The 144179-nt window shown below is 32.7% G+C and overlaps 13 protein-coding genes and 1 pseudogene across 20 annotated transcripts; 6 read left to right on the top strand and 8 right to left on the bottom strand.

Moving 5' to 3' along the window:
- Positions 1-20970: 20970 nt before the first annotated feature.
- Positions 20971-28766, top strand: LOC130935003 (5'-3' exoribonuclease 3). 2 transcript variants are annotated; one of them, XM_057864533.1, is made up of 23 exons: positions 20971-21344; positions 21572-21674; positions 21756-21832; positions 22302-22493; positions 22584-22703; positions 22832-22894; positions 23088-23231; positions 23327-23491; positions 23593-23670; positions 23770-23856; positions 24269-24556; positions 24772-24867; positions 25011-25106; positions 25190-25260; positions 25604-25732; positions 25814-25890; positions 25993-26033; positions 26119-26193; positions 26317-26474; positions 27081-27197; positions 27300-27375; positions 27520-27605; positions 27721-28766. In XM_057864533.1, the coding sequence occupies exons 1-23, from the start codon at positions 21141-21143 to the stop codon at positions 28403-28405; spliced, it is 3228 nt and encodes a 1075-aa protein (XP_057720516.1). In that variant the 5' UTR covers positions 20971-21140; the 3' UTR covers positions 28406-28766. The 2 variants fall into 2 exon arrangements, with proteins under 2 accessions (XP_057720516.1, XP_057720517.1); XM_057864534.1 differs by having other exon boundaries at positions 27093-27197.
- A 5107-nt stretch (positions 28767-33873) lies between these two features.
- LOC130932653 (cytokinin riboside 5'-monophosphate phosphoribohydrolase LOG1-like) lies at positions 33874-37967 on the top strand. Its single transcript, XM_057862030.1, has 6 exons — positions 33874-34334; positions 34644-34741; positions 35097-35127; positions 35204-35303; positions 37062-37132; positions 37569-37967. The coding sequence occupies exons 1-6, from the start codon at positions 34206-34208 to the stop codon at positions 37785-37787; spliced, it is 648 nt and encodes a 215-aa protein (XP_057718013.1). The 5' UTR covers positions 33874-34205; the 3' UTR covers positions 37788-37967.
- Positions 37968-40203: 2236 nt separating this feature from the next.
- Positions 40204-41530, bottom strand: LOC130936326 (protein disulfide-isomerase LQY1, chloroplastic). Of its 2 annotated transcripts, XM_057866379.1 has the most exons (5): positions 41277-41530; positions 41108-41191; positions 40982-41033; positions 40525-40681; positions 40204-40346 (listed from the first exon to the last, which is right to left on the bottom strand). In XM_057866379.1, exons 1-5 carry the CDS (start codon positions 41433-41435, stop codon positions 40325-40327), a joined length of 474 nt encoding a protein of 157 aa, XP_057722362.1. In that variant the 5' UTR covers positions 41436-41530; the 3' UTR covers positions 40204-40324. The 2 variants fall into 2 exon arrangements, with proteins under 2 accessions (XP_057722362.1, XP_057722364.1); XM_057866381.1 differs by lacking the exons at positions 40204-40346; positions 40525-40681 and adding an exon at positions 40707-40869 and having other exon boundaries at positions 40982-41191.
- Positions 41531-46604: 5074 nt separating this feature from the next.
- LOC130933866 (uncharacterized) lies at positions 46605-48194 on the bottom strand. The gene is made up of 3 exons (XM_057863474.1): positions 47109-48194; positions 46850-46858; positions 46605-46802 (listed from the first exon to the last, which is right to left on the bottom strand). Exons 1-3 carry the CDS (start codon positions 48192-48194, stop codon positions 46605-46607), a joined length of 1293 nt encoding a protein of 430 aa, XP_057719457.1.
- Positions 48195-56277: 8083 nt separating this feature from the next.
- LOC130935681 (putative HVA22-like protein g) lies at positions 56278-59188 on the top strand. 2 transcript variants are annotated; one of them, XM_057865542.1, is made up of 7 exons: positions 56278-56496; positions 57159-57199; positions 57305-57403; positions 57500-57556; positions 57678-57741; positions 57824-58036; positions 58586-59188. In XM_057865542.1, the coding sequence occupies exons 2-7, from the start codon at positions 57168-57170 to the stop codon at positions 59066-59068; spliced, it is 948 nt and encodes a 315-aa protein (XP_057721525.1). In that variant the 5' UTR covers positions 56278-56496; positions 57159-57167; the 3' UTR covers positions 59069-59188. The 2 variants fall into 2 exon arrangements, with proteins under 2 accessions (XP_057721525.1, XP_057721526.1); XM_057865543.1 differs by having other exon boundaries at positions 58589-59188.
- Positions 59189-63073: 3885 nt separating this feature from the next.
- On the bottom strand, positions 63074-67182 carry LOC130935817 (uncharacterized). The gene is made up of 13 exons (XM_057865721.1): positions 66950-67182; positions 66758-66873; positions 66499-66628; positions 66071-66152; positions 65922-65992; positions 65631-65672; positions 65134-65258; positions 64942-65035; positions 64314-64422; positions 64056-64234; positions 63875-63980; positions 63487-63573; positions 63074-63291 (listed from the first exon to the last, which is right to left on the bottom strand). Exons 1-13 carry the CDS (start codon positions 67096-67098, stop codon positions 63199-63201), a joined length of 1383 nt encoding a protein of 460 aa, XP_057721704.1. The 5' UTR covers positions 67099-67182; the 3' UTR covers positions 63074-63198.
- A 9064-nt stretch (positions 67183-76246) lies between these two features.
- Positions 76247-79535, top strand: LOC130935940 (uncharacterized). Its single transcript, XM_057865874.1, has 4 exons — positions 76247-76894; positions 77152-77252; positions 78478-78805; positions 79061-79535. Exons 1-4 carry the CDS (start codon positions 76386-76388, stop codon positions 79362-79364), a joined length of 1242 nt encoding a protein of 413 aa, XP_057721857.1. The 5' UTR covers positions 76247-76385; the 3' UTR covers positions 79365-79535.
- Positions 79536-113959: 34424 nt separating this feature from the next.
- On the bottom strand, positions 113960-115788 carry LOC130933867 (WEB family protein At1g75720). Its single transcript, XM_057863475.1, has 2 exons — positions 115675-115788; positions 113960-114503 (listed from the first exon to the last, which is right to left on the bottom strand). Exons 1-2 carry the CDS (start codon positions 115786-115788, stop codon positions 114000-114002), a joined length of 618 nt encoding a protein of 205 aa, XP_057719458.1. The 3' UTR covers positions 113960-113999.
- A 471-nt stretch (positions 115789-116259) lies between these two features.
- On the top strand, positions 116260-120013 carry LOC130932969 (hexokinase-2, chloroplastic). Of its 2 annotated transcripts, none has more exons than XM_057862444.1 (10): positions 116260-116309; positions 116468-116766; positions 116953-117103; positions 117347-117529; positions 117903-117977; positions 118075-118230; positions 118477-118572; positions 118673-118803; positions 119150-119231; positions 119449-120013. In XM_057862444.1, the coding sequence occupies exons 2-10, from the start codon at positions 116495-116497 to the stop codon at positions 119785-119787; spliced, it is 1485 nt and encodes a 494-aa protein (XP_057718427.1). In that variant the 5' UTR covers positions 116260-116309; positions 116468-116494; the 3' UTR covers positions 119788-120013. The 2 variants fall into 2 exon arrangements, with proteins under 2 accessions (XP_057718427.1, XP_057718428.1); XM_057862445.1 differs by lacking the exon at positions 116260-116309 and adding an exon at positions 116340-116349.
- Positions 120014-120387: 374 nt separating this feature from the next.
- Positions 120388-122610, top strand: LOC130935698 (AP-2 complex subunit sigma). Its single transcript, XM_057865568.1, has 5 exons — positions 120388-120645; positions 120771-120920; positions 121179-121352; positions 122140-122199; positions 122377-122610. The coding sequence occupies exons 1-5, from the start codon at positions 120643-120645 to the stop codon at positions 122416-122418; spliced, it is 429 nt and encodes a 142-aa protein (XP_057721551.1). The 5' UTR covers positions 120388-120642; the 3' UTR covers positions 122419-122610.
- A 79-nt stretch (positions 122611-122689) lies between these two features.
- LOC130935697 (uncharacterized) lies at positions 122690-127467 on the bottom strand. Of its 4 annotated transcripts, none has more exons than XM_057865567.1 (12): positions 126988-127467; positions 126482-126708; positions 126328-126376; positions 125819-125928; positions 125430-125565; positions 125025-125262; positions 124861-124927; positions 124733-124790; positions 124521-124648; positions 123966-124337; positions 123554-123775; positions 122690-123255 (listed from the first exon to the last, which is right to left on the bottom strand). In XM_057865567.1, exons 1-12 carry the CDS (start codon positions 127094-127096, stop codon positions 122902-122904), a joined length of 2070 nt encoding a protein of 689 aa, XP_057721550.1. In that variant the 5' UTR covers positions 127097-127467; the 3' UTR covers positions 122690-122901. The 4 variants fall into 4 exon arrangements, with proteins under 4 accessions (XP_057721550.1, XP_057721549.1, XP_057721548.1 ...); XM_057865566.1 differs by having other exon boundaries at positions 122691-123255; positions 125810-125928; positions 126988-127465; XM_057865565.1 differs by having other exon boundaries at positions 122692-123255; positions 125346-125565; positions 126988-127463.
- A 3361-nt stretch (positions 127468-130828) lies between these two features.
- LOC130936525 (gibberellin-regulated protein 11-like) lies at positions 130829-131253 on the bottom strand (annotated as a pseudogene).
- A 6575-nt stretch (positions 131254-137828) lies between these two features.
- Positions 137829-138673, bottom strand: LOC130935646 (gibberellin-regulated protein 1-like). Its single transcript, XM_057865488.1, has 3 exons — positions 138428-138673; positions 138305-138341; positions 137829-138222 (listed from the first exon to the last, which is right to left on the bottom strand). The coding sequence occupies exons 1-3, from the start codon at positions 138503-138505 to the stop codon at positions 138041-138043; spliced, it is 297 nt and encodes a 98-aa protein (XP_057721471.1). The 5' UTR covers positions 138506-138673; the 3' UTR covers positions 137829-138040.
- A 3563-nt stretch (positions 138674-142236) lies between these two features.
- LOC130932413 (uncharacterized) lies at positions 142237-143328 on the bottom strand. Its single transcript, XM_057861737.1, has 4 exons — positions 143106-143328; positions 142655-142995; positions 142372-142577; positions 142237-142285 (listed from the first exon to the last, which is right to left on the bottom strand). Exons 1-4 carry the CDS (start codon positions 143326-143328, stop codon positions 142237-142239), a joined length of 819 nt encoding a protein of 272 aa, XP_057717720.1.
- Positions 143329-144179: the final 851 nt, after the last annotated feature.

The raw sequence follows: 144179 nt of genomic DNA on the forward strand, positions 1-144179 counted from the left end.
TAATTCCACAACAAATTTGCAGAATGTATCAACAATTTTAGATCCAAATTTTCAATTCCATATCCAAATAAAATTGCATCAGAGATATCTTCTTCCAAGAACAAGTTCAACCGATTTGAACACACAAGCAACCCGAATTTCAATTCTGCAATTATAATTCCTGATTCAGGGACCAGTTTACCTGTATGCGGAACGCAACCTTTGGATGTCGTAGTTGTCCGTGGTGAAAAACAAATTCGGTCGAGAACGAAGCAGCGGCAGATTTGACAACAGGTAACGACACCGAAGACGACACCTCCGTGAAGGGGGAGCAGATGCTCGCAACACCTTGGATTGACGGAGTGGCAGCAGCGACCAGCACCAGAGATATTCAAAGGTGTGGTGAAGGATTCCGCCAATATATATTTGTATAATTTTAGATCATCTCAACTCTAAAAGATGATATATTCTATTTTTTAACAAATTAAAATTAAATAAATTATATGTAATATCATTTGATCTCAAAACATAACAAAATAGTTAACTCTTAATTTAGAAAGTAATGTAAGAGTTAGATATGTTTTCAAATACTTGAAACCTTAAGTAGAGCCATATGTATAGTATTAAAAGATAAATAAGCCTAATTCATATTGAGATTTAGTTGTTTGAACAAAAATAAAAAATAAAATAAAAAGTAAAATGAATACTAAACATTTTATTTTCTTTTTTTTTTGGTCTATATCAAGATTTTAAAAATTGAATCGATAAAATTAAAAGTTTAAAAATTCAACCAAAATATAATTGGAATTGAATTGGATATATAATAAAATAATATATTTATGTATAAAATATATAATTTTTAAAATAAAAATAATTTTTTTATTTTATTATTTTAAATCTGTTAACTACTAAGGGTGTGTTTGGTAACTACGTTTGAAGGAAAAAAGTACGTTAGAGCTTCTTGAAAGCTTCACTCTTTTGTTTGGCTAATTTTCTTCTCTACAAACGCAGAAGTGCTTTTGTTCCTAAACCCACGTTTACAAGAAGCAATAATTTCTAGCTTCTCCGTTGCACTAACGTGCTTTTAGCTAATACCTTCAATATTTATTTTTCTTTTACCAACTTTATCCTTTATACATATTATTGCATTATTTATAGAATTCTTATTATTCCTCTCTATATGAATTCTTTTTTATTATTTTTTATTAATTTTTTATTTGACATTATATATTTTTATAGTTATAATTTTTGTGTATTATATTTATTATTATCTTTTTATAATAGAATTTATTGATCCCATTAGATAATAATAATAATAGTTAAAAATTATAATGTACTAAAAAAGAGTATTAAGAGTATTAAAAATATACTATATAAAAAATATATAAGAAAAAAAATATAAAAAAATTAAACATGTATAAAAAAATAATATTATAATTTAATGTTATATCCTTTTAAGTAATTATCTATCTATAAAAGTGATTTTAACTAATATTATCCAAACAAAATTTATTTTATCAAAATCAATTTCGGTAAAGAATTGCCAAACATAAATCATATTGACACAAACTTACTTCTATCCAAAATCAATTCTATAAAATCACTTTTGTTCAAACTCCAGTTTGACCAACTACAATCCAAACACACACTAAAAAATCACATTGATTCAACCAACTTATAAATGTGTTGATCGATTTATTACAAAAGGATTTTACCTTCAATAAGAACCAATTTTCAATTAACTAGGTCGAACCGGATAATTCGCTTTGGTTCTCAAAACATTATTTCACAAGCTGTACTTTCCCTTTTAATTCTTTCGTCCTTGTTTTTCTCTCACATGTGAGTTTCCCTAACAAAACTTAAAAATAATTTTCTTTCTTTTATTATTTTCATGCTTCGACTGTAGAGTTTGAACATTATTTCATAAATTATTCTAAAATTATATGCATTTTTTTTCCAAATGAAAAAAAGGTTCAATTTTATCAGGATTTTAATACGCGGTATATCTTGAAGAAATTAAATACTATATGAATTTTTTCTATTTATTTTTCCCCCTTCCCCGGATGAAGTAGCAAGTGATGATATATATATATATATATTTTAGCGTTTCTAAGAATGTACGGTTGTTATTACAAGAAGAAGTAGCTTTGCTTTAAGTAGTGTGCCATAGCATTATTCTTCTTAGCTGAGTCCCCTTTTTGCAATAAAGATGAAAGTGAAGAATGATACCACTCTCTGTACGACTCTACCCTTTCCATAACTTATTTTAAAGCACCCAATCCTTTCCTCTTTTCTTTCGACTAGTTTATGCCCAATAATAATAATAATGAATTGAAAAAGTAAGAAGAGACAATGTATGTTTTATACGATGTGTACAATAGAAATAATTTAAAATTAAAATTAAATTATAGGCAACTAATTAATTTTAAAACAAAGTATCGTTTTTATTTCCAATATTTAGGGTAAATATTATTTGTGTTCCTAACGTTTAAATCGTTCTATTTTTATCTCTAACGTTTGTAAAAACGATCAATGTCATCTTACCGTCAATTACACATTATGAACGCTTTAGTTTGAGTTTTAAAAATCTCTTCTTGAAGTTAGAATACAAATGTTTGGGATAGAATTGATGATCCACTCCGAAAAATAGCTCATCAAAAGTTGAAACGAATTCCTACAACATTTACATAATTCACTTTTTTATGGACATAATTGAATCTAAACACAAATAGTGGGTATAATATTAAAATCGAATACATCTAAGTAAGACCTAATTGAGAATGAATACATCCAAGTGAGAATAGTTGAAAAATATAATCTGATTTGTTAGTATAATTGATAGTAGGACAACATTAAATCACTTTTATAAACGTTGGAGATACAAATAGGACGATTTAAACGTTAGGGACACAAATAGGACTTACCCCAAATATTGGAGATAAAATCAATACTTTACTCTTAATTTTAAATAGTTTTCAATTTAAAATTTAAATCAAATATTAGGATTACCGTCGATTTTGGAAACAAATAAACTACCTCTCTCTCTCACCTCTCTCTCTCAATACGGTTTGTCAACGTTCTATGTCTTTCTCATAGAGTCTTGTCGGTATACTAACGCCACGGTCACCAGCCGCCATCAAAAATCGCGCCGACACTATTCCGACTGACGTCGTTGCCGCACAGGCCACCGCCAAAGGAAAACGCGCATATTGTGTGGGTTGAACTAACAGCAACACAGCAACCCGGACGTTCAACGCCTCCGTCGCAGCCAGGGTGTGCCTTCTTCCCGACACCGTCCTCACCTCCTCCGATGCGCCTTCGCTTTCTCCTATTCTTTCAAGTCTCTTCTCACTGATGATACCACCATGCTCTTCTTCTTCTTCGGATCCAAGTATGGTTAGCTTCTTTCATGATTTGAGCCCTATGCTTCACAACAATGCCGCTTTGTCATGACTAGTCCTTCAAAATTATGTTTCACCACAATAATAATTTCTTCTGTTTATTCTTCTTCTTCTATTTTAATGGTCAATTTATGATGGTCATTTTAGTAGGTATGCGGATGGTTATTTTATTTTTATGTAGATGATTATTTTGATTGGATTGAGTTTAGTTATATATAATTAAAATATGTTAGATGTTCAATTCATTAGGTATGCGGATGATTATTTTTATCCTTAAGTGGATGGTTATTTTTATTAAGGGTGAGTGGCGTGTGGCAAGTCAAGTAGTCACGGTGAAATGGAATGATTATTGATGAAGGTGGGGTGGCCGCTGGTTAAAAAAGAAGAGAATATTAGAGGATCTCATATGATTTTTTTTTTTTGAAATAACTAACTGAATTTTTTAAAAATTTAAAATTTGAAATTGAAGAATTTGAAATTTGATGTGAAATAACTGAATAAGAGTTTTTAAATTTATTATTTCGTAGATAATTTTTATTTTTAACTCATATTGAGACTTGACTCCATTGGCTCTCTAGCGAGACTCTTAAGAGAGCTAGATAACCAACTAAAGGTGATCCACCTTATATCAAAATTTTAATAGCTATTTTAATGTACACATAAGATAATCGATCTTATGTACAACATACTTCTTACTGTAACCCTAAAATTGCCTCTTAGTAAAATAGAAAGACCCGTTAGAAACAGAAAAATCTGTTTTTTGTCGTTGACTAGTTGAGGTTTTAAATCTTGCTATTTTGCAGTTTTTGATGTGTAGTTTTAATAAAAATTAATGAAGAGATATATTATTAGACAATTAAAAGTTGTTCAGCTGCAATTTTAAGTTGAATTAATTAAAAATATAGATTTAATGTATAATGATGCAATTTAATCTTATCTACATTTTTAACGAGATGAATTTAAAGATAATTGTTCTAAGAATTATCTGAAGTGTTGATTTAGGGTTAAATGTGAGGTTTAGACTCTTTATGAAATAACGTCTGACTTGTTGTCATACTAAGGTGTTGCCGTCCGCATTTTTCGTGAGGAGATGCGGAATGATATCTGTAAGAGGCTCTGATACTTAAGTTAGCAATGACTTTACACAGATTTTTAGTAGATTAGAACATAAATTATATTTGAAGAGTGTCAGTATATTTATAATAGAGTTGATAATTACCTTTGTTAGAATATTGTCATCTTTATTGATGGATAACCTTTTCTTTTATTTTAAGAGTCTGTTAAAATTCATCTTTTAAAAAAGATAAAAATAGTAAGAGAAATTCGCAAAAACAATTACTTGTTTAGAGCTGTTTTTTTTTTTTTTTTGCAGTGTTCGACCTCTTCAAAAATATCATGTATAAGTTAGAGGTCTCCTCTTTAAATTGATTTTTTTATTTTTATTGAGTCTGATCTTTATCGGTTTGGACCAGGTATACGAAAATTATTCTACATTTTTACCTCTACTAACTTTTAAATTAAATAAACAAAGAATATACTCTAGAGGAGTTTATTTTACCGGAAATTTTATATTGGATATTAGCATGATATATAGGCCTTAGTACTTAGCCGTACATGCATCGTTTTGGTTCCTCCATTTAAGTTGATTTTTGTTGCATGTAATACGTATAGGTTCGAACTTTCAATATCAAAGTTACAAAATGTTTGCCATGTCTCCTACACCTCACTCATTTCACACATTTTTCCATTTTCTTGTTCCACCCTTGAAATTCACTACTCAACACGTGCCTACTTTATCTTCTTCATGCAAACCAATCTTCCTTAAGATTTAGGGCCAATTAATTATCATTTCTTCATCCTTTCCTAGTTTTATTCAACATAACAATATAAATTGGATAATAATTACCATAAAATTATTTCTCTACAAAATTTAACTTAATAAAAAAATACATAAATAATTATAGTTATAACACATTATTTTACATAAGAATTTTTTTTAGATTTATATTAAAACTTTTTATTATAGAAATTTTGATATTATATAATAATTTTTTTAAATAATTAAGTTGATAGGAAAATGTACCTGTAATTTAATGAATATATTACAGAATCGAGTTTTGGGATGAAAAATTGAATTATTGAGATAAGGCGTAAAGGTACATAATATTATTATTGTGGTGTTTGTGAGTTGTGTATGACAGATGGGAAATGCATAATTAACTCATCACATGCATTCATTCATTCCCTTCTGGTATTGGATACCAATTTTTGTTTAGGTTCCTGTGTCCTTCCTCAATCACAATCACCTCCAAAACAAGGGAGAATGCAGCAGATAATCATAATAATCATTCATGTCCTCTCTCTATTTCATCTCTTTTACCTTCCAAAAGTTTCTTTTGTAGACCCCACTACATAGGTGTCCAAAAAAAAAAAAAAAAACTCTTCTATATAAGATGGATTATTAATTAAGTTTATTTTTATTCAATATACATTATTGTTATACATGTATATATATAACTATATCTCTCTTTATAATGTTACCAAAATTTTAATTAAGTTTTTATATTTTTTAATTAAATTTTTACATTGTAATTAGATTTTTTTTTAATGTAAAAAATATTAAAATTAATTAAGTATTTTTTTACAAATTAAAAATATATATAATTAAAAATCTAATTAAATATTTGACCACATATTTTTTTAAAAAAATATTTCGTTAATTTAATATTTTAGACAAAAAAAAGACTTAATTATAAAATTTAAACCGTGTAAAAACTCAATTAATAAAATTATAAAGACCACCAAAATAATTAAATCTTAAAAATACTATTTACTAAAAATAGTTTAAGTAAAACTAGTATATATAATACACTAATTATTTTTGGCATGTTTGCTAACTTGTTTATAAGATCTTGAGCAACTTTTATAATACACATGGAGATATACTTGTATTTTGAGGTCACTAATTTATCATGAGTATACTAAAGTATAAAAATATTATATGTATACACGCTATAACTTTTTTTTTATATCAAAATTCGAATAAATTAAATAATTATATTATTTCTTGCATTTTATAACAGGACTATTACAAAGCTGAGAGAAAAATAGAAAAAAATATCCTTAAAAGCCTTTAGTTAATTAGTTTTCTATCTTTTCCGTTTCTTTTTAGTTTAGCTTTGTTTTTCATCAACAATATAACATACCCTTTCATAATATTTTATTTATGGGAGCTACTTAACAAATAAAGACGTTTAAAATATTTTTTTAAAATATTTTTTATTAATTAAAAATTAACATATATAATTGATTAAATTATAAAGTTATGATATTATGTCATGATATTATTTATTTCAAAAATTTAAATAATAAAAAAATGTAAATAATTATATATCTAACACTGTAACACAAATTTTGTATAATTTTTTATATATGTTTACTTATTAAAATTATTAAACAACTTATTCTAATATACAATATAGATAAAGAGAGTCACTCAGATAAAGACGTTGAAAATGTGTTTTTATAAAGATATTTTTTAATAATTAAAATTTAACATATATAATTGATTTAAATCATGTTATTTTTGTCAAAATTAGGCAAGACAATTGATTTAACCGAAAAAATGGTGAATCAAATCTTGAAATGATGGTCTAAATTAATATTATTTTTTATAAAAAATTATTACAATACCCTTATTACAGAGAATAATTAAAATACTCTTATTATATATATATATATATATATATATATATATATATATATATATTTTAAATCCTAACCCTACGATAGAAAAATAAAAGACTAAAATTTAGGATTCTCAAAATTAATATATATAATAGAAGTATTTTAGTCATTTTATATAATAGGATATTGTGGTAATTTCTTATAAAAAATAATATTAATTTATACCAGTTCAAGATTTGATTAACCATTTTTCGGTCAAATCAATTTGTCTAACCTAATTTTGATAAAAATAACACGATTTAATCGATTATATGTGTTAAATTTTAATTATTAAAAAACATCTTTATAAAAAGACGTTTTCAACGTCTTTATCTAAGTGGCTCTCTTTATCTATATTGTATATTAGAATAAGTTATTTAATAATTTTAATAAGTAAACATATATTAAAAATTATACAAAATTTGTGTTATAGTGTTAGATATATAATTATTTATATTTTTTTATTATTTAAATTTTTAAAATAAATAATATCATGACATAATATCATAATTTTATAATTTAAAAATATAGAATTCGATGATCTTTGTTGATCATAAATGAAATAGTTTAATATAAGCTAAAAAAACAAAAATTTATAAAAATATTTATAAAAATCTAAAAAAAACCCTTATCTAAAAGAACATATTAAAAATATAAATATTTATCTCTTTTAATTATACCCTTAAATTTTTTAAAAAGAATTGTATTATGAGTTATGACAACTTGATTCATTTAATTTTAGCACATATTTGTACCTCATCCATTGCAGCAGTGTAAATGTGTAAATTGATATTTATTTCATTTTTTTGTTTTTCATGTGCACTTTATACACAATCAAATTATTAAAATGTACTGTATGATCTACTAGAGAATGAGATAGACTCAAATATTTTATTATTTAATTAATGGAATTAAGAGATTGAGACTTGTTTGTTATCTATATATTATCCAGCTGTTCCAAGGCTGGTGAGATGTTAACCATCTATATATCCAGCTTTTGCAAACTATCATAATTCACAAAGTCTTCATTGGGTTGACTACTAATTTGTTATTTTGTATGTGAGCTAACTATATACAAATTAAAGTTTTCATATATATTCAGATAACTCACTCTTATCCTTTTTCTTCTTCTCTTTTATAACTTTAATTACCTTCATAATTTCTCCAAATGTTCTTCAATGTTTTTAATTCATCTCGCTCCTTTTAAAAAGTATAAATTAAATAAAACAAATAAAACAACTCTCTACTATCTCTATTTTCGAAATTTCAAAATTAAAAACAAAAAAGAGTTAATTAAATTGATTTATGCTATAGATAATTTCGTAGAATTTTTCTTTATAAAAATGTTTGAAAATTAATTTACTATTTTCTCTACTCTTCATAATAAAGGATTATATGGTCATATCATCTTCATATTATACATTTCTTAATAATAATTGTCTGGAATTTAACCAAAGTAGATATTTATTATACATGTTGGTTTGCTCCATGTGTATAGGGCTAGAAAAAGATAAGATGATGACAGAACATTCATTTATTTCTGTTAAGCCAAAAGAAGGGTTCAAAAACAACAATGTACTAATTTGATGTTACAGTCAAAACCCTACCTTGCTGAACAATATCGAAGATATATAAACCGTAATTTGAATCCACCATGTATCAAATCATGTTTATACTTGGAAAAGGTTCAAGCATGTAATGGAGACTGAAAAAAAAAAGTTAATAATTTTTTATTTTTAAAATATCTTCGTGTATATATATTAGAGAAATAATTTATATAATTTTTTTTGAAAAGAAAAAGAAATTAGTACAAGACAAATAAATAAAATGATGGTGCTATTAATCCACACTAGTGAACATAATTTGGTTTGGTTTGTAGTACACATACATTTTCTCTTTTCCCCTTTTGTACATGAAATTAAGGACAGATGGAATCAAGATATTTCATGGTGCTTTCAAAAAGGAATACAAAGTCCCATCATCTATGATTGATTACCAATTAGTCATATATATATACATGAGGTATGCATCCCCGGCCCCTTCGTAATTAATTATATATTAGCAGATTAACTTTTAACTCATTCAATTGTGTTTTATTTGAGTAGCTTGTACATCAAGAAAAGAAAGAAGATTAGTAATAAGAGAAGAGAAGTTTTGCTGATTGAATATGCATTATGTGATATTTGATCAATAATAATCTGATTTTAATGGAGATCATGTTTGGCTTAAACATATATCATTTTGAACGACTACCCCAACTAACGGAAAAATAATAGAATATCTCATTTACATTATTAATTAACTTTTAGCTTTTGAGTAACTCAATAGTCAACACTATTGTTATTTTTATTCTTTACACTTATACAAATATAAAGAAGAGTCATCCAATTTAGATTGGTCGAAAATGAAAATGTTTGGTAATCAAAGAAAACCAACAAAAAATAGCCATAACTTATCTTAGCTTATGTAGCATTTATTAATTGTTGCGACAATTAATGAATGCTAAATAAGATAAGTTCTGACTGTTTTTTTTGTCTCTCTATCATTATCCGGTCGAAAAATCAGTTAAACCCGTAGAGCGTTCAATTGCATGTGTATAAATTCTGAAGACTCATTTTCTTTTGTATATTATACAAATGACCACGCTTTACTTGAATGCAGTTATATAATGCAAGTAGGTGGTCCTGGTGATCGTCGTCGATATATTAAATTTGAAGCAGTTTATATATGGCTTTTATTAGAATAGAAGGTGTATGTGTAGGTTAGCATCTTGTGAAGAATTTAATAGAACAAATTAATAACTTTATAGTCTACACACACACACATATATATATATATATAATTTAACTATAGTCCATGCCCATATCATTACCATGTTCTGAGGCCAAAATAAAGCCGCAGCAAGATTATTTTCATTGATAATTAATGTGGCCACGTACGTCTCCTACTACTACTATTCTCCTCAGTTGCCTTTGAACTTGATGTAATTTGATTTTCATGATCGCATGTATAATATAGTAACCACATATTCTTCATTCAACGTACGTGTAACACGTACATATATATATTACTATGACTATGAACTTTCACTTGAGCTTCCTAGTCTTTTAAATAATTTGCAAGTACCTTTCTCTATGGGTAATCGCCACACAACCCACTCCTCTATCGGATCCACTACATTAAAGTTCTAAACGATAGAGGCAAGAACAAAAGTTTTTTTTTTAATAGTAGTTTGAATATATCTGAAAAAACAGTAATTTGAATATTAGGGAACAAGAAAAATAGTCGGAATTTATCCTGTTTAACAATAATTAATTATTCCAGTAATTATTAATGAATATTAAATAAGATAAATTTTAGCTAATTTTATTAATTTTTTTTGTTATCGAATATTTTCATTTAAATATCTCTATCATAGTACTAACAAATAAATTATACACATAAATACACTTATACTTTCTATTAATAAAGTGGATTTCGTTAAAGGAAAATTTTTGGAGAAGTAATTTTTAGTACTTTTTTGTTATTGTTTGATCATTATAAATATTAAATTATTTTTAATAAATAAATTTTATTAATTTATGTGTATAAATTAAAAAAATATATAAATACAAATTGTATTGATTTATGTTATAATGTATGTAAAATTTTAATAAATATAAATACAAATTACATATTTTTTTAATTTATGTACAAAACATCTATAAATATGAGTACAAATTATTATTAATTAAATACTAATAAAAAATGATAATTTTTATTGATTATATAATATTACCATAAAATTCGATGGGTTCAATTTTTACTTTCTAGTTCAACCCTAAACTTTCTTGCTATATATTTATTTATGTTAAAAAAATCATTTATGCCATTTTATATAGGGATAAAAAATAGACTAAATCAGATCAGATTTCATTATTAAATGCTAGATTTGTATTATACTTATTCAGTTTGAACTTGACCTGTGATTTGTTAAAAATTCATTTAGATATCTGAGTCTATTCTATCCAAACGTTAGACCAAAACCTAAAATCTAAACTTATGAACAAGTAAAAAATAATAAAATATTTAATTGATTTGTTAATTCATAATTCACTTATAATTTTAGTAAAAAATATATATCCATTATATTTCAAATAAACTTAAACCGGTTTAACAAGTTTTGTAGATTTTTTAGCGAGCCTAAATCTAACGTTCTAAAATAAAAGATTTTATTATGAGTTTAGAAATAGAGTCTTTTTTTTGTATCATCAAGCTAAGTCAAACCAAGTCTAAAATCTTGACAAGCCGTTTGACTTTAATTATTTCACTCCTAATTCTATTTTTTATTTATTATAAATAATTAATTACGCATAATAATATTCATTTTATCATAAAAATCAAGCTCGCAAATGTTAGGATGAATAATGATTTTGTTATATATATTAATAAAAAAGGAATTCTCTAAAGGAAAAAAATTTGTAAAATAATAAAGTAAAAAATCAATCAGCATTCAAATTTTAAATTCTATATATTATGTGTAAATTTATAATCTTAATTTAAAAATAATTAAATTCTCACCAAATACATCCTTCATATATAAAAGATTTCGTGAATTTCTCATAGTAGTTTGGAAGGTCTCTCTTGCATGTATTTAATGTCATTGTTGAACCCAATAACTCATTGAATATATATATGGTGGAGTCAAAATCACACTGGTAGAGAGTGCATCTTAGACTAACTAGGGTCCCCCACTACTTTATTTTCACCTTGTTTTTCTGGTCCTAAACGAAAGCGTTACAGATTTTCAGATAGATGTGAACTTGTGGAGCCTGGTTCAACACAAAAATATTTCCTATTTATTTATTTTTTGGTAAAAAGAACTGTTACTTTTTCATACCAAGTTGAGGATGATTAATATAAGAAATAGTAGAAGATATGAATTAGATTATTTAATTTGATTCTTTGGTTCTCTGTGTTATTCTGATTATGTATTTCTCTCTCTCTCTCTCTCTTTGAACTTATGCTTGCCGTGTGTTCTTGGCCTTGTGTGCTACTGTTTCTAGTTGCTCTATTTATTTTAACTTTTTAAGTATCAAATAAATAAATAAATAAATGATACAAATTATTATTATTGCATCTTATCGGTGCTACGAAATTTCCTACTATTAATAATCTTATCCGAGTTCTCCTTTAAAATTTTTGTTTTTAGTTCAAAATCATAAATATCTCTCCATTAAAGAAAATTCGTTTAAACATTATTGAAAATCCTAAAAAAAACTTTTTTAACATTCATTTTTTTTTAAATTAAGAATTCAAACCTGTGACCACTTTCATATTCCTATATATATATCTAACATGTTTTTCTAGCACAAGAATATATTTTTTTTCTGACTCGATGCGTGAATTTTGTAGAGACCCTTTTTTTTATTATCTTAAACTGTTTTTTTATTAATAAGAATTAAACTCTAAATCTTTTAATTTTAAAAATTTTAATATTATATTATAAAATCACTGAACTCAAAAAATTAAGTTAATAAATAGAAATACACAAATATTATAGTATAGCTATTGCTTAGTATCGGTGACAAAAAGGTAAACACAAAATTATCTGTGTGTAGGTAGATATATATATTTCAATATATATATTATTGAAAAAAAAAATCAATGAAAAAATTTATAAAATAATAAAATAAAAATTTGTATGAATCTCATGATTTTAATTTGAAAATAATTAAAATTAAATCTCACTTTCTCTGATTTTACAATTTTCTTAAACAGTTTAATACATTCTTTTTGTCTTTTCCTAATGTGGATCATGATAGCAGTCTGACAGATATATATGCGGTAATACAAGTAGTAACATTGTTATTAACCGTAGTAGCAAATTTTAAGGGATATATTTTGATGAAAATGAAGGAAGATAATTTCTTTCTTTAGTTTGCCCTAGGCACCTAGCTTCTTTTGTTGTTGAAGACACATGCAACGTTATTTACTTTTGTACAGAGATGCCATAAGGACGTACAAGTGTTACTACCAACTACTTTTATTTTACCTAAATTCACCAAACATCATTCAAAGCCACAGTTATTGTTACAATATAACGCACATGTAAAACTCAACATACAAGTACTTTCGGAATTCAGATTGATGTGGATTTAACATATCAAATAATGTTATTGGCCTTAGCTTTACACGTATAAAATTATACTCTTAATTAGGTAATATAATAACCATTATTAATATCTATATGTTGTCACTACCAAAAAAATATGTTAATGGTTTCGGTGGCTAAAAGAAGAGGGTTGAATCTTAGCCCTCTTTTTCGCTTGATAACACTTGCTGACTTGTCAGACTAATTTTGGAAACTTTTACTTTTTTTATCTTTTCACTGCACACGAGACTTTTTGTTTTGTCTCGTCCCTAACCACGAAACTTTTCTTTTTGTCTCGTCACTTGGCACGAGATAATTCTGGTTTTTGCTCCTGTGTAGTTGAAAACAGAAATGGAATAGAAAAGAAAAGAAGATTGCACCCAGATATATCCTGGTTCGGCTGCTAAGTGCAGTGCAGCCTACATCCAGTCTCCATCACAAACATGATGGAATTTCACTATAATCAATCTGATTACAACTTGTAAAGTGCTAACCCAATTTACAAGGGGATTCCCACAAAATCATGATACACAACATAGATGAACAAATGACCTCTAAGACATCTATGACTTTTTCTTTTAATTTTGCACTCTCTGCCTTTTTCCGCTCTATGGCTTTTTCATACAAACCTCACTTGTTTGCCTTTTTCCATGAGACTCAAGACATGACAAAATTAAACAGAAAAATACAAAACTGAATACATTGAAGGAGAAGAGAAAACTGTTAGCTCAGGTAGCTCTGAGAACTCTGTGCCTTGCACTCTCAAATTTTTCTCCTTGCCTCAAACAGTGGTTGTCCACCCTTATTATAGAAAAGGGGAGCCTCCACTTATTGAAGCCAAAACCGAACCAACTTCTTCCTCCTTCAACAAACAGAACCGGTTCGACCACATAGAGAGAGAAGAGATAACTATGCATAACAGAACATGCAATTACCTCTAGTCTTTTCTTGATCATCACTCTTCATCAATCCGGGCTCTCCATCCTTGGCTTCCTCTCTAAGATGGATTTCTGGCCCTTGATACTTCATGATGATGATGACTTCATCTGCTTCAATCTCTGCCTCAACCATCACTTCGCCACTCTAGCTACTCTCTGTGGTGGTTGAGCAGAATCAAAGACAAGCCATGCTTCAAGAGTCTCACTTGCTGGCCGAATCTTCATCTTCCTTTTCTGAGAATGAAGAGCTCGAGATTACCTCACCAAATCTAACCACATTTGGTGACAATCTCAGCCACTACATACTTTTCTTTTTCCTGCCATCATTAACTTGATGGTCTTGATGCATGCAACTTCTTCTTTTTCTTTGTTGATGAGCATAGCGTCCATAGCTTCCTGGACAAGGACCGAAGAAGAAAAAAGAAAGAGATGAGAGAGAATAAACAACTTAGAAGAAAAGCAATTCAATGTGATAAACCACTTTGTTGGTAAAAGTTGCTTTTACTTCCCTAGCATAGAGTGGAGTGTAGTCATTATGGCCATCAATCAATTCAGCTGAACTTTTCTCTCTCATATTTTCCATGCATCAATTAACAATATAATAGATTTTGAAATCCATCATATGGTTAAAAGCTTGGATCCGTTGGAAGCATTTTGCTTTCATTTTATCTTGATTTCGGACCAAGTTTGGAAGCATTCATCAATAATAAGATTTGGGCTTTGTAGCATTAAAATTAAAACTGGCCCAACTAGTTAACATTTGCTTTCCTGATGAATCTTGTTTCGGATCAAGCAGGAAACTTTCATCAAAATTAACCATGGGTTTGGTTGTAACAACATTGAACTTGGCCCATCAATATATATAAAAATTCAGCCACTTAATATAACTTGTAGCAAGGCTGATTATTGGGCTTAAACCACAAACTTATTTTTCGGCCCAACATACAATCTGCACAACAAAATTATTAATTAAGCAAATATGAATTAAGATCAAATTAATAATTTTGTAATTAAACATTTTAATAATGTTTGTTCATCATCAAAATTAAATAAGAGTTTTCCAAACTCATCATATGTTATCAACAGATTTATCAAAAAAAAATGTTAGACACATTTTACTTTTTTATTGGCGAAAATTTTGTTGGTAGTTCTCTTAGGCAGCATTTGATTTATATATTTTTTGAGATAGAGAAATAGAGACATAGATATTAAAAATATGGACACAAATTATTAATAATGTATATGTGTTGTGTTTAGTAAAATATTAAATAAGACACGATAAATTTTATCTGTATTATCTTTATAATAAATTTTTTTAAAACAAAAAAGTCAGTCACTATTGCTGCCACTAGCTACCATCCACTATATCTCTACCACTATAAATTTATCATTATACACAATTCACTACAAATCGGTCAGCAAAAATTTTATAAGAATCAATAAGAATATTTATTTTTGAAAAGAAAATAGAAAAACAAAGGGGGAGGAGAAGGCAACAGAAGAGCAGGTATGTGAAAAGGGAAGAACCGAGGTAGAAGAAGAGGCGGCAATGACAGACTCGAAGAGGAAGAGGGAGAGGCGACAATCGCAGATCTGGACGAAGGAGGAGATGTAGCGGTGGCGACGGTGGCAAAAAAAAATAATGATTGAGGAAGAGGTTAGTGGCAAAAAAAAGATTAAGGAAGGAGGATGGTGAGCATCTTAATTGATGGAGAAGGAGATAGAAAAAAGGAATTAGGATTAGGGATAAAATTGTTTTTTTTTAATTAATAAGAGATAAAAGTATAAAAAATTGTATCCAATTGATTGTGTCTTTGTGTCTCAATATTTTAGAGGAGCACTAAATACATATATTTTGTATGCATTTAGATTTCGTTTGGTTACTGCATGTCTTCAGAACATATAGACACAAATACAACTATACCAAAAGACGTTGATACAAATAGATATAAATTTTTTAAACACAACAATTTAATTCAAATGTCCATTTTATCCTTATTAGTTCTCTACCATCATCTTCCACCAACATTTGTGCTGCTGCCACCATAGCTTTCTACCACTACCACTGCCACCTGCAATTTTTTAACTTCATCGCAAAATACTATCTTCAACTTTCATTTATTCATCAACTCAGCAATTCAATTTTCTTATTAAAAAAACTGAAACAAGTTGAAATAAATAAGAAAAAGAACGAAAATGAGAAGACAGATCTCAATAATGGTCGACCACTATTTTAGGCTTTCTTGGTTTTTTTCGTCTTTCTTAATGAAATTGATTCAAGTAATAGTGGAGACGAATAGATCTGAGCAACACTTTATGAATATAGACGAATAAATCTGACCGAAGATGATCATCTATGGTGGTGATAGGCGCGACTGTGTGAAGAGAGAAAGAGAGAAGAGAAGGAAGAAGAAAGAAGGGGCGTCAATGGTGGCAGCCCGTGGCAGCGGTATGGAGGGGCACAACAATGGAAGGATAAGCAGAGTGATGGGCGTGGCGATGCGAAGAGAGAAAGAGAGAAGGAGATGAGAAAGAGAGGAGATGCAATGGCTATGGCGGTGGTGTAGAGGAGGGACACAACTATGGAAGAGGGAGGATAGAGGAAGGGACGTGGAGGTTGGAAGGATTTTGGGGTTAGAAACACAGAGTAAAGAAGATAATAACTAATAAAAAAGAAAAAGGAGAATTAGGGTTAAATTAATTAGGGACATAGTTGAAATCTCAAAAAAAAAAGATAAAAATGTAAAATTTTGTGTCTTATAAATTGTATCTCAATGTTTTAACTTAACAGAAAGACACTAAAAACATGTATTTTGTGTATACTTTATGTACCACTGTATCCATCACAAATTTATGTCTTAACAAACAAACAATGGACATGTGCCACCGTGTCCATATCTTTAGTGTTCAAGAACACCAGTAAAATGCACGCTTATGTACTAATGTGTTAATAAAAAATTTGTATCTCAACAAACAAACAATAAATATGTACTAACATATTTATATGGGAAAGTATGAGGAGCCAATGAAATATTTATACAATGTGTACAATGAAGATTTATGAAATATTAGAGATATAATCATTAATGTTACATTTTTTCATCAGTTGAAGTTTTTGGGATGAGTGGTATCATGACACGGTATTAGAGCACTAGATTCAAAAGGTCAAGAGTTCGATTTTTGGTGAACTCCAAAATTAATTTAATTTTTCGAGAAGATATTTATTATCCCTAGTACTCGGATGATTATTTTAGATAGTATGGGAGATGTTCATTTTGTAACTCAATAACTCATTATATACATTATACAAATAGTCTATTGTCTTTCTAGCGAGATCCTATTTATATGTGTCTTTGTCTTTAAAACCAAACTTTGCGTTAGTAATTTTGACTAAATTTACCTTTTTATATAATTAGGTAAAGCAACAAATTTAATTAGTATTTAAATATGTAACTTTTCATCTCTCATATAGAAGGAAATTGGTCCCATCCTAAAAAATTGGAAATAATTAACATGCATGTAAATTAAAGGACTATATACGGAAGTACCTCTAAATCTGTAATTAATAACATGCATTTGTAACTTTATGCTAATTAGAGATTAGATGGTACATACATATATAAGCAGAGTCATAAAATTGTGACATTAACCTCTTAAATATTTGAGTACAGTAGTGCAAATTATAAACTTTACTACTTGTGAAAGGTTAATGGCATATAGAGTAGGTACAAAAATTTATTATGTGGGTAGAGATCTAAGAAATAGAATTGGTCCCATTCACAGCTCAACTAGGAATCATTAGCACAAAAGGACTCTACGGATGTACCTCTTTGATGTATACACTCGCACATGTACCACATGCCCACATGCACTGCTAAAGTCAAATAAACTTTATGGTAAGAGGGTCCAATCAATTTTATTATTGCCTCTTCCCACCCTCTAGCTTCAAGTAGTAAAGTAAAAGTGTAAAACCTCATAAATATTTTTTTTTAATAAAAAAGTGAGTTTCTTATTTTGACAAAGGATTTTGTAAAAGATATGTTAAATTCTCATGATATATTCTTAAATGGGAATCTAAGATGAGATATAATCTCCTAACTCCTATTCTTGTACCTTAATTTGTGATGTCTACCCCCAAAGTCTTTATGTATAGTTGGAGACACAAAGGAGAAGTAAAAAAAACTCAAAATAGATGTAGAAATAGCATTTTACATGCATTATACTTTTTTTTGGCTAAGCCTCAAACTAGGCTTGACAATTTTAGGAGTCAACTTCCTTTCACTCAAACCGGGATTTATTTTTTATTTTGTTACACTTTTTGATAGATATGGCCCAATTTAGACCAAGTTTCATTATCTTTTGGGCCAATTGCTATATGAATGCATTGTCTATTGTGTGGATAAAAGCATGGTTTATTGACTAAAAGAAAATGCATAACCCAAGAAAAGCCCAAATAAATATACTAAGGAAGAATGACCAAAAGAAAAAAAGCATAGCTAAGACATTTTTGATAGCCGAAGCAAGCTACCAGGAACAAGATTAATGAAAAGGTAAAATTCAATTGTTATGATTAGATTTAGAGTTCAATTTTAGCCGATAAATGGAAAAAAAAGTTGTAGGCTTTAGTTGGAGTTTAATTTCTAAATTGCATCAAAATAAATTGATTTTGAAGAAAATGTTTTTATTTACCGGATTCTTAATATTTAAATTAAAATGTCACTAATAAATAAATTCTATATTAACATTGGAACTCCTAAATCTATTAATTTTTAATATATCATTATCTATCTTATCTAAATTTACAATTAGTTTAAAATGGAGTTGCTAGTAATTACTAATTATTGTCAAAGTTGTCGTGATAATCTTTTTTTTCAAATTCCAAGTTGTTGTGATCATTAAGTAGTAGTACAAGTGTACTACATGAAATTCACCAAATAAGAAGATATTAAATTAATTAACAAATAAATCTAATTTATTGATTGATGGGAAAAATATTTTGTCGGTATTTATTTTTAAGTGTTTGTTTGGGTGTTATTATTTTGATAAAAAAAAATTTGTTAAAATTTTTTTTATTTTTTAGTGTATTTGATAAATTTTTAATAATAAAAATAAAAACACTTAAAAATAAAAAATATTTTTTTAAAAAAGTTATAATTTATTTTTTAAAAGATTTTTTTAAATATCTTTTTTAAAAAGCTAAAATTTATATTTTTTTAAAAGATTTTTTTAAAATATTTTTTATATAATAAATAAATAAAAAAATACTTTTATATTGTTATAGAGTAAACTACCATTTGTACCCACGAAAGTTGAATACGCTGACATATGTACCTATAGAAAAAAGAAATTACCATTTGTACCCATAAAAAATTGTTTTTACAGGCAAAATTATCCAAACCCTAAAAAATTATCTAAAATCCCTAAATTACCCTTATCTTCACCACTACACCACCTCCTTCACCCAATCACCTTTCTAACCCTAACCCTCTTCACCCAACCACCACCCATCTTTCCCTTTCTAATCTCAAATTCCACCACCACCCTCTTCACCCACCCACCACCCCTCTTTCCCTTTCTAACACACTCTCACCATTACTTTTCAGTCAGTCCCCATTGCTGCTCCAATGGCTCATTGCCACACCCTCCTCTCTTTCATCCTCACAGTCACAGCAACACTTGTTGTCTTTTCTCCGGAGAAGAAAAGCACCTTCACGGTGCAAGTCCACCATGAAGCCAACATCAACATATCCCAGCCATTATCCTCTTCAAAATCACAAAAATAAAAAACTTAGATCAAATTGAAGAATAGAACATATATAGATTCAAAATAAAATCTTAATTTCTTAGAACATTCACAAAAAATTGTCAATTTCTCATATTCAAGATCACTATCTCGTTACAGAATAGAGTTTCTCTCTCTCCTTTCTCTCTCTCTCTATCTGAATCTCATCATAGCCATGGCTGGCACTGGCATCCACCCCTATCACCAGCAATGGCCCCCTGCGGCTGCCGCTCCTCCCCCCGTCATCTCCTGCCGCCGCACCTGCTCCCCTTACTCCTCCCCACCCCGCCGAAGAGGTAGCTCTCCTTTTCACCTTCTTACAACTTTCTTGCTTGAAAAATGGGAAAGTGATTTGTGTATTGGGTTAGGTTCGAACGATATTCAACCCAGGGCTTCTGGAGGACGTGAAGGAGAGGAAGCTACTAAATCTGATGCGGTGGCTTTCCGGATTTGAAGCGTCTCAGCTGAATTTCAAGGTCGAAAAGCTGGCGCGGTGGCGAGGAGAAGCTGGCGTGGTGCTCCTGGGCTGGCGGAGGTTCGCAACGTTGCTAGCGGAGAAGGGTGAAACGATGATGAGAAGGGTGAGAAGTGGTTTGTGGTTGATGCTGGGATTGGGTGGCTGAAAACATTGAGAGAGAGGAGGGAGGAAAGAGATGATAGTGTGGAGAGAAGGATAATTTAGGGATTTTAGATAATTTTTTAGGATTTGGATAATTTTGCCTGTAAAAATAATTTTTTATGAGTACAAATGGTAATTTCTTTTTTCTATGGGTACATATGTCAGCGTATTCAACTTTCGTGAGTACAAATAGTAGTTTACTCATTGTTATATCTAAACATAATTAAACCAAAAGAGCAATACCTAACCGACTATCATTCTATCAAACCAAAAGACGAAACCACCCTACGTACATGCACTTTATCCACAAGGGCAAATCCGTCCTTTTAAAGTATCGTATCCTACTAGGTTAACGCTTAACGCCATTTACCTCCTTCGCCGATAAAAAAAAAAAAAAAGGCGCAGCACACTGCGAAGAAGAATCTCCTGATTTTGCTTCTTCGCATATTCTTTTCGCCTCTCGTCTTTTCTTTTTTCTCTTTAAATTCGATAAACTGAGTGTAGTTTGAGAATTTCTTTGGTTTTTATTTTTCGAAATTTTCTGTGGTGAAATTGTAAGAGAATGGGAGTTCCGGCGTTTTACCGGTGGCTGGCGGAGAAGTATCCGATGGTGGTTGTCGATGCCGTCGAGGAGGAACCGGTGGTGATCGACGGAATCGCGATTCCAGTGGATACGAGCAAGAAGAACCCTAACAACCTTGAATACGATAATCTGTACCTCGATATGAACGGCATCATTCACCCTTGTTTTCACCCCGAGGATAGGGTATGTGACAGTAACCCTAATTTGGTTCATGCTGTGTTCTTTCTTTTTTCTATTTTTACTGAATTTTGTTGAAGTTGGATAATTAACGTTTTAGGAGTTTGCACATTATTTAGTACTATATATATGCAATAGTTTACGTAGTGGAAAATGTTGAGGTAGGTCAACTAGTTTATTTGGATTTGAGGTGTGGATTTTTTTTTAATTTATTGGTTTATTGTAATGTGCAGCCATCTCCGACTTCATTTGATGAGGTGTTCCAGTGCATGTTTGACTACATTGATAGGCTGTTTGTGATTGTCCGGCCTAGGAAGCTGCTCTACATGGCTATTGGTGTGTTGATGATTACGTTGTTTCTCTATTTCTCTGTTTATGTTTGTTAGTGAAGATTGTTTATCGAGTTTCAACTTGTAGATGGTGTGGCACCGAGGGCTAAAATGAATCAGCAACGGTCTAGGCGGTTCAGAGCAGCAAAAGATGCAGCTGACGCAGTATGTGATGCTAAATTTTTTGTCCCATTAGTTTGGTACTGTGTGCTGTTTTGACAGTTTCGAATTATTATCAACTTTAGTGTTCCATAGAAGTTAATTTCTAGCACTTGCATGGCTGTTTTAACAGTTGCATTTGAATGCTTGAATCCTCCCAGATATCTTGTTACTTATGAATATTGAAACTCACAGCACTCTAATTTTGAGTGTTATTCTAACATATCTACTCTTGAAAATTTGTGTTTTGGTTTTGTGGTTATCTTCTAGTAACAACTAAGATATGCTTTTTCCCCAAGTGTGAGATGATTCTACATTATAGTCCCTTGAAAGGCTGTTTGCTTGCATCCCTTCTTTGCTGGATAACGTGGTTGGCTTTTTGTTAGTGATATCAACAAAAGGAAAATTTGGAATAGATATTCAGATATGATTCTGCTTTGTTTTTTCTTCATCTTTTCCTGTTTCTGGTTGATAGGCTGCTGAAGAAACTAGGTTAAGAGAGGAATTTGAGAGGGAGGGCAGAAAGCTTCCTCCCAAAGAAGAGTCCCAGACTTTCGATTCAAATGTCATTACACCTGGAACTGAATTTATGGCTGTTTTATCAATTGCGCTCCAGTATTATGTTCATCTTAGGTTAAACAATGACCCTGGTTGGCAGAATATAAAGGTATCAAGAACATTGTATCTAAATTGTTCGGCTGCTGCATAGTGTGTTGTGGTGAACATGGTATCAACTATACGTCTTTGTTGTCTGCAGGTTATTCTTTCAGATGCAAATGTTCCTGGTGAGGGGGAGCATAAGATTATGTCCTATATACGGTTACAGAGGAATCTTGAAGGTTATGATCCAAATACAAGACATTGCCTGTATGGTTTGGTATATATCTTACTTCCAATATTCGGTATTTTTTAATATTCAATTTCTTTTTAGCTTCCACTCTATATCCTTTTTTGCGTTTGAAAATGACTTGATTAACTTGTTCTTATCATTTTGTTGTCTAATAGGATGCTGATTTGATTATGTTGGCTTTAGCTACCCATGAAGTGCACTTTTCAATTCTAAGAGAGGTTTGTAACTACCACATTTATTTCTTATGAATATCAGAATTGGAACATATCAGCATGTAAAATAGTTCCATAATGTTATCAATGAAGAATTGTTATTATCATCCTTTATACATTTCTTTTCCTTGCATAATTGCACTCTTCCCGTCAAACTTCACAAGTGGTTGAGGGTTTTGTAAATAATGTTTCATTGCAGGTTGTATTTACTCCCGGTCAAGACAAATGTTTCCTCTGTGGTCAGATGGGTCACATGGCTGCTGACTGTGAAGGAAAGGCAAAAAGAAAGGCCGGAGAATTTGATGAAAAAGGAGATCCTATTGTGGTTAAAAAGCCTTACCAGGTTAGGGTTTGTGATCAATTTTATGTCAATAGAATTTTTAACTGCATGTGACAATGTAACTTCTACTCATTGCCGTGCTGTATATTTATTTGTAGTTTCTAAACATTTGGACATTGAGGGAATATCTGGAGTATGAGATGAGAATTCCGAATCCTTCATTTGAGATTGATTTTGAGCGAATTGTTGATGACTTTATCTTCATGTGCTTTTTTGTTGGCAATGATTTCCTTCCCCATATGCCTACACTAGAAATTAGAGAGGTATGGCACTATTGGTCTGGTCTTGCTCTCTAATGTAATGATCGCCATTTTTTTAAGTATTAGTTATCCCATTTTTTCTAATTGCTTCATTTTTTCTTTAGGGTGCAATTAACTTGCTTCTAGCAGTATACAAGAAGGAGTTCAATGCACTAGGTGGTTATTTAACCAAAGGAAGTAAGGTATTTGATGGTAATTTTGTTGGTATACAACATACAAGTATATTCCAAATCTATGTGGTGTTGCTGTTTGTGTATAATCTATTTTCCCCCTTTACTCAGCCAAATTTGGATAGAGTGGAGCACTTTATTCAGGCTGTTGGAGCTTATGAAGATAGAATTTTCCAGAAAAGAGCTCGATTGCATCAGGTCTGTCCAGCATTTAATGTTACATTACTGCCCATATTAGCTTGCAGTTGTCTTTGATGAATGGTCAAATTCTGCCCAAAAAAATGTTATTTATGTATTATGCGTAAATCTGGTCTTAAGTAAATGAAGAGCTGACGCTTTGTTATGCAAGAATTGCCAATGTGGAATTGTCTAGATGTATATGAAATTATAAATCAGATTTTTTATTTTCCATATGTTCTTGGATTTTTTACACAAATAAAGGGACTCATCAGCAAATCGAAGCTCATAACCCTATATATATATATATATATATATATATATATATAGTTTATGTATTGTTAGAAATAGATATCTTACAAGTGGCTCTGAATTTTTTTTTTTTTCCGGTTCTGAATCCATTGTATAATTTTATTATTTGTTATGTCATCAGCGACAAGCAGAAAGAATTAAGCGGGATAAGGCTCATTCAAGGAGGGGAGATGATGCCCAGCCTCAATTTCAACCAGAGTCTCTAGTTGCAGTTTCACGATTTCATGGTTCTCGTCTTGCTTCAGCTCCAACGCCTTCACCATTTCAACAATCTGGGCACCATGATCCCAGCTCATCTGGGAAAGACCATAGGAGTGCATCTGAGGCGCTCCCAAAAGTTGCTAAGCTATCTTCTGGGGCAACTGTTGCTGCTGCTATTGTTGAAGCTGAGAATAGTCTTGAAATAGATGTATGTTTTCCTGCTTCAGGAGAGGCATTCTTTAGAACTAATATATGGGCTAACCTATGACTGGGTATGAGCCTGGCAAGTAGTTAAAAATGCACTGTCATACTGTCATTATCATTTAAAGGGTTTTATGATGAGCTTATTATTATTATTATTATTATTATTATTATTATTATCTGCATGTTGTTTAACAGTAGTGTTTTCTTAATACTTTTCAGTTTCAAGATAACAAAGACGAATTGAAAGCAAAACTAAAGGAGGTACTTCGTGAGAAATCTGATGTATTCAATTCACAAAATTCCGGAGAGGATAAGGTAATTTAGAATTGATATATTTGTGATTTTTATTGGTGTTGCTATCTATTAATTCTTGCAGTTCAATTTGTATTCAATTTGTGACGTGAAATATGAGTGATTTTTACGTGCACAGATTTCATGTATATTTCTTTGTTTGACAGATCAAATTGGGAGAACCAGGCTGGAAAGAGAGATATTATGATGAGAAGTTCTCGGCTAAAACTCCCGAGGAACTTGAAATGATACGGAAAGATGTTGTAAGTTGACAAGTTTGATTGTTGTGGTTGCCAACTTTGATTCGTGTAGATGTGTAGGTTTTCATATTGCTGTTTATTTTTAGGTTTTGAAATACACTGAAGGCTTGTGTTGGGTGATGCACTATTATTACGAAGGTGTTTGTTCTTGGCAATGGTAAGTTCCTTTTGTGGTTTTCTCAAGTGTTATGTTTATCTGTTGTCTCTGGACTCTGGTTGTCTTTCTTCTGCCTCACATGTGACTTGTAGTTATAAAATTTTGGAAATTAAATGTTAATTTTGACATTTGTTTTATATAAAAGATAGTCCATCATTAGACTGTGAAAAGGGATGGAAGGAAGCCACAGCCACGGAGATAATAAGAATTTCTTTTCTTTTTATGTATTTATGCTTCTTTAGATTTTATTTTAATTATGTTTCCTTTATCTAGTTTATATCCTCTAATATTCCTTGTTTTCTTATCAATCTAAATTATGTTTATCTCTTTCCATATTAAACAGGTTTTATCCTTATCATTATGCCCCGTTTGCATCTGATCTCAAGGACCTTGGGAGTCTTGATATTAACTTTACACTGGGTACCCCATTCAAACCTTTTGACCAACTTCTTGGGGTTTTCCCTGCTGCGAGGTCTGTCCTCTACCCCTTTTTTCCCCGTAAGATAATTAAAACTATACTTCAAGTGAGGTGGTAACTTTGGCTTGTTTGCAGCTCACATGCCCTTCCTCAACCATATAGGAAACTTATGACAGAAGCTGACTCACCAATCATTGATTTTTATCCAGTTGGTATGGCTTTAATTTTGATTGGTTGAATTTTTAAGAAGATTTTTGGAATTTTTATGCATGATGTGTAATTTTCTTACCTCAAATTTTCTTGCTATGTGTCAGACTTTGAAGTGGACATGAATGGCAAACGCTATTCTTGGCAGGTTTGTTCCTCATTTACCGTTTTTCTAGAAAATCTATTTTCCACACAATGGCAACAATTTATAATATCATCTTTCCTTTTTGTAGGGTATTGCAAAGTTGCCTTTTATTGATGAAGCACGTCTTCTTGCAGAAGTTAAAAAAGTTGAAAAATTGTTAACAGTATGGCTCTGCTCTTCTGCGTTCATTTTTTTACGTATTTTTATTGTTTTAGTGAACCCTTGGTTTTCTGTTTTATGCTGATTTTCATTTCGTCTTCTTTGTACCCCATTATAAAAAAAAAAGCCAGAGGAGATGAGGCGAAATGCTATCATGTTTGACTTGCTTTTCGTAAATTCCTGTCATCCACTTTCTGCATGCATAAGTACACTTGACAACAAATGCAGAAACATGTCCGACAGTGAGCGTGTTGATGTCAAAGAACAAATCAATCCCAAAGAAAGGTCAGTGGATCTTGCTTTTGGCAATTTTGTAGACAAATAATGTGCTTTTTATTTTCTACAAGATTTCATATTTTATTAAATAGTTTTTTTAAAAAATTAAAAATTATATTGCCTTACTATTATAAATCTTGTTTTCAATCATGATTTGGTGATCAAACAGGATGCTGGGAAATAGATATATGAAATTAAAAAGCTCACTTGCTTATAAAATGTTCTTATGTTAGAATAATTTCTTAAGTGCTAGGCTGGAATTAGTATTCATTGCCTGGCATTTTTCATGTATGGCAACATGACAAGGGGAACATAATCCTTGCATCTGTGTGGATATATGTTTGTTTTGATTTGGGCGTGTTATAATGATAGTTTGTAACTGATACTGAGGAGTAAGAAGCAACTGTTTGACAAAGCACCCATGGTATTTCTATGTTCATTTATATGTTTCAATTTCCATGAGCGCAGGCAGAATTATGTCTTGATGGAATGGATTAACATTATAGTTTTCATATTCATAATGCATTCTGCAACCCACTCCCCCCCAAACCCAAAAATTGCATTCATAATGAGAATTTTTAAGTTCTGCCTGGACTATTTTCTGATGTTATTTAGGTATACGTGCAGTGGTGGAATGAATGGTTTTATATCCTTATGTGGTGGAGAGCCTTGCCCTCCTATCTTTAGGTCTCCTGTTGAAGGCATGGAAGATATTATGGACAATCATGTCATGTAAGAATTATTTTTTCCGAAATTGTGACCAACATTGTTTTTTGCCTTGGATCTGAAGATTTATGCGCTGATTTTTCACATTTTTTGAATTGCTTTTTTCAGATGTGCCATATACAGACTCCCACAGGCGCATAAACACATTACTCGACCACCACCAGGAGTTAAATTTCCAAAGAAGGTAGTTTAATATTCTGCTGCTGCTTTATTTATACTCCATAAATGTGCACCATACTGTACAAAGTCTGTTAAATTTAGCCTGCTTCTACATGTTTTCTTTCCATAGCTTATTGACACAGGTGGTAATAAAATTGTTATTGTGCAGACTGTGACTCTTGGGGATATGAAACCTGAACCAGTATTATGGCATGAAGATTCTGGTGGGAGACGGGGTGGTGGGGATAATGGGAGGTATATCTTACGATAATTAAGTTTGGTTAAAGTTGTGATTTATTGTTCATTTGTTTGTGTATAAGATCTTGTCATCTAGGTTGCTAAATTGACCGGGACTCGTGTTCTGTTTCAGGAGAAACCCTCCAGGATCTATTTCTGGTCGAGAGCTTGGAGATGCAGCACACAGATTAGTAGCGAATTCCTTACAAGCAAAAGGTGCCAACAATGGATATCGCTATCCGATTAATGGACCACCTCCATCTTACGCACCACCAATGGCTCACCAAAGATTGCCTCCCTACAATTATGAATCACACCCAGGATACGGTGCCATGCCACCTTCTGTGATGCCTCCACTCCAGGGCCAGCAGCCTTATCGACCTTATGCTACTGTCCCTACCCAACAGTATGGTTATAATCAGCCATATCAGCTGCCTCCCCCGGCAATGTACAATCATCATCATCAACCACCTGGTTCTTATGAAAGAAATAACCACCAACACCCCCCACGATCAAACCATTATGGAAGAAATCATGGTAGTGGGGGAAGTGGGAGGGATGGATACCAACCATCAGGTAATAATCACAATGCCAGGTATCCAAATGCGTCGCAAGGGGCATTTGGTAGTCATCATCAAGATGTTCGACATCATGGCCAAGGTTACCAACCATCTAGACATCACCAGAATTGGGCTCCAAGGAATGACGAAAATGGCCCCAGGGATTATGGGCACCAACATTCGGCCAATCAATTTTCTTCTTTGGACAGAAGGGGAAACAGGAAGCCAATGCCACCACCTGGTTATAGTCGCAGATAAATTCATTTCCTCTAGGGTAAGAATAATCGCAATCCTCTAAAATGGTTGATATCTGATATTGTTGTACCGTATGTTTTTCTTTAGTTTAGGTGAAAGTTTGAGAGTTGTACCATTAGTTTCTATTCATTGTTTTAATCTGAGCTCATGCTCCGTCAATTTTTCATCAAATAGATTATAGTGGTCAATTATAACCCTTGAACTCAGGTTTGATTGCATTTTCAAATTTATAGGTTATTTTATTGTGTAATTCTATTTTACACACTATTATCTGTTTATTTTGAAGCAACTATTCTTGTATTTCCTTTCCTGATAAATACATTGACCCACCAAAAACTAGAAAGAAAGTAGGTAGTGTTTTTTACTTTTTGGTGTATATTATTATGTACATATTTTATAATGGATAGACATGTGACATGTCTTCCCAAGAACTATTGTATTTTTTATATATGATGGCATACAAGAAGTGGTGAAAAGAGGAGATATGTGAAAGACCGAAAGTGGATGGCCATAAATTCCCTGCAAATTCTGCATGCTGCTTATTGGCCCAGACCTACACTTCCCATATCGGGATCAAGAAGGAAACTTGATTTTCATTTTTCAGGCAATCATGATGATGATAATAATAATAATAATAATAATATCTCAATTCCATTTTTGCTAAATATATAATAACTTGCTAATGAGCATACATAATATTCTTTTACTTTTTTTTTTTCTGTAAATAACAAATGTCAAAGATTTTTTTCTACATATACGTAATTAAAGTTCATTCATTCTGATTTTCTAATTTATTATTGTTATTACTATTAAAAAAGAATGTAAATTTTTTTAAGTTATATATCAAGTATTCAAATTATTCGCTCAATGATCACCAATAAATCACTCTCGCTAACGGAATATAGTCCCAGTAAAATTAATTTTTCCACACAACTATCATTGTTAGAAACGTATTGGGTAGTGCTAGGGAGCCAATGGCTTAAGTGTACAATGTGTACAATGGGCTAAATTTTTGGTCCATGAATAAAATGAACATCACCATACTAGCTAGAATAACCATCCGATACCAAGGATAACCATCCGGATACCAAGGATAATAAACATCTCAATAAAAAATTAAACTGATTTTGGGGTTCACCAAGGATCGAACTCTTGACCTTTCGAATCTAGAACTCTAATACCATATCTGAAACCACTCATCCCAAAAGCATAACCTGACAGGACAATATAACACTAATGGTCATATCTCTAATACTTCTTAAACCTCCATTGTACACATTGTACGCTTAGGCCATTGGCTCCCTAGACTTTTTCAAAGGTATTTCCACCGGGGAAAAGAGGGATGTATTTGCCTATTTGGTAATAAATGCCATGTGACTCTTTCTTCAGCCAAAACCATTGTGGTTGAAAAGTTGATAGGACATAACCAAGAAAGTTTAAGCCAAAGATCATTAAAAAATAATGACAAATTATAAATTGCCTTTTTGTCTCAATAACCTCGAAATTCTGTCTTACCCAATAGACTTCAAACGAGTAATCACTCTCAATGTCTTCTTCACATAAATGGGTTAATTAATTAGCTTCCTTCTCCTAAATTGTAGGCTTTGTTTGGCATGAATGAAGAGTTATGCTTACTTTCTTGTTTAACATGGTCCAATAAAAATAAAAAGTATTTTTTCTTTATTTGATTGCATAAGAACTATATATATGATTTAATTATTAAATTTATATTGTCATCTAATTAAATACACGATGGTGATCACGTAAAACTAACACTTAATTTTGTTAATGTAGTAATATATAGGTGAACCTTATCTTTTTTCATACTGAAGGAACGATATATAATTAGAGAGGCATCTTATATATTACTACCATTTCCCTCTATAAATTATTAACGAACAAGAAAACAAGGCCTAATTATTTTTCTAATGATCCTCTTCTGAAAACCACGTTAACCTTAAAGAAGAATTTAAATAAAACTTAGTCAAACACAACATAAAATATACCCATTTCAAGTAGAATGAACCATATACATTAACTAAAATATGACAATTTCATGTTCAAAGTTCAAACCGACTCATCAATATAATTGTATAGTCAAATGGCTTCCATAAGTTAGATTTATAAGCAATCAGTATATTATACGAGGCTTAAGAAATTAAGAACACGTTTATGCTCGGTTTTGCGCGGTTTATATACATGATTAGGATATATATCGTATATTATGGATATGATGACTAATTATTTATAAGTATTATTATTATGTACCATAGAAAGAAAAGATAATTTGAATTGCAAATATTATTATATTACCAATTCACAAATCACAAATTCTAGTGGTAGAATAGGTTTTTTTTTTTTTTAAATCATAAATAAGAAAGAAAAAAAAAGATGACATAGAAGCTCAAGTAAGAGCCCATAACGAAGCACAAGTTAAGAACCACCCAAATTAGATAAGATTATGTGGAAAGTTCTGGATTGGATAAGTTTGAGTTGATGCGTGGAAGATTCAATATTATTTTATAATAATAATATGAATAAGCACTCAAGAATATTATCTTAAACACTAATTAGTCATTTGATTGAAAAGTAAACTAAACAAGGAATAATCAAAGTGATCGTGCCATGGATGGATGGAGCACTAAGAGTTTGAAACTAAGATTCAAACCCGGCATTTTGAGGATTAGGAAGCATTAAGGAACAAATTATATTAATTAGAGAACCTAGAAAAAGAAGATCTACTCTTATTAGCCTCTTGATGAAGAAATTGGGATGCCATGTATGTATTATTATAAATATCTTAGAACAAAGTTTGGTTCAACCCGTGCCATTATTTTCCATGTGGCATTATGAGCTTAGAAAGTGGGATTTATCACGGGTGAGAGTGCTTTGTAATATTCAATAATAAGGTTGGTTATTAGGACCATACCATATAGTATAATGTTGGGGTCCATATTTTGCTTTCTATCATAACATTATTAATCATCTCTTATATTTCAGGCCTGGAATATGTGGAAAGAATAAAAATTATTTGATTTGAGTTTGTGGTTTTTGATATGCAACATTTAAATATTTTAATTATTAATTGATCCCTAGTTAGAGTTGTGTTGTGGAATTTCTTGAGATGAATAATTAAGTTGTAGGACATAAATAACTTTGAAACCCTCTTATTATTGTGTGACATTTATGTTACCCTACTAGCTACTCTACCTATTGTTAATGAAAGAAAAAGACCTATATGGCACTCATCAGCCACCCACGTATTTTTTAAATTGCCATGCTACATGATTAGGTAAGCTATTTATTTATTTATTTATTTATTTTATAAAAAAACGGTAGAAAAAGGAATGAGAGACGCACATTAATTATTCTGATATCTCACTCCTAACTAATTCAAACTATTATTTTTTGTAAAATTTACTAACAAAAAAGTGCCCTTGTTGTTATAAATAAATAAATAAAGGCAGGTACATGATATAAGGAATAGTATTTTCAAAAAAGGCTTAGCTTGACAAATATATAGAAGGCTATGCATGGAACTTAGGTAAATGTCTTAATTTGTTCTTTCTTATCGATCTCTTTGACTCTTTTTACACTTTGACTTTAATTTTAGAAGCAAATTCTAGTTTGCTACGCAGCTGGAATAAATCATATACGAGAAAAAGTGAATGGGTGACAGCAATCTTAAATCAACTACTTAGTGAAGAAAATCAGAGAAATCAAAGTCATTAGCAATTGAGAAATTATGGAATTTTATTCATTTAGCTAAACGGATAAAACTGTTTTTTTTTAATTAAATATATATAAATCAATAAAAGGATAGAATATTCGTATTACATTCTCTTTATATTCTTTATATATATATATGAAGAGTTTTGCATGAAATAATGAAATATATTATTTGATGATACTGGTACATGTCATTATTTATAATTAAAAATTTCGAAAGATACATGTTTGGTTTAATTATTGTTGAAATTTCGAATTCCCTCACTTTGTCTTTCCCTTATTGGTAAAACTAAGCGCAATAATGGAGAAGAAAATTAAATATTGCAAGTTTTTTCTTTTAAAAAAAACACACACACACACACACAATTTTAGTATGCTTGTGTGTTGTGTCCTCAGAATTCTTCCGCAAAAGAAGATATGAGATTCCATAAATTTCTCCAAATTAAAGTAGTTTATACTTTGTCGCATGTTCATTGCAACCAATTAAATGTATTTGTACTTGTTGTTATAATAAAATCAAAGATCCTATGTCCCCTTTATTTTTGTTTACAAGTTGTCTCCCCAACAGTAACATTGTATTTTCAAGCTAAAACTAAATTTTAGAAACATTAATTTAATCCTTTCTATATACAAATTTTATGAAACGACTCATCAATATATACACCAATCTCTTAAAATATAAAATAACCTCATATCTCATCAAGGCAAAATTATTTGAAATTTTCAATAATGTATATATATTATTTATGAGTAGTGTTTAGTCACTCATGTACTTATTTGACCAAATCAAGTATTGTATTACTTTTTTTAAGATGAGCGGTGAATGATTTTAAAATCATGATCCATATGGCGATTCATCATCACACACTATTGTGACTTGTGACTTTAACAACAATAATATAAATAAATTTCTCTTTTGGAAAAATTTGGGAATGGGGACAAATTTAATATTTTAAAAGTGAAATAATCTCCTTACATACTCTACTTTCATGTATTTTGATTTGACTTGATTTTATATGGAGAATCACTTTAAAAGGTTTTATAAAGAACAACATACAAAATAATATTTCAAAAAATTGAAGTATCTAATAAGAGCACAACCACCTTAATTTACATGCAATCGACAAAATTGCTTACTAGCCCCTAGTAACACTCCAAAAGTTAACATTAAAAAAGGGTCAAATTATTTCTATACATTAAACAAGGGACAAAGAAAGAATATACTAAAAGAAATAAAGTAAGAACTAAAATGGAATCCAATAATATTAACAAACTTTAATTTACCAATATTTTATAACATAATAAGTGATGTATTTATTTTCATAATAAGATATAAATGATAGAGTAAATTAGTATAATACATAATGGAATAATGTAAGAAGAATAGCAGAATTTATTATTTTTTGTTAATAATTAATTAATAATATTTAAAAATATAAACTAAAAATATGTTATTAAACTAAAAGAATTATACTAATAACTAAAAGTACTAAAAAAAAATAATATATTCTCTTGTACTTACGTTTTTCTCTGAATAATGGAAATGTGAACAAGATTCTTGGGGCTAAGCTAGGAGGAAATAAAATGTCATGAGAGGAGAGACGATAAATTGAGTTATGATGTAATGTGTGATGCATACATTGGAGACATTGATATGAGATATTATATATATATATATATATATATATATATATATATATATATATATATGTGTGTGTGTGTGTGTGTGTGTGTGTGTTTTGAGGATGGAACTGATTCTCATGTTATATATATTTAAGGGAACCAACCAACATTTCCCTTAACTCACTCTTTTTTGGGGCATTTCAATTGATTTGCTTTCAAAAAAGATTGTTAATTGCATCCTCCTAATTCTTTAATTTAACTATATTTGCTTACTTATGAGTTAGCACTTAGCACAACATACACGTTTTGTTAATATTCTATTGAATCTATTCTCTTTTCTGCCCCTCTCTCAACCCTTCTTTCATTTATACCAATTCAATTCACTCTTCACCCGGCTATATAGGGAATATACATACATACATAAAAATTATTCATTAATTTTTGAATTATTATGGAGATTATAGAAGAAGCACCAATGAAATCATCAACAAGGTTCAAGCGTATCTGTGTGTTCTGTGGCACAAGCCCTGGCAAGAACCCAAGCTACCAAATTGCTGCTATCCAACTTGGAAAACAATTGGTAATTTTTTTTAATTCTTTTTGTAAAGTGGTTAATCTCAATTTCAATGATATGTTATATACTTATATAAAGTGATTCAACTCTACTTCTTTCTCAATCTTGTGTCTCACAATTATGAGAAATTATAAAGGGAGTTCATGAAGAACTTTACATAATATTTCAATCCATGCATATATATGGTAGTTTTAATTTGTTCTTGAATTGTTATATTCTTAGAGCTTGACTTATTTACTAATTAATATATTAAGCCAAACAAAGGCTAAAACAAAGCAAAGTATAAAAAAGAATGAGAATAAAATTTGAATGCAGGTGGAGAGGAATATAGACTTGGTATATGGAGGAGGAAGCATAGGGTTAATGGGTCTCATCTCACAAGTTGTCTTTGATGGTGGACGCCACGTGTTAGGGTAACTACATCGCATTCATTAATTTCTTCTTTTTCTACTAATCTTTTGTTAGTGAAAACTAGTTATATATAAGAATTTAGTGTTTTAGTTTATTATAAATTATATACTGAATATCTTATAGTTCAATCTTTAAAGAGATTAGCAATATATATTTTTATAAATAATTTTTTTTATAATATTACCTAGTAACATGAAAGTTGAGAATAATTTATTATTATTATTATTATTAAAGATCGTTGTGTTTTTTCTCCATGGTGAATCACACAACCTTACTTACATATTTATGTCAATGAAATATTAATATATACTAAATAATAATATTACCTAATCAAGGATTATTCCTTATTGTTTGTAGGGTTATCCCTAAGACTCTAATGCCGAGAGAGGTATTTAGGTTTATTTCTTATTGTTTTAAAATATTTATTATTGAAAAGAACTATGGTAGTGAATCATGTGTTTCAGATCACAGGAGAGACTGTGGGAGAAGTGAGGGCAGTTTCGGGAATGCACCAACGTAAGGCTGAAATGGCTCGACAAGCTGATGCATTTATTGCTTTGCCAGGTTTCATTTTTCTTACTTTTGAAAAGAAAAAACAAATTAAAAAACTTTGTCATTCTCTATTGTTCCATCTGTTATGAGTTATGGACAAAACTTACTTATATAATGGGTTACTCCAAATTTTGACATTTTATGTAATAAGCTATATATAAAATATTAATTAGATTATTTTTATATTAATTAAATATGGATAATAATTAATTATAATAAGAATATGTAAAAAGTATATAAGATTAGTAAAAAATATTTTTTTAATTTTTTATTTTTATTCATTTAAAAATTTTAATAAAGAGCAAAAATGTATTCAGAGAAAAATAGCAAAAGAGTGTCTCTATGTAGAAGATGGTATAATGCCAGGAATGATCCCATACGAATTGGAAGGAGATACAAGGGGTTGAAAGGTTAGGGTTCGGAGACCAAGAGGGAGAGACTGCGAGAGAAAGAGTGTATTTTGCAATATTATTTTTTTATGAATTTTGTTAGGAAATTAATGGAATATTTGTACAATATGTACAATGAGTTATTTATTAGAAAAAGTGAACATTTAAGAAAAAATACTACTAATTTCTCAAATACAATACATCTATACTATTTAGAATAACTATTCTGAGTACCAGAATAAAAAACATCTGATATCCTACTAAATCGAACATCCTTAAATTCCATTGTATAAATTATACAGATAATTTATTGGCTCCTTATACTTTCTTTTTTTAATTAGTTTAATATTAATGATAATTAATTATAGTAAGAGTACATAAAAAATACGTAAATTAACCAAAAAATAATTTTTTCAATTGTCGATTTTCATTCATTGGAAAATTTCGGCAGAGAATAAGAGTGTATCTAGAGAAACACCAACTGAAACGTTGAAAACGGGGTTGACGAATAAGGTGTTTTGAAAAGAAGAGGACACCTAGAGAAAAAGAAAGAGTCACGTAAAGAATAGTATAATGTCAGAAATAATTTTCAAATAAACTGAAAAGAGACGCAAGCGAAAGGTTAGGGTTCAGTGAGATGGAGATTACGAAAGAGAGAAAATGAGAGACTGGGAGAAAAAGAGTGTGTCACGCAATATTATTTTTCACACTAAATTTTTTATACCATCAAGTTTTAAATATAGCTTCATAATTAGTTTAAAAATAAAATCTTATTTACTTATATCTTCTGATTTTTATTGTATGTTAGTATATATTGATGAAATCGTGGTCTAGATCTGATTTTAATAAAAAAAATAAAATTAAAATAGAAGAAGAAGACTAAAAAAAGAATAAATTTATCATATGAACAAATATAAAATCTAAAATTAAAAACTAACAATTGAGTACTGCAGAGTACATATTATTATTTATTTATTTTCTATATATGTATAAATTTTTTTATCATTTTAACTAAAATTATAAAAATAAAATACTATCAAAAAATTATTCAACTAAAATTAGTTACAACTTATTTTTATAACTCATTGAATATCAGCTTAATATCATCTCAACATGTATTCATTTATTTCCTATATAGATACCATATTTGTGAGAGGTCAACTTCTTTCCATCAATGTTTTACTTAGGGAGTCAGGGATAATAAAACTTTATATGTGTAACTATAATTTCAATAAAGAGTATATTTCTTTGAGGTACCCGAAAAAGGAAAGATTCTTGTAGTGGCTGTAAAATTCTATTAAAAAGTCTATTCATATATATTATTAGGAAGCAATAGTAATCCACTAATTAATTTGTTGATGATTTATATTTATATATATAGGTGGTTATGGAACCTTGGAAGAACTGTTGGAGGTCATCACCTGGGCTCAATTAGGAATTCATGATAAACCTGTAAGATATATATATATATATATATATATATATATATATATATATATATATATATGGAACCTTTTTTCTTGTTGTTAAGATATTATTAATTTTTTTTTAGCAAATTGAATATTCCAAAATGAAAGTAGACAAAAAGTGACCGAATTAATTAATATATAGTGTGTTTACTCTATTCATTCCATCTAAGACCCACAAATAATGCTAGGAATACTAAAATGTCACTCTATCTTTTTTCGGATTTATTTGAATTGGCATACTCATTGTATTTATATGAACAATTTTTTATGAGAAAAAATTTTCTTTTAAAAAAAGAAAAAGACTAGAATGTAGCATATATATTACGTGGTATTAGAAAAGTTGAATGAAAAAGACCTAATGAGGGTCCTAATCAATGAAAAGTGAAAAGAAACATAAATAAAAATGGTTGTAATTGCAGGTAGGGTTGTTGAACGTGGATGGATACTATAACTCATTGTTGTCATTCATGGACAAAGCTGTTGAGGAAGGTTTCATAACACCTGCTGCCCGTCACATTATTGTGGCTGCCCAAACTGCCCAAGAACTTATGTGTAAGCTTGAAGAATACGTTCCAAAGCACTGTGGCGTGGCCCCAAAGCAAAGCTGGGAGATGGACCAACAGTTACTAAATACTTAACATTCCAAATTGAATCTTCAATGCTTTAATTTCTCTTTCTCAGTCGATATACAAATGAAGCCTTTTTCGCTCACAATGTGTATCTTGTTAATGATGAACTACATTTGTGTCTTGTAGGTCTATTATATTGTGTGTCATCAAATATGCGCCATTACTATTTCTTTCTCAATAATTCTTACCAAAAACAATTCACGTAAATCAATTCAATTCACTCAAAAAATAAACGAAATAAGTAGTAAAAACATGACTTATTTAAAAGTAGGTCAATTTAGTCACCAGGCCAAAAAAAAAAAAAGTAGGTCAATTTAACTTGTTTGGATCATTTGTGAGTTAAGCAAGTTTGAGATGAGCGTAGAGTATTTTTTTTAATATATAACTAGTTAATTAATTATATGACACACACTACATACATTATTCACATTAATACACACACTTAAAATAGAAAATAAAGATACTAATTTATTTAACAACCCGAGGCTTTAATTCTATCAGATATAGCTTGTAACTGTATTAATTAATCTGTGATTTGTAATCTGTTAGCAAGCTAGTTAGTAATTAGTAAGTCAATTATAGCAGTTAGTTAACATAGCACTCAAGTAGTTAGTTTCGGTTATAATAGTTATAGTCATCACTTGTATATAAAGCATGTTTGAGCAGATCAATATCATAACTCTCTCATATAACATCACTTTATTTGAGCTCACACCTCTTTTTATTCTTTCTCTTACTATCCTTCAAGCTTTCATCACTTCTTTCTCTATTATTTTCTTCTTTTTTTTTTGGTGATAATTTGGTTGCTTCGCCATTTACGTTATTGGTAGAACCAACAATTTCGATCAACAAATCTTAAAAAAAAAATTAAATCTTTAAATTCTTTGAGATTCATGGATTAACCGGTCGTTTTTTAATCTTGTTTGCTTTGACGGCTCTATTACATAATATTGCGGCGGTATCAAAAAATTGTTTATGAAAAATTATAAATAAATGATTCACAATTTGAAGTTGAGGGTGAAAAATGCTTTAATTTGATCATGGATTCTTTATATTCTGGCGGTTTCTAATAGATAAAAGATAGAAAAACCACCAAAAGCATGAATAATAATGTCTAAGATTTTGAGGTGATTATTTCGCACGGTCGCTCAAAATTAATTTAACCCTAGTAGTTAGAAAAAAGAAGAAACATGAAACTATTTAAGCAGGAAAAGGAAAACCCTTGTCTGGTGGCTTTTGATTCAACTTCAAATTGTTCAAGTATTTTTTTTTTTTACCTATGGACAAGTATCACCATCACCATGCATCCATTAATCTTATTATTATTGTTATTTTTTTCTGTGAATGAGCCTTTTCTGATCCTGGTCAAAAGATTAAAAAGATGGGCCAAACTAAAGATATTAAGAACTGATAATGCTTTTTAAGATTTGATTAACAAGGCCTTAATGACGTACGTAATTGGGAATCATGATGTCCCACTTAAATGTTTGTTTGCATTTAAGATTTGATTACATTTAGAAGCTTTTTAATTCATGCATTATTATCTTCACAATTGCTAAAGAACTTTGCTTCCATCTTATTAGTTTCATATACATCAATTTCCTTTTATAAAAGTTTCAAATCAATTTCTCATGTTAATTTTGTAGTTGTTAGTGTATTGCGTAATTGGAAGAACACTCTTGGCACAGCATACCAAAATTCCATATATCTAAATATAAAGTATTAACTAACTAAATTAAGTAGTATTTACAAATTGATATTATTATAGGATAAGTTCCACCAAACGGCTACGAATTGAAGGCATTATTATAGGATCACACGAGTCAAGCGATCTTTTCAGATGATTCAATATTATTATTTAAATAAGCTCCAATATATTATATAATAATAGTCGAAGATGCACGAACTTGATTGCGCATTTTGTATATTTATTTAATTTCCACAGGCCCACTAACAATATTTATTCTTCTTAATCATAGGATCGCATCATCATGCAGAGCATAGCTGATAATCATTGCAAATGATAATGGAACCAATCTTGTGAATAGTTTAATTATGTGGCCAAATATATAATGGGGTAATGAAGTACTGAATGATTTGATTTGATATATATTGTAGTTGTTCTGAGAGTTTTGGAAGTCACTGGAGTTTATTTAAAAATTTATATTATAAAGAATTAAAGTTGAAGAAAGCAAGGAATGGGTGACATGTTTGCTTTCTCAATTTCATATCATGACTTTGGAATTTGGATTCAATCATCCATTAACATTATATTCCTACTTGCACCCTTTCTTTCACTCCATGTTAATCCCTACTACTCAGCGACATTAATCAAAAGGAAGAACAGAGTCTAATTTTTAAACCTATCTAGGACAATGAATAAGTCCAAAAGTGCCAAAATTATAGAGAGATAGAAGAAGAGGTATTGAAAGGCAAATGAAGTGAATTGTTTAACATGATTTTGATAGTTGTATTAGTTGTGTATACAGATGAAACAAATTAAATGCGAACATTAACCTCACGAGTAAAATCCAAATTAATATGGTTCAGTCATCATCTTTGAATTCCCTGTTTGAAATGAAACATGAAAATGGCGATCAACCATACAAGAGAATTGAGGGATTCCTAAGTATGTTAATCTAGGAAGTCCTCAAATTTTTTTTTCTCTTAATTAGCCTTTTATATAGTTTGTGGCTCCTAATATGCATATCAAAATGAACTTGTTGATCAGAAAAGATAAGCATACCTGCGGTCAAGGTAACGAGGTTGGATTCCAGATCCTTGACAAGTGGTGCATGTGAGTGAACCAGCACCGTCGCAATTTATGCACCGCGAGACCTCCTTCTGATCGCCACCAAGTTCAACTGTCACATTTCCTGTTCCCAAACAAAATCTACATTTCTCTGCCAGAGGAGTAACAATTTCAAATGTCACAAACAAATTCGCCAATAAAATCTTAAGAAACAATGATATGCCCTGAAGATTGCTAAGAATTTAGAAATAATAATTAACTTCATTTATAACCAAATTAAACAAAGTGTACTCTAACCAGAAGGTGGATTGCAGCACCCTATATTACACACCTACATTGCTGCATTAGCCAAAGTAGTTATCTCTAATGAATTAGCCTAATAATAAATACTGCATGAGATTTAACGATACAACAGTTGGTTGGGTAAAAGAGAATGTAGATATATACTTACGAGCACCAGAGCCATTGCATGGGAAGCAGGGTTGCGTGTTTTCTCTCTTAGCCTGCAACAAATGATAATGATAAGAATAATAATTGTAATTTGATAAAGTAAATGAGAGAGGAGAAAGGTGTTGACAGCATTATCAATTTGAGACTCATAGAAGACCGGAATGCCAATCCCCACTGCAACACTCACAACACCAACCGTTATAGCCACTACCTGAATTTCCATTAATTATATTCATTATGAACCGATAACAATAGTAATAATAAAGGAAGGTTAATGACAAGTATGAATTATGAACCGTGTTTTGATCAAGTTCAGCTCTAATGGCTTTTGCTTGAATTCTTGTTGAAGTTGGTGAGGGAGAGAAGGAGTTGAGAGGGTAAGAGAGGAAAGAAGAATGCAGATGCAAGCGGCAGCCAGGGACAGAAAGAGAAGAAGGAGAAGGAGCTATTGCCATTTCTTCTTCTTCTTCTTCTTCTTCAATCAAATTCTTCAAGGTACCATCATCATCATCCAAACAACTTCAATTGACAACCACATATGCTATACACGTGCCTCCATTGCCACTCAACACTTGCAACTTATCCTAAACTATACCGCCCTTTTTTTTTGGTGATAGTAGGGGCCAAAGGCCCAACCACTTTTCCCTTTTGTTGATAGTTAGGGCCAAAGGCCCAACCACTCTTTTTACTCTTCCAAGGAATATAGCATTCAACCAGGCTTATCAAATGATCGGCCTAAAGCCCATACTGTTTTTTCTACAGGCCCAATATCCATGTCAAGTTGGGCTCCTCCTTCTTTATTACGTTTCAAGAAGCTCAATACTTTGACAAGAAGATCCAAACTATTAAGAATCTCAATGACCCAAGAACAGTATCAGTTCCAATTTTTCAATATGTAAGGAATATTTAGGAAGAGTTTAATTAATATGTATTAGCATATAAATATATTACATATTTTTATTATTATTTTCGTGAATATCAAGATGTACGTACTTACGTAGTATACTACATATTACATATAGTTCATTTTTATCATAAATTCATGTACCTTTAATCTCATCATTGCTAGAGAGGAGAAAAGTTTTTGAATTATTATAACTAATAATGAGTATACATAAAGAAACAAATTAAGGTGGGATGCGATGAAAATGCAAGGGAACAAAAATAATTAGGTGAAATTATTTTCCTTTTCATAAATGGATAAAAGTAAGGATGGGAGGTGGGGATTGGCATATACATGAGAGTGACAACCCAACAAACATATAATTAAATTAAGGAGGCACATGTGGGAAAGACCCAAAACATTGACCATGGATGCTTCAACATTGGTAATTTGGCATCATGGTACATGATAATTGATATGATAATATGTCTTGGACATTCCCATGTCCCATGGCATGTGTAATGGAATATGGATCATAGATAATACTTTGAGAAACGTAGAATCCAAGGCTATTCATCTTTTCTTTTTTGCCCTTTATTTTTCTCTTTTTCAACATGAAACATCAACTTCTCCAACCACATCCACATAGCTCCCTTTTTGCTGCTTTTCTTTATCTTTATTATATGCATTATACTATCATATGTAACCATATATTCTAATGTTAGCCTTCAAGTCATATCATCTTGGGTCCCTTTGGCTTTCAGAAATCTATCTTGAGCTTTTTATTAAGACACAACCCATTTCTTCTTTTCTTTTAGTATATTGTTCATTAAAACAACTCTTGTATATATTAATACCTATATTAAATTTAAACTTTATAATATACAAGAGCATTTACTACCAATATCTAACTCCTAATAAGATCACTCACCTTTTGCTTTGGAAGTAAAAAAGTGTACCATGTTTGTTCCCCTCAGGTAGCTATCTTGTGTTTGACATAAGAAGCTCCCAAGAAAGCGTGACATCCACTCCAATTGCTTCCCTTTGCAACCCTTTCTCTTCTCAAGGGGCAATAATGGCAATTCATGCCCATTAAAGAACATATATATAGATGGATGACGATGTAATATATAACTAGATGCATGTCAACGCATTTGCAATTTATGTTAATGGGATCAAAATTGTGGCTTAAAGAAAATGGTTGATAATGATCGAGTGTACTTCATTATTTAGTGTCCCATTTGTGTAAATAGTGTAACACACTAACACTTGACATGCCCCAACTCAATAGAGTTTTGACTAATAACATTCATACGGTTCCTTTTCAAACAAAAAATTTCACAATATTTATTATTCGCTCACCGATTTGGACATCATTTTTCAAATATTTTTGTGCCCCACATTTGTATTTTAACATATATTATGTGATACGCATAATGGCTTTCGTTATTTTCATGATTCAAGATCCATCATGCAAGGTGGAGGCTCCTATATCCTTGTAAATATTACATGAGAATCATCTCAAATAAAACATTAAAAAAAAAAATAATTTGTGTGAAAAAGAAGAAAACAACGCACGTGGTTTTCAGGGGAGAAAAGAAAAAAAAAAGATAAAACTGGACGCACACATTTGATTATTACTTATTAGTTTATGTTAGCTGACCCCAGAGAATATAATAAAGATAAGATTATTAATTAGCTAATTAATTAAGATAGGATAGCCCAATTTGCGTTCCTATCTTCCCTAGTCCCTGTTAAGATTTGAAGTGGTTGTGGTTACTTAGTCATTTCTCATTGACTAATGCAACCACATACATACTTATGATTTAAAATCACTATGTACTATTATATGTTAACAGAAATACTAAATATGTTTATTTCAAAAGAGAACATTCCATTTCAAATTCATTTCCATCATTATCACGAAAGTTCTTTTTATTTTTGTTTTTTGTTGAGGTATCACTTCTGTCAGATCCCTGCGTATTACTTGGTTAAAACAACCATTATTCCTGATATCAAGGCAAAAAGAAACGCAGTTGATTGTTCTGCATATTTAAGGAAAATTTGTCCTTTTTTATTTGAGTTAAACATCAAAGTGGTCCCTGAGATTCACAAAATGCACCGATTTAGTCCCTGACTTTCCAATTGCACTAATTTAGTCCTCCAGATTGAAAAAAATGCATCAAGGTGGTTCCCCGCATATTTTCCGGTCAGATTCCTTACCGCCGGGAGTGACGTGGCGAATGAATGCCACGCTGGAGTGTCCAACGGTTGGATGATGTGGCAAATGAAACTTGATGCACCAATTTTGTCTCTGATTCCTTTTTTAAACCCTAACTCAGAAATGGCGCAGCACATCGTCGTCTTCTTCTCTTCTTCGTCTTCTTCTTCTTCCTCTTCTTATTCTTCTTCTTCTTCTTCTTCTTCCCTGTTCATTCTCGTACCCATTGCTTTGCTGGTTGGAGGATGGTTGGACGTGCAGATGAAGGAGAGGGAAGTTCTATGCGATCAAGCACAAAGAGGCCAAGTCAGAGTAGAAGCACGCGAGTACCAGAGCGGTGTGGGTGTGGAAAACGTCCTGTGCTCCGATGGTCTGGAACGGAAACCCACCCAAATAAGCCCTTCTTTGGATGCCCGAATTACAACGTGAGTGTTTCATGAAGATTTGTTGCTGACTAATTTGATGGTAACAGTTAAATTTCATGTTCACAGAGTAGTGGAAGAAAATGGTGTGGCTTCTTTCGATGGGCAGACATTGAAGAAGATGATAAAGGAAATTTGGAAGACACTGTTGCATACAACAATGAAGAAGTGAGCGTCAGTCTTGCTTTGAGGATTGGCAATTTGGAGGCTGAGTTAAGGACCCAGAAATATATGATACAAATGTTAGGATTGCTGTTTTTTTCTATGTTAGTTGTTGTTTTAGTTGTGATGTTAAAAATGTAAGAACTTGTTTTACCTGTGATGAGAAAAGTGTAAGAACTGTGTTTGAAAGCATCTGTTAATGAATGTATGGGAAATGTTTAACTTATTGGTGTGTTATTTGTAGATAGATTTTACAAAAATAGAAACCAAACTGAATGAACAGAAGATGTAAATTGATAATAGTAGTTGTAGATTATAAACAAGACATTGTCAATGTAACATAGTTGCAGTTGTCCACATAAGGATAAACAGACTGAAACAGCTACCTTCAAGCATAAATTCTGTTAAATTATCTACTACCAGAAAATCAAAATAAACCATACAGTCTACATAAGAGCCATTCCCTCAGAGAAATAACAAAAAATCCAAAATTTCAACAAACACACCAAATCCCATATATATTGTTAAAGCAGCTACTACAACATCCCAATCAAGGGTTTTTCTTCCTTGGTGCCTTGAACTGTGGTGTTGGAACCATCTTCATGAACCTTGCCAACCTTGAAGATGTGGCTGCACTTGCTCCTTGCATGGGATCGACAGAAGTAGTTACTGGTTGTGGTGTGGTCTTCCGTTTAGTTGGTAACTTAGGTGGCCTTGTTGCTGGTGGTGGTGGTGCCTGCTTGAAGTGTAATAAGTTAAATGAGTTACTGTGAAAAGGGAAGTTAAATATAGGATTATAAACAACAAATCATTTGGGACCTTATATACCTCATCTTGTGTTCCACCATAGCTTGGTTGGGATAATTCAACCTCTTCAGCTTGCGGTCCAGACACTGGGGGTGGAATGTCAGCTGCCGATGTAGCCGGATTGGTACTGTTGCTTGCTTCAGGTGCAGGTGTACTCCCAGTAGCAGTAGCTTTGGCCTTTGAAGCTGCCACAGCTGCTGCTGCAGCCGCAAGAGCAGCAGCAAGCTCATCAGCTCTCTTCTGTTTGCATCCCCTCTTGGTGTGGCCCTTTACACCACAATATGTGCATGTGAATGGCTTGAGCTGTCTCTTTAGGGTAACAATCTGCTTAGCTTTCTTGTTTACACTAGGACCCTCGTCAGCGTCCTTTCTTCTTTTGGTTGTGAGCTTTCCTGGTTTTCGTTTGATGTTAGGAGCCTGGGGCTTACTATATGCTGATTTTTCCCACATGGATTGACCCGGAAGAGGATTGATATAATGTTCGTAGGTCTTCGTGTATGAATCCATTGTGACCAAGGGGTGGCAGAAATCCTCTGGTCTCTTGTTCACCCGTGCAAGAGCAGCACAGGCATGGACACAGGGAATGCCTACAGCAGACGAAACAGAACGCAAGGCAAGTCCAGATCATGTTAGTTAACAGTTCAGGTAAAAATTACACTAAAATGAATCTAACGATAATGCAAATGAAGATAAATAGAAAGAAACAGAATTAAATGTAAATGTGACAAAAATTACCTGTTAACATCCAAAATTGGCAGGTGCATAGTCTTTTGCCTAGATCGACAACCATGTTTGTTGGTTGTCCATGGACCTCAAACTTCTCATAGGCTTCATCCCCAGTCCATATAGGTACCCAGTTCTTTGACTCTTTCCTTACCTTTTCTAACCGGCTCTGAATAACTGGAGGAAGTTTTCCGATGTGATTGTTCAATTTTATCTTGTTCTTTGCAATGGACCTCATAACGAACATCCTTACCTCTTCAAGCAGTGTGATGATTGGCTTGCTCCTAGCCTCTTTGATCCTTGCATTGAATACCTCACATGCGTTATTGCATATATTATCCAGCTTTGGCCTGTGGCTAAATTGAGACTTCGTCCATGAATGCCTAGGCCACTTGTTAAGGTATGTCTATGCTTCTTCACTGACTCTTTTGATCTTGTCCATGTTGCCAATAAAATCTTGAAAGGTGGTTGACCTTGCAGCATCCCAAAGGAGTCTCCGCAGCTCAAGATCCTTCCACTGTTTGTTAAAGTTACGCCACAGGTGCCATACACAGAAACGATGGTGGACCTGTGGCATGACCTCTTCCACAGCCGAAATCAACCCCTGCAATTGATGGAAATATATAGCAGACACCAAACAATAACCAATACCCAATCAGCCTAAATAATCAATAACCAATCAACTTAAATAATCAATAACCAATCACCCTAAATAATCAATAACCAATCAGCCTAACTAAGCAAACCACCTAACAAATCAAACTACTTAATTAACTAAATACCCTGAATATTCACACATACTACAAGTGATGTCAGCAACTTGCAATTATCCATACCAAATAAAACATAGAATCAAATAGTTTATACAATGAACTAATATACATTTTGCATCCAATATAAACTGGCTAACCTTCTGCATATCAGAAATGAAACACCACCCGTTAGCCTTATAGTCTCCTAAGTCTTCGTGGAGTAACTCCAAAAACCATTTCCAGTTCTCCTTATTTTCAATGTTGACTATAGCCCAAGCAACCACATAAATGTGGTGATTTGCATCTTGTGCGACAGCTGATAATATCTGTCCACCAATCTGCGTCTTCAGAAATGCACCATCAAGGCCGATTAAAGGTCGACAACCAGCTTTAAACCCGTTCTTGCAACCACTCAGGCAGATATACATTTTATCAAACATTACTTTGCCGTCAGGGAGTGGAGTAACCCCAATCTTTACAGTGGATCCCGGATTGGTCTTTAGCAGTGTTTCAGCATAATCCCTTAACAAGGCATACTGTGCCTTTTCATCCCCGTAGACAATATTTCTTGCATCAGCCAAGGCTCGGGCTAATGAATTCCTATGCAGTATGAGATCACACTTAGACCTGAAGTATGTTGCAGCCTCACATTGCTTGAAGTTGGGGTACTTTCTAACCTTCTTGACCAACTTACTTGCCAGCCAAGCTCTGTTTGCAGCCCTATTAGAATTCTCTCTCGGACATGTATGATCGTCGTAAAAGGTCTTGATTTGCCAGCAAGAGTCCTCATGATCCCTTGAGGCATAAACAACCCAGCAGCACTCTTCCACCTGGCACACTGCCCTACACCTCACATTGTCATTCTTTACAAACTTAATCCTTCTACCCTCCTGAATGGTAAACTCTCGCACAGCATCCCTGAAGTCTTGTTTAGTATTAAACTTCATTCCCACTTGCAGTTGCAACTCACCAAATCTCTGTCCCTCCTGGAAGATTGGAAATTCATCCGATTCTCCATCAGATTCCAATTCATCTTCAGAATTAGGAGGAGTCTTCATCTCCTCCGAGTGCCAAGAGTTGGCACCATCAGACTCTGCACCCGGGTCAAGAGCATCATACATAAATCCCCCTCCTGGACTTCCTAAAAAACCAAGGTCCACCTCTACATCAGATAAGTCTGCCACAATTGCATCATCATCTTGCATAATAGTGTCTTTATACATCTTTTCCTTTCCTTTGGCCATGGCTGAGGCCTTCTGAACTTTCTTGACCTCTTTCCTAATTGGTTATTTAACCAATTCATCATCACTACTAGAGCTGGCCTCCTGCACAGGGACATAAGAGTCATCCTCTGAACTCCCTTCATCACTGTTGGATCTGTTTCCAGTTAAATCCACATGAAAAGTTTGCTTTCCTTTGTTAGCACTCCACTGTCCCCTTGCCTGAGATCTTGTGATTCTTTTAGGTGGGTTAAATTTGGGCTTGGTTTTGGAAGTAATCTTGGGCTTGGGCTTTGGTTGAGTTTTCTTGGGCTTCTGGTTCTGCTTGGGTTTTGGATTCTGCTTGACAGTTGGGGTTGTATTAGGTTTTGTAGTGGGTTTTGGGTTGGATATATGATGGAGTTTGGGGTTCTCATGATCAGCCATGGACTTGGTGTCATCATGCATAGGTTTTGTGATGGGAGTGTTAGCAGGAACTGGGATTGCAGTTGGACTGTTTGGAATGGGGATTGGGGTAGGAGGAACTGGGTCAGGATCAGCTTTGTCTTGTGGCATTTCATTTAAGGTATCCTCAGGGGTGTTCTTCTTATTTAACTCACCACCAGGCTCCTCTTGTTGAATATAATCCAGACACAGCACATCTTCTTTCCCCTCCAACAGTTCAGGTGTTAAAACTCCATGTTCGAAATAAACATCGACTACGCCATCATTCCTCTGTGCATGGAAACACATCCCCCTTAATTCATCATCAGTGGTCAGAGCTCTCAATCCAACCTCCAAACTCCTCTCCGAAACCAGCCACCAACACTCAACTACCTTGTCATATCCCAACTCCTTGAAATAGTTCCTGATGAAGAAGACATCAAGTGTATCCTCATCTAAATCACCTAAGCAAGCTCTATTGTCAGGTGAGTAAAACAACTTTCCATCAGCATTCTTCTTAAACGTTCCACCATGATGGAACATTATATCCAGCAACTTCTCCATCTGTATCGGAAAAAAAATATACAACATTTTTACTAAAATATAGAACCCACAATCAACAACAGATCATATTCCAAAATCCCTACCTAACAACTACTTCAGTCACTATGCCATTATAGAAATGCCCATATTTTCGGTTTGAAAACAAAGCATTTCGATTACCCCTACCCGCACCACCCAATGCAAAAACCCTATCCACTAACATAGCATCCATGGTTTCCCATCAATCTACACCAAATTCCCAAGTAAAATCCATAATGAACGATACCTTACCACTACGTAGAACAGAAAAATACTATGTAATATTCTGCATGCCTACCTCTGTCACAGGAGATTCCACGCAGAATCTTTGCTCCTTCCTTCACCGATCTTCAGCCAACGATGAAGAGGTTCCACTGAACTCCAGATTGTTTCACTTCGAAAAGTCACGCCAGGAGTCTAGCATGCCAGGGTTTGATGCTTTCAGTTCGCAGGAGATGAAGAAGACGAAGTTATCTTTGAATATTGGGGGAGGGGGTTTGAAAGTTTTGTAGATGCTGAGTTGAAACGATGTCATCTATTAATGGGTTTAGCGCCAAAACCCAATACGACGTCGTTTTCGTTCATCCAGCGTGGCACTCATTCGCCACGTCACTCCCGGCGGTAAGGAATCTGACCGGAAAATATGCGGGGGACCACCTTGATGCATTTTTTTCAATCTGGAGGACTAAATTAGTGCAATTGGGAAGTCAGGGACTAAATCGGTGCATTTTGTGAATCTCAGGGACCACTTTGGTGTTTAACTCTTTTTGTTTGTTTAATTTTTCGGTTTACCATGTGGAATGAATGATCGTTGATTATTTACCGATAAAATCTCTTAAATTTAATAACAATATAATATTGATTATTGAATGAGCTACTAAGCGGGAGGGGAAAAAAAATCAAACATTTGTCTTAAATTAAATAACAATATTTTATTCTATTTAATATATAAATATTTTTTTTTTATTGTAAAACTATACATGAGTTAATAAAAGTCTCTCAGATTGGGCCTGCACCAATTTCATTCCTGAGTTTCCAATTGCACTATTTTAGTCCTCGAGATTGAACTCCAGGCATCATAAAAGTCCCCAAGCTTATTTCCAGCCTGAGTCAGCAAATCAGAGTGCTGATCTGGCAAGCAACTGCCACGGTGGATGTGAAAATGGCTATATAACGTGGACATTTGGTGAATTTGCTCCAATATAGTCCCTATTCCCATTTATAAACCCTAAACCCAATGTGAACCCTATCTTCTTCATCTTCTTCTTCCACTTCTGTCTTCTTCTTCTTCTTGTGACAAATGATGGGTGGTGCTAGTCATGCAGTAAGGAGTTCGAGCCGCTCTTCTTCAACCAGGAACTGGACAAGAACATCAAGTGCAGAGTCTTTTTTCCAAATCAACAACATGGTTTGTAGGATGACCATGCACCTCGAATTTCTCATAACTATTATCACTAGCCCAAATTGGATGCCAGTTTTTAGACTCCTTCCTAACCTTCTCAAGCCTACATTTGATAACTAGTGGTAGTATTCCCACGTGATTTTCTAACTTCACCTTATTCTTAGTCATTGTGCGCATTACAAATATTCTGACTTCCTTGAGCAGTGTGATGATTGGCTTTCCTCGTGCTTCCTTTATCTTTGAGTTAAATACTTCACATGCATTCTTGTAAATAGAGTCCAACTTCAGTTTGTGACTGAACTTTAACCTTGTCCATGAATTTCCTGGTCATTTTTCTAGATATGCCCAGGCATCCTCGTTAAGCCTCTTAATCTTATCCATTAACTCCTTGAACTCCTGATACGTAGTGCCCCGTGCACAATCCCACAACAATCCTCTTAGCTCCAAGTCTTTCCATTGTTTGTTGAAATTACGCCACAAATGTCACACACAGAAACAGTGATCCACATTAGACATCACCTCCCTCATGGCTGGAATTAGACCCTGCAACAGAAATTGAGATAGCATAGTCATGTTGAGTGAGAACACATAATGATTCACCATAACAGTCCCTAACTTTTACCCCGTGCACCATAATTGACCCTGACTTTTAAAAAATGCACCATAACAGTCCCTAACTTTCACACTGATTTACCATAATAGACCTTAACATTTACATCGTGCAAACAATATGGTCCCATTCCAATTTTGCAGAATTAGTTCATATTCAACCCAAATAAAATTTACCAAACTGATTTCAAGAACAACTCATAAGCGGTTGCTGAACAACTCATAAACGGTTGCTTATGCTATTATGCAGACTTCCTGATTTCAAGAATCAATAATCAATATATCATCATCATTAACCAATGTTAGTCACACACATACAAAATCAAATAAATAATCATTATTTCAATAATCATTAAGCTTTTTGGTGAATAAACCACCAACATTCCTTCATCTTGTCATACCCAAGCTCTTTATGGTAATTCCTAATATAGAAAACATCTAATGTATCTACATCAATATCAGCCAAACAATTTTTCTTATCAAGAGAATAAACCATCCTTCTTTCTTCATTTTTTTTTCAAAGCTACCCCCATGATGGAACATAATGTCAATTAGATTTTTCATCTGCATCATAAATAAAAATTGTATACATTAACTCAATGACCATAGTCATAACCCAAAAATCAACAGATTGCATTTCATGGATGGTAAAAAAAAAAACTTTTTCCTGTTTCATTAGGCAAAAACAGAACATGTTTAAAACTCATATCCTAACAGAACAATATATGAAACCCTAAACCTTTATCTATGATGAAAATACCCCACCACAAACAAACAGAAAGCCAACTTAACCCTTGAAAAATAAGCTATGATTGTCAAAAAAAATAAGGGCATTGTATACTCACCTCAATAACAACAACAATGGTGCTTCCTTAATAACGGCACTGTGAACTCCACGGCGACACTAGCAGCCCCGCAAAACTGTTGAACTCGCAAACCCTAAACCACCACACTAAGCCTTCGCCATTGTTAGAGGAAGAGGGAGTCTAAGTGTTTTGATGTTGGAGCAAGGAAGGAGAAGATTGTGAGTGATCAAAACCCATATGGCTCTAACATTTTGTTTTCTTCATTCATGTAAAACGGTGACGTTTTACTCTGCTTAGGCGCCAAAACCCTAAACGACACCGCATGGAACATCTACTGTAGTAGCCACTTGCCAGATCAGCACTCTGATTTGCTGACTCAGGCCGGAAATAGGCTTCAGGACTTTTATGGTGCCCGGAGTTCAATCTCGAAGACCAAAATGGTGCAATTGAAAACTCAGGAGTGAAATTGGTGCATGGGCCCAATCTGAAGGACCATTTTGAGAATTTAGTCTTTCTTTATTGCAAAACTATACATGAGTTAATAAAAATTTTAAATACCTTTACGATTTCTTTTTTTCTTAAACTAGGTATCCTTTAAAATTTATACAATATTCAGCCTTTTATTATAATAATTTAAAAAAATAAAACAAACACATCTAAAAATTCTAAATAGATTTAGTATCTTTTTAAAATTAAACACACATTCAAAATACAAACTAAATAAAATTTAAATTTAAAATTTAAATTTAAATTTTAAATTTTATTTCAAATTTAATATATTTAATTATTAATATATTACAATTTAAATACACATCCAAAAATCAAATTAGTTAGAATTCAAAACTTGGTAATTTTACTTGCAAAATTCTAAAAAAATTTAGTTGAGTTCATTCGTGAAGATATGTTATCTTTTTTTTTCACTTAATAAAAGGTTCTATTTTTTTAAATTTATATATAATATTGGAAGTGTCTGTGTTTTTTGAGAGTTGTAATGTTAATCTAATTTGGATGTGTCAATACTTAATTTTGGATGTGTTTATGTTGTTCATTATATTCTTATGTACATATATAAATTTTTTTACATGAGTTTTAGATGTGTTGATAAAATATTTAGAGTGCATTTAAGTTTAATTTTGAATGTGTTATAAAAATATTTTGAATAAAATATCGTACTATCAGATGTGTTATAATTGAAAAAATAACAACAGAATTTTTATGACCATACCATCTACATCTTCCCTCTTAAACTCCAAATTTTTTTTGCTTCTTTGGTCAAACTACTTACGTACAAAGTACTTTATTTATAACAACTCTATTAATAAAATTAAATAAGATCAACCTTGATCCAATTAAATAAGAATAGAGTTTTTATGTTTATTTTTAAATATAATTAAAAATGTTAAACATGATATTTCTTAACAAATTACATAAACACATGTGTGGAAAGTAGTGATACCTTTCACCAATGCAGAACGAGAGAGTGCTTCAGCTGGAAGGTGGTGATACGTCTTCACCAATGAAGACGAGAGAGAATTCAGCAGGAAGGTACCATTTTGGTTTTGGATTCACTAATGCAGTGTGAATGTCCCATAGAATAAGGAATAAAAAAATTTATTTGTTATGTGAAGTTACGTAAAAAAAAGCAAAATCATAGTAACTAACTATGATATAAAGTGGGTGGGTTTTAAAATTTAAATTAAATTCATTTATAGATATGTATCTACAAAATAGGGATATATTTTAATAAAAAAATTGAAGGTTGTGGTAGGCTTAGAGAATGGGGGTTGAATCTATACCTTCCTTTTAAGTTGCTATTATAGTATTATGACCTTTTAAATCAAACTTTCAATTTTGATTCTGTTTGTACACAGCAGCGAAAATTTATGAGACAATTTATTTTTGTATCATGAATATCAGAAAACAGAACACAACAGAGAAGGAAAAAGCTAACACCAGCATATATCTTGGTTCGGTTGCCTTGTGCTATGCAACCTAAGTCCAGTCTCCTCCACAACAATGGAGAAATTTTCACTATAGTTAAAAGTATTACATACACCAATTTCACACTCAAGTTCTAACCTAACTTGACATTGGCTATGCTAACACCTAACTATTCACTCTTAGTGCTAACCCAACTAAGAAAGGGATACCTTACAGGTACAAGATACAAAACACTTAACAAACCTAAAGAAATCAGAAAAATAACTCTAGACTTTTCTCTCAAGTGTATCACTCAGCCTTTTTCAACTCATGGCTTTTACTTGAGCTTTCTCACAATGTCTTTTCTCACAAGAAATTACAGGAAGATAAATATAGAAAAGTACATTACAATCTGTAAAACATGAAGGAGATTGACTTCATCAACAACCTCTTTGCTATGTGATAAACGAGCTTTGCAAGCCTCAGATACAGTTCTTCAGTGTTGGTCGAATGCTTCTTTGAAAGAGAGCATTATCCAAGTAGAGGAACTTCAAAGAACACAACTTACCAAACTCTAGTTTTCTCTCCTTGATTCTGAATGAGCAAAAAGCTTCTTTTTATCTCCTTGCATGTTCCTTGGTTGCTCACCCTAGGTCAACTTCTTGAGCCTTGAGCTTCACCAGCCCACAAACTCACTTTTTCTCATTAAACATCAGAGTAGAAACTTTGCTTCTGACTTCTTCATCTTCACCGAAAGCCATAAAACAGCAACCACAAAGTCATTCAATGGTCAACTTAATCTGAGCCCTTGAAAATCAACTTGGTCCCCAAGACATGTTTGAGACCGTGGATTTACAATAGAGAAGAACAGAAATTCTCTTTTCCATATAGCTCAAAACGGAGTGGCAGAGAGTTGAAGATGAAGAGAAGAAAGTGCGTTGCATGTAAAAGGAAATGAGTTACCTTTAACCTAAGCTTGATTTGGTTTGAAATGGTTGATTAGACTTCTGAGTTTCAAGTTTGGACTTTCTCTTTCTTGCTTCTTTGATGATCACCTTAGGGAAGAAGCTTTTTCTTTCTCTTTCTCACTTTTCTGAGTTTGTGATTTGACATAGTCAGAAAAAAGAAGAACGTTGAGTTTGTGAAAGCAAGTGAGAGGGAATTGAAATCAATTCGGGTTTGGATTTGGTTCTACTCAAGTTCAGCCCGTTGGTGCCTTGCCTTTGCTTCTTTGAAGAATTGAGCTTGAGATGAATGATTTGAACTTGTTTTATTTTCACTTACCATTCAGCTCACCAGTAAATATCTTTTGTTTAATGTTAGGCTGCTGTAACTCTTATTTTTGGCCTACATCACTTATCCAAAATAATTAAAACTGATTGAATAATTAATCCACTAATTAAATATTTATCATCATCAATTTATATTAATTAATTTCTTAACTCAACAAAAATAATTAAATATTATTTAAATCTGATTAAAAGCTGATTAAAGACTGATTAGTGTTGTACAACTAACATTTTTCTTTTCTTAAGTGATATACCTATACGAGTTTCAAATCAAAATTTAAGTTGATCACTATATGAAATAGAGCGAAGTAATACAAAAGTACAAAACCTTTATCCAATCAAACTAATATATTATTCTTCTTTTAGTATATTTTTAAATAAATCTACACACAGTAATTTATTAAAAAAATGATAGTAATAGGAGAGGGGAAAAAATAGAAGTAGTATATATTAATCATATAATAATGTATAATTTCTAATCTAAAACTAAAAGATTTGAATTTAATAAACTATTTTTTAATTTATTTTTAAATTTTAAATTTTAAAAATTTAAATTCTATCTTATAAATATAATAATTTATTGATTAATAATAAATTATTAAATAAAATTTAAATTTACAATGAATTAATTATTGAATTAAAAAATATTGTGAATACAATTTTTTTTATCTTTGATCTTGAGTCAACACTTTAAAAACTATAAAAGTATTTTAGTGATAGAAATCATAAAAATATTATTCATATATTAAAATTATTTATTAAAATTAATTATTAATATATTTGTGTATAAATATATGTATAATTTAATTTATTTTAAATATAAATTTATATTTTAATATATATTTTCTACTTATCACTTATTTTGATGCAGAAGTAGCATAGTCGTGGAACTATTGGAAAGCGATGAAGGGTGATTGATCAAGAAAAGTGAAGGAACAGCGTAGGTGATGTAACACGGAAACATTACCCGTTAGAACGAGAGTGAGAGAGTCTAATGCTACAGTGTTCAGCACTTTAGTTTATGTTATAGCTGATTAGCTGATAATAATACAAGTTAGCAGTAATTTGCATAAACCAACAATTTAAGCAAACGGCTACTCCAATCTCATCTATTCCACTCTAATCTCTTCTCTCTCTTTCACTCTCTCACACACACACTCTCTCTCGCCGACAACCGTAACCGTTGACGGCGCCGTTTCTCCGCCCATCCGTATCAGCTTTGCTTCTTCCTCCGCCGTAACGGTTAACGGATTTACACTTTGCTTCTCTCTCCTCCGCGACGCAAACATCTTCAGGTCTCTCTTCATTTCTCTCCTTATTTCAAAGAAGAAATGCTAGCTTTCTATTTGATTTTGCGATTTGTGATGAGTTGAATCCAGTGGTTTCAGTATCTTACTGCATTTGAATGTTACTGACATGTGTAACTGTGTTGTTCAGTTTGGTCTTACTTTTGCTTCGCCCTAATTCACAATGCCGATAGTTACTGCCATGTGCATTACTTGATGTTGTTCATCTAGATATTAGAATCATCTTCTTTTTTTTTTTTTTTTTGTATATCAGTATATTATGTAGTTCTAAATTTTTTCAAGTTCAGAGAGAAAACTGAAAATGACTCGTGGAATTTTGAAGAACAATAAGATGCGGATTCTTTTCTTTTGTGTTTTCCCTTTACGAGAATGGAATTTGAACCTTTTTTGTTATGATTTATATTTTTATCCAAGTTGACGGTGAAAACTCATTTTTTTCAATTGAGTTTTGATTTCAATGTGTAGTGTACATTTGCCTAAGAAGCCTGGTTTTCTTCTCATTTTCTAATATTAAAGTGATCTGAGACTAAAATTCTTGAATATGCAATCGAATCGTAGATAATATGAAGTAGGGACCATATTTATCCTGCTGTTTTGGTTGCTCGGTTTCTGTTTAGCTTAATCGATTCTCTTTTCTTCTTCGATGTCAGGGAAGCGAAATGATTGGATCCTTTCTTACCAGGGGGCTTGTGTAAGTTTTACAGCATTTCAAATTCCCGATCTATCTTATCAATGGTTTGCATTGTAATATTTGAAAGAAATATAACAAATTTTCTGTGCTTTGATGCATTGGCAGGATGGTTTTTGGCTATGCTTATCCAGCATACGAATGCTATAAAGAGGTTGAAAAGAATAAGCCAGAAATCGAGCAGCTTCGCTTTTGGTGCCAGTATTGGTACATATTATTTTGATTGATAAGCTATGAACATGAATTGATAATTTCTGGTGATAAACAACTATACCAACTTTTGTTTTTCCCTCTATATCACAGGATTTTGGTGGCTGTTTTGACAGTTTTTGAGAGAATCGGTGATACTTTCATATCATGGTAGTGGATTCTATCTTATCAATGTGCTCAATGCTATCTACTTTTCTATTTCTTTCTTCTCTCCTAGAAGAATATTGATTTTGATGTCTTGTTTATTATTTGATTTTTTTTCTTCGTGAAGGGTCCCAATGTATAGTGAAGCTAAGCTGGCATTCTTCATATTTCTGTGGTATCCTAAAACCAGGGTATTAAATTGATTATTGAAATATGGAATTCATTATTTTCTTCTCTTCAACATGATAGTAAAATTCCTGATATTTGTGATAGGGAACAACATATGTGTATGACTCCTTCTTTAGACCGTATGTTGCAAAGCATGAGACAGAGATTGATCGCAACTTGCTGGAAATGAGGACAAGAGCAGGAGATATGGCTGTTTTGTATTGGCAAAGAGCTGCTAGTTATGGCCAGACTAGAATATTTGACATTTTGCAGTTTGTTGCTGCACAATCAACGCCAGCTCCTCGTCCTGCTGCTCAGGTAGTTGATTTTGATGATGTATTGTTGTTTGCTGTTATGTTTGAATGTGGCCTAATTTTGCTAGAATTTCAGTGAAATAAAATATAAAAATAACATGACATTTCCATGATGAAGTTTTTATGTTTGGAATTGTATTGTGCTTCTCATTCTTCTCTATTATGTAATTTAATGTCAAGATATATTTTTCCAATTAGGTATAGGCAAATGACATGCCTGTCATATCAATGAAACTCAAAACAACATATTAATGAGTCCCATGTTAAACAGTTAAACGATTAATCTAGGAAGGACATATGTTTTCCCAAGTTATTAAGCTAGTACCATCTTCCTAAACAAATAAACCAATATCTTGATAACTCTCATTTAAATCTACAGAAAGAGGAGAAAAAATATGGATGACAAATATTTCTCTTTTCATGATACCTTAATAAATATTTCTCTTGATGGGTATCATTCTATTCTTTGTGGCATTAGATGATATCTTTGAGGGCTTTATCTTAATTCTTCTTTATGCATATTCTAACATAATAAACAAATTGTCTGTTAAAGCAGCAGCAGAGGCCAGGAGTGAGGGTTCGTCAACCTGCAACTCCTAATCGCCAACCAAATTCTCCGGCAGAACTACAAGTTGAGGAACCTCCATCTCCTGCCTCTAGCACAACTTCAAGTCAGCTCCAGAAGGAGGTAACAGAAGAGGTGGGTTCAGCCCAGGTGCCAAAAGCAGTTGCTCCTGGCGCAGTTTTAAGTAGCCAGAAGTCTCTTGCGGCAGGTTCAAGTATTCCATCCAAGTCTCCTGTGGCAGGTTCAGGTATTCCTCCCAAGTCTGCTTTAACCCAGAGGTCTATTTCTCTTCCTGAAACCACCAACAAAGTTGCACCAGCTGAGGCAGAGCCAAAGCAGAGTGAAGCAGCAGAGTCTTCATCTTCTGGTGCAAATGAAAATGGGAACCCTCCTCCAAAGGAGACCCTAATGGAAGAAAGCATTCGTGTTACACGGGGCAGACTAAGAAAAACCCGATCAACAACTCGTTAGTGTGCTAATAATGTCAACTTTAGCTTCATATAGTGGTAGGTGAACGATGGCAGCCATTTAATTGTTGTAGAACTTTATGTAAATCTATTCCAAGTTTTCATTCCATTTGTTGCTTCATTATGTGTTTGTTTGAAGTTCTGTCTGCTCTAGCATGTTTGGTTTAATTTTTAGAACCTTAAAACGGCAGAAGCTAGAAGATATCCTCCCTCCATTCCCCATATCCTGTAAGTGTCACTTCTTGAAACGTCACTAGATAGAGATATATCTAAATCAAATTGTATTTAGATACATTGGTTCAAAGAAGTACCAAAGGGTGAGAGTGTATAATTTGGCAGATCAATAGTCATAAACTTTACAAAACCTAAACCAAATGCCACATGAAATGGGATTTTTGTATTAGCTTTGTGTAGTTTGTTTCTTCATGTTAGTGACATAGTGTAATGGTGTCAACTAGCTTTAACGAGCAAGACAGAAATTCATTAAGAAAGTTTCCCTTTTTGCATGCATTAGGTGACCAGGATTGTTATGCACGAGATCAACTAAGATAGTAGGTATGGCATTTTGGACTTGGATGCTACTACGTGGCTAAACTGACGGTTGTCATCAACATAGAAACAGTGTCTACAAATAACAAAAATTCGAGAACATGTAAATCAAATAAATTTTGAAAATGGGGTAACCGCACTCGTATAGTAAAAGAAAATCTCTCAGATTCTGTGATGGATTTTTCTTCCCACCATAAATAATTATAATATGATATAATACTTTCCAATACTTTAATAAGCTTGAAGTCGCAGGAACCAGGAAGTTAAAGTGTGGGGTGTGGGGTGTGGGGTTCAGCATAGTAGCAACGTGGGGTTCTACCCTTTTCAAACGGGAAGATATCTAGTGTTTGGAAGTTGACATTTGAAAAATAAATAAATAAATAACCAACTCGGGTTAGTTTAGTCTTAAGCAAGTGTTTGAGGTTCAAATCTCACCTTGTGCATACAAGTATACAATAATTCATTGGTTAATAACAAACTCTTAAATAAAATTCTGATTCGTGACAAATTAATCATTCGTCGGGATTGAAGGATACCATAGGCAACCAAAAATAAATAAATAAAAATAAAAAATGAAATAATGGAAATTGTTAAGTTTGACTATGGGTTTTGAAGAAATTGTACCGTTACTTCAAAGACATAGTTGGTTTTGGAAATATTAACTAGTAGTGCATTAACAGACAAGGTACCATGATATTTAATTAATTTTAAAAAATTTCTTAAGAGTGTATTTGGATTGTAAAAGAGATGGAAATTATAGCTCAAGTTCAAATAAGATTATTTGATTTGAATCATAATCAAATATTATGCTTGAAATAAATTATAAGCTAAATTTGAATGGATTTGCCAATGAATTATGTTCACAAAATATACCCAAATAAAATTTGATTTGATTTGATAGGGTTTTAATTGCAGTTTTAACTAAATCTTTTAAAAACATTATGAAAAGAAAGAACATTGATTTTTTTTTATTGACAAGATACGAGTGATAATACAAAGTTAAGAAAAAAAAAGTGATAATACATATAAAATATAAAATGGGCGCGCTACACATCTATGTAACGATGTAACTAAGTTGACTCAAATCCAAATAGAGTCACGCGCATTAATGACGAGTGAAAACATGTGTTTTATCTTCTTCTTTTCTCCTGCGCTTCTTCTTCTTCTTCTTTCAAATATATGCATACGTCATCTTCTCTTCTCGCGTTTTCGTTCTTCTTCTTCTTCTGTGTTCGCGTTCTTCTTCTCCTTCAATCTAATAAAATTCGTCGTTTTCCTCTATTTGCGTTTTTCTTCTCTGCTCGCATTTTTCATTATTGATCTGTATTGAATTCAACGTAATAAGCTCCGTCATTCTTCTACTTCTTCTTCGTTTTCTTCTTTGACCTACACTTCTGAATGGAAACAATGAATAATTCAACTTCAAATCAGTTGAATGAAGTTATTACGTTGAGACAGCTAGGAAATGATTGCTGCATGCTATCACAATAATCTTAAAAATTGAACAAAGGAAAAGGAGGCCACCGAACCAAACAACATTCATCTCGTGAATCAAAATCACAAAGGCACCGAACCGAACAATGTTCATGTGGTGAATAAATGGTGATCAACTTTCAATCAACAAGAATAGTATTTCTCCTCCTCTTTCTCCTCCTCATCCTTCTTTCAAATTCGCGTACGTAGGTTCTTCTTCTGCTTCTTCCTTTTCGCGCACACAGATTCTTCTTCTTCTCCTTCTTCTTTCATTATAATCATCACCAACAACACCAACATTTTGCTTGGTTAAGTGGAGTTGCTCATTTTGATTCACTTGATTGTTAATGTATTTAGTTGAGTCCTTGTGTATGTAGAAATATTTTTCTTACTGATTGAATGTTTATCACTTTTATTCAGCACATGATTAGTGTTCGGTTCAGTGGTGTTAGTCATTTTGGTTCACCTGATTGTTATGTATTCAGTTGACTTCTTTTACATGGAAAAATGATATTCTTTGTGATTGAATGTTTATGATGTTTTATTAAGCATATGATGTTGCTTGGTTCAGTGGAGTTGCTCATTTTGATTTACTTGATTGTTAGTGTGTTCAATTGAGTCCTTGTGCATGTAGAAATATTTTTCTTGATGATTAAATGTTTATGACGTTTTATTCAACACATGAATGATGTTTGGTTCAGTGGAGTTGGCCATTTCGATTCATTTCTGGTCTGCACAATTCAAAATTCTTCCTCCTCACCTTCTCTTCTTCTTCTTCTTCTTCTTCTTCTTCTCCTCTTTCATTATCGTCATCACCAACAACACCAACATTTTACTAATGGATTATTTTTTCAATCGTATTGAATGGAATGCAATTGTTAAATTGAATTGAATTGAATTGAATGGACGCTGGTGTTCTGAATCTGAATTGAATTGATAATATCTAAATTGTAGACAGAGGTGTTTCGAATTTGATTTCATATAATGGATTATGTTTCGTTCACTGAGTACAATCAGGTGAACCGAAATGGTCAACACCACTGAACCAAACACCAATCATGTGGTGAATAAACGTGATAAGCATTCAATCAGTAAGAAAAACATTTCTGCATGCACAAGGACTCAATTGAACACATTAATAAGTGAATCAAAATGAACAACTCCACTTAACTGAGCAAAATGTTGGTGATGATTACGCAAAGAAGAAGCAGAAGAAGAACTTACGTGTGCGAATTTGAAAGAAGGAGGATGAGGAGGAAGAGGAGGAGAAATACTATTCTTGTTGATTGAAAGTTGATCACCATTTATTCACCACATGAACATTGTTCGGTTCGGTGGCCTTGGTGATTTTGATTCACCAGATGAATGTTGTTCGGTTCTGTGGCCTCCTTTTACTTTGTTCAGTTTTTAAGATTATTGTGATAGCATGCAGCAATCATTCCCTAACTGTCTTAATATAATAACCTCATTCAACTGATTTGAAGTTAATTCATTTATTGTTTCAATTCAGAAGTCCAGATTAAAAAAAATACGAAGAAGAGGAACGAGAAAACTGATTAAGTTGAAATCAATCCAGATCCATATCGAAAAACACAACTAGAGAAGAAAAAGAAGAACAAGAAAGAAAATGCGAACAGATAAAAACGGCAAAACTTATAACACAAGCATAAAAAAGTTTAGGTTGCAACAAAAGGTTTACGTTGAGCAAAGGTCATAAAAAGTTTACGTTATATGTAGCACGTGAATCACAAACGATTTGAAAATTGAAAGAGACGCGTATAGCCAACAAAATTTGGACAACATCCATGTATTTTTTACATGGATATAGAGCTTTTCTCAATATAAAATACATATCTCTATTTTATAACACTCGCCTGTGCAATTTTAGTAGCAGTAACTTCGTGTTTGTTTCTTTATTTATGTATATACAAGACAACGAATAATATCAAATTGACTATTATTGAAAATTTTATATGAAAAATAACAAGTATAAAATACAAAACCATTAAGTACATATATCATATTACAGTTCTCAATAAAAATAAAGTAATGCAAAAAAAAAAAAAAAATCATGCACCAGTTAGAAGCTAGTAAACATGTGAGGAGATAGAATTAGTTGCTACTGCTGCAAATCCTAGTCCCTGTGAGAATGTAGCCACCAAATGCACTCATTTGCATTGATGGATGAGTTCTCGATGGAAGAACCTGCAAACATATGATTATATTGTTAACAATCAAAAAATAAAAACTTATGAAATATGTTAAGCCAGAAATTTGTACATAAAAATAGAAAAGAGATCAAAACAACATGGTAACTTAAGGGCTTAACGATCGTTGTGTAATTTACTAATTTATAATACGGTAATAATGATGATGATGAATTGCATAAATAAATCTAACCTGGTATTCACGTAACCAAGGCTCTGATAACTGTAACCCAATGGCCATTTTTGCAAGCTGTAGATTGTGCATGCAAGTTGCGAGAGGCTGCAATTTAATAAGTGGGCAAATAAGAGAATAAATCCACCCTCAAAACAATTTAACTTCTACATAATAGAAGAGAACATGATTTTGTATTTGCAATTTGTAAATCAATGACCAAAACAATGGACTCTGCTAGTAGCGAAAGTATTTGAAATGTTCCTAAAGTTAACCAACGTAGTGGGAACAAATGATATTTAATCCCCAAAATAAAGTGAAACTAAAAGCGTTTGAGATAAAAAAAAAAAAAAGGAACATCTTTAAAATACGCTGCAATTTATTAAGACTGAGGTGTAAAATAAGTTACCTGAAGATATTGGTGATAAATAGCAAATGGAGCAGAATTCGATAAAAGGGGCAAGACATCTCGAACCAGTGGCCAAATATCCATCTCTGGAGCAGCAATAAGTAGGCTGTAGAATAATGAAGAAAAATGATCAGCCTCCACCTTACCTAAATAGTTAGTGAAATGTTAAAACTTTAAATACCTTGAAAACCCATTTTCCTTCCATGAATCAATGGTTTCTTGTGGTGCTTTTTCTCCGGCTTTTGTAACTTTGCAAGCTCTTATAACAGGAATGTTCTCATTCTCAGCACCAAGATCAGAAATTTCATTTCTTGATGAATGGCTGATTTCATCTGTGTTGGCTGTCGAACCCATCAGATCCTGCACAAGGCGCATACCCTGATGAAGTTTGTAAACTACAAGATTGAACAAATCAGGAGACCAAGGAAATGCTACTTACATTTGACTGGGTTTCAACATTGCAGACATCATTCACATCAGCAACTTGAAGAATTTGCTCAGGTGACTCTTTTGACGATAGCAGGTCCGAAATGGGACAACGGACGACTCTGCCACAAGAAAAAAAATAATGATGCCAGGAAAAATAAATATATAATTAAAAAAATTGAAGTCATTTTGCTTTGGTTCTCAATAAAATTAACTACGTAATAATAAAGGAGGAGCGAGGAGTTAAGACTAAAGACACGTCAATTTCATAGAGAACAAGCATGCAACATTATGTACATTTTTAATAATTTAACAGTTATATCACAAGAAACTTTCATGAACTCTTCCCTTTATCTTTCCTAGGATTCATAAGTCTTTTACTTCCTGAGAGAAACAAAATAGTGTCCGTGTATATGTGTTTGAAGGAAAATTTTAGTTGCAATGATAATGTTAAAAGTTTCCATGATATTCAACAACCACAAAAAAGACATTAAGCTAACAAATTAAAGTAAGAAACTACCAAAAATTGTTTTCTTTTCAAGGCATATCTATGAATTGCCCTATCAAGGTGAAAATATTCTGATGATTATAACTAATAATTTTTTGATAACTTGCAAACAAATTGCATCACATCACCTCACCTCTTGCAAATTTCATCACTGAAGTTAAATATCCTAACAATATCCATGGAATAAGGTGATTGCCCAAGATATGAGTTGCATACAAAACCGGTACCTATGAAATAGACAATAATAGCAAACGGTTGTTTCTCGTATAACATCATAAAATATGCAGTATCTAAGGTGGCAACAACGTTAAAATTTATACCACACCTCCTAAACGTTCTGCCACAGCACCAGTAAGAAGGCCACTGATCATATCAACTACAAGAATGTCAGAATTTGCAGAAACATTCGCCATGGAAAGTAGGAGAGATAATGTATCCACCCGCAAGAATCTGAATCATTAACCGTTAGAATTTTAGAAATAATACCAAGGATATGAACTTCATTTCATGTAGAAAAAAGTGAATAATGACAACTAAGTTTTGTAAATAGTCAGCATACACACAGCACACACACACACTCGTGCGTATGTATGACATAAATATAGCTCGAGATACACAAGTCCATAGTGTAAGGAAGAGTTAATTCAAAATCAAACAAAAATTGATATCTTCTTTTTCCTCTTTTCTTTGGACCAAACACACACATTAAAGACTTTGCATTCAGAAGTTCCAGAACCAAATTATGCATGCTCAACGTCTCAACTCTAATAGAAAGTACATGAAAATAATATGCAATTCTGAGCAAATGATAAAAAAACTCACCCAATTTTTGATGGATACTTCTTAAAATAGGCCTCGCATATACTGAAAAATCAAATAGAAGCAACCATAAGGCTAAGTAGAGACTTAAAAAATCATTGAAACTGATAAAAATATATAAACGTATAGATAAAAAAGATATCTAAGATGAAACATAAATCATAAACAACTTAATGAAAAAGCTAACAAATAGTCCCAGAATAAAAATGAATATAAGCCAGTATGTATATGTTAACTAAAAATAATAATTATGATAGAAGTTTGAAATCAATAGTGAAAAACAATTTAGATCACCTTCTAGCGACAGGACGCCTCATAAGTACTTTTGGCGCATATTTCTTCTGCTTCTTGCGTCTATATTTCTCCTGCATAGAACAAATGCATTGGTTTCAGTTTCATTCTCAAAGCAGACTGCATAATCTCTTTATGCTTCTTCAATGTACCTGTGAAAATGCCGTTTTCTTCTCATATGTTGCACTATTGGCAATGAGAGCTTCAATAATCTCATTACCTCCTGCACCCTGCCTGCATAAAAAGGCAAGGATTTTTCAGAACCCAAATCTCTTAAGCTTGGTAGAGAAACAATAACCTGACAACTTTTTCACAAAACCCAGGCAGTGCACTTTTGGTAATGGTATAAGTTAGCTATTGATTAATAAACATTCTTGTAAGTGAAAATAAGCTTATCCAAACACATTAAGAGGATGTCAGGCACATTACATAAGAAGAAAAATAGTAGATTACTAGTAATCCATATTAGCGCCCAAGAAAAGAACATTAATTCATGGATGGTAGAATTCCCAATAACTAAGAATGGTGCTACACAGTGTCTAAGAAAATACAGATGAATAAGGATTGCATAAAATGTTACCTTCGCATGGCTTCAATATCTTCACCAGTGAGGGTTTGTGCAGTGTTATTGTCAACCAATTCGCGATTATCCCTGGATTCAACATTCGGTTGACCATCATCTTTTATTTCCTCATTGTTAGTAGCATCAGCTGTAAGTTTATTTCATCCATGTGATTAATAGAACTACTTCTAGAGGTTATTATAAATTAGGAATAGTTTCTGAATTGAAACTAGAAACTAGAACTTATATTGAATGATGCATAAGCATAGATAGATACCTTGAGGGGAAGGTATAAAAGGAGAGAGGGAAGTGCCATCGAGCTGAAAGAGAGAACCGAAGGGAGTGCCGATTAACGGTTGGAGAGAGCAGTTCTTATTCCCAATCTTCAATTTCCTGCGTAACGAAAACATTATTGTTATTATTATTATTAAGTTAGTTAATTAATTAAAGAAGAAGAAGAAGAACATACGCAGCGGGGGAGAGGCGAGCGAAGACGAGACGGTCACCGTCGTTGATGTCAAGCAAGACGCTGCATCCTTCCCACGTCACTCTTCCGTTATTACTTTTATTGCCATTGGGCTCAGAGCAACAACATTCTGCTGCTGCTGAACAAGACATTCTTCTTCTTATTCTGAATCGGGACGAACAAGCAGAGGCAGTTCGGCACCTTCACGCACGTACACTCTATGCATCCCCACTCCTCTGCCGCTATCGTTCCTAAACCCTCTTAACATTATTGGGCCCAATACTCTTATGGACCTTTACTGTTATTGGGCCCAATACTCTTATGCCATTTTGATCCCTTTGCCGTCCATATCTTACTCCAAAAGACCAAAACCATTGAAACATTGAATAAAGAATAGAATTAAGTTTAATTTCCTATAGGTGACCGGACTAGTACTTGGCAGTAAGATATCTTGCTTTTGTTGCAGTTGTTGAATAAATTCTTAATTAAATAATCTTGATAACATAGCAAATAATATTCTAGTTTATTGCTTACTATTCTTTATGTTAATGCTGGTAATTGGATGGTTGGCCAAATCTGACTTTATAACTACTTTCCATATGATTTGTCCCCTTTTACTGATTATTAAAATGGATTTCTCATCCTTTTCTGTATTGTAAGATGAATCTCACAGAAACTCATGGAATATGACATATGTAATAAGACGAACATCATGCTGTTTCCACCTAAAATTTTATAATCAATGTACTTATGTCTGTATATAAGAATGAAAAGATTTGCCCCTAAAGTAAATAATCATCTTCAATTGGTTGAATTATATATGCATGTAAAAAGCAGAATTGCAACCGTATAAAATAAAAAAAATAAAAAATGTCCTACGATTTCACATAAGCTAAAAACTCATATGCAATTAATTTTAGGTGAAGTTGATAACTGAGGAGAGCCGTTAAATGATTTAAATAATTTTACTAAATTTTTATCTAACGATTTAAATTATTTAACTAAATTTTCATCTAACGGCTTTCAACTATTAACTTCACGTAAAGTTAACTGCACTTAAATTTTCACCACTACATAATCAGTTAATCACGTATTCACTAATTTCGTAGTGCAATACCTATTTCCTATTTAAACTATTTTTAGTAATATTTATTATCTTCTATCTCTAATAATCGAACCCAACCCAATTATACCTCATTAACATCAATATTTATTTCTATTTACATTATTATTTTCTACACTCCTTAATTAATGTCTTCGCTCTCTTGATAATTTCTCTTAGAAATTGATACGAAGAAGCTAGGCTACTTATGATTCATCTAGGTTTTTTATACACTTGGACCCAAGTGTACTAATGCTACTGTCCATAACATTTCACCCTCATAAACACCATAGCAAAATTATTTATCATGCATGTGTATGTTGTTTACATTTAATTCATAGTTAAAATTCATATATAATAATGTAGACGATAAAAAATAAATAAAACCATTTCCCATATATTATATATACGAAGGATAAAATATGCTCTAAAAATGTGTAACAGAAGTACAAGTTTATGCATTTAAGCGGGAATTTGTATTTGGAAAGAACTAAGAAGGCAAAGAGAAAAAAGGGAAACGAAGATGGGAAATATATTATTAGTAGGATTATTGGAAGGCACAAATTGGCATAATCGTTGGGTGCTCATACTTGTTTCTCCATGTTTTACATGGTGTCTTCTTCTTGGCTCATATGCTTTTTTAGCTTTTTGCTTTTAGAATCTCGCCTACTACATAATATCATATAGGATGCGATCCATTTATTTGACCGTACTAAATAAATAATTAAAGTGCTCAACCAAATCACATAATGGTTCCTCCTTCCTATACATACATACACCCATCCTCTTCCTCTTTCTCCTATCTATTTAACCCTATTCAAGTAGGTTTTATTCTAACAGTATCGTCTACTTTTGCCAACATTAATATCTAAAAACAAAATTACGGATTTATAATATGAGTGGATATTACTTAAAAGTTAAAACACATATTATGAGAAGTAGATATCAAAGATATAGTTAATTATTTGCATTTTATTATTTAACAATTTAAATTTTTGGAATAAATAATTTTATGACTGGAATATATATTATGCTTTTTTTGTATATTAAATTTTATAAAGTCTAATGATTTTATATTTTATAAAGCATGATACTAAAATGGAAAAGTATATGGAATCAAGAGGTGATCAGCAAAAAATTAAACAACTTAATTATTTATAATGATTTTAATTAATTTTATTTATTTATATATTAAAATATTTGTTATTAATTAGTTTTAATGCCAAATTCAAGTGTGAAGAGATACGTTGAGATATTCTTGGCTAGAATCACGGTGAAATCTCTACGGAACCCACTCCCTCTCCATCTCCACGGCTGCAGTAAATCATTTAAAAAATATATAAAAGAACATCTATTCAATATGAAAAAGAAACATTCTAATACTTAGTAGAAGAAACATCATAATACCTAGCATAAGTACCATCTACGTAGAGGTTTTAGTTTTATCTAAAGGCATTTGGCTGATTCTTGGCTTATAGAGAGTTGGTTCCCTAGCATTATTGTACTAAAATTCACATAGAAGTTAGTATTCACTTATTTTTAGCAGAGTGATTCAAACATGATAAATAAGAAAACACCATGTATAATATTAAAAAAAATCATTTGGTAAAGTATGTGTGCGTAATAAAAAGGGCAATTTACATAAATAAAATGAGTAAAAGAAACCTTTACGCAAATACAACATTGGGAAACTGCAGATCAAAATGCAACAATCCTAATTGTATGTAATTCGCGCGACACCCTAACGCGGATTACAAATACACGTAATCCGCTATACCATGTCGCGGATTACGTTAAGAACGTGACATCACATAAACCGTTACAGGAAAAATGTGTAGAAGGCATAATCTGCTATACCCTGTAGCGGATTATGAGGAGAGTGGCTCACTATATAAACCGGGGAGGCTGTAGCGGATTTCATTTGAGGAGAGTGGGAAAGAAATTTAGAAAGAGAAAGTAGAGAGAAGGGAGAGGATATTCTTAGAGCAGTGGAACAATGGAAGATGAACGGCGGTTGTACCGGCTCGACGGCGTTGCTCATGTAGCCGGAACCATCAATGAAGAGGTAAGTCTCTTTATTTTCTTTCAATTGGATAATAACTGTATATTTTATTTAATATTAAGGAAGTTATTTATTAATTAAAAAGATAGAGACTTAGTTTAGCTTTGGGTTTAAAAATCAAAATTTGAAATTTAAACTTTGAAATTTAAATTTTAAATTAAATGTAGAGAATTTAGAATTTAAGTTGTGGATGGTAAATTAGTAATTTTAAAACCTAGGTATTTTAGGACTTGAAACATAAGCTATGGTTTGGTGATGTCATTGTTAGAAATTAAGTCGATGTTTTTTATTTTTGAATATGCAGCCAACCTGATGTATTTATAGCGTTTGTAGGCAACAGAATATGCCGTTACATGATAGGATTATACCTTATTTGGAAAGGGTTGGGTTGTACCACCTGGCTAGGCTGAACGCGTATTGGTTCTGGTTGGATGAGCCTCTGGTCAACGTATTTATCGAGAGGTGGCGGCCTGAGACCCACACTTTCCATATGCCATTTGGAGAGTGTACTATCACACTCCAGGATGTGGCATATCAGCTGGGGCTGCCCGTGGATGGCCAGACTGTTTCTGGGTACATGACTGACTTCTACCTGCACATCGAGGGGACCAGACCGGCATGGGAGTGGTTCCAGGAGTTATTTGGTGATCTTCCGCCACCGGATAAGAGAAAGTTATACACCGTCCACTTCGCATGGTTCCATGAGCGGTTCAAGGTGTTACCGGCTGATGCTTTCGAGGAGACCATGCGCATATATGCACGTGCGTATATTATGATGCTTCTGTCGGCACAGCTGTTCATGGACAAGAGTAGTAATCGGGTCCACCTTCGCTGGTTGCTATTTGTGGCGAGACTTGACGACATGGGCAGCTATAGCTGGGGCACAGCTGCATTGGCGTGGCTGTACGAATGCATGTGTAGGGTGGCAAACAGAAACGCCACCAACTTGGCTGGGTCCTTACAGTTGCTACAGTAATGGATCTTTTGGCGATTCCTCACATTGAGGCCGCAGGGTTTCGACGCCTTCTCTTTTCCGTTGGCATCTAGGTATAATTTAATACACGTATTCTTTCAAGTTATTAACGTTCTACATATGAATTACATACGTATGTGATATTTCTATCATTCAGATGGGCCACATACTTACCCACTTCTGATGGGAAGGAACAACGGCTTATTCAGTATCGTCTGGCATTGGATCAACTGTGTGATTGAGATGTAAGTCATTTGTTTTTGTTTTCAACATTTTATTAGTTTTTTCCCACTTATTTGTACACATTGGTACAATGCTGACTTGTCTCCTGACTATCAGATTGTGTGGGAGCCTTATGGTTCTCTAGACGTACTTGCAGTCATTCATGCGGAGATACTAACTGAGGAGCACAGTCGGTTATGGCAGGTGGTCACCAATCTTATATACTTTGCAGTGATTGAGTGGTATCAGGTAGACAGGGTCTTTCCACAGCTAGGGAGCGTACAGCATCTGCCTGAGCCAGCCCTGAACATAGAGTATCTTTATGGTAAGGACGGCAGGGATGGAGATAGATGGTTCTCCACTTACTATAGGACATGGCATCAGCATTGGGACAAGCGAGTTTGCTCTGTGTTGAGTCTCCAGAGAGTGGCTGATCCTGGTCCATCCGCTGAGTACATGGACTGGTGGTACCGTGTTGCACATAGGATTCTATCACCAGGGATTGTGTTCACAGATACCAAGTCGACACAGGTTCCGGACAATGCTGTACTCAGAGGGTCGTCGTAGGCGCCCATTATAGTACCAGCGTCGGATATGCCCGATAACAGACGTGTGGAGTAGAGACCATACATTGGTACACGTGCCACTGATCGCGAGTGGCACTGGCTCGACGACATGATGCAGGATGAGCAGGTTGGTGGTGATGACGGAGGCCAAGCAGATCATCGCCTTCGTCGATCTAGTGCTAGACGACGGGCTGCTAGTGCTGGACGAGCACCCTCCGTCCGCCATGATGACGAGGCTGGATCGTCCCGTGGTCACCCTACTGACACTCAGGTTGGTGGCATTGCGAAGGCTAGTATGAGTGGTATACCTTTTACTCACGTATCTGGCTCTCAGGTACTGCATGAGTGTAGCACGCAGATGTTTGCTGATCTTGCTACCACTACTTTTACCATGAATTTGGACGATCAGCTAGTTGGACCACAGTTCTATGCGAATTTCGCTGAGATCATACGGGGTGACGACGTTCATCAGTACCAGAGTTCGATTCCAGGCGGTCCGTCCGAGCCTCTAGAGTACAGGCCACAGTCAGCAGATGTGTTATCCCAGGTTCCTGAGTCCCAGCTCCCAATTGACCTGAATGAGCTAGCAGGCAGCCCGTACGACACTTGGTTCGGATAGGGGGGACGCCGCTATCTGCATTTGGAGCTGGGCTATAGGATGCTCCACCTGGAGATCGGCGAGCGACTAGAGTGAGGCGTCTGACTCAATGTGGCACAGGCTCGCACCTACTTGGTCCATTCGGGGGTGACCATAATGATGATGGTGACCAGCAGTAGCGCCCATTGTGTTAGTTACGACCGTTATCATTGTATGAATTATGACTTATTTATTTTCTGTTATTTTTAACAACTTGTGATAGTTATATTTGTATGAATTATGTAGTTAACTTATTTCGTGTTAGTGTTAATGTCTGCTGGCTATTATTTTTGTACGACTTATTGCTATGAGGATTACATTTTGTATCAATTCGTACATTTTGCATTATGAATTTGTTATTACTACACATGTATTTCTGGTTTTTTTTATAGTGAGCCACTCTCCTCATAATCCGCTACAGAATGTAGCGGATTATACTTTCTGCACATTTGATCGACTAAAACCCCATAGTGGTCCTCGAGATTGACGCTGTGCACTAAAATTGCCCCTGAGATTCAAATTTCACTAATTACGTCCTTGAAATTGTGAAAATTGCACCATAATAGTCCCTGACCCGTTTTCCGTTAACGGCGCGATGACGTGGACCTTTGATGACACGTGTCACCCCATGGTTTGTCCACGAGTAACGGTATGCTGACGTGTTGGTCAACGACACATGGTATGTTGACGTGGATTAGTATGCCACGTGTCACAGTGCTATTTTGCCACGTGTCAGATTATGCCACGTGTCGCAATACTATTTGTCCACGTGTTATCTACTATGTCATCGTTACATGTGCATCAAATTGGTCCCTTACTTTGCATCAAATGACTCATTTTAGTCCTTGAAATTGAATGTCGTGTACCAAATTAGTCCCTTCATCAATTTTTTTCTTATTTTTTTTATAAATTTAAACTTCTCATTATATATTTGAATACACTAATTTTAATTATATTTTTTATTATACATATTTTATAATAAATTTTTAAATTAATAATGTTAACTTATATCATTAGAGTACATGTTAACTAAAACCAAAACTTTATTATTACCTCTTGTGTTTATTTGTATCTGTTTTATTGCTGTTTAAGTCATGATTATAATAAGTACTTATATTGATTAATAGTGTAATATATGAAAAAACCGCCTAACTAAATTATAGATAAAATGAATTATTATAATCAACAGTATAAATCTATCTATTAATTTAGTGAGAAATTAATTATATGGAAAATCGGACATTCTTAAAATGGATGGGAATAACGAATTTATATTAATTAATAACGAATTTATATTAGTTAATTAGTGCCTTATCAAGTATTCATAAAATATTTATTAAGAATGTCCGATTTTTCATATAATTAACTTCTCACTAAATTAATAAGATAGATTTATACTGTCGATTATAATAATTCATTTTATCTATAATTTAGTTAGGCGGCTTTTTCATATATTACACTATTAATCAATATAAGTATTTATTATAATCATGATTTGAACGGCATTAAAACAGATACAAATAAACACAAGAGGTAATAATAAAGTTTTGGTTTTAGTTAACATGTACTCTAATGATATAAGTTAACACTATTAATTAAAAAATTTATTATAAAATATGTATAATAAAAAATGTAATTAAAATTAGTGTATTCAAATATATAATGAGAAGTTTAAATTTATAAAAAAAATTAGAAAAAAACTGATGAAAGGACTAATTTGGTGCACGACATTCAATTTCAGGGACTAAAATGAGTCATTTGATGCAAAGTAAGGGACCAATTTGATGCACATGTAACGATAACATAGTAGATGACACGTGGACAAATAGCATTGCGACACGTGGCATAATCTGACACGTGGCAAAATAGCACTGTGACACGTGGCATACTCATCCACGTCAACATGCCACGTGTCGTTGACTGACACGTCAGCATACCGTTACACGTGGACAAACCATGGGATGACACGTGTCACCAAAGGTCCACGTCATCAAGCCACGTCATCGCGCCGTTAACGGAAAATGGGTCAGGGACTACTATGGTACAATTTTCACAATTTCAGAGACGTAATTGGTGAAATTTGAATCTCAGGAGCAATTTTGGTGCACGGCGTCAATCTCGAGAATCACTGTAGAGTTTTAGTCACATTTGATCATAAACCACTACCGAATATAGCGATTTATGTAATGCCACATTTTCAACGTAATCCGCAATAAAGTGTAGTGAATTACGTATATTTATAATCTGCGTTAAAATGTTGCGGATTATATACAATTAGAATTATTGCATTTTAGTCTACAATTTTCTAATATTATATTTATGTAAAAATTTCTTTCGCTCATTTTATTTATGTAAATTACCCTAATAAAAATACACTCGAATTACATGTAGTTGTTACTATGCATTCTTAGATGAGGAGGTAGAGCTTCTTAGAAGCTACGATCCTGGTCAAGTGCCTACTTCTACGCTTTTACTCATCAAGTCTAATTAATGAGGATTCAGTGATTCACCGTCAAAATGAAAAAATAAATGAGGATTCACATCTTTCAAAGGTTTATGGATATTATGCAATTCACGTTGGGATTCATAAGCTTCTCTGTCATTTTCTATAATATATACATTTCACAAATATATCTATTTTTTATTTTTTTTGAAAGGAAGGTCAACCATCTAAACAACAACCATTCTTCATATAAAATCCATGTAACTTAACTACTTAAGTCACCAAGCAATGTTGTTTTCATCCATAATGATTTTCACACTATTACAGTGAAATAATAGAAATCATCATTATAAATATGATCTTGCTAATAAATACTTGATAAGGATTACTATATAAATAACAATAATTTTTAATAGAATATGTAAAGTATCATTCGAATTGAAAGTTAATGTGTTTGAAGGAGTAGGCCACACTTTCCTAACTAAGAGGCCAGAAAGAAAGTGCGTTTCACTGACAAATACAGTACTAATTACTAACACTCCACATTAATTCTACTTAAAACCCAAAGCAGATGGGTAAGTGGCAATAATATAGGACTAATAATGAAGTGGTTGTACTCAGTAGCAGTACCCATCCAAATTTAAGTTACCCTATACCGTTTACATTTTCAATTATGAATGTATATAATCAGATCTATGATAACATCGGAGAATTGATCATTATGATAGATTAATAGGTATTGTACCCTTTCATTAATTATTATAGGTCTTAAGTTTTATTAGTCTTATGAATTGAACAAAACTTTAGTAAAAGATTTTTATTCTTTTTCTGAAAATTTTAATTATTTAAACTAAATTACTCGAATTCTTAATAATAATATTGTAAAAAGAAAAAATATTAAAAATATATACCAAAATTAGTGAGATTCATGTGATATTATAATTAAGACTCACATCAGATCTACTTAATCAAAATTCAAAGTAGATAGATAAGAGAGATCATAAAAAATATATATTTGAATATAAATATATATTATTTAATTTATATTTTATACTATAATTAATTTGGTGAGGATTTTTGGTATTTGTATTTTCAATTATTATGTAAATACATACATAATCTTATAATAATTTCACGTGTTTGTAGGTCCAAAGCAAGAAACTATAATAGCAAGTATGCAAATAAAAGTATAATATAATAATAACACAATAAGTTGTGAATTTGTGATGCTATATATTATAAACAATAATGAATGAATTCATTAATTAAGGTCCCTCTCCTCTGTGTCCCACACCACCACATTCCACAGAACCCTGCATCCTCCTCCAATTTATGACTCTCTTTCTCTCTGCTCAATTCACATAAACAACATAGAATTTTGTAAACTCTGTTGTATGAAAAAGAGAGGAGTAGTTTTGCTTAACCTCCACTCTAATGGCCCTCCTAGCACTCTTGCCTGAACACTCCCTTCCCAACAACAACAATGGTAAGAATAAGATTAATAATAAGCAGAAGCAGAAACACAAGCAGAATCAAAAGCAGAAGCAGAAAGAAAAACAAGGTTCTTCTTCTTCTTCTTCATCTTCATGGGAGCAAATCAAGAACTTGATATCTTGCAAGCAAGTTGAAGGGTCAAGAGTGCATGATCCTTCATCGTCAAAGAGCATGATGGGTTCATCTTGCAGCTCCATATGCAGCTTCAGAGATGTTGTTCATGGAAACACTAGAGTTGTTCACAGAGCTGATAACTCTTCACCTGAGAGTAGCTCACTTGGGCAGCAAGAAACTGGTTTGTTGAGTAGAAAACCTGCCGCAAAATCATCAAGAAGGTCATCTGGGAAATCCAATGGTGGAGCAACCTACACGCCATCATCTTCTAAAGGGATGCAGTTTAGGAAGCTGTCTGGGTGTTATGAATGTCACATGATCATTGACCCTAGCAGGTATCATATCAATCAATATAATGCAATCTTTTTCTTAGTTACTATACTGATGGAACATTACACCGACATCTCATATATATCATTACTATTTAAGTATGCATGTGCCATGTTTATAAAAAATCAATTAATAATGTTTTCTTTATAAATTAAACTATAGTATGAAAAAATTATTAGTGGCTTATTAGTTTTTTTATTATAGAATTTAAGAGATTAATTAATATAGTATTAATACGATTGGAAAATTAAATACAATTCAGGCTACCAATTCCAAGGAGCAGCGTGTGTGCTTGTTCAGAGTGTGGAGAGGTGTTCCCTAAGATGGAAAGCTTAGAGCTTCATCAAGCTGTTCGTCATGCTGGTACCATCTTTTTTCACTCTTCAATATTGTCCTTACATATCTTACTACTCTTTTTCTTTTTGACCCCTTCTCTTTAATTGCTTGCCCTCTTTTCACGTTTCCTTCTTAATGACAGAAAAGATTGATTCCTTTTTGAAGTGTATTTACTATGCGAATTGATTTCTCCCTTCAAGCACGCACCGCTACCTAGCTAGCTAAGTTGATTGAGAAATTCTTAATTAATTTGCTTTCAAAGTGTGTAAAATGTAGACACATGTCTCATTCATAATTTGACCCCTTAATAATCATTTTATTAAAAATTTATATATCACAAGTCACTACAACAACAAGGTATATTATTTGTTTTTATCTTCAAAAGCACCAGTTTCATGTTTGCTACTTGGTGCATGTTATTAGTACAATTCCTATTTTATTTCCATAAAGCTAAGACACACCCTTTAACTTTTCATCATGCAATTTTTCACTTTACTGAGCAAAATGAAAACTCTTATTCCAATGAACTTAACTGTAGTTGGATGATTAGATCTGGTGGCAATTGTTGAAACACGCCAGCAAATTTTTGTATTATCTCAATAGTTTGAGTGAATAATTGCATGTCTTGTGCTTGAACATGTTTGTGCCTCTGTGGGGTTAATTAAAAGGTTAAAAACACAAAAGTAAGCTTTGAAATTTGAGACATGGTGCTAAATGGTTGACCATTCCATGCATGTCATCATGTTAATGAGTTGCTTTAAACAACACTTTGCCGATCATCTTGCACTCAATGTTAATTTTATATAGATTATTGCATACTATTCAGTATTCATGAATCATATCTTAGAGGGAAAAAAAAAGAAAAATAAATTATTTATTACTGTGCCTCTCACACCAATTGAGAGATTACAGATTAGTACAGTGCATATTAAAAGCGTTGAATGAGTGATTTAACGTGCACACACACACATACAGATACATACACTAATATGATACATATATCACAGCTGTCTTCTGTAACGCAATTAAATGATCTGCTTCCATATTCAAATGCCATATCTTCATTGCGAACCTGACAAATGTCATACATTGCTAATTCAAGTAACTATCTAGTACTACTCTGTTTGTAATCATATCATTTTGTCTTCTTATCTTAACTCTATGTAACTATGTAACATTTTGAATGCAGTAAAAAATTCAAATTATTTTGGGCATGTGAATGTGATTCATAAAATTGAATTTGATTGAACAGTTTGGGAGCTGGGTCCAGAGGATTCAGGTCGGAACATAGTGGAAATAATCTTCAAATCAAGCTGGCTAAAGAAGGACAACTCGATATGCAAGATCGAACGGATACTGAAGGTCCAGAACAGTCAACGCACCATCCAACGGTTTGAGGAGTGCAGGGACAGCGTGAAGTCGCGTGCACAGAATAGTAGCAAGAAAAACCCCAGGTGCGCAGCCGATGGCAACGAACTCTTGAGGTTCCATTGCACCACATTGACCTGCCCACTTGGGGCACAGGGATCCACTGCCCTTTGCACTGCCATTCCCGGTTGTGGCGTATGCACTGTCATAAGGTATAACTCAATCTCCTCTGCTAAATAACTTTAGACTTTATCAATCTTTACGTATCAAAAGTCAACTTTACATGAAATTAATAATTAAAAATTATTAAATAAAAATTTACTCAAATTAAATATACGTGAATTTTCATAAAATCAAATGTACGTGAATTTTCATTTAAATAAAAATATTAAAAAATTTTCACTAACCATTGATTTATCCTGTATCCTAAATCTATAATTTTATAACTAACCAACTTTAATAATTAGGCACGGGTTTCAAGGCGGTGGAAAGGGGGTGAAGACCACAGCCAGTAGCGGTAGGGCACATGACTCGCTGGCAGGGCATTGTGGCGCCCCAAGGGCAATGTTGGTTTGCCGTGTCATTGCTGGCAGGGTCAGGCGCGTGCCAGAGGACGCGCCGCCAGAGGACGACGGAGTCTCGGCTAGTGGGGGCTATGATTCTATTGCAGGCAGTGCCGGGATCTACTCTAACCTTGAAGAGTTGGTTGTTTTCAATCCACGCGCCATCCTACCCTGTTTTGTGGTTGTTTACAAGGTGCTTTCTTGTTGAAATTTGGAAGGAGAGAAATGCAGGATTCTCTTGCTCGTATATCACTTGATCCTGTATCTTTATTATTGTTTTAACTTTTACATTATATTAAGATTAGAGGGTGAAAAATTAACTATGTGAGAAATTTGTAGTAACAATGTGTATAAAAGAATCTTACAAGTCTTGATCAAAGTCATATTGTCTCTTATTACTATAACTATGTATGTAACATCATGTATAAACTAAAAAGTGTTTTGACTATGGATTTTGTTAGGTAAATAATAATTTATGTGAATAATCAATTTTAAAATTGATTCAATAAAGTAAAAATACATTACATTTTTAAATTATCCACTTAAATTTTAATATTAAGATAACTATTCGTATACCTAGTAAATTAAACATTCAATATATCCATTATTCATATTATTTAATATTTTTATTATTTACTTATACTTTTTCTTTGACTATATCTTTCATTAGATACCTAATTAGGTTACAAGTGTTATTACAGGCAAAAATATTAGTGAATCACTAATTAAATACTATAAATCTCTAGATTCTAGAGACAAAATCTTATATTTTAGATTTTTCTATCGTAATAGTTAATTTTTTGTGGTAATAATTTTTCTAAAATTTTATAATTCATTATATTAAAATAATAATGCTCCACATCCATATAAAATACTTATCCAAGTCATTTAAGTAGTTTTTCATTAACGTGCCTCCCCCTCTCCCAAGTTATGTGAAATATACGTGCGCCCCTCTTTTTTTACTATCAACATAACAGATAAACCTCTTCTTCAACGTAAACATTCTTCTTCCTCTTCTCTTCTTCAACGTTAACGATTTGCATTGTAATGTTCGGATCTGCAATCTTTGCTACTCGTCGTTCTTCTTCTTTTTTCTTTTCTTCTGCTCGTTGTTTTTCTCTGCTGCTCATCCTTCTTCTTCCTATTCTTCTTTGTTTTCTTCTTCGATTTTGTGGATTTATCTTCTTCATTTTTAGATTTCAATATTCTATTAAAACAATAAATGATTCAACTTTAAATCAATTGAATAAGAGCGTTTTGGATTATTCTTCTGAAACAAATCAAGTGGATGAGGTTTGGATTTTTTTTAATCGAATTGAATGGAATGCAATTGTTAAATTATTAAATTGAATTGAATTGAATTGAATGTACGCATATGTTCTGAATTGAATTGAATTGAATTGAAATCTCTCAATTGTAGACAAGTATTTTGAATTTATATAATAGTTAATGTTTTGTTCATTTAGTACTATACAATTGTTTCACCATAATAACGTGTTCGGTTCATTCTGCAGAAAGCTGTTTGAATTTGATTTTATATAATGGATAATATTCCATTCATTTAGTACTATACATTTGTTTCACCATAATGACGTATTCAGTTCATTATGCAGAAAGCTGTTTATTGCAAATATATATCTTTTCTCCCAAGTCTCCATTTCAAGTGATCCACTAGTTTATTACAAATAATCTCTGTTATATGCACACAAGGAGCAAGCGCGTCAAAGTAATTAGTTTCTATGAGTTGCACCACGTTATTCTCATTGAATTTTGTTGTGTTGCTATTTTTTTCCAAGCTTCTCAATAAGTAAAATTCTTTAACATCTCTAGATGAAATATTAAAGGCCGAGTCTTTTATATTAGATTCATAAATTTATTTCTCTAAGTCCATCCAAGCACTCTTTTGGATTATTTTTTTATTCGAATTGAATGGAATACAATTGCTAAATTGAATTGAATTAAATTGAATATACGTAGGTGTTCTGAATTGAATTGAATTGATAATCTCTAAATTGTAGACATAGGTGTTTTGAATTTGATTTTATATAATGGATAATGTTTCGTTCATTTAGTACTATACAGTTGATTCAACTTAATAACTTCTTCAGTTCATTATGCAGAAAGCCGTTTTAAATTTTATTTTATATAATGTATAATGTTCCATTCATTTAGCACTATACAGTTGATTCACCTTAATAACGTGTTCGATTCATTATGCAGAAAGCTATTTTAAAACTGAATACTGATAAAGACATTTTTTTAATAGTGATATATGCACTTTTTTTGTCCATCCAGTGTATTAATTTTAGTTTATTTGGATTTTTAGGGCTATTAATGTTTGATAAATACCCTAATTTTCATTCACTGTGAACCTGGAACAAAATAACATTCAGACAGTTCTAACAGATATATATATTAACATCTCAAATCGACAAGATAAGGACTAATCCATCTTAAATCAGATATATACATTAACATTAGATTTTCAATAACATTTACATTAATATTCACACACACACACACATATTGAAATAAGTAGTGTTTGTTTTCTTAAACAAGTTAAACAAAATAGTGTTAATTACAACCAGTCAAACAAAGTATATCCTATTTATTATCTAAATTCTCATATGTGAATTTACAATAAGGATTGGAGAGGGTAACAAATGACTTCGGGAGTCTTATTCCATTGTCTTCTTCATTTTTGTTGTAAGGACAAAAAAATTTGGTCAATAATTCACTCAATACACTGACAAGCACAAGCATGCACATTTTAATCAAGTGAATCAAAATGAGCAACTTCACTAAACCGAACAACATTCATGTGCTGAATAAAATGTAAACATTCATTCATCAAAAAAAATATTTTTGCATGCACAAAAACTCAACTGAACACACTAACAATCAACTGAATCCAAATGAGCAACTCCACTGAATCGAATAACATTTGTGTGCTGAATAAAACGTGACAAACATTCAATCATCAAGAAAAATATTTCTGCATGCACAAGGATTCAATTGAACACACTAACAATCAAGTAAATCAAAATGAGCAACTCTAGTGAACTGAACAACATTCATGTGCTGAATAAAACGTGATAAACATTCAATCATCAAGAAAAATATTTCTGCATGTACAAGGACTCAAATGAACACACTAACAATCAAGTGAATCAAAATGAGCAACTCCACTGAACCAAACAACATTCATGTGCTGAATAAAATGTGATAAACATTTAATCATCAAGAAAAATATTTCTGTATGCACAAGGACTCAACTGAACACACTAACAATTAAGTGAATCAAAATGACCAAGATCAATGAACCGATCAATATATCACAGAAAGAAAATAACAATACATTTTCTATTCATATGCCCTAATTACACAATAAAAATGGATTTAGAATAAGCCGGTCTATTAAATGAAGCAACTCAATCCACTAAACCTTAAATCGAACTAGGAGAAACGTGAGTTTTGAGAGAAATTAAATGAATATAATAACGACAGTTTTTCTCATACCTTGCGGAGTCTCTGTTCTTGTTTTTGTTTATTTTTTCTTCTTCCTTTCGAAAGCTTGACGCGATTTTGGAGTAGGAGCAGTTTCCACAGTAGAGAATGATGGAGGTTTGAGAGATTTTGAGAGAGGTTTGAACTTTTCCAATGGCGATTTCGAGATTGAAGAAGAAATGTTGTTTCATTATGAAGACGTGAATGAATGTTAAACGTTTTGGGGTTCGGACGAGTGAATACACGCTCATTTAATGGAATTGGATTCTTTTTTGTGTTGAGTCAGTTTGGATGGACTTGGATGAAAAATTACATGGATGTATAACATGACCGATATTAAAATGTGCAATAAATAAGATAATAATAAATATATTTGATGTTTAAGTTAATATGTTATTAATTGCTATGTTGTAGTCAATTATGAAAGCTAATTAATTAGATAATAATATTAAGAAGACAAAAAATTAAAATTTATTTTATTTAATATTTATTAATTTTAATAATAATTAATAAATATTAAATAAAATAAATTCTAATAATTTTTTTATTATTAAATATTTTGGTTAACTAGAGATGCATTTTGGTTGTTGGATTTTTGGTTGTTGCTCGGCCATGCAAAATAAATTATTTATAAGATGTAAAAGATTAACTACAAAATTACAAAGTAAATTATTCGAGTTTGAAGGAGTTGACTATTCATGTGACGTAGACAATATCCATAAATTAAAAAAGTAGGTGTACATGCACCTAACATTGACCCCTCATCCTTCCATCGCACTATATATGACGCAACCATGCCCGGAAATTTTTTTCCATAATTTCTATAAACAATGCAAGGGGTAATTTTTTTGCAAGACATGAGAACATTATTATTTATTAGTAGCATTGTGCATATATAATAGCTTAATTAACCCAATTAATAACAGTCATATAGCATAAAATAAATAAGGTAAATAAATATATTAGTAGTAAAAATAGATAATAGATAAAATATGAAATGCAAAATTATATTATATCAGCATACAATTTTAAGGACACATTTGAACACATATATCATCGAATCAACTATTTATAATGCGTTTAACAATTTTCTTAAAACACATAAAAAACCTTCAAGTTTCAAGAAAAAATATATTCAAATAATTAACACAATTTATCTTAAAAGGTATTTTTAAAACACGTATTAGCAAAACTCTTCTCTTTATTTGTTTCATCTATAACATTTCTACCCGATAAATAAACTTAGTTAGATTCGTTCTCATTATTGTTCAAATCAAATTCTTCCTCTTCTCTTTGTTCTACATATACTATGTTAATTTAGTTTATAGCTAGGTAAACATGCTTTAGAGAGTTAGAGACATAATCATGGTGGTCAAAGTAAGGAGAATTTTCTGCAATAATTGGAAGGGGAAAAAAAAACACGTTAGGCTGTATGATAGCCTGATAGAGTGATAGGTATTTTGTTTGGATTGTCATTGACCAAACAACACTTTTCGAAGAAAGGGGACACGATGAAGAAGCTTAGCTAGCTAGGCTTTGGAGCTAGCATTGCATTATTATTATTATTGGAGAACACATGTACATGTATATATGAATATGATGATGATTATGTGCATTAGCACTTAGCACATACATGGTCATATTCATTGCTTTTCTTACTGTCCCTTTGCCTTTGGAATTTAGGAAATTCCAACTTGCCACCGAATCTAACATCGCACTATGCCACTATGTTATGTAATTAGGTTAGAGGCTTATATTTTGAGTTGTTAATATATAAGTAATTGCTAACTTAGGTTAGTTGGGCTAGTTCTTCTGTTAACGTTGTACTACTTTTCAGCAGCAAACATGAACAATTTGGTCTCATAATTTTGTAGTAGTCTGGTCAAATAATGCTTTTCAGAATAAAGAAAAGGCTATATATATAGGTGATCTCTGGTGAATGAAGAGAATTCATGGCTAAGGTGGCTAAAGTGGAAGATCCAACTTCTGAATGACACATGGCCTAAATGAGTAAAAGAATAAATCTGTTGACTCTGCTGACACAGTAAATTCGCTAAGCCTTCGGTTACCAAATAAAATCGTAATGGTATATATGTCTATTTTTAAGTATTTATAAAAATATTTTACTGTATTTATTGACATAATATTTTTTGAAATAATAAATTTCAGCTAAAATAAATTAAAAAAAAAACAAAAATCAAGACTACGATTTATAAGTTGTTTATTTGACTACAAATATAAATCGTTTTAACAAAAATTAATTAATAATAAAAATGTTAATTATGATCGAATAAAATTGACTCAACAAATAAATTAAAAAATTTAAAATAACAAATAATTAAATTATCTAAATTAATAAATTATAAATAAATGCTTTTAACTAATATTGATTTAAATAACATTAAATTTCTTAAATCGATACAAAATAATTTTTTTAAAATCTTCATTTTATGGTAGGTTTCATTCAAAAAAATTATAAATGTACAAAATTTTTTGGACTAAAAATAAAATAATTAGCAATAAAAATTAATAAATTAAAATATAAATCTTTAGAAAAAACTATTAAAACAATTATACAAATTATAAAAAAAAAATTTAACTCGTAAAATTTGAATGATTTCATACAAGTGTTACTAATAACACACGTTTTCACATTATTTTGATAAAAACATCAACTATCTAAAAAAAAATAATTTTGATATGTACGGTAAGTGTAAAGCAATTTTATACGTATATCTAATTACGTAATACCATATTATTAAAAGTAATTATTGCTTTTATTGGCAACACTGTGTGAATGATTATTCAAAGGATAGAATTAATTGTACGACGGTGTAAAATTTCATATACTGTCAATGTAAAACCGTTTTACATGTGCATCCGATCACATAATATTACATTAGCAAAAATAACTATCAAATTAACTGCGTGAATAGTTATTCAAAAAAATAAATGTGATGACAAAATTGTATAAAATATTTTACACCGTGCATCAAAATTAAATTCAAAATTTAAAATAAAAAAATTCACCTGACCCAAAGAAAAAAAATCTCTCAAACACCTCCAAGGTAAACCACACAGGCAAACTACAATAACTTCCAAGTTTGACTAAAGTTTCATACACTCATTGGATACACTGACCACTCCACAGGTGTCATATGACTATTGAACAGTCAAATATAAGCCATTCTTGACCACCTATTTCCATGCCACCGTAGAACTCACCATATATATATGCCTATAAAATGTGTCTTATTTTTATGCATGTTATTTGTATATATTTCAATTTAGTATCTATTTGAAACACTAATTTAAATCTAATAGATGGGAAATATTGAAATAAAAATGGAAGGTTGGAATATTGGAATGAAATAAATTTTTTGGATCAGAGAAAATGTAGATTTTTTTTGGTTTGGGGCTACAGCTTCTAAAGGAAACCGATTTGGAAAGGCCTGCCCCGGTTCCACAACAAAAGTTAAAGCTGTGCTCTAACCGAAGAAGATGAAATGGTTTAAATATTCATGGTGTGCTTCCACTGCATGGTATATGGCGCCACTTTCAACTCCTGCAGATGCTTTGGAACTTCAATTGCGGCTGAGGATTCTCAGTGCTGCTTCGTTTGTGCTTTCCCTTCGTCGTAGCTCGGAACGGTTCTCCTGGGCTTCGTCGTCTTGTGTTGTGGAGCTGCTCCTTAAATCCAAGGCAGAGAGAGCAATCTCGAGAGCGGACATCCCTGCTGTTCTAAATTCAAATGCGAGATGGCCTGCATTTTGTCTCTGATTCTCTGCGTTGATCTATTGATCCTCCCTTGTTCTATTCCTTTCAATTTGATGCCTCATGGAGCTTTCTTGAATGATTTGTGTCTTCCTTCCCCAAAGCCCCGATGTAAGCTGCTTTCCTTTATTTGTCTACTGCTCAATTGTGTTTGGAGCCTACACCTAACCTGCAAATGGGTTCGATCCAATCCTGCTAGTTAGACGAGCACTACAACAAATATGGCCTCTAGCAACGCCAAATTTTGCAACGCCTTAAAACCGTTCTCTTAGATAGGTTTAGACAACGGTTTTTTAAAGTGTTACTGTTGAATTTCATTTTTCATCAATTTCTAGCAACACAGTAAAACCGTTCTGTTTGACTATTTTAAAGAACGGTTTTATAACCGTTACCATGATTTGGCTTTAAGCAACGGTTTTCGATTGTTGTTTAAATAATTGCACAAAAGAAACACATTAAAACCATTGCCGAAATGCTACACTTTAAAACCGTTCCATTAGATTGTCTTAGACAACGGTTTTTCCAGTGTTGCTGTTGAAGTTCATTTTTTCATTATGCTATAGTAACAAAATAAAATCGTTCTCTTTGACTATTTTAAAGAACGGTTTTACAACCATTACAACAATTATTTATGAAACAACCATTTTCTAATATTATTTAAATAATTATACAAATTAAACAATACTAATAAAAATAATTTCAGATAATTATATAAATTGAAAATATTTTTTCTATAATTACTGGATTTATAAAATACTCAAAACCTATTGTTATAAATAAATAACAAATATTATTTTAAAAAAATAAAATTGAAATAAATGTATTATAAATATTATATATTATTATAAATATATAAAAAATATTATATTTTGAACACATAAAGCTAAAATAAATTTATAATATGGGCTTTAGCAACGCCAAAATGTTCAACGCCTTAAAACCGTTCTCTTAGATAGTTTTAGACAACGGTTTTTTACGATGTTACTGTTAAAGTTCAGTTTTCATTATTTTATAGCAACAAAATAAAACCGTTCTCTTTGACTATTTTAAAGAACGATTTTATAACCGTTACTAGAATTTGATTTTAAGCAACGGTTTTTTAATGTTGTTTAAATAACTATACAAAAGATACACTTAAAAACCGTTGCCAAAGTTGCTACACTTTAAAACCGTTCCCTTAGATAATTTTAGACAACGATTTTTATAATGTTGTTGAAGTTTAATTTTTCATTAAGTTATAGCAATAAACTAAATTAAGGTTTTTACCAAACTTTACAATTATTGAATATTTTCTTATTTATAATTTAAATTTTAGAAATTTAAAAATAATAAGGTTTTGACTATTTAAATTAGAATTTTTATTTGATTTATAATTATTGAATAATTTTCTATATTTAAATTATAAAGCTTAATGGTTGTAAAATAATAAAAAGTTTATATGATTTTATTTAAATAATTGATATTTTTGTAATTAATAATTTAAGTTTTATGAATAAAAAAAATTAATTATATCATCTTATAATTTTAAATTAAAATACTTAATTGAAAGCTAATTAGTAAATTAATACCACAAATAATATTTTTTAAAAAATAATTTTAAAAAATTAAATTAAATTTTAAATTAATATTCTATACCCTAATTTTATTAAAATTATCCTACTCTAATTCATCCAAAAATTCCCAAATCAATCATAACCTAACCCTAATTTTTATCTAACCCTAATTATACCCATAACCCACACCCCTCAGATGCCGCCACCCACACTTCCCTCAACCCCTCTCTTCACATAAAACACAACACACACATAACACCAAACACAAACACAGAGATGACGAAGAGAGGAAGACATGGAGCCGCCGTCACGTCGTCACCATTCTGCCCATCGCCGCCGCTGTGTTGCCACCGAGCCGCCGGTCACGAAGGTAAGAGAGACAGAGGCGCGCAGAGTTAATGAGGGGAGAGACAGAGGCCGAACGCGAGGACGGAGGGAACCTTCGCCGTCGCCGTTCGTGAAGTCCGCGCCAGCACCGTCGTCGCTGTTCATGGAGTTCGCGCCAGCACTGTCGTCGCCGTTGCAGAGGAGCGTCCCTGTATCCGCGAGCTGCCGCCATCGAAGCTTCTGCTTCTGCTTTGCTGCTTCTGATGTCACGCCGTCGTCCCTCTGGACGTCACTGCTTCTGAATCTTGCCCTGTCACTGGTTCTCTGCCTCCCATTGTGGCTCAACCTCTGTTTAAGTAACTCAAGTGTCTCTTGTTCTGTGAGTTTAATAGATTTGGTTTCTGTTTTGATTTGAATATTGATTTGGTATAATGCTGGCTGTTTTGGTCACTATCTGTCACTGCTTTCTGTTCTGATAGCTGCTGCTATTTTTGCATTTAATTTGTTGTTGATTCAATAATTTATTGCTATTCTGTTTTTGGTTTTGATTCTCTTTTGTGCTGTTATTTAGTATTTACTGTTTAGTGTTTGTATTCTGATTTTTGTTATAATTTCTAATTTGTTCTTGATTTTTGGTTGGGCTACTTTCTGCAATTTTCCATACATAAATTATGGCTAGGTGGATTTCAGAGCAGCAACTGCAATTTACTTGGTTGTTATACTTTTAAGCGCTTCCACATGCTCTATCAACTTGTTATAACTGTTCCTTGATCATTGATACTATGCTTTGATTTTTAGGCCAGTATTAAATCATATATATATATATATATATATATATATATATATATATTATATGGAGAACATATTTTTGGCGTCTGAATTCTACTATCTAGTATCATTTTAGTGTCCCTATTATCGACAACTCTTCATGTTGGTTTCATAAGTAGAAAACTTAATTTGGCTTCCTTGATATGGCTGACAAACTCATTTCAGCAGAAGATGGGAGCAAAATTCTAATTTGCAGTATATTTAGGGATACCAGCTACTAATTTTCATTGCTACTTCATTATTTCTCTTCTACAGGTGTAATTTTTGACTTTTTTTTATTTTCTTCTTACTGCAGACTTATTTTCAAAGCAGACAACATTGGTTGGAAAATATTGTCAATTGCAGTGCCTTCTGCTATGGCTTTGACAGCTGATCCTGTTGCTTCACTGGTTGACACAACGCTCATTGGCCGAATAGGTTATGTTCCACCATTAACTCCAAGTTTGCTAAGCATCTCAATAGAAAATATAAAAAAGGAGATAAGACAAAATGGTCATGTCTCTTTTTATATCCATGTATCTGTCTCTTTCTTCAAACAAGTTTGTGTCTGTCAATATTTTGTGTTTTTGTCCTAAGATAGCATAATTTCTGTCAATATTTTTGTGTTTTTATTTGGAAGATCTCTACTACTATCTTAAAATATGTTCGAAAACACTCATCAAGTTAACTGAGACATGTCTCGAAGGTTTAATTTATAATTTCATTGGTTAAGAGTAGATGTGTTTGTGCTTGTGCAGTTGTGGGTTGCTCTCACTGCAACTTCTTGAAACTTTGTACCCGCTTGTCATAATATGTCAGTAAAAAACAACTTGCTTTTTTCTTTTTCTGGGCTCCGATCTTCTTGCAGCTGTAGGATTCACACTATATATATACATATCAGAGATATATTTGTATTGAATAGAATGATACACTTGTCCCACCCAATTATTTGGTCTGGAAAATTGTTGTGCACACCATGTGCTTGTGAAATTGTGAAACCGTTAAAACTTGTATCAGCTTACTATATATATAATAATAAGTGACACAAAGGCTGTATTATATTCATAGGAAGAAAGAAACAATGAGTGATTCTGCAGTTTTAGAGTGGCTTAGGCCCTTTGTTGAGGCCAAAGCCTGGGACTTTGTGGTTGTTTGGAAATATAGGGATGACCCTACTAGCTTGTGGTTCTGCTCTTGTTTGTATGTTTGTCATTCATTTTGTGCAATTAACTTTAGTTTTTTGAGGTATCTATAATACTCTGATTATACTCTTTTTTTTCTTTTTTTCCCTGGGTTGTGTTGTGCAGGTTCATTGAGTGGTTGGGTTGTTGCTGTAAAGGGAGCTGTGGTGAAAGCATTGAGGATGCAAAGAAGCTCAAATCTCTTCTATTTATGATTAGATATTGTTATGACTTAGACTTTTATTGTGTGATTTTAAAGTATCTTAGTTTATTTGACTTCTAAAATCTTTTTTTTATAGGTAACAAATATGTATGAATCTTATAGAATATGTTATAAATCAAATGTTCAATTAGTTCTTTTTAGTGATTTGATTCAAGTTATAAATCAAATGTTCAATTAGTTTTCTTTAGTGATTTGATTCAAATAGTTGGAAGATTAATCTATTGACACTAAAAATTAGTTGGAATATTAATTTCAATGCTATATGAGAAAATTATTATAAATAAAGAATTATATAATTAGAAAATACCGTTGTCAATAGTTACAAAAGACAATGGTGTTAAAACCGTTGTCAAAGATGACTACATAATAAAACCGTTGCCAAAACACGACTCCAACGTACAACGCTTTAAAATCGTTGTCTTAGATGACTATAAAATGGCAATGGTATTAAAACCGTTGCCGAAAAACGACATCAATGGTAATGCTTTAAAACTGTTGTCCTAGATGAAGATAAATTGGCAATGGTTTTAAAACCGTTGCTGAAACCTGGCACCAACGGTAACGGTTTAAAACCGTTGGCTATGTGAATAATAAAACCACAACAGTTTAAAACCGTTGCCTATCCAGTTACGGTTTTAAACCATTGTCATGTTAATAGGAACGGTTCGAAACCGTTGCTTATTGAGTAACGGATCAAAACCGTTGTCTAAAACTTTCCGTTAAAACCGTTGTCTATGCCACTAACTGTGGCAACGGTTTTTCTGTTACCGTTGCCTTAGGTAAAAAACCGTTGCCTTTGAGCATTGGTAACGGCTACATATACCACAGGTCAAAAACCGTTGCCAAAGCGTTGCCTAAAGTTTTGGGAACGGTTTATCAATCTACGGCAACGGTTTTTGACCGTTGCTAAAGGCCATATTTGTTGTAGTGGAGCCTCCTTCCGAAGTATGTCCTGTATCGGATTAGGCGGGTTCCCAGGCTAATTCCTATCAATCTTTCGCTCCGCTTCCATTGCTGCCGCCATGTGTGCCAGTTGGTTCCCCTCCCTGGGGGTCTAGGTAAGTCCACAATTCTCTATTTCTTTTATCTAGTCTAGAATATCTCTTAGAGTGGGTTCCGATTCGCCTCCTATGTTGTTTGATTTTAGAGCTTGTACCATGAGAAAGCTATCTGATTCAATTAAAATTTTATTTAACCTAAGGTTTCTGGCTAGGATGACTGCATTTCTAATCATTGTTGCCTCTGCTGTTAGGGCTGAGCTTGCCATGATTCTGTTCGTAGGACCCATGAGGAGTCTCCCCCTGTTATCTCTGATCATTGTTGCTATTGCTCCTTCTCCTGAGTTGCGATTGAAGCCTGCATCCACATTGGCCTTGATCCACTCTCCTGGTGGTGATTTCTAGGTAGCTGCTCTCCTTTTCTTTGCCATTTTAGTATTTGTTGCTATTTGTTTCTCATCATTGGTTGCTACTGTAAATTTTTTTCCATTGCGCTGGCTCTTCTGATTATAGTCTTTGGATCGACTGTTATATTCTGAAAATAAGCTATGTTTCTTGCTTTCCATAACTCCCAGCACAAAAAAGAAATTTTACTGATCATTATGTCCTGATTCTTGTCCTTGTCTGCTCTAATTTTTCTCACATTCATAAGAAACTAGTTCCCAAAAGTTGAGATAGTTTCTGTTGATTGACTGAGTTGGCATTGAGTCCCAAACCAAGCTGCCCTAGTCCAGGGACATAGCAAGAGGGTATGTTCTATAGTTTCAACATTCTCATAGCAAATAAGGTAGATGGGATTCCTTGTGAGTTTTTTTTCTAAAAAGATTGGCCCCCACTGGTAGGATATTTTGAGCCGCCCTCCACATAAACATTTTTATTTTCTGTGGTACCCGAAGTTTCCATATTTCTGCCCACACCTCTTTATCCTCCCCACTTGTGGATGGTGCATTCAAATTTTGTTCGTTCTCCTCCTTCCTAGCAGCATGATATCCTGTCTTAACCGAGTAGCATCCATCTGACTTATACGACTATTTCAGAGTATCTTATCTATCTATTAAGCTTATCGGGGTTCTGAGAATCTTGTTGGCTATATCAATCGAAAATCCTTTTGATCTTTACTTTGTCCCACCCTTCTCCTCGTTTTATCAGCTCTCCACTATGCTTACCTCCTAATTTTTTCCACTGAAAATCCTCCCCATGCCGTGAGCCCAGAAATCCTCCCAAATATTGATAGTTCTGCCGTTACCAACCATCCACTTTCCCTTACTTCTCAAGAAATCTCTCCCTTGTATGATGCTTTTCCATACCCAAGATGAACCTTTCTTTCATTATTTTAACCCAAATTGCCTCTGGTTCTTCTAAAATCCTTCATGCCTGCTTTGTCAACAGGGTCAGATTTTGATGTTGAAAATCTTTGAAGCCTAAGCCCCCTTTTCTTTTGCTTTCACAAATCTTCCTCCATATTTTCCAATGGATGCTAGATTTCTTATTGTTAGAACCCCACCAGAATTTTGCAGCTTTGGCACTTAATTTTCTACAGAAACCTTTAGAAAATAAGACCACATTCATAGCATAGGCCGGAATGACTTGAACCATTGATTTGATGAGGGTTTCTTTTCCAGCTTGATTGAGTAAATTTTTTTCCATCCTTCCAGTTTGCTCATTGCTGTTTCTTCTATCCATGCTAAGGCTTTGCTTTTTTATCTCCCCCAATGTGCTGATAATCCCAAATATTTGTCCGGATTGTCCCATGTGCTCATGCCCATAATCTTCTCTCTGTCCACTCTAGCTTGTAAGGCCACTTGCTTGCCAAAAGTGATCCCTGACTTTTGTAAGTTTATTTTTTGCCCTGATGCCTCAGTATATTGGTTGAGGATAGAAATAATTTGGTATGCCTCATTAACATTTGCTTCAGCCAAAATAATACAATCGTCTGCAAAAAAAAGTGTGTGAGCGTAGGTGTAGTTGGTGCTATCTTAAAACCTTTGATCCTTCCCTGCTCTTGTGCTTTTTTCATCAAGATAGTGAGGACTTCTGCCACTAGGATGAACAAGTAAGGTGATAAGAGGTCCCCATGTCTGAGTCCTCTACTAGGAATGATTTTTCTTGAAAGAACCCTATTCACTTTAAAATGGTAGGACGTTGTGGTGATGCACTCCATGACGAGATTTACCCAATTTGGATGAAATTCGAAAGCTTTCAGCACCGATTCAATAAAATTCCACTCAATCCGGTCATAAGTTTTGTTCATATCGAGTTTAATCGCCATATTCTCTGACCCACTGCTTCTTCTTTTATCCAACCTATGATATATTTCTTGTACAATTATTATGTTATCTTGTATGAGTCTGTTGCTCGTAAACACACTTTGGATAGGTGAGACAATGTCATTAAGCATGTTTTTCAGTCTCTTCATCAAAATCTTGGTAATTAATTTATAAATGAAATTGCAACAGCTAATAGGTCTCACCTGATTGAGATTTTCTGGTCTCTTGACCTTGGGAATGAGCACAACCATGGTTTCGCTTATGTCTGGATGGATTTTTCGATTTTCAAAAAAATCTTTTACCATTGCAACTAAATCTTCCTTAACCACCTCCCAGTGACTTTGAAAAAACTTTCCGTTTAAACCATCTGGGCTCTGGACTTTGAGACCTCCCATGCTGAAGACAACTTCTCATACTTCTTCTTCCTCCACCTCTCTTGTAAGCTTTTCATTCATCTCCTGTGTTACTCTTTTTGGCACTTTTTGGATGCATTGATCTACACCTTCTCTTACGGATTTAGTGAACAGGTTGAAAAAGTGATTTTCTATCATTCTCATTATGGCTGAACTGTCGGTCACACAGTTTTTACTGTTGTCCTTTATTCTCTCAAGTCTATTTCTATCCCTTCTCTGCAGAGCTGTGGCATGAAAGAAGGTCGTGTTGCTATCTCCCCATTTTGACCATTTGAGTCTTGATCTCTGACCCTAATATTTCTCTTCTTGCTTCCATAATTGTTCTATCCTCTTCTTGATGGTCTGCGACAAATCCTGCTGCTGCTCAGTCATGCTTGAGTTTTGGAGGTTTTGGAGTTCTTCCTGCAATCTTGCTATTTTCCTCTCAGCTTGAGTAAAATTTCTCCTGCTCCAACTTTTGAGCTCCTTTTTATAGCTTTCCACTCTCTTAATCAAGTTCTTCCATTTATTTCTTTCTCTTGCGCATCTATTCCAACCTCTTCTAACCACTTCTTTGCATTCTCGGTGATCTTCCTAATGTACTTCATACTTGAAATATCTTGGGCATTTCTTCTTCGGCTCTAGAGTAAGAACGAGCAGGCAGTGGTATGAGCTTATAGCTGGCCTAGTTTCGAACCTAGCATGTTGATAGATAAGCCTCCATTTCCAGTTTGCTAGGCCGCGGTCAATTCTTTCCTTGGTAATAAAGCCATGCCTTGAGTTGCTAAACCAGGTGAATTGCCCCCTTTCAGCTCTAAATCCATGAGATAGTTGGCATCAATGAAATTTTTGAAGTCGACCATTTGGCTGCTTGGCTTGGGATGTAGACCTTCTTTTTCGTCTTGGCTGATAATATCATTGAAATCCCCGATAAACAGCTGTGGTATTAGCTCACTATCTCGGTTTTAAGCCATTTCCTTCCAAAGAAGCCTTCTTTGAGCAAATTTCGGACTACCGTATATAAATTTACACTTCCATTTGTTGCCTTTCATGTCGTCAATATTTGTAGTAATAAGATTATGGGACCAAGAGTAAACATCAAGATCAATACTTTCATTCCAAAATAAACAGAGGCCCCCGGATAAACCCCGGGGTTCTACATTAAGGTAGTTAGTATATTTGAGTTTCTTCTTAATGCTCTTAATACATTACTCCTTAGCATTATTTTCCATTAAAAACACTACGGTTGGCTTTATTTGTTTGCACAGATTTCTTAGTTCTAAAACTGTTGCAAGCACCGCCAGCCCCGACAGTTCCAGCTTAAGATGGTCATGGCTGAGGATGGGGCATGGTAAGGCCTACCTCCTTAGCCATCATTTGGTTGTTGTCCACTCTTCCGAATTGTTGTATCATTCTTTTCTTTGCTCCCATGACTTCTTTCACTTGTGTTCTTCCTTTCTTGCTGTTGCTGCTCATCTCTTCTTCTTCTGTTGCACCTTTCTGGTTACCATATTCTATCATCATTTGGTCTACTCCTTCCCTCTTCCTTTTGAGCTTTAGTCGGGCCTTGATGTTTTGTGCTAATTCTAGTTTCCAAGCTTCTGTCATGTTCTTCTTCTCATAATCTTCTTCTTCTTCTTCATCCTCCTCTTCCTCAGGTAATTCAATGAAGTACATCTCGCCTATTGTAGAGTTATAGACTTGGGTTTCTATTTCGCTATTGCCTTTTAACTTCTTTTCCTGCTTTTCTCTAAATTTTCAGCAGCTTTTATATTCTCCAATAACATATGTCTTCCTTCTGCTTTCCTCTTCAGCCTCTTCTCTTCCTTTTCCCATCTTGCTAATCAAATCTGATGTATAGTAGGGGCCTTGGATTGACATTCATCGATTTTTTCCTTTTCTATCATGCTCAGTCTATTGTTACAGAGGTCTACCATGTTGATGTTTTGATCCATCTTGGAATTTTTTGGTTTGTGGTTTGCACTTTCTCTTTGGTTGTCCAAGTTTTCCTTTATGGACAGGCCCACATAGTTTTCTTCTCTCTTTTCTTCACATTCAGTCTCTTTTTATTTTGGGCCTATTTCATGTTGGCCCATATGCTTGGCCCTTCCTTTTTTCACTAGATTTTGCAGAAGGTTCCCAAGTTCCTTTATGTTGCCTTTTCCTCTGTCAATATCTTTTCCTCTTTCTCTATTTTGATTTTCTTCGTTTTTCTCTCTCTTTTCTTTCACCGTCTTTCACCGTCTTTTCAGGGATTACGCCATCATTCTCCTCTCTCCCCATCGCTTTTAGTCTTTCAGTCTCCTTTTCTCCCGCAAATTCCTCCTTCTCTGACCCTTGATGTTTACTTTTGGATTCACCTACTCTATTACTTTCTGTACGCCTACTTTCACTCTCTATATTTTGGTCGTGTTCTCCACGCGCTCTTTCTTCCACCTCTTGTCCTTCTTAGTTTTCTTCTTTATTCATCCTCGTCCCTCTGTTGAAAATTGCTCTAACTGGGTCCACTCCTAACCCAGGTTCATACCTAGGTCTCACAGGATCCCAGCTAGCCATTACTAGCTCTTTTTACATTCCTTCTTTCCATGTCCTATGATACCGCATCTCAGGCAGTAGCAATCTTCGAGTCTTTCATATTTGAACTTTATCCATGTTTTTGGTTGTTCTTCTCTAGTCATCCAGAAGCCCGTAGGGATGGGTTTTAAAATGTTTATGGCCACGCTTACTCTTAGGAAGGTTCTGACAAATACATTTCCCCTTTTTGGATCCTCCACTTCAACCACTGCTCCTAGCATATTGCCAATGGTTTCATGGTTTCTCTTACCATGTGTTCCAAAGGAACCCCATGTATTTGTACCCAAAACTCCATAAGCTCGTGACTAACTTCATAAATAGCTGCATTTTGCCCTCATAATTGCAGGTTAAGGAGATGGCTTTTGACATACCAAGGTCCCCACTTGAGAATTTGCAACCTCCTTCTCTAGTCCCTGAAGCTCACCAGTAGTTTGTTCTTTCCTACTTCAGAAATGAAGATATCCTCCGGGTTCCCCCAGATACCCAGAAGTGCATTCTTGTTTGCCTTAAAACTAATTTCTTTATCTGCTATTATTTTACCTACTAGGTTGATGCAAGCCTCTTTATATTCCTTCTTTTCTTTCTTGTTGATTGTGATGGTCATTCCTTTAATCTGTTGTAATCCATATGTTGCCTTTGCCGTGATTCCTTGTTGGCTCGTTGACCCTTCTTCGTGATATTGCAGGTTGTTGTGGGATTCCATGTGTTTGGTTTGATGATGTAAATTCTGATGGTTGTGTGTTACCTTGAAGTGGAGCGGGTAGTGTTTGTTTTTATAAGTGAAGATTGGGAGTTGAGATTTGGTGTTTGGTTGTATGATAATTAGCGGTAGTGAAATGGATGAAAAGTTGGGTATGAAAGAGATATTTTGATGAAGCTAAAAATCACAAGAATTAGAACCAGAGTTCTACTTGACTCTCCCTAAAAGAGAAAGCTGCTCTCCTGAGAGAGAATCCTTGCAGAAAATGCTCTGCATGGATTTTGATTTTTGAACAGGTAGAATATTGGAACTTGGGTCACGCTCTAAGGCTTTCAAGTTTCAACTACCCACGTCCGAGAAAATGGAATATTGGAATGGCATGAAATAGGGAAGGAAGAAGTGGGTCCATATATTCCATGTACGGCCCAATGCTAATACGAATATTGAAAAAGAGAACTGAACGTATGAAGAGACGGCCCAGAATATACCACCCAAAATTCAAGCCCGATTTTTGTTTTATAAGTATTGACCTACCGACTGTTGGCCCTCCCAAAAAATAAAGACAGCTATTAGAAAATGACAACCAAGTTAGGCGGATTAAGTAGTTTGTTCATTACATAAGTTAGAAGGTCGAATTTCGTCTTGTGCATGCAATTTATTAAATATTGAAGGTATGAATTTTATCTTGTATATACAATAATTTATTGATCAATAATAAATTTTTTTAAATAAAGAAGTCCTCATCATTAAGTTATTCAGTAAATATATGGTATTATTGATGAATAGAATATTTAAAATTTAGAATCACATTAAAAATCATATTTTTAAGAGATGTAGTAGAATTTATAATACTTTTTTTCCATAATTAAAAATGTTCATTTACGAGGTGATCAACTAAAGTCTTATATCCAATTATACTATTAGAAAATTAAAAATATTATTTGTACATCAAAATCAGTCACTAAAATATATAAATATGTAACACCCTACCACACTCAGCTTTACGCTTAAGCCGTAAAATAGAGGTGATGTTGTATTACAACCTCTAAAATGAAAAGCGTACATATAATAGTAGAAAGAATAGAATAAACTAGGAGCCTTGAAGAACCGTTGAAATAAAAATCACAGAATAAAAGTGCAATGTTCAGAAAACGAGTTAACTTGCGTACAAAGAACACTATAGCTATGAAGCATACTATAAGAAAAGTAGGAATAGAGGGCCAAGGATACAAAATAACAAGCTCCTAACTCAGCTCACGAAGTCAAGGCTGGCCGAAGAATATATACACATATATATACATATCCAAAACCCAAATTTACATAAACAAAATCCTGTTTTTCCATAAGCCTCTAAGAGGGTCAAAAGGATCAAGTCTTGCGAAGAGGAAACTAAGTATGTATATATACATAACTGTACAAAAAAATAACCCGATAACCACTTCGCTTCAGAAGTCCAGACGCCTAATGAGGTGCCTCTCGACCTACATTTGAAAAATAACAACATAGTATGGGGTGAGAACTAGAGGTTCTCAGCATGGTAAAGGTGCTACACATATAAGATATAAGGTCCTGGGAATGCCAGAGGCAATCCTAGAACACCGACACTCAGATTAAAAAGCTTAAAGTATTAAACAGAAGCCATAAAAGGTGGTTTTCTAAGAGTATCTAAGCCTAACTTAACTTAATCTTAAATCTAGTCTTACCGCCTTTCCACCATACTTCCATCTTCGACAACATATCACAGACAAATAAGTAGATAAAGGCAAACACAAGAAGGTTACAAGTACTGCAGGTAGCAAATATACTTTAACATAGCAAATACACTTAAGCATACCTAGTTAATGCACAAACAAGTAATTCAAGTAATATGCACATGATGCATGCATGTCCTATGGCTGATGAGTCTCATCTGTCAGTTATCAAGCCAACCCGACAAGTCCGGTTTGCTAAACCTTTGGACTGTCCCACGACGTGCATCCCCAAGAGTCTATGCATAGCTTTTTCTCAAATAATCAATATTGCTCAATGGGGGTAACATTCCCGGGAATTTATAAGTGCCCGGTCACCCTTACGTCGTAGGGTCAACAGAGTATCGAGTTTTTGACCTGGTACACGTGGTGGCAAGCCACGGTACTTTACCCAAGGAATCTCGTATCTCAGATCATTTAATTAATCAAACCAAGTATTATACATAATCATTCATAACATTTCATAATTCAATTCATCACTTTCTCAGCTTTACTTCAGCTCCAAGTTATTCCCACTTCCTAACTTCATCTGATTATCAGGTTTAATACTATTATTTATGACTAAAGGAATGAAAATAGAAGCTTAGAAGTTCGAAATAGGGTTTAAAACTTAGAAAACCATGTTTGCTGGAATAGGGGCCACGCGTATGCATGGGAGTGTAAAAAGGTAGCTCGTGCGCGCATTCCCTTATCATGCGTATGCGTAAATGAATACTTCGTGTCACGCGTACGCATAGGGCTACTCGCGTACGCACAGTTAAAAATTCCATGCCACGTGTACGCGTGGACGTACATTTTTCAAAAAACCTGATTAGGCAGAAAGCTGCAGAATTTCATAATTTTTAACCAAACTTCCAACGCATATAACTTAATCATTTTAAATCATTTTACATCCGTTTTTCAAACGGCATAAACTTCACGAACCCATTTTTCATTTAAAATAAGTTGAAAACAAATTGAGGGTCCGGAAGCCAAGTTATAGCTCGCCGAAGTTTGGCCCCAAACCAAATTTTGCAAAACTCCTTAAACCTTATTTTCATTCAAAATCTTCATTCTATTCATCACCAAAACTGCCAATACCAACCCAATATGCCAGCAACAAAACTCTACACTATTTTATCAATCATCATTCATTAACATTACATAATCTCACATTTCAACAACACCATCATGCTCTTATTCAATATGTATGTAATCATATAATCACCAACTCAACCATGTTCCATACTAACATCAATATAACAACAATCTCCATCACATAACCAAATCACATCATAAATATCAAGGATACTAAGCATTGTACGTTTTCGTGTGTTCCAGCTTATCCTATGGTCATCTAGCCTAAGTTTTCACAGAACATTATATATTAAATGTACGAAACCTAAACCATACCTTGGCCGGTTTCCTCGTAGTGATCAAGGCAACTTATTTAAACAAACACATGCCCAAAAACTTCAACAAAACAGTAGTGTTCAGCTTCCTCCAAGTTCCAATATCCACAATTTCAAGCTCCAATTATTTATTCACAACCTAATACACATTCATAACACATATATACCCAATTTAATACCCAAGACATAAATTCAGTAAATTAAATAGAATTTATGGTATCCTCACCTTACCCAAGCTTCGTATAAGTAAGAGTGAACGTTTTCCTCAAGCTAATTGGATCCTAAAATACCAAAGAGCAAAGAAATTCAATACCTCCACATAATTTTTAAAAATTGGGAGAAGGAGTGGCTGAGAACAATAAAGTGAGTTACCTATGAAATTATTCCCGTAGAAACGTAGAGCTCAACGCGGCGGTCGCGTGGCCACAAACGGTTCGGCGATCGGAGCTCAAACGAAAGAGATACAGAGATTTGAATTTACTGTAAGGGTTTGGAAGTGTTTTTCGTTTCTCCTTTCCCTATTGTGTTTCAGCACTGCATCTGCTGAATTGGGGGAAGAAGAGAGGCTTGGGTTCACTCAAGTGCTGGGCCGGTTGGGCCCATAAGCTCGATTTGGGTTCAGTTCAACCGATTTGTCCCGTTCGGTCCAATCTTGGACCGAATTCTTCGAAATTAGTGTCAAAATTCTTGTTTTGATGAGCTCTATCCTAATTTAATATAATATTCACATTTTTAATTTTTTTATTAAAAATTAATTTATTAACTAATTATTTACTAATTTAACGGGGTTTACATCCTACCCACCTAACAAAGAATTTTGCCCTCAAATTTTAAATTTAGTTACCTGAAAAGAGGTGTGGGTAGTCTTTTTACATATCTGATTCGAGTTCTCAAGTATGTTCCTCAATACCAGCTCGACTCCAAGCTACTTTTACCAGTGATACTTCCTTCCCGCGCAATCGTTTAACGCTAGCGTCATCAATCCTCACCGGGATTACTGGAAGTGTTAGATCTTCTCTCACTTGAATCAGTTCTAGTTCCAGAACATGACTTGCGTCAGGAGTATACTTTCGAAGCTGTGATACATGAAACACGTCGTGCAAGTTCAAAAGATATGGCGGTAAAGCAATCCTATAAGCCACCGGCCCAATTCTTTTCAGGATCTCGAATGGTCCAATATAACGGGGATTCAGTTTCTTAGTCTTCATAGCTCTTTCCACTCCAGTGGTTGGTGTAACCTTCAGAAATACATGCTTTCCTTCTTCAAACTCCAAAGACTTTTGCCTTTAGTCAGCATAGCTCTTTTGACGGCTTTGGGCTATAAGCATTCGGTTACGAATCTTCTTTATCTGCTCAGTAGTTTCAGCTATCATCTCAGGCCATAATAAACTTCTTTCTCCAGTTTCATACTAACATAGTGAAGATTGACATTTGTTGCCATATAGAGCCTCATATGGAGCCATCCGATGCTCGCATGGTAGCTGTTGTTATAAGCAAACTCCAATAGTGGCATATACCGATCCCAGCTTGCCGGCTGGTCCAAAACACAAGCCCTTAGCACATCCTCCAAGGTCTGGATAGTTCTCTCCGATTGACCATCTGTTTGAGGGTGATATGTAGTACTCAAACTTAACTGAGTCTCAAATGTACGCTGAAAGGCTTCCTAGAACCTTGATGTGAAACGAGAATCTCTATCAGATATAATGGTAGAAGGCATATTGTGCAATCTGACAATCTCTTTGATGTACATTCGAGCCAATTCTTCCATTGTGCAACTTATTCAGATGGGGAGAAAGTGAGATGATTTTGTTAGTCGATCCACAACCACCCAAATAGCATCATAACCAGTCCGATTTCTAGGCAAACCTGTCACAAAATCCATTGTGATACTCTCTCATTTCTATTGTGGAATTTCTAAAGGCTGAAGGGTTTCCGATGGTCTCTGATGCTCAATTTTAACATTCTGACATGTTAAATATTTAGATACATGCAATGCCACATCATTCTTCATTCTTGGCCACCAGAACATCGATTTCAGATCATGATACATTTTTGTGCTTCCTGGATGGATTGAAAACCCGTTCTTATGAGCTTCCTTTAAGATACCTTGTCGTAGGTCTCCGACATCTGGCACAATAATCCGGTTCTTGAACCTCTATAAACCATCCTTATCTTCTGACACTCTCTACTGTTTTCCTTGCTCAATTGCTGGCAATGCCTTATGTAACGCTTCACCATCTTGATGAGCCTTTAGAAGTTCTAATTTAAAATCTTGAAATTTGCAATTGACTCAAACACAGAATTCCAGATTCTTTCCTAACTCTCAGTTTTAAACCTTGAAATGCCTTTAGTAACCCTTATTCTCGTAGCATCATCCAAGCTACACATAAAGATTTCTGACTTAAGGCATCCGCCACAATGTTCACTTTTCCATGATGGTAATTCAATTCGAAATCATAGTCTTTCAGAAGCTCCATCCACCTCCTCTGACACATATTCAACTCTTTCAGCTCAAAGAGATACTCCAAACTCTTATGGTCTGAGAAAACGTGGAACTTAACGCCATAGAGATAATGCCTCCAGATTTTCAGAGCAAACACAACAGCAACAAGTTCTAAGTCATGAGTCGGATAGTTCATCTCATGCAGCCTTAATTGTCGTGAGGCGTATGCTACAACATTTTGGTGCTGCATCAGAACACACCCCAAACCCTTTAATGACGCATCAAAGTACACTTCAAACAGTTCACTTGGCTCAGGCAATACCAACACGGGTGCAGTAGTCAACCTTTGCTTCAATGCTAGAAAACTCTCTTCGCACTCCGAAGTCCAGACAAAAGGTGTACCCTTCCTAGTCAACTTAGTTAAAAGTAAGGTGAACTGTGAAAATCCCTAAATGAATCTCTGATAATACCCCGCCAATCCTAGAAAATTTCTAATCTCTGTCACTGAAGTTGGTCGCTCCAAATTCATCACTGCTTCTACCTTAGCAAGATCCACAGCTATTTCCTACTTACTCAATACGTGACCGAGAAACTTCACCTCACTCTTCCATAACTCGCATTTAGATAACTTAGCATATAACTTCTTGTCTTTCAGAATTTGCAGCATAGTTCGCAAGTGATCGCATGCTCTTCTTCAGTCTTAGAGTAAACAAGGATATCATCAATGAAGACAATAACAAACTTGTCCTGGTACGGCCGGAAAATCCTGTTCATATAATTTATGAATATTGTTGGAGAATTGGTTAACCCGAAAGACATCACCATATACTCATAATGACCTAACGTGTCCTAAAAGCAGTTTTCGGAATATCTTCATCTCTAACCCTTATCTGATGATACTCGGATTGCAAATTAATCTTAGAGAACACACCGGCACCCTGTAATTGATCCATTAGGTCGTTGATTCTAGGTAATGGATATTTATTCTTCACAGTAATTTTATTCAGTTGCCGATAATCGACATACAAGCGCATACTTCTGTCCTTTTTCTTTACCAGTAACACTGGCACTCCCTACGGAGAAACACTTGGTCGAATAAAATGCTTACCCAATAGATCTTCTAGTTGAGCCTTCAATTCAGCCATTTCTAAAGGTGACATCCTGTAAGGAGTAATCGAAATCGGATCGGCTCCAGGCACCAACTCAATCACGAATTCAACCTCCCGGTTAGGTGGAAATTCATTAATATCATCTGGAAACACGTCTAGAAATTCACATACAACCGGAGTCTGCTATAAACTCTGATCATCACCTGATACTCCCGCAGTTAATAACATAATATCCCTGAGATTCAGTTCCAGAACAATTTACTATCATAGAGTTCAAATAGTAACTATTCACCACAACCAGTGCTTCTGACCCTTCCAGCATAAAATGAACAGACTTCTCAAAACAATCAAGCAAAACATGATTCTTGGATAACCAATCCAATCCCAAGATGAGATCTAGACCAGTCATCGGCAAATAAATCAAATCATGCACAAATTCACGTTGTTGTACTCGAAATGGAACTTGTGGACATCCTAACCTAGTCACTATAGCTTTATGAGTAGCATTATGCACTTTCAAATCATAACCTAAAACCACCATCCTCAATCCTAATTCATTAGCCTTTTCAAATGCAATAAATGAATGAGTTGCTCCAGAATCAAATAAAGCATTTAAGATTTTACCAGCCATTTCACAGTTACCTCTAATCAGTGTCTTAGATCCCTCAACACCTACTGCAGAAGTGGTGTACACTCTCCCTAACTGATGTGCTCTACCAATCTCATACTTCTTCCTCTCCGGACAATTATTGGCCAAGTGCCTGGGCTGTCCACAAAAATAACATACCCCAAGTCCTGATCTGCACGGAACTCCAGGATGATACTTCCCGCACCTCTGACAGTTCAAATCCTGCTGTGGCTACTTTCCAAACCTTCTTCCTTGATTAACATTAGTATTCGGCCTTCTGTAATTACCTTGACCATGATTCTACTGCGGAACAAAGCCTCCACGCTTGAAATTTCTACTTCTCGAAGCAAAGTTTCTCCCTGAAGTCCTTTGAAAAGGCACCCACAAACTTTCTTTCTTTGCTGCCGCCTTCCTCACACATTCCTCAACCACCCTATTCTTATTCACCAATTCAGAAAACAATCTGATCTCTGTTAGTGCAACAAAGCTCAGAATATCGCTTCGAAGACCTCCCTCATACTTAATACATTTCCACTCAGCAAAATCTTGAGTTGCACCTTGACAGATACGAGAAAAGCGACATAACTCCTCAAACCTGCTAGTATACTCAGTAACATCCATTGGCCTTGCTTTAATTGCATTAATTAAAGTTCCTTGGTGTTTCTGACCGAATTAGGAAAGTATTTCTTATAGAAATCTGTTCGGAAGACTTCCCAAGGAATCACAGCGCCATCTAGCTGCAGGAAACGTCATGTTCCCTGCCACCAATATTGAGCCTCGCATTGTAGCTGATAAGTTCCAAACTCAACCCATTGCTCCTCAGGAACCAGTTGAGCCTGCAGTGCCCGTTTCATAGCCTGAATCCAATTATCTGCATCAGTGGGATTTGAGGTTCCACTGAAGGTCAGAAGGTAAACTTTCAGAAATGTTGCAAGTGTAATAGGGCCTTCTTCGTCATTATTGTTTCCGTGATTACTCTGGTAAGTGCCTCAGCTGTCGCCTGCATAGCTGCAGCCATATTTCCTAGGGCAGCCATAAAGTCTATTGGGTCATTCCCTGCCAGGCCAGGAGTAACGGTGCCTATCCTACCTCTACTTCGGCTGCGACCGCGTCCGCGAGTCGACATCTGGTCCCCTATACACACCAAACAAGTGATATTAAGTTGATCAGTTTGAATATCGTAGGTCTAATGCTTTAAAGTCCAAATGCATGCTCACAAACGTTTATGCCATATATATCGGTCAGATATCCTAATAGCACATAAACACATATACAGAGAATGCATAGAAGCATAATCAGTCCGTCTTTCAGACTCTATAGAAACGAACTGATCTGATACCATAATGTAATACCCTAACTGTACAACAAAAGGATCAAGTCTTGCGGAGAGGAAACTAAGTACGTACACACACACACACACACACACACACACACACACACACACACACACACACACACACACACACACACACACACACACACACATATATATATATATATATATATATATAACTGTACAACAAAATAACCCGATAACCACTTCGCTTCAAAAGTCCAGACGCCTAACGAGATGCCTCTCGACCTGCATCTGAAAAATAACATAGTATGGGGTGAGAACCAACGATTCTCAGCATGGTAAAGGTGCCACACATATAAGATATAAGGTCCTGGAAATGCTTGAGGCAATCCTAGAACACCGACACTCAGATTACGAAGCTTAAAGTATTAAATAGAAGTCATAAAAGGTGATTTTCTACGAGTATCTAAGCATAACTTAACTTAATCCTAAATCTAGTTTTACCGCCTTTCTACTATACTTCCATCTTCGACAACATATCATAGACAAATAAGAAGATAAAGGCAAACACAAAAAGGTTACAAGTACTGCAGGTAGCAAATATACATTTAACATAGCAAATACACTTAGGCACACCCAGTTAATGCACAAAAAAGTAATTCAAGTAATATGCACATGATGCATGCATATCCTATGGCTTATGAGTCTCATCTGTCGGTTATTAAGCCAACCTGCCAAGTCCGATTTGCTAAACCTTTGGACTGTCCCTCGACGTGCATCCCCAAGAGTCTATGCATAGCTTTTTCTTGAATAATTAATATTGCTCAATGGGGGTAATATTCCCGGGAATTTATAAGTGCCCGGTCACCCTTACGTCGTAGGGTCAACAGAGTATCGAGTTTTTGACCTGGTACACGTGGTGGCAAGCCACGGTACTTTACCCAGGGAAGCTCGTATCTCAGATCATTTAATTAATCAAGCCAAGTATTATACATAATCATCCATAACATTTCATAATTTAATTCATCACTTTCTCAGCTTTACTTTAGCTCCAAGTTATCCCCACTTCCTCACTTCATTTGATTATCCGGTTTAATACTATTATTTATGACTAAAGGAATGAAAATAGAGGTTTAGAAGTTCAAAATAGGGTTTAAAACTCAGAAAACCATGTTTACTGGAATAGGGGTCATGCGTCGCGTGGCTCACGCGTACGCATGGGAGCGTAAAAAGGCAGCTCATGCGCGCATCCCTTTATCATGCGTACACATAAATGAATACTTCGTGTCACGCGTATGCGTGAGCCATACGTACGCGTGGACATGCATGCTGGTCCATTACGCGTACACACAATTAAAAATTCCATGCCATGCGTACGCGTGGACGTACGTTTTTCGAAAAACCTGATTAGCCAGAAAGCTGCAGAATTACATAATTTTTAACCAAACTTTCGACGCACATAACTTAATCATTTTAAATCATTTTTCATCCATTTTTTAGACGGCATAAACTTCACGAACCCAATTTTCATTTAAAACAAGTTGGAAACAAATTAAGGGTCCGGAAGCCAAGTTATAGCTCGCCGAAGTTTGGCCTAAAATTAAATTTTGCAAAACTCCTTAAACCTTATTTTCATTCAAGATCTCCATTCTATTCATCACCAAAACTACCAATACCAATACAATATGCCAGCAACAAAACCCTACACCATTTTATCAACCATCATTCATTAACATTACATAATCTCGCATTTTAACAACTCCATCATGCTCTCATTCAAGATGTATGTAATCATATAATCACCAACTCAACCATGTTCCATACTAACATCAATATAACAACAATATCCATCACATAACCAAATCACATCATAAATATCAAGGATACTAAGCATTGTACATTTCCGTGCGTTCCAGCTTATCCTATGGTCATCTTGCCTAAGTTTTCATAGAATATTATATATTAAATGCGCAAAACCTAAGCCATGCCTTGGCCGGTTTCCTCATAGTGATCAAGGCAACTTATTAAAACAAACACATCCCCAAAAACTTCAACAAAACACTAGTGTTCAGCTTCCTCCAAGTTCCAATATCCACAATTTCAAGCTCCAATTATTTATTCACAACCTAATACACATTCATAACACATATATACCCAATTTAATACCCAAGGCATAAATTCAGTAAATTAAATAGGATTTATGATATCCTCACCTTACCCAAGCTTCGTATAAGCAAGAGTGAATGTTTTCCTCAAGCTAATTGGATCCTAAAACACCAAAGAGCAAATAAATTCAATACCTCTACATAATTTTTGAAAATTGGGGGAAGGAGTGGATGAGAATAATAAAGTGAGTTACCTATGAAATTGTTCCGATAGAAACGTAGAGCTCGACGCGGTGGTCGCGTGGCCGTAAATAGTGCGGCGATCGGAGCTCGGACGGAGAAGATACAGGAATTTGAATTTACCGTAAAGGTTTGGAGGTGTTTTTCATTTCTCCTTTCCCCTATTGTGTTTCAGTGCTGCATCTGCTAAATTGGGGAAGAAAAAAGGCTTGGGTTCATTTAAGTGCTGAGCCGGTTGGGCCTACAGGCCCAGTTTGAATTCGGTTCAACTGGTTCGATCTGTTCTGTTCAATCTTGAGTCGAATTTTTTAAAATTAGTGTCAAAATTCTCTTTTTAATGAGCTCTATCCTAATTTAATATTATATTTATATTTCTAATTTTTTTATTAAAAATTAATTTATTAACTAATTATTTACTAATTTAACGGAGTTTACACAATATATGTATGATTTAATTTATTTTTAATATATATTTATATTTTAATATATATTTTATATTAATAGTTGATTTTGATCTACACATAGCATAAACATAGTTGTTAAAAAATTTATCAATCCAATATAGTTCGGCCGAAATGAGATCCTATATAAGGAGAATGAGTCTTCCAACAAAATTCTTTTCTATTTTGAGAGATTGAACTTAGGGGTGACAAGAGTACCCGAACCTGCGGGTACCCGACCCGCCCATATCCGGTCGGAGCGGGTCATTACCCGCCCCGGATGCGGGGCGGGTTTTATCGGGGCGGGTGCAGAAGCGGGGCGGGGCGGAGTCGGGGCTAGGGTGAACCCGCCCCTACCCGCCCCGCAGTATATATTACATATAATATAAATATATAAAAATTATTAAATATAAAAAATATATAAATGACTTTTAGTTGTGGCTAGGGTTTCATTTTCAATTTCACTCTTCACTCTTCATATTCAAAATTAAACCCTAATCTTCTTCTCCAATCGAGCTTCTTCTTCTCCAAACCTGCCGGCTACCGTCATTTTCAGTCTGAGAGAAGGGCTTCGTCTGCGTCCGAGATCAGAGCTTCGACGCCGTCTTGTCTGAGGGAAGAGCTTCGCAGCCGTCCTCCATCTGAGAGTAGAGCTTCGCCGTCCTTCGCCGTAAGCCCGTCACCGTCGCCATGAGTCGGTCGCCGTTGTTGTTGTTGTAAGTCTGTTGCCGTCTCTGCGTCCTGCGAATCACTGGATCTGTAAGTTTCTCTTTCTCTTTCTCTTTCTCTTTCTCTCCCATTGTGAATCTAAAACTAAACCCTGGAACTAGAACACTAGATCTGTAACTAGAACTTTATAACTGTGAGTTAATTTTCCACTATTTGATATTGATGGGTCAGATTATTGTGTTTATCTGAGTCATGTTAGGAGGAGTTTGCAACATTCATGCTTATATTATTTCTAACCTGTGGCTGTATATATAATGTTTATCCTGAATTTTCTGGTTTTACATTAAAATTTTCTAGTCATATATACAATAGTTGCAGAACACAAAGGGAGAGGAATGTCTCTACCCAATACCCACACCCACATGGACAAAGAACTTTTTTCTTTTTTTTTTTATTAATAACTATTAACTCATCATTTCTATACCTATTAATTATTAATTAATAATATACATTATTTTAAATAAATAGCTGATGAATAGGGATAAAATATTATTATTGTTTTCTTTATATAACGAGCTCTGTTATTTTACTTTTAATTTATTACTGTTCATCACTCTATTTTTTTTTTCCTTTTGGCTTCAATTTAATTTTTATCTATCAATTATTTAAAGCAAAGTTTATGATGTACATTGAGACATGCAATTTGTACAAGGACTTCTATTTTGTTATCTTGTATTATTTATCTCTTGGCAGAAATTCATTACCTTTTTTTTTTCTTCTTCAATGACATTATAGTTTCTCCTTTTAATAATTGCCACTCCTACTTCAATAGCATTAGTCTTGTATAAATGACAATAATAATCATATTTTCATTCGAGAATAATATGCATCACAAAAAGAAAAAGTCCTTCTTATTATTGATAAATCATGTGCTTATGAATTATTATTGTTCTATTTATATGATTTATGTGCTTATGAATTATTATTGGTAACTGAGTCTTGACAATTATTCATTCTAATAATTTAAAGTTTTATATTATAAAAGTACCGAATTATTTTTTCTCCCTCTGCTTTACATTTACCCTTCATGTGCTTAAATGACCAAATACTTATAATTTATAGTACTATATAGTGGTATGCTATTTTTTATTTATTTCAATTCATGATGGGGTGCTGTATTATAATTTATAGTACTATATAGTGGTGTGCTGTGTTATAATTTATACTAAGTATTTATTGAATCTTTATTTATGTTAATTTTTTACATATTATCAATTAATTTGTTAATTGTTATCTCTTTTGATTTTTAGATTTAAATTTGATTTGCAAAATTTTGATGATGATAAAGATTTGAAAAGTGATTAAGAATAAAAATTGAATACTATTTTATATCTAATATTATAATTTTTTTTATTATGTTGTTAAATTTGTAGTGATCTAATATTAGCTTTTTTTTAAATTCAAGTTATTTTAGCTAATGATATTATAATTTTATATTTGTATTTTAATTTATCTATGAATTTTAAATTTTTGTCTTAATTTATATATGCAAATATGTAAAAAATTAAAATAATATTTAATTTTTATAGGGCGGGTAGGAGTGGGACGAGTACCCACAGGAACGGGTTAGAGTTCTGCAGTTTACTACGCGCGGGTTGTGATGGAACGAGTAGTACCTGAGTAAAAAGACGGCGGGGCGGGATCGGGTAGGACAAAAACCTGCTCCTACCCGCCCCACTGCCACCCCTAATTGAACTAATAAGATCACAAATTAAAAAACTGCGAGTAATAAAAAAAGAAAAATTGTAATTTATAATCATCAACTTTGGTTTATGAATCACTATATACGCAGTTAATTTTGTAGTTTACAAATGCATGTAAAATTATATTGAAGGGATTCATCAGTAGGGTATTCTCCTTAATCATTGATAAACTCAGTTTATTTAAATTACATGTGTTTTCAGCTCAAGAAATGACTTCACATAAATATCCTAAAGTTGTTTAGTTTACAGGAAACAAGCATAAGACACTATCATCATGCTTTCGGAATCAATAATGATTATCCCAAAGCTTCCTTCACCAATGATAATAAAATTCTCTAGGAATATTAGGGCGCTGATATATTATTCAAATATCTAATATTCTCATGAATACTACTAATTACAATTTACAAATGCAATCATGAGTATATTTAATTTCTAGTAGTGAAGATTATATTTTAGGCACACTTCAAGCAACTCAAAACCATTTGATTTTGGAGAAGATACACTGAGTTTTAAAATGCTGCTATCTATTAATGTTCGTTGATGAATTTCATTCTTAACGCTAAAACTTGCCCGTCTCACAAATTGGCCATAATCATTGTAGCTTGGCTTTTGATCTCCAACTATAAATCATATTACTTTAACAAAAAATCCCTTAAGGATAAGGGAATTGCATATAAAATGAAAACCTAGAGAAAAAGACTTGCAACAAAATCATTCGCTCTAATGTTAGGCATGTTAAAGATGGGTTCCACATAGCTCGCAAATGATTATTGTTGGAGATTCGTCAAGGTTTTATATATATATGTAGCAATGTAGATTGATCATCATTTTACACACTCTTTTTAATTAATCTAGGTAAACTAAACTACTAATAAACTCGAAATGATTACCAATTTTTATTTTCCGTAATAAGCTCTACTTATATTATGTCATGGACTTAATTAATCATATTAATGATAATAATTAATTATTGTACAGAAGTGAGATTAATTGAATGTAATGAACAAACCATAAAAAAAAATATTCTCAGGAGGACAAGAGAAAGCCATGCCAATGATTTGGGCACATGGGACTTCCTTGGCTAACATCTCATTTGGCCTTCCAATAAGGAATATAATCCTTAAATTTGATACATTATACCTTTTTCATACAAAGAAATCTTACTTTTTACGTCACATATCATTTTTGACACATGGAGAATAATACATTTATTATTAAATATTTCAAACCTTAAAATGTTGGTTGGTTAGAGTTCAAGTGGAGCGTAACGTCAAACCAATTTAATTATCGATCTATGTAAATAAGGGTAAAATGATGAATGCATAATATATAGTATACCCTAAAGTAGTTAAGAGAAGGCTAGCTATTTCAAATATTTTATAGTAATATATTAGGTTAGCTTATAGAACCGTATTGCATAAAAAAATAGTGTCCCTAAATGTTACACGTAGAGAAGAAATTAAGAAAGAATTATTGATTTTATATATACCTTGAAGAACCAAACGACATCCATCATAGCATTACACTTCCCGGTGGCTTGAAAGGAAGAGAAAAGCAAAAAAATGCACAACCAACAACAAAGAGGAAGACTAGGTCTAGCTTCTTCAAATCAAAGCTTTGTTATACAAATATGTGGCAACACTAATACTAATAGTGTTGTTAATAACAATAATCAACATTCCCTTATTCATCTACTTCCTCAACAAAATAATATCTCTTCTTCTTCTTCTCCTTCTATCAAGTTCAACTTCTCAGCCATGAAGCTCTTCCATCGATTCCGCAAGATTCTAATGCGGTTCGTGTTCTCCTCGGTGCCTTCTGGCCGCGGCCAGTCAACCGCGGAAACAAGGCACCACAGGAGCTCGGAGCGGTTCGAGCCGCCCAAGACATCATGCAGCTCATATTACTCTTCTTATTCTCATTACAATGAAGCCATTGCCGATTGCATCGAGTTCTTCAACAAGTCAGCTCAAGATGGCAACATGGATGGTCGAAAATCAGATGTTACTAATGTTGTCTAAAGTCTAAACATATACATATACCCTTTTATGTCCTTTAATATAAGGTTGCCATATATATACCTATATGTTTGATTATTACGTCTATATTTTAATTTTTTCTTTTCCCTTCCGGCACATGATATGTTAAGTAAATAGGTATAAAGTTAAAATGAGTTTGAGTTTGAGTCTTAGCTTCTTGCCCAATGCAATAATGCAAATGTGGTATATACACTAAAATTTTTTCATTTAACTCTTCATGCTCCATAAAGCCAGATTTACCAATTTAATATATAATAAGTACAAGCTAAGCTTGAATATATATATATATATATATGATTTGAAGTGGCATGAAAGCCACTCAAAGTAATGATATTCTGAAAGGGTGCAGTTGTATAAACAAGACCAAGTTGAAAAAGTATAATCATGTCATATGCCATATATATTCAATTTCACTCTCACTCAATATTATTAGTTTAATTTTGCCTCTACTGTATAAAATACAATACAAAGGACATGAGAGAATGAAAAAAAAAACTACTTAATGTAGACCGTCAATTTTTTTTTTTTTTTTACTTTTTTCCTATAATTTTGACATGAGTGATATTACATTATTATCTGAATTTTAATTGGTAGGTGACACAATTTGCAATACACAAATGAAAGCTATAAAATTCAAGGTGTCTATGGAAAGCATTATTTTTCTCTTAATAATTGTTTCCCTTTTTCTTTGAAAAGATACCTCCAAAACCAATGAGTGGCATAAGTGGCTTGATCTTATTCTTCTTCTTCTTCTCACTCCCAAATGAATGGTGCCTCTTCAATTTTTCAACTTCAACTGTAAGCGGTTGTGGTGACGGTGAAATAATATGAGTTAATGAGGGTGTATTTGCAAAAGTCTCATACCTTTTCTTTTGCAATTCATCATCATCAAACTTTGTTACATTATTTTTAATAATAACCGCTTCTTCTTCTTCTTCTTGCATTATGGGATGATGCTTGCCCATGGATTCTTGCTTCAATTGTTGAAGCTCTTGCCTTGTGAGTTCAAGCTCTTCTTGCAATGAAGAAAGACAATGCGCCATTGACATGGTTTCTTCTTTAGCTTTTTGAAGGTTTTGCTTTGTCTCTTCAAGCTCAGCTTCAATGGCTTCATGACTCAGGCTCAAAGGCTCATCAATAATAACCCTATTTTCCATTATTGCTTCACTCTGCATCAATACGTTTTGCATACACAAAATCACAATATTTAATGTTTTGGGCATTAATTATAGGAAAAAAACGATAGATATACATACCAACCAAAATTTATATAATGCATGATGAGAATCTATTTTTAGAAAATTAAGATATATTTACTAATTCTTTGCTTACACCACCAAGTGAGTCATTGGCTTTAGGCTTGTATTTGGTTATTTGATTAATGACATTCGGTGGTAACTAACTAGTTGTTTGGAGGCTAAATTCGGCTATAGTAGTTAGATTCAGTCTCAAAAATACTTATAAACCACTAGATTAATAAATGGTTAGAATTATTTTTTTTTTAGTGTTAGATTAAGAATTAATTTAACATAAATTTAAATTTTATTTAAAAATTTATCGTTGTTTAAAATTATTATATATATAAAATGAGATTCAAATTTTAAATATTTATTTAATTACAGATGAATAAATTAATTATTAGATTATCCTAAATTAGTTAACATAATGATCCGAAATTTTTAGACCTACTAATTAATACTACAAGATTTCTAGCTAATTATTAATATCCAAAAATAAATTATATATTTTAAAACTAAATCGGATATAAATTAAGTCTCACGTAATTAAGTGTTTATATACAAAATATAATTATATAAAAAAATTATTATTGAAATCGTTTTAATCCTTTAGCAGCTTTTTCAAAAACAGTCTACATTATACTCCTGCATCTTGTTTGTTAAAATAAATATATGCGTTATTACTGTCTAATGATATATTTAGATATACATGATACATGATAAAAGTAGTAAATTAACAGGTAAGAGAGACCTCCTATACAATTATTATTATGAGCGAGTCTGAATCATCGAAAATGCATGTGAGGTTATAACAAGAATAAAGTTAAAGTTGGAGGTGTAATTTATAAGCATCAGCATAAGAAGTTTTGTTCCCAAAAATGTTACAAAGTGAAGCCAAATTAAAGAGAGAGGTTTCATCATTTCTGCACATTATATTATTTATTAGCACACATACAGATTTTAATTACAAAGTGTAGTGGTTATTGTTTGTTAGTTACTTGTTGTTTACAAAGGTATAGCTGCATATAACAAATTCGTAGCTAGTGTGTAGTTCTTAATTATTAGTAGAATTAAGAAAGCAAATAGATGATGGTGGAATGACCTGTTTGAATTGAGATGCATAGAGAAGTTTGTCAGCGAATAAAGAGACAGCTTCTTTGACAGAGCGAAAGGGAGGCTTTGTATCTATCTCTCCCTTTCTTGTAGCCACCATCATCACACCACCATTTTCCATGCTCATTGCTGCGATGCTCCTTTCAATTATTTTGGTTAGAGAGAAAGAAAGGGATAGCAATCAAAATATATAATGCGGTTGGTTTGTTAGTTACAAATGGGGTGAGAGAGAGGTGGGAAAATAGTGACATTATTATTATTTGTATAATTGTATTTACTTAAATTCTAGAGAAATATACTTAGAGGAATTATGTTAATTTATACTATTTAAAGTGCATGATTAAGTATAAATGTATATGATTTGTTATGTATTACTTTTAATATTAAAAATAAAAAATAGGAAAAAGAAAAGAAGAGATGAAGAATGGTTGGTTAATTACTTGACGTGAAGTTTAATAGAATTCTGTTTATTGTTTGAGAGTGAGGGCGGTGGGTGGATTTGTGGGCCAATATATAAATAAAGAGGACTGTTGAGCAATATAGGAATTCTGCTTGATGACTAGGCCTTCTCTATTAAGAAGCTTTCGTAAGCACAAGCCCATCTGGCCCAAAATGGACTCAAGTGTCAGTCACTCATACCAACCACTTTAAACTCTCGTTCTTCGTTGCTTACTTCTCTAATTCTCTTCTTATTTGGGAACTCTTCGTTACATTAATTACCTAACATTTATTATTTATTATTTATTCTTTATTCTTTACTAATAATATAATTTCAAAAACAGACAACATAGTCATCGTCGCCGGGAAATATGTCAGTTATTGCCGTTGGATCATTCCTCCCGCCACCGCCGCCGTACCGGAGGATCAAGCCTCGCTTCACGACCATGGTGTCTCTCCGATCCGACGCTGTATCGGTTGCAGAAACAAGCAGCATATTGAGGAAGCTGAAGGAAGAGTGCGCCACGCCTCTTCCCGTACTTCGTCAAGTGGCGGATGCCATGTCAGCTGACATGAGAGCTGGCCTCGCCGCCGCACACGGCCTTCCCATGATACCCTCCTTCGTTGAGGATCTTCCCACTGGGTAACTAATAACTATTTTCTAAGTAACCATACTTAGCTTTGCATTTGCTTCGTGTGGGAGAAGCATTGGTGCATTCTATTGTAATTTTTTAATTAATTAATTTAATGCACTAGTTGAGGTTATTAACTTATTTTTACTGTTTTCTTATGGTTACTTCTTACTTGTTTTAATTTGAGAAAATGAAAGGAATGAGAAGGGATTGTTCTATGCTTTGGACCTTGGTGGAACCAACTTCCGTGTGCTGAGGGTGCAGTTGGGCGGAAACAATGAGCGTGTCGTCGCCACCGACTTCGACCAAGTGTCCATACCTCCTCAGCTTATGTCTGCTACATGTGAGGTATCTTTCTTTTGCTTGTTGCATAAAATCCTTCATCAAGGTTTCTAACTGCAATGCCGTCAACAAGGAAATATTGATGCTAGAGTTTTACTCCATGGTAGATCAAGTGTTATTTTGATAAGTTTCTCATTATGATTATCAAGTTAGCTTTGTTCTTTTTTTTTTTTAATTCAGAGACATGTTATTTAATTTTATCATGCATTATGGTAATTGAAATCTTTGACCAACTTACATTCTCTGCAGGAGCTTTTTGATTTCATTGCTTTAGGACTAGCAAAACTCGCGGCAAAAGATGATGGTAGATTCAATTTGTCGCCTGGAAAGAAGGGAGAAATCGGGTTCACGTTTTCATTTCCAGTGAGGCAGACATCTATTGACTCCGGCATACTAGTCAAGTGGACCAAAGGTTTTGCAGTCAGTGGAGCAGTATGTATTTCTCTAGCTTCTGTGTATCATAATTGGTAATGACCATTTGAAATTTAGTGGTGCTTTGTTTACCCGATCAATTTAATGTTATCATGAAATTATAATCAACATAAACATGTGTGGCTTAATTAAACAGTGTTAAAATGTAGGATATGTTAATTGTGCTACATGACCTAACATAACACAGCTCCATTTAACATCAAGTAACTGATGGATTATCTCACCTGCTGCTGTGATGCTATAACTTGATCAATGCATGCTGTTTTTAATTTTTGAGTCTGAGGTTTTTATCAATGCATTTAGCTTATTTGCACTTGTGTAATTAATCATTAATGTTTTACTCATGATGAGAAAAATCAAATTCTTTATGCAGGCAGGAAGAGATGTGGTTGCTTGTTTGAATGAGGCTATGGAGAGGCAAGGACTAGATATGCGAGTCTCTGCTCTGGTATGTTTCTTTAATAATAATTCTGGTAAAACTGTAAAAGTTTGAATCAATGCAATGGTAGTATGGTTGAAGTAAATGCCTATTTCCTAATATATAGGTGAATGATGCTGTGGCAACATTAGCTGGAGCAGAATATTGGGACAATGATGTTGCAGTTGCTATCATTTTAGGTACCGGAACCAATGCCTGCTATGTTGAGCAAATTGATGCCATTCCTAAGTTACAAGGTCATGTCTCCTCTTCTGGGAAAATGGTTAGTAAGGGTACCATTCTTTCTTCATTACTTCTATGAGAAATGATTATCTTCTTAATAGATCCTCCTAATTACTACACATGGCAAGAATGTGTTGTCTTTTAAGATTTCAATTAGTATTTATGAGAAAGTTTGGGAAGAATGTTGAGATGCTGTATTACTACTCTATTTTATTTTCATGTCTTGCCGAAATGCTGGGAATGAATTTGCTTGTCTTAATCTGAGGAAAAACACTCTTTCATTCAGATTATTAGTACAGAGTGGGGAGCATTCTCAAAACCTCTCCCTTTAACTGAGTTTGATAGAGCAATGGATGCTGCTAGTATCAACCCTGGTGAGCAGGTATGCCTTTTTTGTACCGTTTCCATTGTAAAATTCTTTTCCTAACAAATTAAATTAGCAAGCAAAACAAAAAGGTAAATCCCTTTATATTACTCTGCAGATCTTTGAAAAGACAATCTCAGGAATGTATCTAGGGGAAATTGTGAGACTAGTGCTTCTGGAAATGGCTGCAACTGGTGAATTGTTTGGGAAATCAATCCCAGAAAATTTATATACGCCTTTCATACTTGGGTACTCTATTAACTCATTTAATATTTATAAGCTCTAATCATATTTTCCCTCCATTCTCTGTCATCATTCACTATCACTTTTCGATACATTTTTGGATCAATATATCAGATACATTGATGGAAAAAAAATGTTTCAAAATGTGATAGTGACAGACAAAAGGGAAGAGAAGGAGTATATCAGATGGAGTGTTAAGAATTCCAAATACTACATGGGAACTGGTATATAACAAGTATTCTATACATGCAATTCTTCAACTTTAAGCATATTTCATGTTATCATTTTATCTCGAATTGAAATCTTTTGGGATTTGCTCCGAATAAATTGCCTCTACATAAATTTTTTATAGGACCCCAGATCTATGTGCCATGCAGCAGGACAAGTCAGGTGATTTACAAGGCGTTGGGTCCCTCCTCTATGATAAAGCAAGAGTATGATTCTTCTCCCAAACAGTATAACACAGATTGGAGAAAACAATTCTTCCATTATGTTTTATTCAGAAGCTTGATAAAATAATACAATGCTGTAATATTAGCAGGAAGAATTGTAGATTGTGATTTTGAAAAATGATAATGTATTATGTAATTATTGTAAATGCATATGCTACATGATTATGATACTATATAAATATTTTTTACGTTTCTTCAGGTTGAGTCCACTTTTAGTGCAAGGAAAACCGTTTTAGAGGTTTGTGACACAATTGTGAAGCGGGGTGGAAGCTTAGCAGGTGCAGGAATTGTGGCGATTCTGCAAAAAATGGAGGAGGATTCAAAAGGAGTGATCTTTGGAAAGAGAACAGTTGTGGCCATTGATGGAGGCTTATATGAAAATTATCCTCAATACAGGACATATATGCAAGATTCGGTCAAAGAGCTCATAGGATCAGAGAAGTCAAACAATTTGGTAATTGAACATTCAAAAGATGGATCTGGCATAGGTGCTGCTCTTTTGGCAGCTACAAACTCCATGTACAAGCATGACTTCTAGAACCATTTGTCTTTTACAACAATAATCAAACCTTGTTTCACTTGATAAGTTCGACTACGTAGATTAAATGAATCCAAAATATTCTATCACAAATCATATTTGTTGAATGTACACCTCAACGAATTTTATGGTAGGAGCATGTATCAGAAAAATAAAAATATTTGTAGTTCAAGTAAAATATTATTTCTTTAACTGTTGGAACTGTTTGAATAAGCATTGAGCTAAGAGTGAGAAATTGAAGGAAGAGTGCAATCAATGTATAACATTTACCCATCTTTTTGGCGAGGATAAAGAGCCTAGAATGACTGAATGAGAAAGGTTGAGAGTTGAAACTAAAATTTTTTACTATTTATTTATTTAAGATAATAAAAGGAGAGAATTTTCTTTTTTTTTTTTACCAATCCGTAACCTTTTAATTGAGTATGGAAAGACTATGTTATTTGAGCTATTACTCGTTGACGAGAGAATTTTCTCTTTTACATAAAGATAAGGAACAAAAAAATTGAGCCTAAAACCCGTGCTTCAATATGAAAAGTTTCTCGTGAGTTACTACTAATATTCAAATTAGAGAAATCCTAAAAAAAGAGGGTAGTTTTCATTTCAAGTCAATAAACGGCAACGGCGTAGCCACGGTCCAGGGTCGTCTCCGTCATTACACGGTTCGGTAGCTGCACTCAATTAATTAATTGATTCACCCAAAAATTTAAAATTAAAAAGGAGAAAAGAAAAAAGAAAAAACGAGCTGGAAAGTAAAGTGAGTTTCATTTCATTCATCAATTGCAGTTTCACATCGCAGATTTTGAGTTTCTACTGCTTCCTTCTCTCAAATTCCTTAAGTAAATTACATCGTTCAACATGGTAATCATTCTATTCATCAATCTCATCCCATCTCTTTCACTTCATAACTTTGTGTTCTTAATTTCGATATTAATTTGCTATTCTTTTGTTCCTCTTTTTCATATGTTCATGGGAAAATTGTGCAGATCCGATTCATTCTGCTGCAGAACAGGCAGGGGAAAACCCGTTTGGCGAAATACTATGTCCCTCTCGAGGATTCCGAGAAGCACAAGGTCGAATACGAGGTTCATCGCCTCGTTGTTAATCGAGACCCCAAATACACTAACTTCGTTGAGGTTCGCAGAGTTCAATTCTTTTTTGTCTTTCAATTGCATATAATTCATTAATTTCACAAATTTATTGTTAATGTTCTCATATTTGTTGCTGTTGCAATTTGCATAGCAAACTAAACTTGTAAACTCGATTTTGGGAACTAAACTGGTAGTTGTAAGAGTTTACAAGCTAATTCGAGAGTTTGATAACCTTGCTCTTTGGTTAGTTTTTGTCAGCATTTTTTTTTGTGGTTTTGGTTGTAACTGTTTTGTTTGATGCAGTTTAGGACTCACAAGGTAATATATAGGAGATATGCTGGCTTGTTCTTCTCTCTATGTGTTGACATTACTGATAATGAGCTTGCTTACTTGGAGTGCATCCATCTATTTGTGGAGATTTTGGATCACTTCTTTAGCAATGTGTGTGAGCTTGACTTGGTCTTCAACTTCCATAAGGTTAGTTTGTTAACGGTTTTTTTATCATTTATCTTTCTTGTTGTACTTGGATTTCAGCTCAACTTTTCATAAATGTGTTCTATATTGGTCTTTGATTGTCGATTTAGCTGTAAAGCATATTTCCTATACTTGAGAAAACGAAACAAAGTAAATGTATTTGGTTTGTTTCTTGTGTGTTTGGTTATGCTTTTGTAGAATTGATTTTAGGTAGAATGAATTCTAAACATGATTGATTTAGTTAGAAACTGATGTTGATTTAAGTTATGTATGTTTGGTGGTTCCTCTAAAACTGATATTGATTTTGGAAGACTAGAATTGTTTATAGCATAGCATGGGCTTGAATTTTAACCAAATAAGATATAAGCAGTCCTAACTCTATTATGAGGTGATACAATTTTACCAGGTCGACAACACAATTACATTTCGATATGGATCAGTTTCTGGTTAAAGGGCGGTTCTCCCGATTTTGGTTTCTTATGCATTGTTCTTGAGCTTATATTAGAGAATCGTCAAATCATAGCTTGCAAATGATCAATGTGCTACATTAACTATTTTGCTTGAAAGTTTCAGTTTTTTCCTCCCTCCTACTTTTCTACGTGACCCGTTATTCATTTTCTGTGATTGAGCATGCCTCAAACGTAACTTCATCACTGTTATACATTAGTATCCGCCAGTAAAAAATTTGTTATGTATTTAACATGAACTTTGCCACACTCTGATATGTTTTGTCCTTAAGATTCAGCTTTTGTTATTTCTTGACTGATGAATTTACCTATCCGTGTTTAAGGTATATCTTATACTTGATGAATTCATTCTAGCGGGTGAATTGCAAGAAACTAGTAAGAAGGTATGTTTTTTTTTTTTAAGATATTATGTTCTTGACATGTAGTTGCTACCATCCAATTTCCATTTCTGTAATTTTTTCAACTACTTATAGTGCCATAAGATTTTAGACTTATAATTACCATATGACAATTGTGGCTATTTCTTGATTCCATCTCAAACCTATTCTTGTGCTTTGCAGGCTATCATAGAGAGAATGGGGGAACTAGAAAAACTTGAGTAAAATATTACAATACATTGGCAGTTTGGAGATTTTGATGATTTGCGCATGTATCTCAGCATAATTCTTGTAATTCAATTGTGATGCAGAATTCCGAAAATATTTTTCCTTGAGTAATGTGTTTAGTAAATCAGTACCCTACCTTCAACCTAGGCTTTGTTGGCTTGTGTTTATATAAAGAAGTCATTTCACAAAGATCATGTTCTTTAATAACCTTTCGTTCATTGCCTGCATCTGTATGTTATGTTTTGTGGTTGTTAGCAGCATGCATGAAAAATTGGAATAATAACTAAAGAATTATAACATAAGCATCTGAAAAGTTAGTGAGATCCTTTTAGTTCTTGCTACAATTTGTGTTATCATTGATCAAAATCCGCAAGTGTGTAGTACATAAACCTTGGAGGTTGTAAGCTATAATTGGATTGGTTTGATTTTTCCAAATCGCACCATAAACATGCCCTACTTGGGAGTTTCTCTCAAATTTCTTCACTTACAGAAGGGAGACGAAGAAGGTCTAGCCCATTTTTCCTGTATAGAAGCAATGAGCTGTTGTTGTTGGGCAGAGATTGAAGTAATCTTGGATCCAAGTGCTTCAAGTGATGCAGGGGAACGAGGAAGAATGGCTTGTGCACATTGACTCAATGCATATTCATGTCTTCCACTTTGCGAATTAGGATATTGAGTCCTCATAATGTTGCTATTTGCCGCCGACCCACCTTGTGCTGCTAATTGCACTGCCCAAAAGTTTTGTTGGTACTGTTGTTTATTTGATACCGTTGAAGAACCATAATGAGTTCCACATAACGGGTTACCATAATAATGAGGTTGCTGCAGCCGAACCTGCAGTCAATTGAACCATTATGGAACAATAATTAGTACGGCTAGTTGTAATTGCAATTTATTCCTTGAACTTTATATTCTAAAAATATTCAAATCAACCACTTATACGTCATTACTTTGGGAGTAGTTTATTCATGGATAGCATTAATTTTTTGCCACTATCAATTTTAGTACGTGGTTGAAAAATGATCACATTAAGCTATCTTTTCAAACTAAGGCCCCCCAAGATTTTGGGGTCCATATTTATTGGATTGATTGTGTTGCTTGTTCAACAAAGGAAAAAGGTAAACAGTGATACCTGTGGTCCTGAGACAGGAAGCTGATCAAGGTAAGAAGCTGATGCATATTGACTTTGAGGTGTTGTAGGAATTGACATGAGCCCATTCTGCTGTGATAGTGTCTGAAAATAAGGCACTTGTTGCAACTTTGACAATGCTTCCAACCTAGTTCCAATCTTATCATAACTATTGTCCACCTTTAACCCATTACTTCCACTTGACAAGGACAAGAAGTTGAAACTCTGCAAAATAAAGACAGTAGTTATTTGGGTTAGTCGATTCTGGTGATAGGGAGACTCAGAGCAACATTTGTAGCCACATCTCAGTTTTTTATAGTTGTGAATGTCTTGGTTCATGGATTAAATGTACTTTAGGAGCATGCAAGTATTTTATCTCGGGTGGTTTTCCTGGAAATAATAATGTTACACTTACTTGTTTCTGAGGGCCATATGCCGCAAATGGCGTTGGAATGGCATGTTGTATGTCGCGGTAATGGCATTGTTGTTGAAGAAAACCATTCTTACTTTGATGGGGGTTCCTCAAATTTTCAACTTGACATGTCACAGGTGCAGAAGAAGAAGTAACTCCATTATTTCTCATCCCATTGAAGTTGGGTACTTCCATAAGAACTCCATTCTTTGACCCTTCATCGTGTGATCTCATTTGATGATGAAATTCATGAAGCTTAGGTTGTTGTTCAACAACAACTCCTCTTTTCAAAACCTCCAACTTGTGGATGATATGGCTGATGTGAACATGAATTGCACACCTCTTCCATGTTTTTTGAGTTGCAACTTCTGAACTCTGCATGGAATAAGAAATTTTGACATAATAGATATGGAATTAGCAAAACTCATCATTAGTACAGAAAATTTTGGTGAAAATCTGAGGTGTTTTTTTTTTTTACTTTTTGTCAGAAATCACTTTAAGAGATTAATTCTACCAATCAATTTTACAAAAACAGAATCAAACACACAAGCCCCTTACCTTTCCACTAGAAGAAGAAGTTTCCATGAAACTGGGTTTGGAGGAACATATGGCAGCTTCCAACCAATTTGGGCCCTTGTTAGCTGCTGGTACTCTTGATAAATTTGGCCAGAATGCAAGACCTTCTCCTAGAACAACCAAAAGTATCCAAATATAATGTAAAATATACTTTGGTCATTTAAACAAAAATTCATCATATGTGATATATGTACCTGTTTCTTTTCTGTCCTTCAGTTTATGTTGTTCTTGCTTACAATCAACATCTTTGGCCTGAAATATAAGCCAATAAGAAGTATTATTAAACAACCATACAAAATTGTAAGAAACTTGAAATTCCTACCATCTCAAATTCCATGTCTGGCTTCCTCTCCATGTGTGCAATTTGTGGTTGTTTGTACATATTTAATCTGCAACATTGTAAGAAAACATGTAAATAAACCATAGGAACTTGAAATGAATGGAGATCCAACCGAAACATTGAAACAAAAAGAAAAGGCTACTCACCCCATTGCTAGACATAACTCAGAACCATGTGTTGAATTTGTGTTCCTATTTTCCATCACAGGCAAGGAATGAAAATCTATCATTGGAGAAGTGCTATGAGATGCCATCAATACCTCTTCCTTTTTAGGAAAATCAAGTTGATGCTTCTGATGAACAGTTTCATGTGAGGAACTGATTTTTGTAACTTCTCTAGCAGATATTTCAGTACAAGGACTTTCCTGCTGAGCAATTCCTGAGGCTACAATATATAACAAAACAAATAAAATAAATAAATGAATGAACAAATGAACTATTAATAGCTGAAGATGAAAATATTATAACCTTCAGAAGAAGCATTAGCATTCTCCTTCAAGTCCTCCAAAACAGAAGTGTTCTTTAACAAAGATTCTTCATGTAGCTGCTTACTATTTTCATTCATGCCATTGTCAGGGAACATTCCAGCCAAGGCATAGAGAGTCTCTGCAACCTCTTCCTCATCTTTTGTGATTATGGGGCCACATACACCTTCCCTTTGGGACCATTCTTCCCCATTTTCTTCTTTCTAAAGGCGAAAATTCGAAGCAAAAGGAGTTAGATAGAAATACTTAAAAAAGATTCGGCCGAATGCCCGAGTCATGTTCATATCTTTACCATTGATCTTTTATTATCATTTTAACATTTTATCTTATTTTATTTTCTAAAACAAATAAATCAATGGTGGAGACGTGAACATGAGAAAGGATCCGAATCCATTTAGAAGAACCAGGCAAAAAAAAGTTCCAAATTTTGAAACTTGCATAACTCACCACACTCACTTTGGATTTCTTTATTCCATCCTTTTTTGGAGATTCTAATATTCCATTTATCTTATGGTTCACCTTTTCTGAATCAAATAACATGGATTCACGGCTGCGCTTCTTCATGGCTACAATTTAACAAAGAGGAAAAAGATAAAGTTACTTAAACTTTATTTCAACCAAAGAGAAAAAAGGAAAAAGATAATAAAAGAAAAAAAAAGACACCTTTTCCCTTCCCCTACAAGAACCAACACATGAGAAGACACAGCTTTATGATAATTCATAAAAACAAAACTACACAAACTTATTGTTTTTCAGAAAGTACATAACACTAGAGAGACTGCAAAATAGAGAGAGTATATGAAAAAGGGGACCGAATCTAAAGTCCACCAATTAACATTTATAAAAATAATAAAAAGAAAGTTGAATTCGTGATAATAAGGTAGCAGCCCAAATCCAGTTGGAGATATAAACAATTATGAAAACTTTTAAGAGAAAAATAGAGAAAAAAAATCACAGAAACTCACCTGAACGTAGCTTCCTTGGGACTGAGGCATGTTGAACACCATTCAAAAACTGCCAAACAAATCATTTCACCAAAGCCATGGCCATTAGTTTAAGAACTGAATAAATTCAAAAGGGTATCATAATTCATAATAATAACAACATATAGTAACTTACATTTTTAGGAAGCTTAAGTTTCTTGCTAGTGGCAATAATGGTGGTGGTAGAAGAAGAAGGGTCGTCATGTGTTAGTGTTTGTGCTTGTTCTTCTTTTTCTGAAACGTGGCAACCCATTTGGCAGTTGGATAATGCTTTTCCAACAGCACTCAAGCTTCTCACTTTTCCTTTCTTCGATTTCTCAGAGAATTTCAGGTCCCCACCACCACCAATAGCAGCTTTCAAAACTGTCACTCACAAAATCATAGAAGAAGAAAAAAAGGAAGAAAAGAAGAGAGATATTTATTGAACGAAAAATATGAAGATAACAAGGGAATGAAGAAGGGAGAAAGTGAGAGAAGCATTATCTGCAAATTGAAAGTCTTAGATATATGAAGAGAGAAAATAAAAGGGAACAAAGAAACAAACACAGAAAAAGACAATTTTTTAAAATGGGTTTTGTTTCTTTGTGAAGAAGAAATTAAGAAAAGGATGACTTTTTGGAAGCAAAATTGTAATACACTCACCGAAGAGTTTGTGTCCTTTAGATTGCTTATGATTCATGTGTGGTCTCTTGTTGTTGTTGGGTTTTGAGAATCTGATAGCTCCACGCCTCAAGTTTCGAGCTTTGTCCATTTCTGCATTTCTAGAATTATAGATAGATCATATATTGTTGTAGCTGAAAAACCAGCAGCACCACCACCCCAGATGAAAAAAACAAATTTTTTTTTTGGGTTATTGTTATTCTTGTGTGCATTCAATGAAGATAGTTAAACAGCCAACCCTTTTAGGTGTGTGCATCATTGCATGAAAAAGCAAATATCAGATCAAAAACTTTGTGAAATAAGGAAGAAGAGTAAGTGATAAATATATAGGTGAAGGTGAATTGAATGTGATGAAACTATGAATAAATATCTCTCTGAGCTTGGTTTTGTTGTGTTGTGTTGTGTTGTGTTGATCTTCTACTGAAACAGAAAACCAGCGATTTGTGTGTGAAGAGAGAGAGTTTAAAGAGAGACAAAAAGCAACATGAGAATTAGAGTGTAGTGTGTATTGTGGTGGTGGTGTTGTACTATGTCTTCTGTGTTTGTTGTGAGTGTCTTTTTACAATAAAAAAATAATGATTCATTTATTTATTTTGTATAGAAAAAACTAAAAATGTTTCAAATCAAAGTGAAGTGAGTCTGCGTGCCTCGTGTTCAGAGAATCAGGTTCTTTGTTGAAATAAAGTAAAGGGGATGGATGGAGCCAAAAAGAGGAAAATGAAAATAAGAAAAATGAAAAATCTAACTCACAAGAAAGGAAAAGGAAAAGGGTAACAAGAAAAATTAAAGACACACTCTGAAATAGCCCGTGAGAATTTTTGGTATCAGCATTTATTATCATCCCAGTGAGAAACAATTTTGGGACATCCAATTTTCAAGCTTTCATGTGTCAAAAATGTTAGGTATACAATTGTAATTTCGGGCATCCTATTCATTCATAATCTATTTCAATTGTATTTAAATTGACTTTATATTTCATCCAACAAATGAGATGAAAATTGATTAACTGATATGCTGCTTATATAGTATTTTGATTTGATCATTTTTGTCTAAATATTTCTAATTTAAAAGTTCTACTTAGAATAGCATAAATCGTAAGTTACATAACATTTAAGGGTAACTCAATAAGAGGATTGAAAATTTGAATTACAAAGAATGTCAAGCACATCAATTAAGAGAATTTATACCTATGGACTATAGTACAACCATCAGATGCACTGAATTAATGTAAGGGAGATCATTATTCTTATTACAGTTGTTGGCCATTGGTTAAGTTTCTTACTTTCTTATGGTACTTTGATTAATTAATCTAATTGAGTGATCATGAATTTTCAAATGTGATATGTGCTAAACATATATGCTACGTTTCCTTATTTTGAAAAGAAACAAATATCATGAATTTGATATTTCTGGATTTTATTTTGATTTGTCAAAAAATATCCTTAGGCATGACATTATGTATAAATCAAATGTAAAAGGATCTTCTTCCATAGACTGAGGGCCTTATATTACAAAAGAAAAGGCATCTCATTCATCATCATTGAATACAAATTTTGAGTGGAGAAAAAATAATTTATGACTATTTTGTTATAAACCAAGATAATTAGCTATCATAATTTTATTCCTAGAGCATAATACATGGTGATATATATAGAGAATTTTACCTTCCAAAAAAGTAAAAAAGAAAAGAAATAGAGAATGGGTTTGGAGTGAACATGAAGTAGAAGAGGTAGTGGCAGAGATCATATCTGTGTAATGGAAAGTAAAGTTTGTATTTGAATTCAGGCACTTCATTTCTTTCCAATTTGCCATATCTCTGTTCTGTTCTGTTCTATTCTGTGCTCTCTGTCTCCTAACCTGCAAACCTCTCAGTTTATTTCTTCCTCTTTTTGTATTCACTCCCATTCATATTCAGTTACTCACCCAATCATCATTCACCATGATGTCACTAATTCTTTTCTTTTCTTTTCTTTTTTAAAAAATAAATAAATTATCAATAGAGTTCAACTTTCTTTTCTTAGGTTATTCTACCTCAAATTATATATGTAAGATTTAAGATTTACCATTAACTTACTATATGCTAAATTTGTTTCAATAATTTTGTTGGTCAAATATAAATTTGACTCAAATATCGATTTTAATTCAATTGTTCGTATAAAGTGAAATTTTATAAATTAAACACCGTAAATTTATATGTTATAAGGTGAAAACTCAAGTGAAGTCGACTTCACGTGAAGTTGATACTTGAGAGTCGTTAGATGAAAATTTAGTCAAATCAGTCAAATCATTTAACGGCTCTCAGGTATTAACTTTACGTAAAGTCGACTGCACCTGAGTTTCTACCATGTTATAATTGTACATAATAAAGCAAACACATTATATATACTAGTCTTGTTAAGATGATAAATATTTTATGCTTAAACTAAAAAGTCGTAAGTTAAAATCTTAGACATTGTAAAATATTTTTTTATAAATTATATACAATGAAGAATATCTTAGTAAAAAAAATTATACATCAAGTTTCTTTCATACCTCCATTATATATAATAGATGTAGATATATAAAATCTTATTTATTTGCAAATTTAAATAAGAATTTAAGACTCTCAATCACCACTATTATTGTATATAAAATTAAATAAAAAATATTGTGAGACATAACAGAGATTGACATTGTCCCAATATATGTTGGGGCAGGTGTTTGGCAGCTATTCACAGATGAATCCTACGCAAGTGTCACAATTGCATGTTTTTATGTGTGGCTATTCAATTCATCAACTACATTGTTCATCTTTTCATTCTTTCACAATTTCCTAGTGTTTAATAACACTCAAGTCCTAGTCAACTGAACTACAATCATATGTCAAAAAACGCATAAAATTTTCTACTTCTGGTTAATTATTAGTAGCCTCATGCTCTCTTGTTCTATATTGTTTGAATGAATGAACATCAATGACAGTTTCCTTGCTTTTGTTTGTATAAAAAAAAATGAAAAATGGATATAAAAAAACAAAATTCTTGATTGCAGCTTTTCTCTCCTTTTGTACTTGCATTTCGATCACGAGTAACACCCTCATGCTATCAATGGGGTTGTAAATTTTGTCATGCTTTAATTTCACTTCATTTCATACTTTATTTAAGAACAGTTTCTTTGGTAGGTATAGTCAGTACCCATAAACTATGAGCTTGAATTCAGCCTTTTTTCAAATATTTAGAAAAAAAAAAACAAATATATTAGGCATCTCAATTAGGCCATGCACAAGCCCAGTCAAATATAAGTTTTTGGTGCTAGCTACAAATAGCCCAATATAAATTTCACACAGTTTGGGCATTGGTTTCTTTTTCATTTTGGACCACTTGCCCATATACTTTTCTTCAGTTCACAAATAAACATAGATATATAACTAAATTGGATTGTTCTAGAGATTAATTTATTAATCTACTTAAATAATTATCGGGGTTTTGAATTCATGCATGCAGCAATTTATTGGCCAAAGACAAACCCTTAAATGAACTTGATGCTGTAACGAATTAGTCACTAAATAATTATTACTTATTACTTTGAAATTAAATGCAAGCAACACTTTAACTTGTATTGCTTGCCGTGTAGTAGGAGGTGACATTTGGAATTGCAAATGTACTAAATATCATACTATATATAGCATATTTCTCATATTCATGTAAGAACACTTGGAAGATATTATTCTAACCATAAGAGATAAGAGTTCATGATAATACAATCGGCATTTGTGTATCGAAATTTAAGAACATTGCCTACCAAATTATTGAAAGGAAGACTTTATTTGGAAGGGATTAAGCCCGAATTTTATTATACATAAAATAATATTATTGAATAATACAATTAATTTATTATATTCTGTTATTTATAATTTAAGGACATTTATGTACGCCGCCATGGGTGGTTTGATTGGCATAACAAGGGCACTCCTCGTAGTGGCCGGAAGTGCCCGACGGCACACAATTGCAGCGGTTACAGCAAGTGCCGCAAGCTCTCTCACATAGGTTCGGCCTTGATGATAATGCACACCTCCTCTTGCATTAACTATCACAATCTACATTCATTCACGTAAACATAAATATAAATTACTTCCAGTTCCAAATTCCAAATGATACATTAATTAAGAAATTAGGAATTGTTACCGATTGTTGCTGACTCAACTATCTGAAGAATGAGGATAGAAATAAGGATTGCGGCAAGAAGAGTTCTGGAGATGGCCATGGTAGTTGGCTCAAGGTATTATTATACATGTATGAAACAAATATATGCTCTTGTATTTATAGCACAAATAAAGTCTCAAACCTTTAGAAAACGTGTTAATTAATGAAAGATGCAAATAGATATGTAAATATGCATAAAATTGCACTATGGAAATATTAAAATCATTGTGCATTGATTATTCTTTCACGCACAAGAATTCTGTTGAATGGAATTGCTTCTTGGCTATGCACTCTTTTCTTTCCTTTAGAGCATTGCATTGCAATTCCTTACGTTAATTTATTTCAGAAATGTTCAATTTTCTCAATTACGGCAAAAATAAACTCCAATTAAACTAATCCATGTTATGTTGAGTTAAGTCAGCTAAATACTCTTTTGAATATTATTAAAGTTCGTGAGGGACATTTTCAGTTTTTTCAGTAATATGTAAAAATAAATTATATAAATATAAAAATATACAATTTTTGAAAATATCTCATGCCTGGATATAATTTGTTATTTTTAGAAAAGATAGTATATATATTTCTAACAAAAAAAAAGTTATCTACACTAAAATCAGCGACCAATGTATTTATATATAAATACATATGTAATTTGATTTATTTTCAATGTATATTTAAATTTTAACGTATATTTTATATTGATAATTGATTTTGGTGTACACGTATCATATAATTGTATTTTTAATAAGTTATTGTTCCCAAAAGATGAGCTTAATTATAAATATCCTTAAAAAAACAATACCACGAGCACGAGTGACTTATATTAGCTTATTAAACAAGTATTTAATTAAGTAGAGTATCCATTGGTCTTTTGAATTACTTGTTATAAGGTGCCTGAAACTAATGAAACTTGGCGATGGAGAGGGTAAAATAATGGAAAAATTTACATTACTGTCCTTGATTTTGAAGGGAAGATACAATGCAAGTTCGGAAACAGCTGGCATATTCTGATAGCAACATGAACATACACATATCATGTTTGAATGAGGTTAAGATTGAAGTAACCATCATGGAATTCTTGTGTATGTGGGCCTATATATGAATCAATGTTATTGATGAGAACCATAACTTGCTTAGGTTATTATAGTTTTATCTCGAAGGTAGTATTTATTTTCAGATATTGAAACAGAATTTAAAATTTAAAATTTAATATTATATTTATTGGTTTAAAAATTAATATTAAAATTTTTATTTTTATTTTTAAAATTTTAATAGTTTAATATTTTTAAAAAATAAAAACACAAAAAATTAAAATTTTTTCAAACAGAAACAAAAATTTTAATAATATTTTATATTTAAAATATTTTTATTTTAAATAATTAATTTTATTTTTATTTTTATATAAATTAAATTAAAATTATTTTTATTTTATATTTTATATTAAATACAATACTAAAATTTATTTTAATCTCTATTCTCCGTTTCGATCTCTAGTCTCAATCTCTTCTCTCAACGTTGCCCTTGAGTTTTAATAAATAAATAATACCAACTTTGTCTTGTTTTCACAGTTCAAATTAAAGAAATTGTTCATGTACGTTACCTTTATGTTGAATTTTCTAGGATAATAATTATAGGAGTTCAAATAATATGATTAATATCATATTGAATTGAACTTGTTTAATTTTTTGCTTTGTTAAAAATTTAAAATGAATTTTAATTTCAAATTGAAATTCTTATCTTACAAATGCTTTAAATATTTGTATTCGACGACTTATCAAGTAGTAAATAATACACATCACTGTTGTAAAAGTAAAATTTTTATATAAAATTTACGCATTCTTCAAACAGTAATAAAGCAATCTGAATTTTGCTAACTCATCAAGACCATTGACACGCGTTAGCCATGTGAAGGAGACAACAAGGCAGAAAGTATGAGGTGTATTATTCTCTTTTGTTCTTGCTGAGTTTGGTCGATGTATAACTCGTCCGTTGATGAACATCTTTAAACTTTTTGTTGGAATGAATTATACGTTGACAAAGAAAGAACAAGGAGGTGGGTATCTGCAAAAAACGCTTCAACACTCAAGTCAGTAAATATTTAAGAAGTATAAGAATAATTATATGAATATAGAATATAAAACATAAATAGCAGTTATCATGTGTAGTGTGTAAATAATTCTATGAATATAGAATATAAGACATGATATAAAACTTATAGAACTTATCATATTGTCCCTGATATTAGATATAGAAGATTCCTTTTATAGACATAGAATTGATGAATGATATTCATGTATGTTATGACCGTTTAGTCATCAAGTTTGAAATGATGGTAATTAAATCGGTAATGAAGGTGTCGGTTACAGAATGAATGATAATTAAGGTTGAGTTATAACTTATAATGCACAATAAAGATCGAGCTATAAGCTGACTGGGTCTTAGTTTGGTAAAGCTTTTACTTTTCAAAAGTAGCTTATAAAAGTTAACTTTTAAAAGATGATTTTTTAAAAATGGTAATATTTATGTTTGGTAAATCAAATCAAAAATAGCTTTTAATAAACATAAGCAACATCAATTGTGTTTGGTAAAATAGCTTTTAAAATTTAAAAATACTATAATAGATATAAATGCAAGCATTAGACTTTTAAATTTTGAAAAGTACAAGCTAACTTTGAAAAACTCTATCTTAGGTGCTTTTAAAAGTATCCCAATCTTTTAAAAGCTGCAAGCACAAGCACATGATCTTTTTGATTTACCAAACACAAATTGAGGAGCTTGAGCTTTTAAAAAGCACAAGCACCTCATCAAAAAGCTTTACCAAACCAAGCATGATCACAGCCCCCAAGCTTTGTCTGCCGATCATATGATCCAGGCTAAGTTTAGAAAATACAATGAGTTATAACTCGGTTAAAAGATAAGCATATAATGATATGGTGAGCCTCCAAGCTTAGTCGGGTTATTATGTCGGCACTTATCCAAAAAATAATTGAGTGATAAGAGTCATTCAATCAAGATAGTTGTGTGGGGGATACTTTTTCGCTTAAGAACAATTTTAGCATTTAATTGTATGTGAACTGAAAAGTTCAGAGATAGATATCTATTGACGGAATTGATTGTATGATCCGAGTATATAATGGTTAATTGTCTTGGGAATTTTTTCGGCCCACAACAACTAATTGATAAATTTTTCGCTCAAAACAATTAGTTATTGAATATTTACAATTTATAGTGAAGGTCTGACATGAATAAGATAAATTGAGAAAATGAATAGGTCGTATAAAGTCGCAACATATATTGAATAATATATATTGTAAAAGTAATATAGTTCAAAGTAAAAAAATATACCCTAAAAATTGATAATTGTAGAGAATAAGACGACATATACGAATGTCATACATGTCAAATGTGAATATCTGAATTTTGTTTTGTAGGACATGCTTTAATTTGATAACAAAGCAACAAGATAATAGTTATTGAATTATACATTTAATATAATATTTCTAACCGTTACGGTATGACGAAGGATATTCCTCGTGCAATAATAATAAATTTTGAATGTTTGCATGTGTTTTTGCTTAACTTTTTGTATTAAACAAATAGTAATATAAAAGTTAATAGCATAACGTGAATAGTGTACAGTTATATACAATTGATATACAATTAATTTTTTATGGAATTCAATTTTAAATTTTGAACTCATCATTACTGTCATTTAATTGTATAAATAAAATCATTAAACAATATGAATATAATACATAATGAAATAAAAATGCGATTGACATGGTTGTTATATGTCATTATTGTATAGAACATATATTGAGTTTTGAATATAACTAATAAATCAGTAAATATTAGTTACACAAAATATAAATATAAAAGTATGTTAAATAAAATATATAATTTTACTTGTGTAAATAGAGAACTTTAAAAAAGAAAGTAAAATTGAAAACCGAGTTTGTTCTTGGATTGATTGAAAGTCGAGTTTGTTTTTGGATTGGTTCATTGATCGATTATGAGATGTGAAATATTATGACACGTAAAAATGAAACAATTTGAATGTATAAAGTACATACTTTATAAAAAGTTACGATAGATTAAAATTTGATAAGAGGTATTAAATAAAATCTTAAACAAGATTGTTGAGATTGGTTCAAAAATTTGAATGCAAATAAAGTTTTATGAACCTAAGGGGAGTGGGACTCATTTTACTCGCCCTACGGTGGGCGCCAATTGTTCTTGCTGAGTTTGGTCGGTGTATAGCTCGTCCGTCGATAAACGTCTTCAAGCTTCTTGGAGAGAAAGGGGGTGGGTACCTGCAAAAGACACTCCGACGCTCAACTCAGTAAGTGTTTAAGAAGTATAAGAATAATTCTATGAATATAGAATGTAAGATATGAAATAGAAGTTATCATGTGTTGTGTGTAAATAATTCTATGAATATAGAATGTAAGACATAATATAGAACTTATAGAACTTATCATGTTGCCCCTGAGATTAGATATAGAAGATTCCTTTCACAGGCATAGAATTGATGAATGATATTAATGTTATGACAGTTTGGTCATCACGTTTGAAATGATGGTCATTAAATCGGTAATGAAGGTGTCGGTTACAGAATGAATGATGATTAAGGCCGAGTTATAACTTATAATGCATAATAAAAAACCAAGTTATAAGTTGACTGATCACTCCTCATTTTGACCAGCGTAGGCCAGGACGGATCTATATATTGTGTAGTGGGACAAGCGCTCCCACTACAATTTAAATTTTTTTTGAGTAGTATATGATAATAATATTTATTTGTCTCTATTAAATTATTGAATTTAATCTCATAATAATTTTTTATTCAACTTTTGCTACTTAATAATCAGTTTAAGAATTTTATATTAAATATTTATTAGAATGATCAATTTTCAATTTAAATAAGATTTGTGTTCTTTCTTAAAAATGAACTCAAAAAATATCATTTATCTTTTTTAAATTAGTTTTAGTTTTTTCTGTAGCAACTACAATAATTAAAAAAGAATTTTAACTATAGATATCACTGAAAATTAATTTTTAATTATATGAAAAGTGAATTTCTAATAATTATTTGGTGATATATATATATATATATATATATATATATATATAAGAGACATTTCGATTGTATTATTAATTACACGAGTTCTAAGTTGTTGAGATTTTTGTTTCCTGCTATAGTGAAACTCCATGGCGGGCTATTTTTAAAATATGAAACCTAAAAAATAGAATTATAAATTATATATTATTATTTTAGTATTTTAATTTGTAAATTATATATTTTGTAGACTAATAATATTTTATAATAATAAAATATAATTATAACAATAATTATGTTATATGTAAATAAAAAATAATTATTTATATAAAATACATATTGAAATACAAATATATATTAAAAATGAATTAAATAATAAATATATTTATACACAAATATATAATAATTAATGAATAATTTTATAACAAATTTTTATACAATATAATATTTCTATTATAAAAATTATTAGAGTTTGTTTATCTTGTGTTCTAAAAGCACATATTAAGATTACAAATTAAAAATATTTTTATTAAAAATATAAAAAATTTAAATTTTTAATATATTTATTTTGTAATTATCAAATAAAAAAATTTAAAATATTTTATTAATAATAAATTTGTCATGTATCTTTAAGATATATATTAGCTAAACCTAAATTATTATTATGTTATATATTATCTCTACTATTAAAATTTTTTAAATCCGTCAGTAGTGTAGGCTATAACTCACCTATTGTTTTATATATTTAATGTTAAAGAAGTGAATTATATTTTAAACTAAAAAGAATATTATAGTAGTGGATTTTTACTTTTGGTATAGGAAGTGGACCACTTTAAACATGTTATTGTTATGTGCATAAAATTAAGGTGAGTTTTATAGTGTCTTTTATTATGGTGCTTAAATTATTTAACTTTTTTTTAAAAATAAAAAATAAAATATTTTAAATAAAAAATAAAATATTTAAAATTTATTAAATATTATCTATTTATTTTTTTTAGTAAATTAGGTATAATATGGTTTGTTGGCGTGTGTTGACAGAGACATCTGTTTTGTCACCTATACTAAGTACCTTACCTGTATTATCCGAGTAGGGGGAATATTATTTTCTATTTATTAGTTTAATTATTGCATTAGAAACATAGGGGAAAAAATTACTAAGTCATGAGATTTTAATATGTTTGTTGACCTATAAAGCCTCTTTTAAATTTTAACATCGGAAATTGAAATTGCAATTGGAAGATGTAAATTAAGAGATTAAAATTAAATTAAAATTTTGTATTGTATTTAATAGATTGAATTATATTTTAATATTATATTTAATTTAAAATAAATATAAAAATTAAATAAACTAAATAATTTTTTTAAAAAATATTATTAAAATTTTAGTCTTTAATTTTAAAAATTTTAATTTTATATATTTTTATTTTTTAAAATATTAAAAAAATTATAATTTTATATTTTAATTTTAAAAATTACAATTTTATATTTTAAGACTAAACTTGGTTCTAATTATTGTTAACCATCAAACACAATAGATCAAGTAAATGTAGATATATATCAATAATAATGTCTATAAGACAATATAATTATAAAACATGAAATAGTAAACTCTTTTATTAATAGCAAAGGTACATATATAAAGTATAAACAAAATAAAAAGAAAAAGAAACCATCAAATTTGCACAATAATGATTATTGATTCAACAAGGATTGAACAAAAAAAACTGAGTAAACAATTATTATTCTTCCATAAGTTTATTGAGAGCGTGGTGATGGAGCAATATACACATGCATGGATTTAAGGGCACTTGCGCTTGCCACCGTGGGTGGTCAAGCTAGCATAGCAAGGGCACACTTCCTGATTGCCGGCGGTGCCCGGCGGCACGCAGTTGCAGCGCTGGCAGCAAGTTCCACAGGCTCTGTGACAGAGATTTGGACGAGATGATAACCGACACCTTGCAGCACATGCTCTGCTACAGTCTGTAATTAATCCAAATCAATTACACCATATATATATTTATGTGTAAAATATTATATGTTTAGTTTTAATTTGTTTGTATACCTATCTGCTGAAGAGAACCCTGCGTTTGTTGGTATGCCTGCAGTTCCAGAATAAACAAGTGCATGAATTAGTTAAACCATAAATTAAAGAAGTAGATAGAGGAATGTTGAAACCAATTAAGACCTGGTGATCGGCATGAACAAGCTGAATGATGAGAAGAGAAGCAAGAAGGGAAGCAAGTAGAAGCTTAGAGAGAGCCATTTTTATTTGAAGAAGTATGTATGTGTTGAATGAGAAGCAGAGGATCGGAGTTGGTATTTATAGTTGATGAGGCAGGGGCTCTAGCTATGAAGTTGTTAGCATCATGATGAGTATATATTAATTAATTATTGTATGGGAATATATGTATTTGTAGATATAAACATACAACAAGTGGGGACATCAATTTTTGTGATGTGATACATACGCGCAAATAGAGACCTCAATTTTGATACAAAGTTTGGTGTCTTAGTTACCCCTCTCCACCAAATATATCATAATAATTCGAAGAAAACTTTTAAAGCAGAGGAGCATTAGAAGCATCTGGAGGCAGAGGTAATCAAAAGTGCAGCTTGCTTGGTTGGCTAAGGAGGATCCAAGTGCCTTTCATGCTCATAGATAAGCAAAGCACATAGACAAGCCTTTTTTTTCTTTTTATTAATCTCTTAAACAAGCCTCCTTCCCATCCCCACGTGTCTTATCTCTATTTGCCTAACCCAAACTCACGTATTATTAAGTTGAAAAAGTATAGAAGAATAATACTTTTTTTAAAAAAACATAAATAATAGATTTAAGAAAAAGTTAATTTTAATTTTGATATATTTTGCTCTACAATTATAATATGTTTGTATGACTCACTTTATAATTAAGAATTAATTTATTTATTAAAGTACTTTTATTTAACAATAATTAATTAATTATTTTTTAACAATTTTATTTGATTTTATATAACTTGGCATAAATTGGATATTAAAATATCACGCATTTTGTGATTAAGCTTACATGCTAGTAATCATTTTTTGTATATTTTATTTACCTATGGGGTCTGAGACGATAATTATAGTCCCTTTTTCACTTGGAGAATAATCCTTAATATATATATCGAGTAGAAAATAATGAGTCAATTGTGGATAACTTCGAGAATAGTAGTATTTGATTACTGAAACAACACACAGTTGGGCGTGAAACAAACAAACATTTATGGCAATCAAAGACTAAAGAGGTTGCTTTACGTGTATGACATTTGACCGTGTTATATGAGCAGCTATTATATATCTTGGCTTTTACTGGCGCGGGTCATGAGAGAGATTATCATGCATTATTATGCTATATATATCCCATGCCTATCTAAGCCATCGCCACCTACTACACTATTACCATATCATACATATATATCTAGGGAGGGTCATATTATTATTATTATTAGGTCTAAGGGTGAAAAAATAGCTATAGCCTTATATTCTTTTTTGTACATTTATAATAATGAAGTTAGAGTATGACTTAATTATTAAATACCGAGTTGACTATATATATATGTATACATATGTGGAACCAAATAGAAATCAAATGAAATACGACAATATCTAAAGTGTTACATTTATAGTATTATTTGATTTGAGAATCTGAGTTGCATTATTGATGAGGAGGGAAATTAAAGAGAGTGAATGCATGAATCATGAATGTGAGGTTACAGAAGCCAAATATTTAGCAAAGTGGCTTGCCGCCAAGTTTGGCTTTGGAGAGATGGTGATATATGGAATTGGATGCAATATAAGGATGTGGAATAATAGGATGAACTATGTAACAAGTATTATTAGCCTACCTTTGACAGCTGTATGCAGTTGCCACCACCCCCCAGCTGTGATATGCTAATAAAATGCTAATCACTAATAATACAAAAAAGTGAAAAACGTTCCGCCTTTCTTTTCTATCTTATATCAAACTAGCTCATAATTTTGTGGTGTTTCTTATTACCGGATAATACTGCAATAATGTAGCATTGTTAACTCTTATTCTAATAATAACTAATATGAAATGGATTGAAATTATCATATCTGCACCTCACAATATTCATCACAAATTATTTTCTATACATCTTTTATGGCTATGAAGAATAAACAAATTAAATATCCCTGTTTGGATATATAAAATTGTTCATTTATTTTTAACCAAAACTTTATGCTTTATCCTCTTAAAAATTTCCAAATATAGCTTTAGCTAGGGTTTTTGTGCTAACAACTCAACGAGCAAGTGTCAATGCATGTTAGAGTAACAAACTCTTCTTTAGTTAGTGGAATGTTTGGTATATTAGATAGATTAATTATTTCTTGGTGAGAGAATTATATCTCATAAAAGAGTTTTATATAGACATTTAACACATCACTGAAAGATATTTAATATATTCATTAATTTATTTAAATAAGTGTTATAACTTTAAATTTCAATTTATATATATAATAATCTATTATCTTTAAATTTAGAACGAATTAGTTTTTGACCTCCAAACAAATAAAAAACTAAAAAATTATATAAAACTATTTATACTTATAATGAATCAACATTAAACTCATTATTTGGCAAAAAAAAAAAAAAAAAAAAACTTAAATAAACAAATCAAGAGTGAACTAGATTACCATATGCATGTCATGTAATTATTTTTTATTTTTAAATCTGATGGTGTTAATCATGATAAAGGAAAAATAACATATTTAAAATTTTATTCATTTAAATATTAAAAAGGATAATTAAGATGATGAATTAGTTCTAATAATGATTACTCTTTTGTTAATTTATCGAAAATGCACGAGGATTATATTGCGTTTCTCAATTAGAGTATATATTTCACATTAATGAGAAAGAATGATTGCTTGTGTATATATATGTGTGTGTGTGGAAAGCCATTTGAATAAGGGAAAGGCGGCTATGGGAATTCGAAAAGCAATGAAAGCTTAGCTTGTGCATTGGAAAGGCAATTCCAGTTCACAATTCCTCATTCGAGGTGCGGGGCAATTTATAACAATCATAATTAATTTAATATTCATAACCAATCATTAGGGGAATTTGATAATCATATATAGTAGAAGTGGTGAAGTAGTCTGTTTAAGGTTACGTAGTTGGATAAGCATCAAGTTTATATATAATTAGCAAAACATCGAAGATCATATATAGCTTTGAGTAGTAAGAATAATAAAGGAAAATAACTTTACAGATGTAAATGAGATAATTAAAGAGAAAACCAGCCATATATACCAATAGGATTCCACTGGAATCCATATATAATAAGGAACCGGAATTAAAGTCATATGACCTTCTAGATTTTACCAACAACTAGTTGTAACGTGGTTAATTATCTACACGAATGAAATGAAGTTTTAAAAAGAAACAAATTATTGTGGTTAACTATTGAGTATTGACACGGATGAAGTACACACCACCTTTTTGTGAGAGAACTTGTAGTTCCTGAATCCTGCTGTTGTGTGTGCTGTGTTTGATTGCTCTCTATTATATATATGTTTAATGTTTGTTTTCGAAGAGACATAAATTTTAGAAGGACACACTACCGTGACACAAAATATGTGTATTTAATATCTTGCTATAAAGTTAGGATGCAACAATACACTGATGTAAATGTATACTACTATTGATTTTATCTTCTATTTATTTGTTGCATATATTAGCTAGGTTGGAATCAAGAAAATATATGAGGTGTCAACTAATTTGATTAACTTGCAGTTTATATATATGGATTAATTAAAAGTTTGTTGAAGGTACATATATATACGAAATTGGTGATCTATAATGGTTAAAGTCCTAGATACATATCTATATATGTGGGTGTGAGAAAGGTACATGAACCCCCTAATAAATGAAAAAAATCGATTATATGAAAGTTGTGTCTAGCTACATCCTGAATAGTGTTGATTGATGTTGAATCCATGAAAGATTTAATTAATTTACACGACTCCTGAAGGAAGGCGAAGAACAAGTTGTCCACCAAAAAGGCTGCATAGAAAATAGCTAGTAATATGAATATGGAAAAGAAGTTGTGAAAGATGAGGAATAATGAATGAATGAATGAATGAATTAACCTCTTGACATAATAGTAGCAAAAATCAGCGAGGATGAAAGTCTGAATAATTTCGGATAGGAGAACCATAGAAGGCCACAATCCATATCCTAGAGCTGTTAGAAGACGGCCTCTGGTATCTATAACCTGTAGAACCCAATGTGCACAACTCAAGAACCTTGCTATTCCAAGGGCAAATACATAGTGTGCCGTGAATGGTTCAACAATCTGAAATAAATTAAACATGATAGATGATGAGTGATATGAATATATAGAATGCAATACATGTATGTGTGAGCATGCACCTTAGTGTTCTGCATGACCCTTAACTGAGGAAGAACAGAAACAGCTTCAAGATAAACACAAAAGGCCCAAAGAATCCTATTAACAATGTGATGTGTTGTTGCTGGATGAATGAGGAAGGAAAGGGCAGCACAGGGTATTATTACATAATGAATTGCAAAGTTGTCCTTATCATCCATGTAAGTGGAATTTAGTGTGATGCGCATCATATAAATAACCCAAAGGGTTGTTCCTAATGTTGCTAAATCCAGTAATGTATGGATATCATATTCCATCACAAAACTGCAATACAGTCTAACTCCTAGAAACATTGCTGTTAGTTCCTGACATTTTAGAGAAAGTCCTGCACCCAACACGTCAAAATCCAAAATCAAATCTAAGGATATTAATCAATTCATTTGCATTCTTCAATTAAAACTAATTAACATCATCAATTCAATTTATTATACCAACCGGCACAAGAATTTTCTTTGGTCAGCTTGTAAATGAGTAAGGAGATTCCTAATGCATGAACGGCTTCGGCAGCCACAAAGAGATTGTCATGATTGTGAACCACCATGCGGAGGAACATTAAGGCCATCACACCGCAAGCCACGCCCAGAAAAGCCTTCATTTGTGGCGGTTGCCGCCGAAACCATGTGGATGCGGTGTGGATCGGTCTCTTTGTCGCCTTCATGATCTTATTCTCTTGCCTTTGATTAATTTCTTCTTCTATTCTATTCTATGTTTTCTGTAATTACTTTTCTTTCTCTATCTCAATTAAGAAGCCTTGTATGGTAATTAACACGATTTACAAAAATTAATTAAGTGGGGTTTCAAGTGCATGCATGGTGGGACACGTGCTCTTGGATTGGATTTCATTAGTTCCTTGCTCAACTAATTTTGCACCATTCTTCATGTTTTAGGTTACGTAAAATTTGCACTTGACAGGTTTCTAATTTAATAGGTTGGGTTATACAAACAGTAGGTATCTTTTAAAAGTGATCCTTTAATCAGTTTTTTATCGTAATAATTTTAAAAACATTGAAATAAATACATTTAAAAAAATTGAGTGTCTTCTTAAAATTAAATACACATTCAAAATATAAAATAAATAAAACTAAAATTTAAAATTTCTGTTTCAATTTTAGCATTTTTAATTATTAACAGATTATCATTTAAATACATATTCAAAAATTAAATTCAGTAAAATTAAAGATTTTAATTTTAAAATTCAAAAAATAAATTTTAAGGATTTTAATTATTAACCCACACATCTAAAGTCCCTAAAAGAGATTATATTTTAAATTAATATGTTAGATATACTTTTATTGAATAAGATCTAAAAAACTTAGCTTAATTATTCATTTTAATAATTTGGAAAATATTAATAAAAAATAAAAAATATTAGATGTATTTTTATCGAATAAAATATAAAAAATAGTTTTATTTTTAATGTTTAAATTTAAATTTTAGATTTATGATTTTGGATGTGTTTTAAGCATATTTTATATATAAGTCAATAATTTTAAATGTGTAATAAATAAA

The sequence above is a fragment of the Arachis stenosperma genome, chromosome 6 (genome assembly GCF_014773155.1).
Source record: "Arachis stenosperma cultivar V10309 chromosome 6, arast.V10309.gnm1.PFL2, whole genome shotgun sequence".
Taxonomy (NCBI): domain Eukaryota; kingdom Viridiplantae; phylum Streptophyta; class Magnoliopsida; order Fabales; family Fabaceae; genus Arachis; species Arachis stenosperma.

Bases quoted from the DNA above. Each gene is read 5' to 3' on its own strand.
- LOC130935698 (XM_057865568.1), top strand. The intron at 120,921-121,178 runs GTTCGCAGAGTT...TGTTTGATGCAG, and splicing joins AATACACTAACTTCGTTGAG to TTTAGGACTCACAAGGTAAT. The intron at 121,353-122,139 runs GTTAGTTTGTTA...TCCGTGTTTAAG, and splicing joins TGGTCTTCAACTTCCATAAG to GTATATCTTATACTTGATGA.
- LOC130936326 (XM_057866379.1), bottom strand. From the start codon at position 41,435: ATGGCAATAGCTCCTTCTCCTTCTTCTCTTTCTGTCCCTGGCTGCCGC. The intron at 41,192-41,276 runs GTTCATAATTCA...ATGGAAATTCAG, and splicing joins CTGAACTTGATCAAAACACG to GTAGTGGCTATAACGGTTGG. The intron at 40,347-40,524 runs GTATGCTTATCT...CATTTCAAACAG, and splicing joins CCTCGTTACCTTGACCGCAG to GGAATTCAAAGATGATGACT.
- LOC130933867 (XM_057863475.1), bottom strand. From the start codon at position 115,788: ATGATGGTGGCTACAAGAAAGGGAGAGATAGATACAAAGCCTCCCTTT. The intron at 114,504-115,674 runs GTCATTCCACCA...GTATTGATGCAG, and splicing joins ATGCATCTCAATTCAAACAG to AGTGAAGCAATAATGGAAAA.
- LOC130935940 (XM_057865874.1), top strand. From the start codon at position 76,386: ATGGCCCTCCTAGCACTCTTGCCTGAACACTCCCTTCCCAACAACAAC. The intron at 76,895-77,151 runs GTATCATATCAA...AATACAATTCAG, and splicing joins ATGATCATTGACCCTAGCAG to GCTACCAATTCCAAGGAGCA. The intron at 77,253-78,477 runs GTACCATCTTTT...TTGATTGAACAG, and splicing joins TCAAGCTGTTCGTCATGCTG to TTTGGGAGCTGGGTCCAGAG.
- LOC130932653 (XM_057862030.1), top strand. From the start codon at position 34,206: ATGGAGATTATAGAAGAAGCACCAATGAAATCATCAACAAGGTTCAAG. The intron at 34,335-34,643 runs GTAATTTTTTTT...ATTTGAATGCAG, and splicing joins TCCAACTTGGAAAACAATTG to GTGGAGAGGAATATAGACTT. The intron at 35,128-35,203 runs GTATTTAGGTTT...CATGTGTTTCAG, and splicing joins AGACTCTAATGCCGAGAGAG to ATCACAGGAGAGACTGTGGG.
- LOC130935817 (XM_057865721.1), bottom strand. From the start codon at position 67,098: ATGTCTTGTTCAGCAGCAGCAGAATGTTGTTGCTCTGAGCCCAATGGC. The intron at 65,673-65,921 runs GTGATCTAAATT...TTGATTTTTCAG, and splicing joins AGGCGTCCTGTCGCTAGAAG to TATATGCGAGGCCTATTTTA. The intron at 64,235-64,313 runs GTAAGTAGCATT...CGCCTTGTGCAG, and splicing joins ATGTTGAAACCCAGTCAAAT to GATCTGATGGGTTCGACAGC.
- LOC130932969 (XM_057862444.1), top strand. From the start codon at position 116,495: ATGTCAGTTATTGCCGTTGGATCATTCCTCCCGCCACCGCCGCCGTAC. The intron at 118,231-118,476 runs GTTAGTAAGGGT...TCTTTCATTCAG, and splicing joins TCTCCTCTTCTGGGAAAATG to ATTATTAGTACAGAGTGGGG. The intron at 119,232-119,448 runs GTATGATTCTTC...ACGTTTCTTCAG, and splicing joins TCCTCTATGATAAAGCAAGA to GTTGAGTCCACTTTTAGTGC.
- LOC130935681 (XM_057865542.1), top strand. From the start codon at position 57,168: ATGATTGGATCCTTTCTTACCAGGGGGCTTGT. The intron at 57,404-57,499 runs GTACATATTATT...TCTATATCACAG, and splicing joins CGCTTTTGGTGCCAGTATTG to GATTTTGGTGGCTGTTTTGA. The intron at 58,037-58,585 runs GTAGTTGATTTT...TGTCTGTTAAAG, and splicing joins CTCCTCGTCCTGCTGCTCAG to CAGCAGCAGAGGCCAGGAGT.
- LOC130932413 (XM_057861737.1), bottom strand. From the start codon at position 143,328: ATGAAGGCGACAAAGAGACCGATCCACACCGCATCCACATGGTTTCGG. The intron at 142,996-143,105 runs GTTGGTATAATA...TGTTGGGTGCAG, and splicing joins CAAAGAAAATTCTTGTGCCG to GACTTTCTCTAAAATGTCAG. The intron at 142,578-142,654 runs GTGCATGCTCAC...AATTTATTTCAG, and splicing joins GGGTCATGCAGAACACTAAG to ATTGTTGAACCATTCACGGC.
- LOC130935697 (XM_057865564.1), bottom strand. From the start codon at position 127,096: ATGGACAAAGCTCGAAACTTGAGGCGTGGAGCTATCAGATTCTCAAAA. The intron at 124,338-124,520 runs GTAAGGGGCTTG...TATTCCATGCAG, and splicing joins CTTCTTCTTCTAGTGGAAAG to AGTTCAGAAGTTGCAACTCA. The intron at 123,776-123,965 runs GTAAGTGTAACA...TTTATTTTGCAG, and splicing joins CATATGGCCCTCAGAAACAA to AGTTTCAACTTCTTGTCCTT.
- LOC130935003 (XM_057864533.1), top strand. From the start codon at position 21,141: ATGGGAGTTCCGGCGTTTTACCGGTGGCTGGCGGAGAAGTATCCGATG. The intron at 23,492-23,592 runs GTATGGCACTAT...TTTTTTCTTTAG, and splicing joins CTACACTAGAAATTAGAGAG to GGTGCAATTAACTTGCTTCT. The intron at 23,857-24,268 runs GTCTGTCCAGCA...TTATGTCATCAG, and splicing joins AAAGAGCTCGATTGCATCAG to CGACAAGCAGAAAGAATTAA.
- LOC130935646 (XM_057865488.1), bottom strand. From the start codon at position 138,505: ATGGCTCTCTCTAAGCTTCTACTTGCTTCCCTTCTTGCTTCTCTTCTC. The intron at 138,342-138,427 runs GTCTTAATTGGT...CTGGAACTGCAG, and splicing joins TTGTTCATGCCGATCACCAG to GCATACCAACAAACGCAGGG. The intron at 138,223-138,304 runs GTATACAAACAA...GATTAATTACAG, and splicing joins GGGTTCTCTTCAGCAGATAG to ACTGTAGCAGAGCATGTGCT.
- LOC130933866 (XM_057863474.1), bottom strand. From the start codon at position 48,194: ATGGCCAAAGGAAAGGAAAAGATGTATAAAGACACTATTATGCAAGAT.